Source organism: Lepidochelys kempii, chromosome 9, assembly GCF_965140285.1.
Source record: "Lepidochelys kempii isolate rLepKem1 chromosome 9, rLepKem1.hap1, whole genome shotgun sequence".
Taxonomy (NCBI): domain Eukaryota; kingdom Metazoa; phylum Chordata; order Testudines; family Cheloniidae; genus Lepidochelys; species Lepidochelys kempii.
The window spans coordinates 8070047-8211371 of record NC_136388.1 but is presented as its reverse complement, the minus strand read 5'-3'; the positions used below and the strand labels follow the sequence as shown (position 1 = coordinate 8211371).

Below are 141325 nucleotides of genomic sequence, written 5' to 3'. Positions count from 1 at the left end.
CTGGGCAACATGCGGACATCTCTGTGGCTGTCCCCATGTGTACCAGAGGGCCCTGTCCCTCTGGACACATCTTGGGGATGTGCCCAGCTGGGAGGAGCAAGCTTCCCAGGCAGGGCCAGAGGGTCATCTCACCACCTCACGTGGCCCAGGGATTGGCTGGGATGGAGCTTCTGCTCGCTTGCGGGGAGGCTGCATTTGCTGAGGGCTGTTCCCAGCCTTCTTTCTTCCCATCCAGGAAGATACGCACTCTCTACTCAACAGGGGACCCGTTACACTGACCCTGGGGCTTGTCAGCCCTCAGGGGCCCGGCAGAGGGGTGGGGTGTCCTCCTGGCTTAAATATTCTGGGGCCACGGTGGCTCAGGAACTGGGGAGGACACCTGTGTGCACACAGGAAGGTACTTATCTGAAAACCGCACACACACCCCCCATCCACCCTCCATGTTGTGACAGCTCCATCCCATCCCCCCATGCTCTGACTGACAGACCCCCGGCCCCCGCACAGACCGTCTTCAGTCTGGCAACTCCCCCTCTCGCTAACATTGCCGTCTGTTACTATGGCAATGATAGTTATGGCGACAGACAGAAGACTGCAGCCTATTCAGATGAACAAGCGGGAGCAGGTGAGAATCTTTGCTCAGAAATCATCCCATGGGATCAGGGGCCTGCAAGGGCTGCTTTGCCTGGACCCCGAAGGTCACCTCCACAGCCACAGGGATGGGGAGGACCAGCTGGGGCCCCAGGGAGGGATGCTTTGACACACTAGGTCTTCTTTACTCTCCTCACCAGCCCCCAGGGAGCCCCAAGGGGCCACTTGGGCTGGTTACCTCTCCTAGAGGCAATGTTCAGAACTTAAAGAGGTAAAGCAACCAGCAGGCAGGAGGCTGCAGCGGTAGTTACTAGCTGTATGACAAAAAGAAAAGGAGGACTTGTGGCACCTTAGAGACCAACAAATTTATTTGAGCATAAGCTTTCGTGAGCTACAGCTCACTTCATCAGAGGCATTCAGTGACAGTGGCCATCCAGAGACTCCAGTGAGGATCAGGGCCCCTGTGGTGCCAGCCCTATAGGATCAGGTACCCTGAGGTGCCAAGTGCCGTGCACACAGGAGGAAGAGACAGTCCCTGGTGCACAGAGCTTACAAACCAGTTAGAGACAAGGGGAGGCCCTGGCAGATCCAGCCATTCCGCAATTAGTTGGAGACGCTGAATAAAGGACTCAGCCAAGAAACAGAACTGAGGGATTCCCCCAAAGAACCCCAGGCTCCAAACATCCCCCACTAACCCATCTCTCTCCCCTTGGCTTTCTCCCCTTGCTCCCCATTCTGCTCTGCCCTGGAACCCGACCCAAACCCAACAGGACCCGAGGACACACGTCAGGTTCAGGTCAGAAAACAACCCCGATCTTCTCAGGCTGGGGCCAGGTCGCCCCTGCTGACCTTCGCCTGCCCAGGGGGGCAGTGCAGCCAGAGCTGCATGCCCCGCCTTGGCTACAGCATAAGAGTGCCAAGCTGTCACAGCACCCATCACTCCACAGCACTCACACAACGCAGCAGGGCCCAGGAGCTGGCAGCCACCGGCACGCACAGCCGCCTCCACGCAGGGACTGGTGGCAGTACTGACTCGGGTTCCCAGGGAGAGGGCAGGGTCAAAGTCAGAAAACAACTTGACCCTCTTGGGCTTGGGTCCCATTTGAGCTTAAATATTAGGCCTGAGCAGCCCTCTCGCTGGAGCTGCCTCACCAGGCAGGAAGTGGCCGGATAAGACAAGCCCTCCCCAGAACATGACCAAAGCTCCAGAATTCACCTAACCCACCTGCATTTCAGCCTGGTCCTGCCACCGTGCAATGCTCCATCTCAGTCTGAGTGGCCAGCACTCCTGCAAGTTGGGCCACGTGGTCCCCACCGGCTTCACCTCCACATTAACGAGGAGCACAGCTATGATCTACTCTAGGTAAAGCACCTGTGGCCCTTGGGCTTCTGGTGGATTGCCAAGCAGGCCCTCAGCTAGGCAAAGTTAGCAAGCCCCTGTTCTGGGCGAAGGGAGATTGTCTCCATGTTCTCTGGTTCATATACTCCCCAGCTCCCAAAGTGGGCCTTTGGAGACCAAGTTTTCCTTGAGGGAAACCAAGATACGTACATGCTTAGAGCATGCTGCTTTGGTCCATTTGGTCCATGCTGCTTTGGTCATTGTTTATATCAGCTCCTGGGCATTGTGAAAGGGTGGACTCACCGCTGGAGCGCCTCTCCGGGACTGGGCGTGGTGGAGTGGTTCTCTCCCCATCCGGCACCCCCTGCCAATGGTTGTTCTGGTCCGCTGGTGGTGTGCCGCTCCCCCTGACTCAGCCCTGCAGCCAGCTCATGATTTAAATCCACCCCTTCTGGCGTAATAATGTCCAAACTCAAAGGAACAAAAGCTCTTTTATCCTTGCCAGCGTCAGTTCTCCACAAACTCTTCCTCCCCATCAGAGTTCCTCCTCATTCTGTCCCACAGCTCTGCCTTCCTGGGGGGCAGGGTCCTCCCAAGCCATGGACTCTCACGGCTTCTTTCCTCAAGCCTCTTCTCTTCTAGGCCTGTTTTAGGAGTCTCCTTCCCCCCTCAGGGACAGTCTCAGGATATAACCTCCTTCCTGCAGGCCCCTCTATCGCTCCTTTCCCCTTTAGCCTGGGCCTTCCTCCAAAGCCCCACTTGCCCAGCCTTGCCCCTCTTTCAGGCTTTATTTCCCTTTTCAAAGCCCTCATCCAGTCCTGTCCTTTCCTCAGGACCCTTTGTCCAGGGACGTTCCTTTCCCCTGTAGCCCACTTTCCCTGACTCTTTCCCATAGCTTCCTCTCAGGAGATCCCACCAAGACCTATTTTCCACACAGGCCTCCCCCCATCTATAGCCTGAAGCCCTACCCTTACAGTAGCCACCTAGTCCCCTCCAACTGGGCCTTGTCTCAAATTGGTCCTGGCTCCTCCTCCAGCTGTAATTGGACGCACTTGTTGAGCTCTCCAGCTGCTCTTAACCCCCTTAAGTGCGCAAGTGGGTGGGGGGAAGGTTAAACCCCATCACAGACTGGTTCTAGCCCCTGGCCACCTGTGTCAGAGTCTGAGACAGCAGAGCACGAGCTGATATGGGCCAAGCTCATGTCAGTGATGGCAATTAAATTTCAGGAGGCTGTACTCATTTGCCCGGAAGAAGAGGGGATGTGGAGGTGATTTATTAGAGGGCATCATTGCCTGGCGAAGGACAGATCCAGTGTCGAAAGGGAGGTTTATGCCCCTGAGGATGGATTTAAAGCCCAGGAGAGTCCATCTGGGAATGAACGGTAAAGAGGGAACCTGGGCTCGGCTTGGCTCCCACAGTTCCCAGGCACAAGGGATCCTGGCGTCTCCCTTCTATGGAGCCGGGGGCGAGGCATGTTATACAGCAGGTGTGAACTACCCCCAGGGAGAGAAGGGGCTGGGCCGCGGGGGAACAATCAGCACATGTCCAGAGAACTCAGCCGTCCCTCCACCCCCATGCTAGGATGACCGGGGGTTTCAGTCCATAAGACGTGTCCTTATCCAGAGACACGTCTCAGCGTCCCGGCAGGTGAGAGGCCGCTCAGGCTCCAGGCAGGGAGAGGCCATTTAGGTTCCCCCACATGATTCCACCAGTGGGCCCTTGCCCTGCCCTAATAGTGCCACTTTCTGCAGGGAGGAAAGCCAGTCAGTCTTGGGACTCCTGGTCCCATTCCCCCACCAAATCCCAACCCTGACCTAGCTTAAGCATATCCCCCTCACTCCAGCTTCTCCTCTCCTTGTCTCTGCCTGTTGCTGGAGTGACGAAGGCCCGTGCCCCCTCCTCATCGCTACCAGGAGTAGGACCCAGCAGGCCAGCTGTGGAAGGCAGAGCTGGCTGCTGCCAGCAGAGTTTGCTTAGAGCACTGCAGATGGACGTCTCAGCGTGTGTGTGTCACCAAGAGCACGGGAGGCGCAGAGCAGTGGCACCAGAGGTCGCACACTCACTTTTCCCTAACACTCAGGGCTGGAGGGAGGGGGCACGGTGGGGCGGGGGGGTTACACCATTTTTATATCTGAACCAAGGGAGGAAAAAAAAGTTAAGTCTCCTCCCTACACCCCCACAGAAAATCAGACAACTCATGACACCAGTGTCCCCCGGCCCTAGCTGCTTTCCGATTGTAGCAGGAAGGTCTGATGACCAGCTTGCCCAGTGGTCAGCTCATGGCCTTACGGTTTCTCCTGGTCTAGTCATCCCAGAGGCCCCTGACTGCAGCCTCAATGACTCACTCTTGCTCCAATTACTCCCCCAGAACTTGGTCACTACAAAGGACAGGGGAGGGGGGCAAGGTGGGGGACCCAGGTCACTTCCTTCTAGCAATCTGGAGCTCCTCAGTTTGGGGCATGGTTGCTGGCTTGGCGGACTCTCCTCAGCCTCTTAGTGTGCTGTTCAACCAGTCACTCTCTCTTAAGGCTTTCAACTCCCAAAGAAAATGGAGGACGGAATCCAAGTCCCGAGAGCAGCTGTCACCAAGCAGTTGCCCCTCCTTGCAGAGCTCTCAGCATGACCTTTCCTGCCTGGTGCCACATGCAACTCACCCCCCCCCCTTTCTCCTGGGATCCCAGAGGCCTTTTAAATTGTTCCTTCACTGGGAATATGCCCTGTACCTGTTGAGGGGAGGCCTCACTAGTCCTGTATTTCTCTACTTCATACCCTGGTTCAGTGTGGGGCCTGTAGAATCCTTCCTACAGGTTACAAGCAACACTCCAAACAGTTTAGCAACCTTCCATGCTCCCTTTAAACATCAGCCCTTTGCTCACCTTTCTTCATTCACTTTCCAGCCATTCAACTCCCTTCCCATCCCCAGCCCCAGGAACCTCCTAACCCCTTGAGCAAGAAGTGCCCATGGGCCAGAATTACAAGGGCAAAACGTCTGCGCCGTTAATGAACGATGCAGGATTAGTTCTGACCCCTATGGGAGCAGGGAGCTGAAACGCATGAATGACGGCTGGGATTTCTGGTTTGAGTTTTGGAAAAGGCCTCGGTGCTCCTAGGGACAAAGGTAACTGGAGTCATCAATACAACAACTACAAAATGGAGAGTGACGGGCAAGGCAGCAGTCCTGCTGTAGAGGATCGGGAAGTTATAGTGTATCACAAATGGAGCATGAGTCAACAGTGTGATGCAGTTGTGCAAAAGGTTAATATCATCTGGGGTTTATTAATAGGAGTGTCGTACGTAAGACCCAGGAGTTAATTGTCCCGCTCTACTCTGCACTGATGTGACCTCAGCTGGAGCACTGTGTCCAGGTCTGGGCACCACACATTTGGAAAGATGTGGGCAAATTGGAGAGAGTCCAGAGGAGACCAATAAAAATGATAGGAAAGGTTTAGACAATCTGACCTGTGAGGGAAAGTTAAAAAACAGGGCCTGTTTAGTCTAGAGAAAACAAGGCGGAGCAGGGAACCTGATAGCAATCTTCAAATCTGTTCAGGGCTGCTATAAAGAGGACTGTGATCAATTGTGCTCTGTGTCCACTGGTGGTCGGACAAAAAGCAATGGGCTTAGTCTGCAGCAAGGGAGATTTAGGTTAGATAATAGGAAAAACTTTCTAACTCTACAAGTAGTTATGCTCTGGAATAGGCTTCCAAGGGAGGTTGTGGTATCCTCATAGACACATAGACTTTAAGGCCAGAAGGGACCATTAGGATCATCTAATCTGACCTCCTGCACATTGCCAGCCACAGACGCTCACCCACCCACTCCTCTTATAGACCCCTGACCTCTGGCTGAGTAACTGAAATCCTCAGATCATGATTTAAAGACTTTAAGTTACAGAGAATCCATCACTGGAGGTTTTTAAGAACAGGCTGAAGAAACACCCGTCGAGGATGGTCTTGGTTCTCTTGGTCGTGCCTCAGCACAGGGGGTTGGACTGGATGGCTTCTCACGGTCCCTTCCAGCCTACGTTTCTATGATTCTGTATCACTGCAGGTGTTGCCAGAAAGGGTGCGTGACAAGACCCAAACACCTTCCGAATAGGACCAATTACAGGGGCCTGGAAGGCCCAACAGACTTTGGTCTATAGTGCAGCCCAGGTGAGCAATGATTGATTGGTGTTCCCATCTGATAGCTGTTAGATGACTGCCAAGTGACAGAGCTGGTGGGTTTTGAGTCCAGTTCCTTGTGGGTCAGATACCATCACTGCTTGGGCCCCTGTTTGTTTGGATTTAGAGAAACATTACAAATGCCAGTCCCAGCCTCTGGGGCTTTGGCTGCCAATTACAAATGCAACCCTTACCCAATAAACTCAACACAAGCCAGCAGTGAATCCCATGCCCACACCAGATCACCCCTAATTGGCAAGAACATATCCCAGAACAAATCCACCTAAGGCTCAGGCTCCCACAAGAATCACAAATGCCTGCTCCAATAGACAGGGCTCTGCAGTGAGTCCAGAAGGGCAAGAGTGTCCAACTATTTCAGGCCAAGAGGACTGAATGCCAACGTTTAACACCCCTCTTGAGAGCACTTTGCCAGCAGCCTCTCTTGTTCATGCCAAGTGAAGTCCAGCTGATTACAGCTTTAGCACAGAGAGGGCATCTCCCCAGGCCACTTAGGGCTTTGTAGGTAAGACCCAGCACCTTAAACTCCAAAGGCAATAAGTAGCCAAGTGCAAAGTCCAGAGCACAGATGTCATATACTCACAGTGGGATACTCCATTTAACCAGCCACTGCCCTGTCTGCTAAGTTCAGCATCTGAATGGATTTAAGGTGCAGCCACGGCCCATATAACAAGAGCATTACAGTGGTCCAGGCTAGAGAAGACAGGCAAGAATCATGCCTCAAGGTGCACATCTGAGGAAAAGGTCATAACTCCTCCTGACGGTTGAAACAACAGACTGGACTTCTACATTGAGTGCTTCCGCCAACGTGCATGAGCTGAAATTGTGGAACAGCAGCATCATTTGCCCAATAACCTCAGCCATGCAGAACATAACGCCATCCACAGCCTCAGAAACAACTCTGACATTATAATCAAAAAGGCTGATAAAGGAGGTGCTGTAGTCATCATGAATAAGTCGGAGTATGAACAAGAGGCTGCTAGGCAACTCTCTGACACCACATTCTACAGGCCATTACCCTCTGATCCCACTGAGGGGTACCAAAATAAACTGCACCATCTGCTCAAGAAACTCCCTGAAAAAGCACAGGAACAAATCTACACAGACACACCCCTAGAGCCCCGACCAGGGGAATTCTATCTGCTACCCAAGATCCATAAACCTGGGAATCCTGGATGCCCCATCATCTCAGGCATTGGCACCCTGACAGCAGGATTGTCTGGCTATTTGGACTCTCTCCTCAGGCCCTACGCTACCAGCACTCCCAGCTACCTTTGAGACACCACTGACTTCCTGAGGAAACTACAATCCATCGGTGATCTTACAGAAAACACCATCCTAGCCACTATGGATGTAGAAGCCCTCTACACCAACATTCCACACAAAGATGGACTACAAGCCTTCAGGAACAGTATCTCCAATAATGTCACAGCAAACCTGGTGGCTGAACTTTGTGACTTTGTCCTCACCCACAACTGTTTCAGATTTGGGGACAATTTATATAAGTCATAGAATATCAAGGCTGGAAGAGACCTCAGGAGGTCATCTAGTCGAACCCCCTGCTCAAAGCAGGACCAATCCCCAATTTTTGCCCCAGGTCCCTAAATGGCCCCCTCAAGGATTGAACTCACAACCCTGGGTTTAGCAGGCCACTGCTCAAACCACTGAGCTATACCTTCAAGTCAGCAGCACTGCTATGGGTACCCACATGGCCCCACAGTATGCCAACATTTTTATGGCTAACTTAGAATAACGCTTCCTCAGCTCTCATCCCCTAATGTCCCTACTCTACTTGTGCTACATTGATGACATCTTCATCATCTGGACCTACGGGAAGGAGGCCCTTGAAGAATTCCACCTGGATTTCAACAATTTCCAACCCACCATCAACCTCAGCCTGGACCAATCCACACAAGAGATCCACTTCCTTCACACTACAGTACAAATAAATGATGGTCACATAAACACCACCCTACTGACTGCTATACTTACCTACATGCTTCCAGCTTTCATCCAGACCACTTCACATGATCCATTGTCTACAGCCAAGCCCTCAGATACAACCGCATTTGCCCCAATCCCTCCGACAGAGACAAACACCTACAGAATCTCTATCAGGCATTCTTAAAACTACAATACTTACCTGGGGAAGTGAGGAAACAGATTGACAGAGCCAGAAGGGTACGCAGAAGTCACCTACTACAAGACAGGCCCAACAAAGAAAGTAACAGAACGCCACTGCCCATCACCTACAGCCCCCAACTAAAACCTCTCCAGTACATCATCAAGGATCCACAACCTATCCTGAAGGTCGACCCATCACTCTCACAGACCTTGGGAGACAGACCAGTCCTCGCTTACAGGCAGCCCCCCTACCTGAAGCAAATACTCACCAGCAACTACTCACCACACAACAGAAGCACTAACCCAGGAACCAACCCCTGCAACAAACCCCATTGCCAACTCTGTCCATATATCTGTTCAAGGGACACCATCATAGGACCCAACTACATCAGCCACACCATCAGGGGCTCATTCACCTGCACATCCACCAATGTGATATATGCCATCATGTGCCAGCAATGCCCCTCTGCCATGTACATTGGCTAAACCAGACAGTCTCTATGCAAAAGAATAAATGGACACAGATCAGACATCAATAATTGTAACATTCGAAAACCAGGAGGAGAGCACTTCAATCTCCCTGGACACACAATTACAGACTTAAAAGTGGCCATTCTTCAACAAAAAAACTTCAAAAACAGACTTCAACAAGAAACTGCAGAACTGGAATTCATTTGCAAACTTGACACCATCAAATTAGGCCTGCATAAAGACTGGGAGTGGCTGGGTCACTACAAAAAATAATTTTCCCTCTGTTGATATTCACCCCTCCTTGTCAACGGTTGAGAATGGGCCACATCCACCCTAATTGAATTGGCCTCGTTAGCACTGACCCCCCACACTTGCTAAGGCAACTCCCATCTTTTCATGTGCTGTATATTTATTCCTGTTTAGTGTATTTTCCACTCCATGCATCTGATGAAGTGGGTTATAACCAACGAAAGCTTATGCGCAAATAAATGTGTTAGTCTCTAAGGTGCCACAAGGACTCCTTGTTGTTTTTGCTGACACAGACTAACACGGCTACCCCTCTGAAACCAACTCCCCCAGGCAGACACGAATGGGAAAACAGCATCTCTATCACTCCTGCTATTTGATCATCTAGAACCCAGCCAGAACCCCAAGATGCAAGCTTTGGACAAAGCCTGCCGTCCAAGTGGCTGACATCATCTTAGCCAAATTGCCCAGGTGCCTCCTCTAACCCTCTGTGTTCATATCTGCGTTAAGTCACTACCGGCTCACTCTGATTCATGCCCCAGTTCCTCCCACACACCAGGCTGGGAAAGAGAGCAACAAAGCTGTGTCTGGCATCCTGATAGTGCTCAGCCCTGAATGGCTGCCCATGCCCATTGAATAAACAGGTGACTGCGGAGAACCTTGTGGTACCCACATGAGAGAGCTCTTGGGGTAGAAGAGCAATTGTCCAGCACTACCCTCAGAGATCTCTCAGAGATCCAGGGATGAAACCACCTCTGGGCAGTCCTGTCCTCTCCCACCAGGGACCACAAAAGTATCAGGACCACCTCCTGAGTCATGATATTAAAGGCAGCCAATAGAGTTAGTAATATTAGCATGGACCCCTGATTGTCATCCACTGCCAGATCAGCCACCTGGCTTTGCGCTGGACCCAGGTCAGACAAGATGTGGAGAATGTGTGACATTTCTGTATTATTTCTATGAACAATATCTGTGACCCAGTTTATCCACTGAGTGTGAAGGGGTTGATTCCTACTTTAGGAACAAGGGGGAGTGGGGATAACTGACTGTCCTGCAGGCATTAGATCTGGCAGGGTTGGATTTTATTGCACCGTCAACATCTGAACAGAATCAACACGTATGAAAGGAAGACCCAAGGACTGGACCATTAACTCCTAACAACTGGCAGCCAAGAGCATCCTCCAATTGTCTGCAGGGAAGCAGAGTGGAAAAGACTTGAGCAGGAGAAACACAGAGTGACAGAGACAAGATGGAGTCCAGGAAGGCATGGAGTGATGGGGCAGTTGCTTCTGCTTCTATAGGCACTGTCTTAAGCTTGGCTATTCCATGCTCCCCTGAGGTCTGTCCCAGGTGGATCCCAGGAGACTATGAAATGCTGCCTTGTTTTGAAAAGGTTGCCCTGCGTCACTGAAAACACTCACTGGTTGCTTGCTCCCTGAAGGGGTAGAAGTCTCCAACAAGGATCTGAACTCACCACTGAGAGCACACAGTAACACACAGAGGGTGCTGGAGGCCAGAGGCCCCATCTCACAGTCGGGGAGCTGCGGAGCTTGCCTTTGAAAGGGCTAAGCTTAGGGATTGGCAGGAAATAGGGGTACTCTCAGGAGACTGTATAAAGGCCAAGGCAACAGACCCCCTGTAGGCCCATGACACAAGGGAAGTCACAGGAATCCAGATGCTCCAAAAGTTGTCTTGCCACAACTCCACTTCCACTCTGTGGCTTGGAGGGGAGGACTCTGCCTCCCTGCCAGCCCCTGTGAGACCCCTGCACCATCCCAGGCTACTCAGGCACCGGGAAGGGGAAGACCTCCCCCTCAGAACAGAAGGGAAGGAAGCTGCAGAGGTGACTCTTGGATTTGACCCCAAGGGAGCTCAGGACCTGGCTGGCCATTCCATGCAATGTCTCTGCCACAAACTCTAACCCCGGGCACTTTACAGAGCTTGACAATCATCAATTGTCTTGACAAGCAGACAATAATCAGCCAAGGAGAGGGAAATGGAGAGGCCAAGAGCATTGGCAGACTCTTTTCAGGTGGGATTGGAGAGAAGGTGGAGAGCCCAGGCTTGGAGGATGGCATTTAATAGGCAGAGCTGCTTCTCTCCTGAGATGCTTCCGTCCTTCTCACCAGAGAGTTTTAATAGGCAAGAACATGGGGAGCAGTTGGAAATTCTCAGCTGCATCTTGTGCCTCTTCAGAGCCACCCAGGAAGGGAATGTCTTAGGAGAGCTATTTCCCTTGGCTTAAGTTTATGGCCCACATCAGGGGAGGCCCAGATGAGGGGGCTACATTGGTAGCCTGCTAGGAGGCTGAGGGCTGCCTGTGATTTGGCCAAATGGAGGAAGTGGTAATTGCCCTCCTCTTTTAACACTGGGGGTGTGGTCTGGAGAGACTACGGAGGAGCACTGAATTCTGGGATAGGTGGTCCTTATGGGCCACACTCATATAGTAAAGCTGCGTCTGTCCAAACCCTACCTATTGCCACTTCATGGGTCTCATGTGGTCATGCTCTGGCCATGCCTGGTCCACATGACCAAATGTGTGTGGGACAGGACCCACAGGAGAGGTTAAGCGGACTGAATTTGTGCCGGAGCAGGAGGGGAGAGTTCCAGTCATCATATCTACCCTAATGTTAGGAAGAGGGGAGAGTCCTCAGCAGTGCGAGGATGCATCAAGGGGTGAAGAACTGAAGGATCGTGAACTGGAAAGAACAAAGTATAATGAAAAATGCCATTTGTCAACATAGGAGCGTGGGGGGTGGGATCACCATTAGGCTATTCCAAGCCAGACTAGAAGGGGGACTAGAGGAGGTCAGGTGCTGGGGACCTGGGTGACCTTAATATCAGTGTGAAATCAGAGCTATTTATCTCTTGGGAGTAAGGGGAGGAGATGGATGCTCATGTTACCTTGTTAAATCAGCCCTCGATTGGCTGTCAGTCAGTTTCAGAGGGCAGTTTAAGGCCTTGATCCTAGTCATCAAGGCAATTAGCGGATCAAGCCCCAGCTACACCAAAAACTTGAATTTCGATCTGTGAACTGCTGAGGCAGCTGGGCTCTTCTGGGATAGTGCAGGTCACAAAGCTCAGGACAAAGTGCATGAGCGCTGGGGCCAACGTACTCTGTCACGGGGATCCGGCTATGGAACAATCTTTCAGAGCAGGGCAGGTGAACCCAGATTCTGACCATCTTTAGGAAACATTGCAAAACCTTCCTCTTTGAAAAAGCCTTTCTGCCCTAGCAAGAATGGCAATCACCACAACACCCTCTTCCACAGAGTGCCCCCAGCCTCCAAAAATACCCCCACAAACAACCACAACCTCTCATCCAAGCAGAGTTTTATCCCAAGAAGGGAAAAGACACAGAGCTTCCAGAAAGTCCCCTAAAGACTTCGCTCTTGTTATTGATTTTATCAGATGCTATGGTGATGGGCAGCAGGATAAAGCCCTCAGCCGGAAAGGTTGCCCAGGCAAGGCTGCTGTAGGGAAATGGGTTCTGGCTGACATCCTGCTGTGAGGAATGATGCTAAATTTTCACCGGTGCACACACAAGAGTCCACAGAATTGGGGCCTTCAGGGATGCCATGTCGTCCATCCCTGTGGAGCCATGTTTCCCATGTTGTCCATCCCTGTGGAGCCATCCCTGCTGAAGCCACTGGCCCCAGTTCCTTACCAATGCCATGCTCAGCCCTTGCCTTCCAGCTCAGCCAGTCCAGGTGCAGCATCACGCCCCATCCCTAAGCGGGGACACGGGCGGCTGGAAGTGGGGTGAGTCCAGGCAGGCTTCCAAGGGGAATTCCTGGCACAGGAGCCAGCCCCATGGCAGCAGCAAGGAGCAGCACTAGCTGGCCCACTGCCCATTCAGATTTGGCCCTATGATGGAGGGTTCTCAGTGGGGGGAGGGATAGCTCAGTGGTTTGAGCATTGGCCTGCTAAACCCAGGGTTGTGAGTTCAATCCTTGAGGGGGCCATTTAGGGATCTGAGGCAAAAATTGGGGATTGGTCCTGCTTTGAGCAGGGGGTTGGACTAGATGATCTCCTGAGGTCCCTTCCAACCCTGATATTCTAGGATTCTATGGTTGCGGGGCCAAACCTGAGCAGAGCTGTGCCCTCCCCCCACACTCCCTGTACACAGAGTCACAACCCCACTCCCTCAATTCTGACCCCACATGATGGAGGACCTGTGGGGCCAAACCAGAGTGGGCACAGTGGGGCAGTGGGGTGGCCAGTGCTGCTTCTCCATGCCGCTGCCGATGGCACACACTGCGTAATGGGCGTGTGGCTGCTGGGGCCTCTGCGCTCCCCCAGGTCTCGCAGGAAGATTAAGACAGCAGTAACATCTCTACAAAGCAGTGACACTTCTTTGCCAGGGCCCACCAGCCGAGGCAGCAGCTGTGAACGGTCTGTCCGTGCTGGGATGCCCTGAGGAGGCATTTCCCGGGAGGCTGGCTGGTGGCTGTGGAAACTGGGATCTTCTTAGAGATCGGCACAGTTCAGCCACCAATCCCGAGCTTTCAAAATGCTTTTCTTGTAGCTAAGACACTAAACTGGGTGAGAGCTCTTTGGGGAAGGGACCCTCTCTCCCTATGCGTTTATAAGGGGCTGATCTCAGCTGAGGCCTGTACTGTAATACAAATAATAATAAGATTTAATAGTTATCCTGGGTGCTTCAAAATACCAATGGGTGAACTCTAGGGACCTATTGGGCTCACTATAGGGGCTTACTGGGATGCACTCAGTCCAGGGCAATATTGGGGGGTCTATGTATAATGTATTGCAAACAGCGTGCTCTTTAGCCATTAGAGTATCAGCCTGGTGTTTGGGGAGAGGGGGAGGAGGGGACAGATCTGTCTGGCATCTCTCCCCTATTTCCTGTCCATCCTGGGGCAGGGGAATGTCCCAGGTACAGAGCTGATCATAGAATCATAGAATATCAGGGTTGGAAGGGACCTCAGGCGGTCATCTAGTCCAAGCCACTGCTCAAAGCAGGACCAATCCCCATCTAAATCATCCCAGCCAGGGCTTTGTCAAGCCTGACCTTAAAAACCTCAAAGGAAGGAGGTTCCACCACCTCCCTAGGTAACCCATCCCAGTGCTTCACCACCCTCCTAGGAAACAAGTTTTTCCTAATATCCAACCTAAACTTCCCCCACTGCAACTTGAGACCATTACTCCTTGTGCTGTCATCTGCTACCACTGAGAACAGTCTAGATCCATCCTCTTTGGAACCCCCCTTCAGGTAGCTGAAAGCAGCTATCAAATCCCCCCTCATTCAGGATCTCTGTGCCAATTTATGGATGCACCAGCATGAATGAAAGGCCTGTGGTTTGGGCTGCAGATGGGAATCTCAGCGTCTCCTGGGCTGCACTGATCTGCGTGGGAGCAAAGTGTTGCACAGGAAATGGAATCCCTTCAGGAGCGTCTGATCCCTGTATCCGCTCCCCCTTCCAGCTTGCCATCCTCCTGCCCCAGCAGCAGCTGCCAGCTCAACAGATTTCATGAATAAAACTAGGCTACGTGTCTGCCTTTTACTTTATATTCACATGGACTCAGCCAGAGGCAGGCACACACTCGGGGAGTCACAAGAGACAGGCACTCGGGTCCCAGACACAGGGGATCAGACAGAGAGTGTCTCTCTCTCTCTCTCATGTGTACACACACACACAGGGACCCACACATGGGATCAGACAGTGTCTCTATTTCACATGTGTAAACCCACACCCACACAGGGGATCAGACAGTGTCTCTATTTCTCATGTGTAAACCCACACCCACACAGGGGATCAGACAGTGTCTCTCTCTATCTCTGGTGTGTATACACACACAGGGACCCACACATGGGATCAGACAGTGTCTCTATTTCACATGTGTAAACCCACACCCACACAGGGGATCAGACAGTGTCTCTCTCTATCTCTGGTGTGTACACACGCACAGGGACCCACACAGGGGATCAGACAGTGTCTCTATTTCTCATGTGTAAACCCACACCCACACAGGGGATCAGACAGTGTCTCTCTCTATCTCTGGTGTGTATACACACACAGGGACCCACACATGGGATCAGACAGTGTCTCTATTTCTCATGTGTAAACCCACACCCACACAGGGGATCAGACAGTGTCTCTCTCTATCTCTGGTGTGTACACACGCACAGGGACCCACACATGGGATCAGACAGTGTCTCTATTTCACATGTGTAAACCCACACCCACACAGGGGATCAGACAGTGTCTCTCTCTATCTCTGGTGTGTACACACGCACAGGGACCCACACATGGGATCAGACAGTGTCTCTATTTCTCATGTGTAAACCCACACCCACACAGGGGATCAGACAGTGTCTCTCTCTATCTCTGGTGTGTACACACGCACAGGGACCCACACAGGGGATCAGACAGTGTCTCTCTCTATCTCTGGTGTGTACAAACACACACACACGATGGCAGTTGTCTGTGCACACAAGCTCAGCCCCATTTCCCTCTGGCACGGCTCGGGTTCCCCCGGGCGCTCCTGACCCCGAGGCTTGGCGGTGCAATCCCGCCCCCCATCCCGCCCCCCGCCAGCCCCTCTCCCAGCCCGGCTGCAGCTGCTTTGCCTTCCGGAGCCGCGGCGGGATCTCGCCCTGCAGCCGGGGCGGCGGCGCGGTGCGGAGCTGCCCGTGGTGCTGAATATTAATGCGGCCCGTTTGCGCCAAAGGTGGCTTCTCCGCAAAGCTGCAGCCGCCCCGCGGGGCGCTGGGGGGAGGGGAGGGGAGGGGAGGAGCCTCTCCACCGATCATTGAGAAAACGCTTTAGCCTCGCCCCCTCCCCCTCCGGGGGCAGCTGCCTCCCTGGGCCCGTCAATTGCCCCAGGCACTCGCCATAACAAGACCCCTTCCCCCTCCCCCCAACCAAGGGAACCTTCCTAGTAGCCCCTAGTTCACCGCCGTCCCGGCTGGCTTGGGGGACAGCCCCCAGCAGGATCCCTGAGCGCCCTGACACCCCGCTCACTCGCATCCTTCCCGTAGTGCCCCAGAGGTGGCCGGCGCAGGAAAAGATGAATGAAAGAGGCGTTTGCCCGGGACTGGGCTGGAGGCAAAACTATCCTGTGTTTGCCGGGCCCTCCCCACGCTCCCGCGCCTCCCAGCGGCTGGGGGGGCCGGGAATTAGCCCTGGTGAATGGCAAGGGGTCCTCCTTGCCGGGCCTGTGCTGGGACCTTCCCCTCTTGGGACGGCGAGTGACATTCAAGGCACCGTGACGAAAGGGGGCGACTCTCCCGCTGCGGCACTGGAGCAGAACCGAGACAAAAGGTGGCTGAGTAAGGAGGGGCTGGGCCTGGGTTTGCAAGTTCCACCCTATGCTCTGGCCTTCTTCCGGGGGGACCGGTAAAGGGGTCGGAGTCACCTTCACGAGGGGGCAGGAGTCACGCTGCTGGAATCAGGGCTTCTTTGAGAGGGCTCTGTGCTGCACGGTGGGATCTTGCGAAGGGATTTGTATCTAGGCCCCTATGGCCTCATCGCCGCGGCATCTGGACTCCCAAACATTAACCAACTCAGCCTCCCAACATCTCTGCGAAATGGACGGGGACCAGCCTGGGAAGGCAAGTTTAACTAGTAGATTCAGCTTGAGAGCCTTCTCTTTATTCATCGCATCCCCCAGAAATCCATTGGAACTATCTGTTTGGCCAACAAGGCATCTGTCGATTCCAGAAGATCTGGCTTCTTATACCAAGCCCGTCACCATGGTATCTGGGCACCTAACAAGATTACGTCAATATGACAGGTAGCCGGACCCTAGCCTGTCTCTGGGCTTTTCTTTCCCCTTTCCAGGAACATACGGCGGCGCTGTCTGGTTTTAATACTATTGTTGATACCAGTTTGTACCTTGTTGCTACTGTGGGAAAGCCAAGGCAGAGAAATGGGTGTTCCACTGCACCCTGAAAGGGGGAAGGTCTGTGGTCAACCCTGAGAGGGCATCCTGCCATGAGTCAGTTGCTGGAAAAGCTGTCCTGGAACTGTCCCTCTGCTCAGAGGCCGTCCCATTGGCCAGGTGGAGTGCAGCTATTGTGTTGATGGAGGGAGAGGTGGATTCTGCATAGCCTGGTGCCTGCCCATTGTGGGCTTCGGACACAAAAACCAGGACCTTTAACTGAACCCCAGTGCCCCTAACATCAGGATGATATGTTCACACCAGCCTGTGAAATGTAGTAGGTGGGCTGTTGCAGGCAGTGTCAACTGGGGCTGTATCCAGGCCTGCATTGCAATTGGTGAGCTTGGAGCAGACAAACACCTGTATTTCCATGGTGAGTCTTCATTGCTCCAGCAAGGGTGTGTACACAGAAGAAAGCATGGAGAGACACTGTTGCTGTGGGGTGCCTGGTATCAGGGGGGAGCCCACTTTAATGGTGGAGCCGCACAGCAGATCCCCTTATTGTGGATGATGAAATGGCGTCAGCTAGTTCTTACAGTGGTGTCGTCTTCCCACCAGCCTCGATGCCTCTCTTGCCTGAGAAATGATCCACCAGGAAATGAACCATCACTGTATTATTTATTTTCCACCATTGGTTTATCCCAGTTGTCCAATGTCTCTCTCTGGATGGTCTCTTCCATTCCACGACCTGAGGATACTCTTAGGACAAATCAGTTTCCTGACAATTATCTATCCAGCATCTGACAACTTTTCCTGGGAAGGCCAACATGATAGATCATTAGGATGCTAGGAGCTTAGGTCCCTTGCCAGTCACTTTGTCTTTTGATTTTATCAGTCATTATTAATATTATACCCTTTATTAGGTTTGTCTGTTTCACCTTGTTACATATTTATCTATCTGTGTCCTGGATGGTGTGTGTCTCCTGAGTCACTGGAACTCTGGGATATTCAGCATCAGTCAATTTCTGGTTATGGTTATCTCAGGAGAAAAATGTATTAAAAATGGCTTGAGTGATCGGGTCTCTACCCCTTCCTGGCTGGATCAATCTTGCTGGCAGGAAGCTTGGCCTGAGATTAAACCAGCTGTTCACTTTCCTCATTATGTCTAATTACATCTCATTCCATCCTCTTGTACCACCCAAACAATTCCTCTCCCTTTCTGGTGTTTACACCTGTCTGACATATTCATAAGCTGTCATCTCTTAGCCAAACTATTCATACAGACAAAGAGTACATCCACTGTCATATTAAGGAGAAGGTTTGTTTTTTATAAACCTTCTGCTTCAGGGCATAACCCACATTCTAAAGTTAGGAAGAAACTTCCCTTCTGGGTTGGGACATTCAACACTTGTCCTTTGTGGGGACTCTTATGCCCTTCTCAAAAGCATCGAGTAGTGACCCTCGAGATGGGCCCCTATCAGAGACAGAATATTGAGCTAGATGGGCCACTGCGCTGACCACTCTGGCATTTAATAGAATCATAGAATATCAGGGTTGGAAGGGACCTCAGGAGGTCATCTAGTCCAACCTCCTGCTCAAAAGCAGGACCCATCCCCAATTAAATCAGGACCAATCCCCAACTAATTTCTGAGGCTCTTACAAAGAGCAGGGACATGCTGGTGACAAGGTTAGATGTTAAAAAAACCAACAATTCTAGGGTGACAAGGTGACCAATGGAACCATTCTCCATTGTGATATACAGTCCCAGCAGAGATCCGTCAGCCTGTTCCATTCTGATGAGCCAAGCCACACCCCCAGGAGGTGCAGAACACACAGACCAAAGGGAGGCGAGGTGAAGGTGGATTGAGGCCACAGATTCTGGGCTGCTGCAGGAGCGAAATAGGCCCTGTTGTAAGTTAGAGCAGCTCTTGGATGCTCTGACTTATGGTAGCCTGTCCTGCATTGTTCATGGGCTGCAGCCTGGCCCAGAATCCCTGCAGTGCCATATGCTATGAGCCTGCCCCCTCCTGCCCTGATCCTCCATGCCAGCCCCTTCCTCGGTACGCCCTCTGTGCCAAAGCTTGCCAGGGGAGCAGTGGGAGGCCACATGCCTTTGCTGGGGGAATTCTTCCCTGGTCAGCGGCAGCACATTAATGTTCCTGTGTGTCACTGGAGCTGTGTACAGGAACCAGAGCGGGGGACAGAACCTGCCCCTACTGAAACACATACAATATTCCACTGGTTGCTGAACCCCCCATAGTACAAATGACCTTTTAAAGGCAACCATAGCCATTGTGTGAAATTAAATGTATGACGCTACAGATTCCTTCCCAGCCACATACCCAGTCAGCATGAAGGGTGGGTCATTGGGCAGGTAAGAACAACTGGAGAGGCTGGGAAGCTGCCAAAGCAACAAGATCATGATACAAAAGAATGGTGATCCAGAGGCCCAGAGAGAATCCCAGTCTCCTTCTGCCCCATCCTGCATGAGGCTAGCACCTCCCTAGGGACAAATCACAACACCCATTTAGGGCAGGGAAGTGCCATTTTCCAGCTAGAGAACTTAAGACACCCAGAGACTAAATGACTTGCCCAAGGTCACACAAGAAGCCTGTAACAGGGCAAGGAATTGAACCCAGGTCTCCTACAGCCCAGGCTAATGCCCTAACCACTGTACCATCTTTCCTCTTTTAATAACTGGCCTTGTGATGTGTAAGACTAAGTCTCACCACTAACTTGAAAGTTTTTTTAAACAAAAATCACAGCTGTGAGGCTGGCTTTCTAGCCTATCACACAGCTATTCGCTCAGACTCGCACCCTACACAAACTCAGAGCTGGAGCTCAGGGCCATATGGAGGTGGAAAGGGAATTGTCCCTAGAACCCTCTTCCTTTCTTGCACCCAGGATCCCAATGAGGTGGTATCTCAGCATGTTTCATACACCACTCCTGGGGACAGGACCCTGCACTACACAAGGTGGATTGGACAAGGGGAGATCAACATCTCTCTGTTCACAAAAATAACCTTGACCAAGGATAGAGGGATGTGTTCTGCTGCTCTGGTTAAAAATCACTTCTCTTAGTAAGATCCAGTATGATACATACCAGTCACAGGCCATATAGAAGGTTCTAAGCAACAGCCTGCATGTGGGGCTGGGAGTGGGGGCAGAAGAGGCTGTCCCATCAGCTGAGCCTGCTTGAACGCAGGCCCAAAAGCCTTGAGTGCCCCCTGCGTAGCTGCTTAAACCTCAGCGATTCTCAACCTTTGCGATACCAGGACCCCTCTCCCAGGGGATCTAGCTGAAACCTCCTCCCAGTGAGCAATATGGGGAGGGCCAGGCGGCTGAAGACCCAGGACCCCCCTGTTCTCCTCACTGTAGCAGAGCACAGCATGAGCTTCCTCCCACTGGGAAGCAGAGGGATCCATTTGGGGCTGTAGGACCATTCCAGTCCCAGAGCACAGAGCAGGAATGATTCATCAGCCCATCTGCAAATTCAAAGCCAGCCCAGCAGGCTCTGGAAAGGATACAGGTTCCTCAGATCCTTCCGGCAAAGCTCTCCTTTGCCCCAGCAAACCCATTCTGGAACTGTTGCCACACAAAAAGAAGTTAGCAGGGCAAATATCATGTCCCTAATAACACCTGAATCCCAACTGCATTATCCAGAGCGATACTGTTTATACCAGCCGCAGGGCCTATAATCCGGGTTTAATGATCACAAGACACTCCCTAAAGGGTTAAGCTCAGTCTACTACAAGTTCAGTCCTAAGCAGCATACAAATTCTTTCCAAGGCTTTCGGATTTTCTGTGGGCAACGATCCCTTTTCAGGGCGCTGGGCTCATGCACAACAGTTCTTCTTTGCAAACGGGCGCTGTACTTTGCAAGCGTGGGCTGCAGCGTTCGGCCGAGAGGAACAAACAAACAGCCAGCGCTCCACACAGGCCCGCTTCGTCACTTGCCTCTGACTGATGCATCAGCTAACACACCACAATAGATCAGCGCCACAATGAGACAGTAACAGCAAAACACTATTGTACTGGCATATCCGCAGCAGCGCAGTGTGTCAGAGACTCCAAGCACTTCCTGATCTCCAGAGCTGGGCTGACCTTGGCCCCAAGGCCCAGATTTAAAGAGACAGGTGTAGCAGTACCAAGCGCTGCCCTTTTACCCAGCTTTGGGTTGGACAAACACTTTAACAAGTTGGCTGTGTTTATAGAGGAAGACTATTATGGGGCACGACATCACAATTGGAGTGACACATGCTGGGTCACACGGGGAGGAAGGCAGGAGAGTCAGCTACCTCTCCTGGCAAAGTGCCAACTTCCTTCTCCCCTCCCCACCCCCCACCGACTGCAGTTTCTCTGAATCTCCAGGAGCTCAAGTCAGCTGTAGTGGAAGCTTTTGCACCAGAACCAGCATGGTCAACCCCAAGCATTTGAAAATCAGGATTCAGGGCCCCAGCGTCATGCGATTGGCTTATAAATCATGAGATTTAAAAGTAATAATGAATGTGTGGTCTTTACATTTCCTAGCCAGTTGAGCCTTTCAGGATCATGTCTTCCAGCTTTTCTCTGCAACCAGAAGGATTAGAGACATACACATTTTTGTAACAAAAGCTGAGGTTCCCATGACTCCTGGATCTGGGGCTTTCAGACAATGCAAAATTCACAACAAAATCATGGGAGTTGGTGACACTCTAAAGCTCATGTTGTAACAAAGACTGCAGCACAATGAAGGAATGTAGCCTCACAGCCCTCTCTGGGTTACAGCTCTCCTGCTTCTTGGACCTCCATGTGAACTCTCCTCCATGCCCTCCAAGCTCCATATTTAAGTGGAGCTGTAAAACCATTGGGGCAAATACCTGACTTCGTTTCTGCTGCTGTTCCACAGGCCAGATTTTCAGAGGGCTCAGCAAGTTGGGTGCCGAGCTCTTTGGAGACTCCAGCCATCGGTGGTGCAATGGCAGGTGCTGAGCCCTTGAGGTGCTGTTCCTAAGTGTCTGCATTCTCACAGTCAACAGAGCTCAGCATCCCCTGCCACGAGCCTGGCCTGCACCCTGCATCTGCCACTTGCTTCAGGGAATGCACTTTGCCTGCCAATGCCGCATGGAAAGTCAACTTGACAGCACAGGAAATCCCATTTCCTTTCCCTCGCTGTCTGTTCACTGCTCTGAGACCAACCACTTCCTTACTGTCCTCTGGGTAATCCATGGTCTACAGATCCATCGTCTTTAGCCCAAAAGTACCAGATATTTCCATATTTCCCTCCCTCACCTCTCTCTCTCTCTCTTCCTCACACATATACTGTTCAGCTGATAACTTGCAGCCCCCTGTCTGAGTCTTCTCACCAGCCCCCTTTGATAGCTGATCACTGTTTTTGACAAAGAAGATTTTTATTCCCAGAATTCCATCCAGCTTTCAGTCTGTTCACAGAGCACATTTCTGGGTGGGGGCAGCCAATCCACCAGCTGTAATAAAGAATCCCCGAGACCTCAGGAGCTGGCGATGGTTTCTGCAGCTTTTGGTTCTTGGATTGACCCAGACTGGATTTTGTCTTGATGAACGTGTTTGTCACAGGGAAATACCCCATTGTAGATGGCTTGTGGACCCAGCATGGTAGGGAGAGGATCTTCCATAGCAAGTACTAGGTAGCACCTAAAGGTCAGAGCCAGGTTGGGCCTTATTGTTCTTGGGGCTGTACAAACGCTGTACGTTAATTATATTTATTGTTATTATTATTTGTATGATTGTGACACCTAGGAGCCCCTGTCACAGACTAGGACCCTGTTGTGCTAGGTGCTGTATAAACAGAACATAAGGCCGGTCTCTTCCCCAGAGAGCTTACGATCTAAGAAAAGACACGTTGTGCCAGATGAATAAGACCCAAATGCCAGCTGAGTTAGAAGGAAGACAGGTAACAGCTCTAGGAAGCTGTGCACAATCCCTAGACTCAGATTATAAAACCATTAGGGACCACTGTGATCATCTAGTCTGACTTCCTGTGTAACACAGCCCATAGGCCCTCAATAGTCCACGCCAATCAGTAGCGGTGATCACCTGGATCAGTTCAGAATTGGAATAGAGTGGAAAATGTTGCCAGGTTTTTGACTTGTAAAACATTGGTATGTATCAGAAGTAATGTACTTTGGTGAAAGAAGGTGTTGTGAAAGTGACGTGTCTGGCTGAGTCTGTATCTACACTGATACACGCATCTGCACGCACACGCACACAGATTCATACTGAGCTCAGAGCTGCCCTATAAGGCTCCACACCTGGCAGGTTCTGATGTCATGATAACCATGGAAGCTGAATTCAAGAGTTTTCTTGACATCATCAGAAAGCCCCCGCCCGATGCGTGCTGCCTCATTCACTGGTTTGCAGCAATTGAGGTTCCAGCAGTTGACATAGCACAAAAGATTTCCCAAAGACAACCTGTTATTATCCATTTATGAGAAAAAAAACAGCCCTTGTCCCAAGTCTTTCTGCTGTTCATTTTATTCCCAGGAAGCCATCTCACAAAGCAGGGCCCAGATGCAACTGCAAAAAAGCTTTTAAAGCATCGGTTTTAATTATTTAAATTATGAATAAAATGGGAGAGGGGAATGAAGATGTGGGAGAAAACATGGTAGAAATTCCCCACCCACAGGTGTCTTCCTATAAAGAGAGGAGACCCCAGATAACAGAGTCTGACCTTTTAATAGCCTCAGGGGCAGTCAGAAAAAGCAAGCACAGTGCTAGGGTGCATAGGGGATGGGATAGCAAGTAGTATGGAAAATATTCTGGTCCTATTGTCATCCTCCTCTGAATTACTGTTCTGGTCATACAGATGGGGTCCAGAGACAGGAAACGGGAATGATCAGAGGCCTGGAAAAACTTCCATAAGAGGAGAGATTGAAAAAATTGGAATTGTTTCATTTTGAGAGGGGATGGATAAGAGAGGATGTGACAGAGAGACGGGAGAGGGAAGGTAAGTCAAGCACTCCTGCTCACCTCATCTGCTAATGTAAGGGCAAGAGGATGGTCAGTGAAGCTGAAAGGTAACCAGCTGAAAGCTGACTAAAGGAAATATTTCATTACACATTAACCTGTGGAACGCACTGCCACTGGATATCATTGAAGCCAAGAGCTTAGTAGAAGTTGTTGTCAGACGTCACCGGTGTGGTGCTCTGCTCTGTCCAATGTTGATAACAGTCGGCTGCGTGCGTATGCTCCCTCTGTGTGCGGCCCCGGCTCTGCGCAGATCGCTGACACAGCAGACCCCGAGAGAACCCCCAATGACCACAGACTCTGATAAGGTACGAAGGCACCCGGCCAGGTTTATTGTCGAACGAAGCACAGGAATAGTTTCCTCTAGACTCTACCGGGCATACGACGAATATATGCCCCCTGGCAATGGACACAGCTCAGTCAGGGGCGGGACACTCCACTGCCCCCTAGGCTGGACAGAGACACTGCCCCAGGGATGCATTCTTATACACAGGTACGAACAAGTTACACATCACTCCTGACGTATTGAGGTGCAACCCCTCTACGTAGCAAGGTGCCACCTCTCCCCTTGTACATGTTGGTTTTAACAAAACAACTCTATCCATCATACTGCCCCTTTGCCCCTGTCTTTAGGATGGGTCCGCCTGTTCCTTGTTATCGGTGGGGAATGTGCAAGTATTGGAGTGTTCTGGTACCATCCTAGCATATGTTTATCCTATTAGTACTTGATCCCCTTTAGAGATGTGTATACATCCAATTAGCAGCCTTCTGCTTGCCAACTTTTGTGAGCAGGGCCTGCCTCTGGCTCCCAGCTTAACTTTGCTTTAGGCCTTAGGCCTCGTACCAGGCCTCTGATATAAGGGTTTGTGTTTCAGGGCCTCATCTTACCACAGAAGTCAAAAATGGATCAGACTTTTTTATCGATAATGAGAACATTGATAGGATATTCTTAAAGAAGGGATATCAACCCTCCTGCGTGGGGACATAAACCAACCACTAAGTGATGGGGGATAGGAAGAAACTTCCCCTGTGAGCAGGCTAGAGCATAACTGATCTCTAGGAGTTTCTCAGACCTTCCTCTGAAGCATCTGGGGTTGGGCACTGTCAGCGACCAGATATTGAACTAGATGAACCATTGGTCTGATCTAGTCTCTTTCTATACGGATGGGATTCCTCATTAGCCAACCGGACGGCCCTTAGTTCTATAACTTTCCCTCTCTCCCCCCAGCCCTCTCCCCTCATCCCCACAAACTATCCCCACTCCCGTCCACCGCTCCCGCCCCACACTCCTCCCCACTTGTGTGTATGAATGAGTGTGCCTACGGGGATGTGTGTGTGCCCATGCCGGTGTCTGCAGGGGGCTGCATGTGCCGCCATGTCCCTGCACGTGCGTACGTTCGCTACTGCATTAGCCCTTGTGGGCTTGGAAAGCAGGACACATCTCAGCATGGGCCATGGGCTGCTGCCTACTTTTTCAGGTGCTCCTGCAGCATTATAAATGCTCACATGAGGTTGGATCAGCCAGTTCAGAGCAGCTGTAACAATAATCTGGGCCCACAGGATCTTATCACTGGTGCCCTTGGCCTCCCTCCCGTTGTTTGTCACATTTACTTGATGTGACTGATCCTCCATTTGATTGTTAATTCTTTCTGGCAGGGACATATCTTCCCCTGGGTTTGTGCCACACCCAATAGGGCCCCAATCCTGACCGCAGTCTCTGGGGACAACTGTAATATAAAGGTTTCAGAAAGAAAAGGAGTACTTGTGGCACCTTAGAGACTAACCAATTTATTTGAGCATGAGCTTTCGTGAGCTACAGCTCACACAGACAAACGAAATCATGATTACCAGTACAATGATAATTCACAACGATCCCTTCTGCTAAAGCACTTATCACCCAAAGATCCCAAAGCACTTTCCAAAGGTTGGCGCCGTAGATACCAACCCTGCACATGCAAAACCAGACACACACACAGCATCACACACACAAGCTGTCGCACTTTCACAGCACTTTGACTCTGAAAAGCCGTAATAGAAGCGTCGTGCCAATAGTGACTGGCTTAGACACCTGTGTGGGGGTGAAAAGAGGCCCGAAGAGTGCTCTGGACTGGTAAAGGACACGCCTCTTGCTTATGCCATCCTCTTGACACCTTTCTTTATCAGTGGAGGCATCGTTTTGCCTCCGAGTCAGCATGCTGGCATCACATCTGACAGGCCCGTACTGTTTGTTTAGCTGGGCCTTTGGGAAGCTATGGAAAGAAACTGGAAAACCTTCCAATCAGCATAGTACCTAGAGCCAGTGATGGGAGACCAAGATGTGTGAAGCGCTCTGGAGCAACAGCCAACCCCCTTGAGGCCATTTTAACCTTGTATTCCATGCCCCCTCACCAGTTGGTCTGACTATATATGTTGGCCTGCCCTATATGCATTTTCCCTGCTATACAAAGGTGGATGAAATAAACTTAGGTCTCAGTTCTACCCTCAGATCCAGAAGCGTAACTCTCATTAAATCATGCCTTTAGGGCGAAGGCACGGTCCTGTACACTCAGTTCACATGGTCCTAAGTATCTCAGAGGCCCTTGTGCAGGGTTCCTGAATGCAGATCAGCTTCACCCTTGGTTTTCTATAGTTCTGCTGCTTTACCTCTAAACTGTCTGCAGTTATGCTGCGTGGACAGGCCCTATTGCCTTTTGCATGGCAAAGAAGAATTGTGAGCCCCTGGGAAAGAGAAAGCTCTGTGTATGCTCCACAGTCCAGGAGAAAGCCCAGCACGGACATATGGACAAAGGACCGTCTTGCATGTGAAACCCACAGTTAATGCCAAAGGCAGGAGGAGTTTGCAGAGACAAGGGCCTGCCTTGATGCTGACCTGTGGCAGATGGGCTGTGTGCTATGGTGAGAGGTGCCCTAGAAATAGAAAGATTTGGGGCGAATCCTGCCAGTAGTGGTTCTTCCCTTGGAATCAAACATTAGATGCCCATGGCACACACAGTTTACTCTTCTGCAGGCAGTAACACTTTGGTCTAATTCTGATTGCTCGGCTGGGTGTAGGGGTGCCTGTGGTCTCGTGGCCTGTGGTCATACTTGATGCTCTGGTGGCCTCCTTCTGCCCTTAAACTCTATGTGACTCTCTTCGCACAGGAAACACTTCTGCCTCCACTGTGAAATCTCTTTGATTCCCTTTCTCCTGCTTACGACAGTTTCATCCATCCAGACAGGAAGCAGAAACACCATGGATGTGAGGCTTTCCGATCACACAGCCCAAGTGATCGATTCTGGATCGGTGAATTATTTGCTGCTCTCTTCCCTTCTCTTGTCTGATACCCCATTCCTAGCGTTCTCCCATACCCCCACCCTCCTGCCTGCAGCCCCCTCCCCCAGCTCTGACCTGCCTGTATCAGAGTTCCCGAAGGGTGAAATTCAACCTTAGGCCAGGGCCTTAGAAGCCACTTAAACCTCATGTTAAAGGTTTACACAGGGACATAACTGATGCACCGACCCTTGGCATTCTGCCGGGGGGGTGCGTTTCACCTTGGAGGAAAGCTCTCCCGTGATGGACTCCATCCCATATTTTATAGCTCAATCATCTCAATAGCCTAGGCTCGCTCTGTACTCCCAGAACTACAAATGTGTACGTATCTCAGCCTGGTTTTCCATGCTCTTATACATAGGGTTTTGTAACCCATGCCTGTAGGGTCTGGATGACCCTCATTTCATCACTGTAAAGGTCCAGCCCACCCGGGACGTGGTTCTCTCCTCACTTGCATTGGTTTTGTACTGGGGTTCAAGGGAGCGACTCCTGACTGCTATTGGTGTAACCGAGAGCCCCTGGCTTCTGCCGCAGATAGATTCCCTTCTCTTGAAGGCATGCCATCTTTCCCTCAGTGCCCCTGTAAGCGGCACGTTCAACAGGCTAGTTGTCTTGTCCTCAGAACAGACACGTTTCTGAGCAGCTATTTCTTGTTGCACTAGCCTACAGTTGGTTTCTCAAAGAGTAGGGGAGAGGGGGTGTATCTCCCCCTCCCCTGGCCTGCCCACTCCTTCCCATAATCTAGTGGTTCCCAAACGGTCACAACCCCAAGTGGGCTCACTCCATCAGCAGGTGGGGTTGTGGAGGAGGCCATTTTACAAAATGGCCTCCTCCACACAGTGTGACCTCACATCCCCCACCCCATTTGTGTGAGGTCATGCCAGATGGAGAGTGGTATTTTGCTCAACAAAATGGTGCCCTCCGTGCAGCGTGACCTCATACTCACTGTATGCGTGTGACGTCACACTGTGAGGAGAAGGAGGAGGCCATTTTCTAAAGCAAAATGGCCTCCTCCGTGCAACATGACCTTGCACGTACAGTGCGTGTGAGGTCACGCTGCAGGGAGGCTGCCATTTTTAAGTGGCATCCTCCATGCCATCTGGGGGCATGGGAAGCCATACAGGTGAGAAAAATGGGGTCATGCCAAGAACATGTCTGGGGACTGCTTCCCTAGCCCATCCAATCTCTATCCCACCTCCCCAGTATTGACCCTAGGAGATGGAGAAGGGAGATAGTATTACAGAGAACTAGCCCTTTCTCTCTCTGCATGGTACCTAGTGCAGAGGGTCCTTTCTGTGCATGGCTCTTCGGGAGGCGACTCACACTCACAGGATAAGCTGCACCAGTCCATGCTCCATACTCCACTGGTACAGTACAATCTACACCAGAACCAATAGCCCCAGTATAGGCAAGGCCTTAGCCTTCAGGGCTTGAAGCTCTGAGGAGCTGCAAAACAACTGTAGACACAGCATGCCACTTCCATGAGCTGGAAGCATGCGTGCGTTAAAGAGCAGCATGTGGGCCTTTGCATCACTGCCACAATTGGTTAATCACCATTCACATCCTTGGCACTAGCTAAACTGATGCTAATGCTGTCTGGGTGAAGCAGTCACCACCGATATTAACACAGAGAGAGAGGGAGACACACACACACAACCTCACCTTGCAGCAGAGACCAGGCAGGGAGACTTTCAGGCCAGAAGCAGGTGTTTCACCCCACCCCTCAATCTGAGAGCAGGGGTTGTTAGGGAAGCTAATTTGCAACTTTAAGCAGCACCAGGAGCCACTTAGGAGGATGGGTGGGGGTTGCTTTTGAAGATGTTACTAACAGGCTCCTGGGGAAGGTGAAGGCTGGTGGAGGACCTGTGCCTAGGACATGGGGGTGGGGGCTGGGGCCGGGAAGTTGGTATGGAAAAGGAATAAGAGGGGGCATTTTTTAAAAATACAGGCTTTGTTGTCAGGAGAGAAAGATCGACAATGGGGGAGGGGGAAGAGAGAGACAAAACCTGGGGCAGGGCCGGGGGGAGACACACAAAGAGGGGAGGAAAGGGCCGGGGGAGACAAGAGGGAGTGGGGGAGACACAGAGGGGCAGGGAACTGCTGGGGGAGGCACAGAGGGGGGAGGAAAGGGCCGAGGGGAGGCATGTGGGGTTGGGGAGACACAGAGGGGGCAGGAAAGGGCAGGGGGAGGCACGGGGGGAGATCCAGAGGGGGGAGGAAAGGGCCAGGGGAGGCAAGGGGGGTGGGGGAGACACAGAGGGGGCAGGAAAGAGCCAGGGGAGGCACGCGGGGGGGAACACAGAGAGGGAAGGAAAGCGCCGGGGGAGGCAGGGAAGATACAGAGAGGGAAGAAAGAGCCGAGGGGAGACACTGGGGGGGGGGGACCACAGAGGGGGAGGAACGGGGTGGGATACAGGGGGAGGACGGGCAGGGAAAGACACAGAGGGGCAGAAAAGGGCCAACAGAGGCACGGGGTGGAGGGAAGACACAGGGGGGAGGAACAGGGGGGTTACGGGGGGGGAAGGGAAGGGAAAGACACAGAGGGGCAGGAAAGGGCCAACGGAGGCACGGGGTGGGGGGAAGACACAGGGGGGAGGAACAGGGGGGTTACGGGGGGGAAGGGCAGGGAAAGACACAGAGGGGGAGGAACGGGCCGGGAGAGGCACGGGGGGGGGGAAGATACAGAGGGGGGACAGGCAGGGAGCCCTCAGGTGTCTGGCTGAAGCAGCCTCCCCCACCCCGGCCCTGGGGAGTGTGTGTAGCTGCCCGGGGGGGGGGGCACAGAGAGACCAGCCCCGGGAGCGCCGGGCGTGGGGGAGAGGCAGGGACCCCGGATGCCTCCCCTCCGCTTTTGCTGCAATCTCATTGTCATTCCGCTCTTGCCTCTTGATGTCACCCTCCTCCCTTCCCCCCGCGCAGCCGGGGGCGGGGGGGGGGAGGGCTGGGACGGGGGGGGAGCTGGGGGAGGGCCGGGGGGGGCCAGGGGGAGGACCTTCCAGAGCAGGGGCCTCAGCGCACCAGCCCCGGATGCATGACTTCATTCTTCCGCCTGGGTTTCCTTTATGATGTAGGGCTGCCCCAGCCCCAGCGCACAGACACCTCGGCAGGCTGCAGCGCTCCGCACTCCCTCGCCAGCCCGCCCGCCCGGCTCCGCTGCCGGATCGCGCTCTCCGGCCGCCCCGCAGGACCCCGGCCGCCGCCAGCATGTCTGAGATCCTCCCCTACAGCGAGGAGAAGGTGGCCCGCTTCGGCACCGACTCCGAAGTCAGCGAGATCTCCTTCAGCTGCCGGCTCCAGGACACCAACTCCTTCTTCGGGGGCAACCAGGCCAAGCGGCCCCCCAAGCTGGGGCAGATCGGCAGGGCCAAGAGAGGTAAGCGCCCCCTGCCTTCCCCCGTGGCAGGAGTGGCTCTGGACCCCCCCCCCCGCCCCTCCATCCGGATCCGCAGTGGGGAAGGGTCTCCCCAGGCTCGGGGAAAGGGAACGGAGAACCCCACCACCACCACCCGCGTTCCCCTGGAGGGATCGGGCCGGGCTCTGTCATCGCACATGCCAGAGAGCGGCTCCTGCCAAAGCCCAGGGCTCTCCATTGTCCGCGCCACCCTCCCAGTGTCCCTGCTGGGGCGTCCCCCACCCCCACCCCGCTCCCCCAGCCGCACTCTGTGCCCGCTCCTGCCGGCACCACCTTAGCTCGCCCTGCGCCCCCGCAGCAAGCCGGACAGGCAAGGGGCTCGCTCCGGGAGCCATTTTCCTGGGGCAGATTTCTCCAGCCGATGTTGGCTTGGGGGGGGGGGGAGGTGTATAGGGAGAGGCAAATACTGCGAGCCTAAGCCCCACAAGAGACCATCTCCGCCAGCCCAGCCCAGCCTTGCTTAGGGGCTCCTGCTCCTGGATCCTGACTGTCTGCTTGTCCCCCCTGCAGTGGTGATCGAAGATGATAGAATAGACGAGGTGCTGAAGGGGATGACAGACAAGTCGCCTTCTGGGGTATAAGCCGGCAGAGGAGGCGCCTGCACTGAGCTGCAGACTCTGTTCACTGATTTTAAGCACTTTTGGCCGTGCATGTTTGTTGGACTGTGGTCAACGAGGAAAGCAAAGGAAGGAGATGAGGCTGCTGGCGACACCTTCCACCCCCAACCCAGACCCCAGCCCGAGGCGGTAACGGATGGGGCCATCTCACCCTCCTCAGCATCCAGCCGAGAGCGATGGGACAAAGGGAGCTGGCCGTCCATCCCCGTCCAGATTTTCAGGGCGCCGTGCCCACCCCGGAGATGCCATCTTTTTCAGCACCACGTCCTGCCCTCGCAACCCCCCTCCCTGCAGAATGGAGGAGCCGGCTACTGAGGCGCTATCCAGGGCCAGCGCCACTTCCAGCGCCCTCCCGGGGAGCTGTCCATTCCAGCGCCACTTCCAGCGCCCTCCCGGGGAGCTGTCCATTCCAGCGCCACTTCCAGCGCCCTCCCGGGGAGCTGTCAATTCCAGCGCCACTTCCAGCGCCCTCCCCGGGGAGCTGTCAATTCCAGCGCCACTTCCAGCGCCCTCCCCGCGGAGCTGTCCATTCCAGCGCCCTCCCCGCGGAGCTGTCCATTCCAGCGCCCTCCCCGCGGAGCTGTCCATTCCAGCGCCCTCCCCGCGGAGCTGTCCATTCCAGCGCCCTCCCCGGGGAGCTGTCCATTCCAGCGCCACTTCCAGCGCCCTCCCGGGGAGCTGTCAATTCCAGCGCCACTTCCAGCGCCCTCCCCGGGGAGCTGTCCATTCCAGCGCCACTTCCAGCGTCCTCCCGGGGAGCTGTCAATTCCAGCGCCACTTCCAGCGCCCTCCCCGGGGAGCTGTCAATTCCAGCGCCACTTCCAGCGCCCTCCCCGGGGAGCTGTCCATTCCAGCGCCCTCCCCGCGGAGCTGTCCATTCCAGCGCCCTCCCCGGGGAGCTGTCCATTCCAGCGCCCTCCCCGCGGAGCTGTCCATTCCAGCGCCCTCCCCGCGGAGCTGTCCATTCCAGCGCCCTCCCCGCGGAGCTGTCCATTCCAGCACCCTCCTGAGGAGCTGTCCATTCCAGCGGCACTTCCAGGGAGCTGTCCATTCCAGCCCCCACTCCTCTCCCATGCCCTTCTTCCCAGCCCCACTAAGCCCCCCCCCACACTTTCCCCATGCCACGATGCCGAGGTGCTGTTCCCCTGAGAGCGCGGAGCCCTTGGGATCGCCCAGCGGTCTCATCTCGAAGAGGGCTCCTGTAGCCATGCTCTTTACACCTTTCTCTGTCTCTCTCCGAGTGGCTGTGTATCTCGCCCCTGCACAGACACACACCTCTCTAGCTGTAGCAGGCTCATTGTGCGTGCAGTCACCCCCCTGCTGTATTTCAGACCCACACCCATTCTCTAACTCATCCATCCAGCCCCACACCTCATCCCTGTCCAGTTTGCAAAATACCAGCAGATCGGTCGCAAATCCAAAGCCAGCAGTGCTGAATGGAAGGCAGAGGTTCCGACCCGGATGGACTATAATATAAAAGACAGTGATCGTTTTGCTGTCGAGAGACATTTTTGCTCCATCTTTTTTGCATGAGCTTCCTGGTCCTGGTGCCACATCTTGGTGCCACTGGTCATCCCACTCTGGCACGCTTCTTTTTAACAGAACTCCTCATATTTGTATTTTTATATCCGAATCTTTGTTAAAAATGATCTGCTAGTGTCTAAGGTTGAAATACTGCATCAAAGATTGTTCATATTTTTCCCATAGGAAAGGAAAATAAGTGTAAAGAATGGAATTTAAATGGTTGGTTCTCGTAATTCTATATATCAGTATTGGACAGGACTTCTGGGCTGTGGTTAGGGTTTTGCACACCTCAAAACACCCGTAAACAAATGTATCTAAGAATCTTATACTGTGATTAATGGCTTTATTGACGGACCATGCAGAAACATAATGACTTTAGAAGATCTGATTGCACTGGCTACGAATGTGCTTGGATAACTCGCTGGTTATTTGACTCCTCTTTCATGGGGGATGTTCCGAGTGGGTGTTTTTAATTTTGTACTTTAATTTGATTTAATTTTTTAAAAAGCTTATTCTGGTCTGATGTGCATGAGAAACGATCATCTTTTCAATAATATACTGTGTCATTTTATGAGGACAACAAAGCAAAAAAAGAAAAAAAAAGAAAAGGTCATGCCATTCTAAGAATGACCCATTGTACATTTTAATGCCATTTTTCACTGTATTGGTGAACAAAACTCAATGAATAAATACATACCTGTACCAAATGAAGGCAGCCAGCCCTGCGTGTCTTCCCTAGCAAGATCTTTGTCACTGGGCTTGAGCCAAACCTCAGGGAAGCGAATGGAAAACCTCCCAGTGCAGTCAATGGGCTTTGGATCTGGACTGTTGAGGGAATAGTTGAGAGATTATTCAAGGACTTCTACCATGTTCTCCAGGCAATCACAACCCCCGGAGAACTGCACTGGGTCACAGGTATTTTTGCTGCAGTTGCCACCTCTCTCTGTGGGTTGGCTCTCTGAATTGCTTGGGGTTCAGGAGATAGGGTGAGAACCCCTAGCTCAGGCCTGGTGCTGCATCCCGGAGGGTCACATTCCAAGTCCCTGCAGGTTCGCTGGGAGGGAGGGAGGGCAGCAGGTGACCTAGTTTTTGCTTAAGACAGAAATAGAAACCAGGCTGCTGAGCGGCTTGTGGCTGTTAAATATTTTACTGGGGCCTCTCAGAGGAGCTGCCCTCATCCTGCGGCGGCTGGGTGGAAGGAACTCTGCAGCAGGGAGCTGGAGGAGGAGGCTGGTCCCAGAGGCACCCGGACCAAAGTGGAGCCAGCGTTGCTTTCCATCTCAATTCAACAGTCAGGCAGGCACATCACAAGGGCCAACACAAGGGTTCATTGGCCGTAGAATCCCGTGGAGCTGAGGAGGAAGGGATGCCCCAGGGCAGCAAGGGGGTCAATGGCCAGGCCATCAGGTGCTCTCTCTGTTGCTGCCTTAGGCACAGGCTGATAAGAAGCCCCAGATAGGCTCACAGACTTTAAGGCCAGAAGGGCTCATCATGATCATCTAGTCTGACCTTCCGCACACTGCAGCCCACAGAACCCCGTCCACCAAGCCTGGAATAGCCCCATAACCTCTGACTCAGTTACTGACACCCACAAATCTTGATTGAAATATGTCAAGTTACAGAGAATCCACCACTGACTCTAGTTCAAACCTGCAAGTGACCCATGCCCCACACTGCAGCAGAAGGCGACAGCCCCCCAGGGTGTCTACCAATCTGACCTGGGAAATACAGAAGGGGCAAAGCTCTCCACCCTTTCCTGAGCCCTACAGACCATCAAAAGCCCCTGGAGAGGAGAGGCTGGAGCCTCCCACAGGCCTTGGGAATTTACTTTAAACCACTGGGAAATGCACTTGGCAATTCAAGGGCTATTTTGGAGGAGGAAGGGGTGCTTATTTACCTTTCTGGGCCACTCTAACACACATACACATTGGGGCCAATCCTTCCTTCTCTGTTCTTTTACATTTATTAAACTAGCTTTTGCATTGGTTGAAACCTTGCTTTTTCTGAGTAAGGGAAGGATGGAGGCTAGGTCCATCAATGGCTATTAGCCAGGATGGGCAGGGATGATGTCCCTAGCCTCTATGTGCCAGAAGTTAGGAATGGGAGATGGGTCACTTGATGATTCCCAGTTCTGTTCATTCTCTCTGGGGCAGCTGGCATTGGCCACCGTCGGAAGACAGGACACTGGGCTAGATGGACCTTTGGTCTGACCCAGTGTGGCCGCTCTTATGGAAAGAGTCAAATTCAGACACCACAACTACAGGCAGTGAGCCATGCTACAAACACACTGAAGCACAGACACACCCATATACACTCAACCCACACACAGAGAACCACAGACGCACAGCCAGTCACATAGGCTGGCCGACAGACTCATATAGGCACATGCAAAGTGCACACGCTCCCAGATGCCTACATACACGCTCAACATATGTACTCGGAGACCCACATTCTGTATGGGAATCTGTGTGTATGACTTTGAGCCACATGCATACAGGAACTCCACAAACACCATCAGTACACCCACACCAAGACACACACACACCCCCTATGTCTGCCCGAGCTGTATTTACATGGCTTAACGCTGACATGAATAAATGCCCATCCCCAAAATGCTCAGTATCTGGGGGAGGGGGGTACCTCAGGGTCTGAGCCCCCTGCAGTTAAGTGTCTCTACAGCTGGGCCAGCTCCTGTCTCCTTCTGCTGGAAAGAGAAGCCTGTGGGTATGGGGCCAATGGTGGAACATGGGTGTCTACAGATCTCGCCCTTGCTGATCCATGTCCCGAGCTCTCTGAACACTCCTGTCTGTGCCCCCTGAGCTGCAGGAGAGATGAAGCTGCCCCCGAACCTCTGGATTCTCAGCACCAGCTAGAGTCTCTCAGGTGCACATTTTACATTCATATTTTTTAACATCCTGATCCCCGTCTAGATCTCCCTATTGAATCAGATTGGCAGATGCCAGCCTCTCCCTGGGACTCCCATCTGGCACCTGCCTTCAGGGTGTCACAGTAACACAGAGCAGGGAGCACCAAGACAGGCCTTCCCCGCTGTGACCGCCACTGAAGTATTCACACCATCCACAAAAAGCGGACACAACCCCGGCCCCAAGGAGCCCATGTAAGGCCCCTATTGTGAAGTTGGATCCACATGGGTGGGCAGGAGTCCCATTCGATTGCATCCTCCCAAACTAACGGGCTGTTTGCACAAGGAGACCACCTCTAGTGGAGACCACAGCCCAGGGCAAAGTCCCTGCCTGCACCAGGGGACTTTCTCCAGCTGCCTAACACTTGCAATGGACTCTCTCTGCAGCACCGGCCCCTTGGTCTCCCACTGACCCTGTGTGTGGGGGGAAAGCCCCTTCAATTCCTCATATGGAGCCCAGGATCGGAGCTGGAGCCCTTTATCCAGAGACAGGCTTGTGAGGTCCCTAGAGGGGAGAGGCCTCCCCAGGCTGGAAGCTGCAGGCTGAGTGACCAGCATTAATGGGGTGTTGTGAGCACCCAGAGAGAGCACTGGGTGCTCCTCGCACTGTCACGGGTGTAGATCTGGAGTAACTCCACTGCCATCCATAGAATTACCTGGGTGTAAATGCCTCAGGCCCACAATGTGTTGGGTCCTGTCCAGCCACACAGGGAGACACAGCCCCTCCCGCAAAGGGCTCACAGCTGAAAGGAACGAAGGCTTGTTATGCTAACTACAGTTCGGAGGGGTGGAGGGAGCCATTCCCCAGCAGTGGGAGTATGGGAAGGTCGTGACCAGGAAGCAGACGGCTCAGGTTCCCCCCAGTACAAACACACACACACACCCCAGTATAATCACAAAGAGTTGCTGCTTCTCATAGCCCTGGGTTGTGGCCGTTTCCAAATCTGAGCCTGTGGGACAAGGGAATAGATCTGCCCCTGCCACCCAGGGTCAGGCCAGGAGGTTCCAAGGCATTTCTGATTCAGCCCAGCTGGTCTGGCAAAGCAGCAAAGCCCAGCCACAAGAGGGTAAAAGGGAGGGAAGGCAGCAGTACGGGGTCTCTCTGGTAGAGGTCACCCAACCTATGCCAGTGTAAACGAAGCACAGCCCGGGGCCAGCCTCACAGAGAAGCACCAGTGAGAAAAGGCCAGAGCCTCACCAGGCAGCCCCGGGAGCTGCTGAGGCTGATCCGTCAAGGGCTGCCATAGCCCAGAGGGGTGTTGATTAATGCTATTGACCCGGTGCAGGCCGCCAGCAGTTTCCATGGACTATCCTGCCAGGGTTTCCACAGAGCTGACGGTGTGAGGCCTGGGTCGGCTCAAACGCTGGGCTAGCAGGATGAAGAGATTCCCCTCCAGAGGCGGCACAGCACTGAGATGGGAGCTGACTGCACTAAAGGGGACGCTAACCTGCCTTCCTGAGAGCAGCCTCCCCTCTGCCCATCCTCCCCCACAAGGGCAAGGGGAGGAGGCCCACTCCCCCAGCCTCTTCCAAAGCCCATCCTGCCCCAGCCTTCAGCCTTTACCGACAGTCCCCTTTCCGGCCCGTTCTCTGTCCCCACAGTGACTTTTTAGCTGGAGGGGCTTAAAGCACGGTTCATGCCCACTTTAGAGCAATGGTTAGTGACTCCTTGCTGGCTGCAAGCTCCAGCACACAGTCTGGCTCCTGGAAGTGATCAAGCGCAGGGTTAATTTACTGTGGGAATGGGTATGTCTGATCAGGCCACCTGTAAACCCAGTCCTCCCCCAAAGTGGGTATTCACCCACGAAAGCTCATGCTCCACTATGTCTGTTAGTCTATAAGGTGCCACAGGACTCTTTGCCGCTTTTACAGATCCAGACTAACACGGCCACCCCTCTGATGCTTCCCAGAGCCTGTGGGTCCCGCTCTGCACACACAAGACTCTCTCCCCCAGGCAAGGGCAGTGAGTTATATGGGCCCGTGGTGCCCATGCTCCAGGAATATTCAGGGCCCGGGGGCCCGGCTCCACCAATGTTTAGGGCTGGGTCTCTCCCCCGGCCCTGTCTGCCGCCCCCGCATGCCTGCCCCAGAGCATCTCCCAGCCCCACCTGCCACCCCCACGCAATTTAAAAGCGCTCAGCGGGCCCCAGTCACCACCATCAGCAGTGCAGCAGGGCTAAGGCGGCTTCCTGCCCAGCCTCGCTCCATGCCACTCCTGGAAGTGGCTGGAACAGCCCTATGGCCTTGGGTGTGTGGGGGGGGAGTCACCATGCACTGCACCCGCCCTGAGCACTGACTCCGCAGCTCCCATTGGCTGGGAACTGCAGCCAATGGGAGCTGCGGGGGAGGTGCCTGTGGCCAGTGGCGCACAGAGACCCTCTGGCCCCCCAGCCTAGGAGCCGTTGCTAGAGGGGTGTGCAGGTTGCTTTTGGGAGCCACCCAAGGTAAGCATTGCACCCCTCACCCTCTCCCACATCCCAACCCCCTGCCCCAGCCCAGAGCCCGCACACAAACTCCCTCCCAGAGCCCACCCCCCATACCCACTCCTACACCCTAACCCCCTGTCCCAGCCCAGAGCACACACCCCACACACAAACTCCCTCCCAGAGCCTGCACCCCAAACCCGCTCCTGAACCCAAACTCCTGCCCAGTGCCTGCACCGCTCCCCTACCCAAACTCCCTCCCAGAGTGTTAGGCAGGTGTTGGACGGGGGGCAGGACTTGGACCCATTCTGGGCACCACCAAAAATTATACATACCTGCTGCCCCTGCCCCCAGGAGTAAAATGTCTGGAGAAACCTGCCTTCTCCTCAGTATTAAGGAGGAGGAAACAACAGGGCCTCACCGCCCAGAGAGGCTGCCAGCAGCTACCAGGTGCGAGATGGCTACTTTAGGGCTGCAGTTGAATGTCGCTGCTAAATTTAAAAGGCCAGCCTCCAAAAGGTACACTGGGGAAAAAGTTACTGTGCCCAGAGATTTAACTGCACAGGAAGATGCTGGTACTGTGCAGATCCCTGTTTTACCACATTGCAGGGCTGCTTATCTAGCTAGACCTGTCCCTATGCAGAGCATATCCTGGCAAGAACCAAGTATGTCCCCCTGTGAGGCCAGAAACTGTCTCCCCTTTACTTCCAGCCCAGGGTGCCATCACCTGCCCTGGGTAGTATTGCTCAATGGCCAGTTAGTGGTGCTGGTATCACTCCCCCTGGACCCCCACATCCCAAGGCCTGCTGAGCTACTGAAAGGCAACAGTGAACAGTCACCTGCCCTCACATGCAGGATGCTGGGGCCAGCATCACATCAAGAGATTTGAAACTGCCAGGTGCCAGGGCATACCTCCCACCAGCGGGCTCCAGACAAAGAACATTCACGATAGGCCAGCAACACAGTCAGTTCACGCGTTTATTTGCACAGGGCCCGCTCTGAGGCGAGGCTTTGCCAAATGTTCTCTTTATAATGGCTTCAGAGATGGATGGGCTTGAAGCCAAGCGGTGCTGGGTACCCCCTGTGCTAATGGGGAGGGCCTCAGCGGCTCAGGGTGCCAGTGAGCGACCCAGATCCCACAGCTTTCTAGCTGCCAGCGTTGCAGCCAGTTGCTGCTGGAGAACCCTTCCCTTTGCCTCTGGATGTTCTAGGTGACACAGGAATCTAGCCCCAGCCTATCCCAATTCTCACTAACACACCAGGGTCTTGAGCGGTTCGCTTTTCCCCTCCGATCCACCCCACACTACCCAACCTCTTCACTCGCATCAGAGCTTATCCATTTTCCTACCTCTGGCCAGTCCCCGAGCAAAGAGGTCCAGTTTCCCAGCAGGCTGGTGGCAGATCAGTTCATGGGCCACCGGCAGAATGGAATTTGATGGAGTCACACTGGGTAACTAGCAGGCATCTGCACTGGGACCCTGTCAGCAACGAAAGAGTCCGGCCCGGTCCAACCTGTGCCACTGAATTCTGTGCGTCAGGGCCTCAGCTGCTGTAAATCAGCATTGGGCTGCTGACCTCAATGGAGTAATGCTGATTTACACCTGCTAAGGAGTTGGCCCTCTGGGGCTTGTCGCTTATGAGATGCCAAATAATTATTTAAAAAAATATAAATTCCATTGGCTGAAAGCCTGGCTTAATCTAAAGGCAGCTGGTGAGCTTTCAGCCCTCTTCAGTCACTCCCAGGCAGGGAGATGGAAGAATTAGGACAGTCAGCTTGAAGTGTTGTGTCTCTCTAGATGCTGAGATCGTGATTCTGGCCAGGGATACAATGACCCACAGGGAAGGAGCATCTCACAGGTGGCATAAGCCAGAGGAAGCCACAAGTGACAGTCCCAGGAAGGGCTCGGTGACCCCAAATGGCTACTGTAGGCCTAGACAGAGGGGTTATGGGTTTTGCGTAAGGAATCCCATCATCCTAGGTGGCAAGGGGAGGGGCTCTAGAACAAACCTACCCCTTGTCTTTGGAGCAGAGGGTGTTTCTGGGGCCCCACGGGCTAGCTGCTCAGAGCACCCTCGGAGAGCACAGTGAGGCAGCCTACTGGCTGCGGAAACCCAGCTGTGATGGCATCAAGGCCGTTGCTTGGGCTCCAACTGATGGGTGCAATTTGTAACCAGTTAACCCGACTGTGCCCCTCATTGGTTCCTGCCATAGTGGCCATGGCCTGGCCTTCGAGTGCCCCTGCTCTCCCACCCAACAGCTGGCCCATCTCACCCCACCCATCACCACAGCCAATGCCCAGCTCTCCGAGGACTCGCCCCTCACAGGGCTTTCTGTGCCCCAGGGCAGCGAGCGACGGTGGTTCTGACTCCCTGTATGTTTGCCTCCTCGTGGGGCTATCAGCCTCTGGTGACACAAGTGCCAGCTGCCAAAGAGCAAAGCCGTCCCTGGGCCCTGCCCAGCCCTGAAGGACGCAGCTAGAACAGGCTTCTGCATTTGCACAGCCAGGCGCCCCAGCTCAGCTGCTGCCGGCTCCCGTCACGTTCCCAGCTGCAGAGACGTTCTCTAGCGGACAGGCGAGCTGGAGAGAGGCAGGCACCCCAGCCAGCAGGAGTCCCCGCTTTTGGGGGACCGGGAGCCATTTGCGATTTCACAAGTTCAGTTATTCTGGCGCGTTCTCTGCAGGTGATGCTCTCTCCTGACCCATGCAGTCTTACTCTAGTTCCTTCCCACCCACAGAGCACTCCCAAAGAGCGAGAACACAAATCAGAGGCAGCCAAACCAGACAGCGGGAGGCCCAGGTGGTGGCAGGAACAGGGATGTTTGAGCCCAAAGAGGTTTGATGCCAGCTCCTCCTCTGCTTTCGTTCCCCTGGGAATGGAAAGAGGGACCCATTCTCTCCGATCAGTTAAAACCTCTTGAATTGCTTTGCTGAACGCTCTTTTTGCTTTTTAAATGCACTTTTTGCTGGGACATAATCCCACTTTGATCACCTTAGACACGCTCTGGATTTGCCCACACAATAGCTCCTTGGGGCAGGGACTCCCATCATCACGTACACACAGCGCCAAGCACAAGGGGACCCCAAGCCCTGATCATGCTCCACAGATGGTACCAAAATACAAACAACAACAGAGGCTGCATCAGTGCAAACTTACCCCAATTGCCTCAAGACAGTGCTTGGACCCGGAGCTCCCTATGCTAGAGGGGAGTTGGCTCTGCAGGGTTCATAGAGTCTAAGGCTGGAAAGGTCCAGTAAATTAAGTCTGACCTTCTGCATAACACAGGCCAGAGAATGTCAGCGTTACCCCTGTAACGATAAAGGGTTGCACCCAACATGAGGCACAAACCCATGACCCTGAGATTACTCATACTCTTCTGAGTGATCTAGCCAGCCGCATTGAGCCCTTGGATTTGTTAACGATACCACCGATGATGCTATAAATTAGACTCATGGAGTCTTCGATAGAGCCAGCTCTTCACTTGGAACTGCACTGAGATCCCCCAAATTGCCCCGGTAAACTTTCAAGAGTGAATTGGTGGACTTCAGGAAAAACGGTTCCCCCCCAACCTCCCATGGCTTTCACGGTGACCCTGCCCATTCCGTATGGATTCTACACCAGCCTTGCAGACCACATGGGAAAGAACCAACCCAATTACCTTCAACTGCTCCCAAAGTGACAGCTGAAAAGTGAAGTGAATTTTCCACCCGTTCGATCCACACAGATAAATCTAGGTCAGGAGCAACATTAAAGATTTCATGCACACAAATTTTATGCAGAGCTAATATAAACACTGGGAAACATAATAGTTTTTCTCAGACACGTGTGGGTGGAGAGGCTCTAGTAGCCAATCCAGTGCCGCGGCTCCAACTCAACGGCTGCAGCATCTCCGAGGAGCTGAAAAGGTGTGCACGCACGAGGGAGCCAGCCAGATGACTAACAAGGAGAGTGCTGACATTTACAAGCTCCCACATATATGTGGCAAATGAGTCGGCTTCACAGATACAGCCCAAAGGCAGCGGGACTAATCAGTTGGCCTCCACCAGCCGAGGGAGAGCAACAAAAGGGTGAAAAAAGTCAACACCACAGCAGGATAGGGTGGCATGAGGGCTCCCTGGGGAGAACCTGGGACTGACCAAAGGCGGGGGTCAGATCCACTTTAATATCAGGGTGTTGTTTGTGGGAAGGTTCCCATCAATGCAGAAGGGGGTGATGCACTTAAGGTCTGAACGACCCTGGCAACCGGAATGGCTGTATGTACCACACAATGACACTGAATGATGTTCTACGGGCGAAGGGGCAATGTGGGGGCCAGGGAATACACACAGGAGGATAGGAGTGGTTCTTAGCCTTGCCAACCCAGCCATGCTTGGGATGCTGTTGTGTGGGAGGTGCAGGCCCCAACAGGGGAGTCCTACTGTAAACCAAATGCTGAGGTTTTTTACCACCATGTCACCGCGACCTGCTCCGACTCCTGCAGCCCCAGGGCATGCTAGGCACCGCACCTGTACGACTGCAGCAGTGGGAAAGAACCACACCAGCCTCAGGGCAGAGGCAGCCTTGGGAAGAGATGAGGAAGCCAGCAACTGACATGGTGGAAGTGGAATCTTCTTCCCAACGCAGGAGACAGGGGCCCATGCAAAGCGCTGCAAGGCCCAGGCTGACCAGACAAGAAGGGTGAATTCCCGTCCAGCCATGGAGCAAGCAGTTATGCCAGGGAACAAGGTGGGTTCGCCATGCTGGGACACAGGGCAGAACTGAAGCAACACTGGGCAGAATTCACCCCTCCCCCAAAGAGGCAGCCAGCTGGACCAAGCAACTCTTGAGTCCTGAATCCCAGGGCCTGAGCTCGTGCTGACCTCTGCGGCCTGGCTTCTTCCAGCCCAGGAGCCAGCTTCACTCCAGCGACCAGTGCGTGACACTGAGGCAGTTGGTTGTCATGTCCCATCTGTCCCTGATTGTGTAGCCTCTCCCCCTCCCCCACTATTTCTGGCCACATGTGTAGTAAAATAACACATAAAACATTAAAATTCAACAACTTAAGGGATAGCCCTCTCCTCCCCCAATCCCAGCAAGGCCACAGGTTCCTTTGCTCGGGGAGCTGCACAAGGAGCCTTTGAGCAGGGGAGGACCCAGCTGGGGTCACGCTGTGGGTGAGAGCTCCCCAGGGCACGGCTGACTGAGCAGGGACCTGGGAATCCTGTCCCTTTCTCGCTGGCATAATGCTTCCTAATCATGCAAGGACAAAAGCTGGATTAGAGCGATTTGCTTGTGGCGAATGCTAAAATCCCTCCCTTTGCCTCTGCACTGCTGCGAAATCTACTTGAGAGCGTGCGAGGCCGGCTCCTCTCCCCGCATCCCCCCCAAAGATGGATGGAGGGAATTAATATGATTCAGGGATTCTCTGGCAGCTTCATTACCAGCCACAAAGACCAGCGACCTGGGGGTGGGGAGGGGGAAGAGAGCCAAAGCTCCGCGCTTGTCCAGGAGCTGAGTCAACCTGAGCCTCCCCACACAAGTGCCCTTTGCCAGCTCTTCCCCGGTTCCGCCTGGCCTGCCCCTGGCTCCCTGCAGAACTGCAGCAGGTTTCGGGCGTTGCTCACATCCAGCCCCACGGAGCGTACACACCGCAATGGACTGGCAGGGCTGCAGCAAGCTTCCCCAGCCCCCATGCCACCCCTCTCCCACTATGCTCTGCAGCCAGATGTGGGTCGCTCCCTGTGTCACCCCCAAGGCTGCTGCTGGAGGAACAGGCTGCGGCCACCCTGCTACGGAGGGGTGGGGGGAGCAGAGTTGTAGACACAACAGCCCCCCAGGGCAGCCTGACCCCAGTGGCTGCTGGGAACTGTAGTCTACACAGGCCAGACCTTCAGGGGTGGGGGAGTCTGGGGTCCTGGGACAAGGGGGCCTTTGGGAACATAGCCATGTTCTAAAGCCTTGAGATCGACAGCACCAGGATGAGGAGCTGGTCTGGGCGACTAGAGAGAAACCAACTTTATTGAGCTGGCTGCAAACCAACATTCCCTTTGGTCTCACAGCACCCAGGTGGCTGGAAGGATGGGCTGGGCTCCAGCCATAGGCAAGGCACTGGATTAGAGGAGTCCGCTGTCACCCAGCCCCATGAATCTGGCACTGGCAGCTGCAGCTGGCGCTGGTTGGTTTAGGCCCCCAAGTTGGCTGGAGAACTCCTTGCTGCTACAACTGTGGCAGGCCCTTCCCACTCACAGCTCAATAGCACTGAGATAATCCTCGCTGTCCGAGGCCTGGAGGAAGCTGGGTGGGCAGGCGGGGCCGGGCGGCTCGTGGAGTCTCCGCCCCAGCGCCAGGTCGGCAGGGGACAGCTCCTGGCCCTTGCACATGACGTAGAGGAAGTAGTGGAAGTCAGTGCCGTAGGTGGAGTGGCGCAGGGACCAGCCGTAGGCGGGCTGGGCATAGTGGCGCTTGCGGAAGTGCGGCTGGGCAAAGGTGATGGAGATGAAACGGCCTCCCGGCCGCAAGACTCTGCTGACCTGTGAGGAAAAGGTTAAAGCGGACAGGGTCAAGGACCCCCCTGCACTGTGCCAGGCTCCCCTCCTGGGCACGAACCTCTCCAAATCCAGGGAACACTCCCCCCCATCCCTGCCAGGGCATCCCTCCAACCTGTCGGCTGCTCCAGGAGTGTGCAGAAAACGGGTCACCTCCCATCTTGCTAGAGATCTCAGGCTATGCAGGGAGGGCGCAGCTGATCCCCAGTTTCAGGGCATCTGCTGCTCTCCACAGGGGTTTGGAGAGAATTTTCTCCACCCCTCCGGCAGCACAGTGCAGCTGGGCAGGAAAGGGTGAAGCAGCGGCCGGCCCCCACTGAAAGGAGGGGAAGGGATGTTACGGGATCTAGCAGCTTCCAGCCTGCGCAGTCCTTGGCCCTCTTCCGCTGCCTACTCCCTGCTGCTGGAGCTGGCATTTGTCGCCAACAGCCCTGGCTCCTCCTGTTGCCAAGAGACCATGCTTGGCCTCCTCCACCTGCTCTGCACCCCTCCAGGGGTCCGACCCCCACCCTGCTCACACGGGGAAGGCTCACTGCAGGGATGAGAATTTTACCCAACAGCACAAAGGCTGCAGCAGGTGCATTGGCCAGGCCTGGGGCTGCAGCTCCCAGAGCCCCCAGACGAGAAAGCCCACTAGGGTCCCCAGGTGCAACTGCTACGAGAGGGCGGGGGAGCGGAGCGGTTTTCCTTTGTCTTTTCTCCAGACTCTTGTGCATGCCCAGCACAGATGAGGGTAAACCTACCCCACCCCCACAGGTGGCAAGACCTCACGGTGCCACCCCTCCCCCCCACAAGGTAACAGCTCCAGGATCCATGCTCCCCACCCAAGTGGTTGTTTGTGCAGAGCTCCCCCGTCCCAGCCCCCCACTGTGCTTGCCACGCCAAAACGTCCCTGAGCAGCGCTCGAAAACACAGTGTCCAAGGTACGGGGTGTTTGAAGCAGAGAGGACTTGACCCTTTTAATCATCATTTTCTCCTCAGTGGAACTAAGCTCCTGCTAATAGGATGGAAAAGAACATCAATTTTCTTGCTTGGCTTTATCCAATGTCAAAGGCATTTACGGCCAGCGCCGGCGTGCTCAGCATGCTAACGGCGCTGCTTGGTATGAGCAGCCAGCGTTGGCGGCCTCCCTGCACTCTGCTGCACAGCTACTCCCAGCGCAGCCTGATGGGGAGGGCACGGCGCAGAGCCGGGAACTCCCCCGCACTCGGCTGCCTGGGTCCCTGACAGGTGGGGACCGACCGCCCTTCATCTCTCATGACTCACCCTTAGCCAAAGGGCTACAGCGCCAGGGAGCTGCTGCTGCAGTCCTGGCCGAATGCTGGCGGTGGGGAGGGGGCTCTGCAGCAGGCGGGCAGGGGAGGGGAGGGACCACCCACGCAGGACGGATCTCTGTGGCAGGGTAAAAGATTCTCCTTTAATCCTCCGGCAATACAGGGGCCGGTATTTCCCACGGACACCATCCATTTGTCCATCGTTTGATGCAGAGAGAAATCCACAGCTGGCAACGCAGGGGCTATTAGTCCTGAAAATGTAGCCGCTGGACATCCTCTGATCAGAGAGGGAGGAGGCCGAAGTTGGGCCTTGGGAGATAGCGCTAACCAGGGCCCATCCAGGACGGCCACAGAATCGTAGGACAGGAGAAGGGCCAGCCCTGGGCTTCCCAGGTTGGTGCTGACACAGATTGTGCAACCACATACAATAGCTTTGGGGACCATGCGATATTAAGCTGATGTGCCACTGTGGGCCAGGAACTGTATGCAACTCCAGAGGCAGGGTTCCCACAGCTCCTCCAGGAACGAAAAGCAGATGGGGATGATTAAGGTGAATCACTCAGGTTATAAACACTTGCAGCGAGGTCCGTTCCCCACCCTCCCCCTCCCCCGGATGGAGGCTGACATGTCCTGGTTCAAACTGGGTCTCCACAGAGCAACGGACAAGGAAAGAGCTTAGAAGATAAATAGGCTGCATTTAAACTGACTCAGGGGCTTCGTTTTGATTCAGCAAACGGACAGGGACCGTCTGTCCTTAGGGAGCCCCAACCTCTGAGGAAGGGTTGGGGAGATTTTGACTTACCAGGGCTCCATAAGACTGAGGGGTGACCTCACCCAAGCGTCAGCCCATGGCAAAGCCCTTTCATTGGTTTTAGGAGGTTTTCTCTGTACTGCTTTTACTGTAAGAATAAAGGTGCTTGCTCATAAGAGCTCGGGGTAACTTGTAACTGCTGGCAGTACGCTGCTCATAGCCCTGGGAGAGGAAGCAAGCCCAGTGTGATGCAGCAGGGAGGGGGGAGTGTTGACCTGGAAATGTGGCAGGGGAGTTTCACTGGGGATGGGAGACCTGAGAGCCTGTCACCTGAGCCAGGAGGGGGAGGGGGAGGTAACACCTCTGCCCAGGAATGTGGACAGAGGCTGCAGGAGGGAGCCTGCTGGAGGGCGGGCGGGGTTAGTTTCAGTTCTGTGCTGGGTGGTGGAACGCAGGGAACCCCAGGGCTGGGGTCTAAGCTCCCTGCTCCCGCAGAAGGACTTGACTGAGGGGTCCTTGTTGTACCCACAAGCTCTGTTTTAGACTTCCTATTGTCTAATAAACCTTTGTTTTACTGGCTGGCTGAGAGTCACAGTGAATCCCAGGAAGAGGGGTGCAGGCCCCGGACTCCCCCACACACTGTGACACCCAGGGATTGGCCTTTAGGCAGAGCAGCTTGCTGGGGACAGTGTACAGCACGGAGCTGTGCAGCCTTAAACCCCTGCCCCGCTCCCCCCCGAAGGGAGTGGAACACAGGTCCCTGCCTGTCACTGTCAGGAAACAAAGGTCCAGAGACAGCTGACGACTGGAGACCTGAGACGTGGCTGGGAATTCCTGGAGAAGACCAAGGAGGGTGGGGGCAGAGGGGAATACTGGTGCAGTTACCCTGAAACCCATGACAGGTGTTCCTGGCCAGCACAGTCATTGGCTCCAGCAACACAAGTGAGCACCCTGGTCCCGCTCGCTCAGCCACAGTGGCCTTCCCTAGCACTCTGGCCCAGGCACCTGCCCCCAGGAAAGCCTGGAGCCCCCAGCTCTACACTTGGCCAGTGCTCTGAACCTCAAAGGCTTAAACAGACATCAGCCCCCCCTCCCCGAGGGTCCCCTCCGCTGCATGAGAGAGGAGGCCAGGCTGCATGACTTGGGGTTGATGGGGCATGCAAGCCCCGCTCTTTGCTATCCACATGGGGCAGAGGGAGGTTTTGCAGGGAGGTTATTTCTGCATCCTCCCCTTCAGTGTAAGCAGCTGCTCCTGGCTGATGTCCAGAGACCCAGACCCAGACCCAGCAGGGACCCAGCCCCTCACTCCTGAAGAAGGTTCTCTCTATGAATGGGATACCCCTCTCTGGGGCTAGCAGCCTCAGAACGAGGGCAAGTGGCGAGAGCCCCGATCATCTCTCAGAGGAGAGAGAGTCCATAAACCAACACCCAGGACACAGACAGGATACTACAGGGAGATACTGCTCCCCTGGCCAGCCTGCACCCAGTAGCCTGTTCCTCCTTCCCTGGGTGGGATGGGCCAGGAAAAGCCCCAGTGCAGACAGTTGGACAGCGAGGAGCTGATGCTGGAGGCCTGCCCCACACATATAAGGCAGCAGATCACATGCCCAGAGTGATCAGGCAAGAGCCCTCCCCCCTGCCCCTCCTTCCAGCAGCTGGGGAGGGGGAGGGGCAATAGGATATTTAAATTACCTGCCCTAGATTGGCCCCAGAAGCAGAAAGGCACGAACGCCCACCCCAAGGGGCAGGGTCTGGGGCATTCGGTGCGGGAAAGGAGTCCGTGCACATAGTTAGGGCTCTGGAAGACCACATATACCTGAGCCGCAGCGATGAACTCCCACCCCCTCCACACCAATCCCCCTTAGATGGGGGGCAGAAAGCCCCTGCCCCACACTGGGAAGATTCCAGCTGTGGTAACAGGAGGCAAGGGGTGGTGCATGCATTGAAGTCAGGCCCTTTAGGACAGCTACGTGTGCTCAGAACTATGCTGGAGAAGGTTCAGGGGCCTGAGCTCAATTCTCTGCCCTGGAGACCAGAAGGCTCTGCCCTTTGACTCACACTCAGTGCCGCATGGGGCAGCTCCAGGGACTCAGCAGGACCCCAAGTAGCCTTCACTGCCTCCTCCAAGAGAGCTGGAGTCAGGATTCTCGTTCCGCAGGAGCCTGGGGTGGCTGCATAGACCACGTCCCTCCACAGGGAATGTCCCTACTCCAGGCACTGGGAGCCCTGAGCAGGAAGCCTGCCCTAGCAAGGCGTTCGCCATCCAGAATGTGGCCAGAATGAGGGGCCCAACTGGGGCAAAACCAGGACACGGCTCAGGAGCCACCTGGGCCTGAATGCACAGAGCTGGGGAGAATAACCAGACACCGGAAGAACTAATCACAGCCCTTTGTGCCTCCATTTCACCGCCCGAGGGAGCTGGGCCTGCCGGTCCCAAGGGTTCCTGTTTTGCAGAACGGCTGGAGCGCCAGGAGCCAGCCGCTTCTAACTTCACCCAGCCAGCACACAGTCACGCTCGGCCAGCAGCCACTGGACTGCCTGACAGCCAGTGTGACCATGCCCCCAGACCCAGCTCAGACTCAGCTCTAGGGCTAGGAGAATCTGCCCCTTAAACCACACCTGGGACCCCTGCTCCCAGACATGCCCCACCTAATTCTGCTCAGCGGAGGGTGGAAATGGAGCTGTGAAAGCCCCAATCTGCAGGGGGCAGAGTTTCTGAGGCAGATCTGGGTGCAGGTCTGGGTGCTGCTGGTCTGGGTGCAGGTCTGGGTGCTGCTGGGTGGAGCTGGTTCCACCTCCACCCCCCATTTCCTGCTCTGTGGCAATGCCAGGGGGTTAGCAGCCCCGAGAAGGAAGAATCGGTGTCAAAGGGACTTCTCCCAGCTGACAGGGGTATGCAGGGCACTGCAAGGTACATTACAGAGCTTAGCAGAGGAGACAGGAAGCAGGAGCAAGGACAGGAGCAGACCTGCAGGAGAACAGCCCCCACCTGGGTCAGGACTCTCACCCCATATCGCTGCCATGGGCCAGCCCCCCAACCCAGGGGGAATTAGCCTGAAACACACTGAGGATGCACTAGCCCCCCACCCCAAGGCAGTAGCCTGTCCTTAGCAGCTCCCCCCGCACAGCCGGCTGGGGCCAGCACCCCTGCCAGTCACTCAATCGCAGGAGGTGGTAAGTTGGCCCGGAGGGTTTACAGCCACCAGGGCTCAGTGCAGAGAGTCGGGGTCTCCACTAAGCCAGTCGCCAGCCGCAGCGCAAAGGGAAGCAGCACCTCCAAAGGGTGGGAAAAGCAGCCCCCTGCCCAGGCTGGTGAAGTGCCAAACAGGGAGGAGGCCCGCCTGGACCTTCGCAGAGGAAATCAGCACAAGGCCGAGCACACGGACCTGCGTGATCAGAGGGGCTGGGCTGGGATAGGGGATTGGGTGAAAGGATGTCACAGCTGGGAATCTACAGTGGGGAAATGGGGTATAACTGGGCGAGTGCTGGGATGAACTGGGGGGGAAGCAGCTGGAGAGGAGAAGAGCAAAGGAAGAGGAAATCTGCAGAACACCCACATCCGCCAAGGGCTGGAGGGATGTCAGCCCGCTGCTGGGACAGCCAAGCGCTCAGCATGGGGCAGGGCAACAGAGCTCTGGGGGCTCCCAGCGGGGGACCAGGCACCACTGACAGAGCAGTGACGACCAAGGAAAGGCGAGAGGATCTTAGAGGCAAAACTGCAGCCTGGCTCATGACACCAGAGGAACCACTCAGGGCTGCAGTGGGAGCTACCATGGATTCAAAACTAAAAACCCCACCTCTCCATCTCCTAGGCTGCTGTTAGAGCGACACCCGCCAGCCTGGACCACTTGCCCAGGCTTGAACCGGGGGCCTCTGGACCGGAGAGCATGAGCTGCTGCAGCATGAGCCAAAGCTCCCTCGCTGGGGCTGTAACAGGCTCAGCTCCTCTGTGGAGCAGGCAGAAAGGGACGCAACACACACTCACCAGTGGGCCCTCCTCGCTTCAGAAGGCCCTTCCCGCGCCTCTGAGTCCCACAGCGGGTCAGCGTCCAGCACTTTACACTGCAACCGCCAGACTCGATCAGCCCAGGGGCCTGGCCAGTCTGTTGTTCTGCCTCCAAGAGGGGCATGAAACATCTGGCCCAGATCCCCCAATGCATTTAGGCACCGAACTTGCACTGAAATCTGTGGGAGTTTGGTGCCTAAATACCTTTGGGGACCTGGGCCTCTGTGCTTTCCCTGTTAAAATCCAGCAGTACCATGAACACTGACAGAGTTTCGGTCTGGTGAAAAATTCATTATCGTGGGCTCCCAGCGCCAGGCCAAAATCTTCCCCGCTCAGGCTGCTAAGGCGGTCTCCTCAGTACCCAGAGCTGCCTGGGGGGCAGGAGGGAGGGGTGGGGGGTCCCTGCTGAGAGCAGGCTGGTTGGGGAAGGAAGGGTCTGAGCCCATCACACACGAGGTGGGATCCATCTCCTGCTGTAAAATCTCCAGTTAAGAGAGGACTAATGGCTGTTGCTAAGAGACAGCTTCCCAGAACTTTATCCACCAGTAGCTGCTGCGGAGGGGCTCTGGGGAGATGGGCACGGGAAGAAGCATCTGCTTCCAAGTGGCCCCCCGGCTCTCTCGCCATCCCCTACTAGCACAGCAGGATCTGATCACTCCCTAGCACAACTCACAGGGGCCGCTGGGCACTCCAGCTACATGAGCTGTCCTCCCCCCAGCACCACCTCTGCCCCCCCAATCCCAACCCAGAGCGCCCTCCCACCTCTTCCAGCCCTGGGTCCCAGTGCCCCTTAATCTCTACCCACAGCCCCCCAGCTACTCCAGCCCTAGGCTCCCCACACACCCAGCTCTGCCAATTCTTCTCTCTCGTTTGATGTCTGTCCCCTCCTCCCATTCACCCCCCCAGCGGGGAGCTGGTGCCCCAGGGATCCGAATGCAGGACCCAGGGTCCACAGATCTGCCACTAGCCAGGTGGCACTGCCATGGAAAGGTGTATGGGGTGAAGGGCACAAGGAGGCATGAAACTCCACATGCACTGGTGAGCACCGGGGTCTGTACATGTTCACGTGTGCGTGCTCTGCTGTGTTTTATACACAGCCTTCCAAGTCACACCCGTGCAGGTCTGGGGGCCCCCCCTGCCGCTGTGGCCATGCGTGTTCACGCAGCACCAGGGTGCCGTTTGGATGTGCACATGCACACCCCCCCCATGGTTGCTGGGAAGGGCTGGGGCGGCCGCCCGTAATCTCGTTACAGCGAGAGCCCAGCGCTGCTCCCTAAGAGGATTGGAGCTGCCAGTTGGACAGTCATGAGAGAGATGCTGCTCAGACACAAGTGGAGGTTGGCATAATACAGGTTTCCAGGTCATCAGTCCAGGCAGAGCAGCACCAGCCGGCCCAACCGCATGGGGTCTGCCTAGAGGGAGGGCAGAGCCCCCTGGCCAGTACTTCAGTGTCCACAAATCCAACAGGCTGGGGAGAGGAGCAGAGGGATTTGGCTCTTCCTCTCATAACAGGGGGGGAGGAGGAGGAAAGCAAACATGTAATGACAGTGCCAGGCCAGATCTGCCTGCTGCCCTCCAGCCCTAAGCCCTTTCCCTAGGGCAAGAGAGGCTGGGGGAGGGGACATAAACTGGGGAGGAGTTTGCAATGGGACACGGCTGTAAAAGGGCCAGTGGGATTGGGGGCAGAGCATGTCCAGGCCTCCCATGCAGGAGCAGAGAGGGGTCTGGCTCTCCCTACACAGCTGCAGGGAGAAGCCCCCGGTGCTGCTAAGCCCAGCTCTGCCCCCCACCCCAGAGATGTGTGCCCTGCTCTGGGACAGGACAAAGCCCCCGTCTCCAGCCACCCCACCTTGAACGTTGCTTCACCCAGTTCTAAGCCCGAGAGGCTGCAGGGACTGAGGTCGGAGTGAAGGTTACAAGAGCTTAACTTGATCGACTGACAGCTGCAGGCAGCACCACCAGCCCCAACCTCCACCCAGGCCTCTCTGGGAAGCCAGCATCGCCGCCAGCCGCGGTAAGAGCGGGAGCAGAGACGGGCACAGATCAGAGCACAGCTCAGCTGGCAGAGACCCATCGCCCGCGTGACTCCCATTGCCCCTAGCACCAGGGGGCAGGCCCAGCCCCAGCCCCACGGCAAGTGGCCCAGGGCTGGTGGGGAAAGAGTCTGCAGGCAAGTGAAGGGTAAACAACAGAGGGCAAGAGGTTATTCGGCGCCAAAGGAGAAGCTAAAGCATCCAGCTGGACAGGAAGCCCCCTGGTTTGAGATAATCAGACCAGACTGGACTGGAGCAAGAGAGCCTGCCCTGGGGAGAGGGACTAGGTGAGACCGCTGCTCCTGCCAACTGCCTGCCCACACACACTTCCCATGATTCCCAGTGGGGTGGGCAGAGTTTGCAGGATCCTCTTGTCACAATCACAGAACTGGCTTGGAGCAGGCGAGGGGGCCACATGGTGTCCCTGGAAAACCCCTTTGCTGAGCAACAGGGATGCCCTAGGTCTTCTCTCCACCCACCCTGCACCTAGCCAGCATGCGGGTGACTGTTGCTGCCTCTAGGCCAGGTGGGGCAGGGAGCATCATGCTCATAGAGCTCCATGGGGAGACAGGGGTCGCCCCATCTCTTCAACCCCCTTAGCTGCCCTCCTCCTGAAGGGGCCCCTCATAGAACCGCCCCCTCATAGAGCTCATGCCTAGGCCCCCCAGTTCTTGGCACGCTTCCCTTTTCTCCCGCTGCTCTCCACAGAACTAAACCCCCACCACCATCTCTCCTACCCCACACACTCTAGCCCTGCTGAGCTGACACTGGTGGGAGAGGGCAGCCACCAGGGAGCCTCAGAGCTGCTCGTACCAGCCGCTTTACAGCCCAGCACCAAAACAGCAGCATCTGGGCAGGGAAGAGAATTAGCACCCACAGCTGCAGGGCCCTATGCTCTGAGCCACAGAGGGCAGCTGGGTCACAGCCAAGCTCTCAGTGGACAGGACCATGGGCAAACACGCAGGATCTTTGTCCTTATCCCCAGCCTTCAGGAGTCAGGATCCGGGGGTCAGGATCCAGGGGCATTGGCAGAGCTGTGTTCACCTAGGGATCCCAGGTCTAGAGCAGCAAGGGGGCTGGGGGCAGTGGAAGGAAGCTCACAGGGCTCAAAGGGGTGATTGATTCTTTGTCTATTTGTGGCTGAGGAACATGGGAGTCAGCAGGGGCAGGGGAAGGCCTCCCCCCATGTCACGCACTGCGTGGTTAGCCACAGCCAGGCAGTGATTATACGGGGGAGAGCATGGGGCTGTTTCAAGCTTAGCAGAAGGCCAGGCTCTTTCCCAACCCCTCTGGCCCAGGGCGAGCCACCCAGGGGAGCCCAGGGCCTTGAGCAAGTTCCCCACGGAGGTAGCCTCACCGAGCAGGCCTAGACTCGGTGCAGAACGGGCAGAGGTGGGGAGATACTGGCTCAGGAGGAACCCAGCTGAGGTTAGAGAGAGAGAGAGAAACCAGTGAAAGCAAAAGGCCAAGCAGAGGAGGAGAGCGGGTGCAAGATAGGAGGGGAAGGGACTTCCCATTCCAGTGGGCAGCACTGCCTGGGCCAGCGATCCCCAGTGCCCTGCCCTGGTGAGTTTAATCAGGTTCCTGCTGTTGCAGCCACATCACCCCATCGTGCCAATTAATAGAGGGCTGGAGGCATCACCCGTCCCCATAGTAACGCCACGGCCCAGTCAATACTGACAAGGGTTTCCACGGGCAACCGGGAGAACAAGCCAGGCAGATCTCCCTCTGCAAGGGGGTCCCCAGCTAACAAGATCGAAGTGCAGGAATCAAAGGGGGGATGGGATGGGCTCTGGTTTCTAATACTTCCCGTTTCTGTGCCTAGTGCCCAGGTTCACTTGACTCGGGAGGCACCAGAAGAAAAAACCCAGTGAGCCTGCCTGGGGCAGGGATGCTCAGGGCCCAACCCTCTTGCTGTCCCCTCAGCCTAGAGGGTCGTGATCACCCCCCCCCCCCAGAGCAATGTGGCACAGTCAAAACAGGAGGAACCCCACTCAGTCCCACGCCCAGGCCCAGGGCAAGGGAGAGGCCTTCCAAGCATTTTAGCCAGTCTGGTTCCAGAGGTCTCCATCAAAGGTCCCAACCCTTCCCTAGAGGATGATTCCTGGCTGGATCCACGCCCCTGTTGGGGAACACTGGGGCTCCCAGCCCTTCACTGAATCGTCTACATTACAACAGCATGTGGGAAATGGTTTAAGAAAAAAAATGGAAGACTAAGACTTGGTCTACACTCAAAGCTTTAAGCATGGCCTAGTCACGTTGGTCAGGGGAGTGAAAAAGCCACAGCCCTGACCGCCGTAGCCATGCCAACCCAACCCCAGTGAAGATGCAGCCATGTCGATAGAAGAATTAGCTAATGTCATTCAGGAAAGTAGTAGAATGTACACACACACACAGGCAGAAAAACTCCTGCCAGCGTATACTTGGTCTACACTAGGGGCCTCGCTTTACCCACTCACCCCCTATGGAGACCTGGTAGGGCTGAAAGAGTTAATCGTGGTAGGCAAGCGGCATGGCTGGGTTGTTGGTTCCAATGAACGATCAGAGACAGGTGACGCTGCAGCATGGTAAAGTTTACATGCATGTCTTTTCCGTCCTAACCTCAGGATCTTATGATATGTTGTATTCCAGATTTTGGCGTGTTGTGAAAAAGCCATTCTGTCTCTCTGCAAAACATCTGTGCATTGCATGGCTGCCAAAGGGGAAACATCTTGCTGCACAATGAGACACCGGGGTGATTTAGCCAGAGCGCCAGTATTTGGGTAGCGAGGCCGTGGGGCTGACTTTCATAAGAAGTGCTGGCCGAGGGCCTATCGCTACACGGGCTACCCTCCCAGAAAGGTCAGAGGCACGCTAGCCCCGTGGATCGGTGAGACGTGCAGACGTCTCAACTCAGAGCAGGCAGCCGCGCTGCTGGGCGCTGCACAGACAGCGAGAGACCATTCCTGAGCCAGAGAACTTACAGCCTCACTGGACAACGGGTGGGAGGGGAAGTGATTTGCCCAGGGTCCGACAGCAGGGCAGAGGTGGGAACAGAATCCAGGTCTCCGGAGCCCCAGTGTGATGCCCCCTATGCCAGACCTTCCCTGGGAGGAGATTCCACAGCCAGCTCCATCTTCCTAGCAGGCAGTTCCCCTGACACAACCGGAGCTGCCCTCTGGCTCTTGCTGCCCCGACAGGGCAGAGTGAAGCCAAGCACTCATCACCTGCTCCAACAGAGGCAGGGACCTGCTGCTCCCATGGCCACTGCCAGCTTCCCAGGCAGCACTGGCCCGAACACAACATCAAAGGATGAGCCACTGAAACTATTTGCAGGCAACAGGCTCTGCAGCCTCTTCACCATGGCAACCCTGATGAGTCATTGTACTGGGGAGGAACAGGGAAGAGGAATTTCACACCCTTAGCAGTCCTGAAAGAGCAGGCAGCCTTAACTCTTTCCAAGGAGCCAGTCCCAGTCCTAACCTGCAGCCCCCTCTGCCGTCCCAGCCCTGGGCTCCCCCCTCCCCAGCTCTGCCAGTGCCCCTCTGTGCCAATCTGCAGCCCCCTCTGCCATCCCTGCCCTGGGCTCCCAGCTCTGCTGAAGCCTCTCAATCTTGACCCACAGTTCCCCCACACCGACCCGCTTTTGCCTTCCTGATGTTGTCTTCAGAGCAGAGATGCCCATCCAGCAGTCTTGTGGACTAACATCCCTGCCCTGACAAAATCAGCCAGCTCTGAACGACCAGGCAAGGAACACAAGAGCATCTCCCTTCCACAACCTCAGGATACAGCCCCAGGGCAGAGCAAGACCATCAGTGGCCAGAGGTCTCTGGACCAAACCAAGGACACTGCATTCACTCCAGTGTCTCACTGCTCAGCAGTTTCCAGGAGGGGGTGAATGGCTGGGATGTGCCCCAGTAGCTGGCGGAGATGCTGGTGGAGAAGAGCTCCGTATGGAGAGCGTGGGTGGGGAGGAGTAACTAGCACCCCCTTTGGGGGAGAGGCAGCTCCCCTCAGACCCATAGATCAGAGCCAAGACCTGACCCCAGTGCTGCCTGGCTCCCACCTGGACAGGGGCCCAGGGATGGGCCAGGCCGACTCTACCCCTGGCTTTGGAGCAGTCAGGCAGCTGGGGCTGTTCTCCTGGGGGTGGCAGGGATGCTCAGTCCCAGCTCCATCACACATCCACATGGCATGTCCACTATGCCTGGCGGATACGAGTCTACATCCTGGCTGGGACCAAGTCTGGTCCCACCCTGCACCGACTATCACAAGGGGATCAGAGCCACTAATGACCTTTGAGTCCTGCCCACTCACCTCCTTTAGCACCTGGTCCAGCAGCGCCGTGGTCTCGGGTGACACATTCCAGGGGTCCATCTCCGCCACCATCATGGAATCCAGCGTGCCCTTCTCCAGAACCACGTCAAAGGTGCCGTCTGCGAAGGCCAAGTCCCGAGCATCCATCACCACCCACTGCAGGCCCTGGCACTGGGCGTAGCGGGCTTGCATGCCCGCGATGCACACCAGAGAGTAGTCAACGCTGGTGACATCCGTGTAGCCGAGCTGGAACAGGTCAGAGCTCAGGGCGCTGTTTCCACAGCCTGCAAAAACGAGGATGGCCAGGTGAGAGCCATCCGAGGCAGATGGGTCCATGAACTACAGGGGCGGCTCCGTGACGCCCAGCAGAGCCGTAAGTGTTTTGCAGCTGGGGAGTAGGAGCCAGCTGCCCCAGCCAGCTCAGTAGGCTGTTAAGTCTGGAACCTACAGAAGACTATTCAAATGTCAGTGTTAACTGTTTCAGTGCCAGTCATTTTAGCAGCAAGATCCAGCTAATGCACTTTTCCACTGTCTGTGGATGCTGGGGCAGATCCGGAGGCAAAGGGGCTGCCATTTGCTGGGGTGCTGACCTAGGAGCTCAAGCCTTGGTCACACACAGTATCAAGTCCAGTGGGGGATGGGAGGTTGAGACTTTCCCACTGCCCCCTCCCAGCGGCTCCCCAACCCCCAGATTGGTGAGATAACACACATTCCCTGCCCCCCCACCCCGTAAGCTGGGGAGCATGAAGGAGACTGGCCTGTCTGTCATCACAGCTAATCCAGCAAACCCCAGCGATTTCCCTTCACTGCAGCCGGCACACAAAGCCCTCTCTGCAGCAAGCTCTGGACCAGCCTCCTCTCCCCACAGTGCACTGCGGAAGAGACAGAGCACTCAGACTGACGGGGCCCCAGCCCGGGGTCTGGGCCCAAACACTCAACAACCTGCTTCCAACCTGACTGGGGAAGCTGGATATCAAAAGTAGTAACCTCAATTTTTGTGGGGCTCACCAAAAAGGCCTGGTCTCCTCCAGTTCTGCTTTGCGATTCCAAGAGCAGTCAGTTCTGGGAGGGGGAGCGGTGGGGTGCAGCAGGGTCAAATTAACTTAGAGACAAAACTCCACGTAATGAGCAGTTTGCAAATTCCATTTTAATGTCATGGGCGGGCAGACGTGCCCAGGCAGAGCAGCCAGAAGGACCCAAGACTCTGCTCCATCCTACAGGGCAACTGGGGACACAGATCCCAGCCCTGCTGAACTCGGTTCTCCACGGGCAGCCTGGCCAGTTTCACCATGGACAGTGACGGGTTTACAATGGCTCCAGTGGCTCCATGGAGCCAGGCCCATGCTCAGAAGGGGCCCCGGCCTGCTCCACTTGCACTGCACCCCAAGACCCCGCCGGCCTCCCCCGCCAACCACTTGCTCCCCTCGGCCTGCCCGCCGGCTGGCTGAGGGCTCATCTCTGCCCCCTGGCCAGAACCCAGTGCGCCTCTGGCTCCAGGCAGTCTCTGTTTCCCACCACCTGTGGGGCCCCACCTGTCTCCCCAGAGCTGAGCCACCTGGGACTGGTGCAGAAGCCTTGCTAGTCTCGGCCAGGTGTGGGGGGAAAAGAGCTTGAGGGGCTTGGCTGGGGTCCCTCAAGACACACTTGCCTGGAGGGGCCCAGCCGAGGTAGGTCCTGGCCTGCCTGATTGCGCCACTCCCGTGGGGACAAGGGGACAGAGCGACTCCCAGCCCTGGCTACGCTGCCAACTCAACCCGGCAGACACAGTCGCCTCCCAGCAAGGCTGGTGAGTGCAGCCAGGAGGCAGGGCTTGCAGGAGTGGGTCTGTGGGGAGTAGCGGGAAGTGCTGGGCTGGGAAGGGGCAGGGAGGATCTGTGTGTGTTTGGGCTCTAGGGAGTGGGGGGTGCAGGCCAGTTGTGGTGGGGTTGTGATCGGGGGCCTCTGGGCAGGGGTGGTGTTGTGCAGGGCGCTGTGCATTTGTGGGTGGGTCTGGGGGGGGGGCTGTGTGGTGTGATGTGGGCCTGCCCCCAAGGGGAAGGGGCATGATGGCAGCACAGGGCTGGGCAGGCCACTGTGCATCTCGCAACTGCCGGTTTGTAAATAGTGCCCTCGCATTGGGTGGAGCAGGGCCACCCCTGCCATGCCATGTCCCATTGACTCTGGCTGGCCCCTCCTTCCGAGACTGACCTCCCTGGGCCATGCTCCATTGCCTCCCACAAAAATGGGGGGGCCCACAAAAGGTTAATCCGGCCCTGACCACGGACTAGAGGGGTTTGGCCAGGAACCCAGCACCAGGGAAGAGGGAGCAAGATTCTGCCCTGCCCCACTCCGGGTCGGGCACGTGAGAGACTCCAGTCTGGGATTTACCGGGGCCAGCCCATGTCAGAGTGGTCTGGGGCAGCGCACTCAGGGCAGCACAAACATCAGAACTGGATCCTCTGGTGACATGGAAGGGACTCGGCTGTCCCTGCCATGCCCTGGGTTTCCGACACCAGCACAGGTTCAGAGAGTGTACTACTCCCAGGGAGGTGGGGCAGGGGCAGGGGCATGGGCATGAAGGGCAACTCGCCCCACAGCACAGTACTGCCCCCTCCCAATACCAGGCTGGGATGCAGACACCGGGCAGCTCCCCCAGCAACATAGACCCCCACCCCCCATGCCAGGCAGGGGTGCAGAGATGGGCAGATCCCTCAGATGCACAGCATTACCCAATGCCAGGCTGGGGTGCAGAGACAGTGCATCCCCCGCAGCGACGCAGCCACTCCCCCCCCGCCATGCCAGGCTGGGGTGCAGACACCGGGCAGCTCCCCCCAATGCCAGGTGGGGCTGCAGAGATAGGGCATCCCCCCAGCAGCCAAGGTCTTTACTTGGTTTCTCTGACAGCCGAGTCACAGTGCTGGGTGCAGCCAGTCTGTGGGTCCCTACACCCCTCCCAGGCTCCCCATTCCTGCCCCCTTCCCGCCCCTTGAGCTGCATGGGAAGCCGACCCACCAGGTAGGGATGTAGCTGGGATGCAGAGGGCCACTGGCCAGTGGGCAGATTACTGCAGCCTGGCACCATCTGGCAGGCTTTAACCGATTTGGAGAGAGTGGGGGGTGGAAGGAGCATCTGCGACTCTCTAGTGCATGTGAGGCAGAGCAGGGAAGGGAACGGGCTGTCCACGCTCTCAAGGGAGCTCCCCGGCCAGCCCCACAGGGGTACATGGGAGACCAAGGCAGGGGGGAGCCTGGCACTGCCCTGCAGCAAAGGTATCTGGGACAGCCAAGCCTTGGCCAAGTGCCCTCAGACCAGGGGCTGGGGAAGCTCCCAAGCCAAGCCTCATGCAGGGGTTGCAGCTAGGCCATGGAAGGTGTATCCCTGGGGGTCTCCCCAATGCAGAACTCCCCTCCCCAAGGCTCTCTGCCTGCTCCAGACTGGGTGAGACACTCCCTTCCCTGCTCCAGATGGGGCCTGGCCTAGCACACTCAGCCCTACCATCAGGCTTGGCTCCAGCCTGCACCCCACACCTCAGGGCTCCCCTCCTACCTTTCCTGAGCAGCCCTCAGCCTCAGGGGGATTTGGCTGCTATTAATCACAGATCGTATAGATTGATCCTGTTAGGGGATCAGGCGATTAGACCCTGTTAATCTGAACCTGCTCGGAAACTCGGGGAAAACTCCAGATTAAGGAGGCACCAGGTTAAAAGCTGCAGCAGCAGCCAGATCAGAGATGGATAAAGCACCAGGTGGAATTAAATGAAGCTTTGACTCCTCTCCTCCTGGTTAAATCCCCTGGACAGACAGGACTTCCCCGTGGCCTGCTGGGGGATCTGGTTAATTCACAGGAGAAGCACTGTGCTCAGGACAGCAAAGGGATCAGGCTAGAGAGGCAGGATGTGGTGGGCATTGTCCACCCCCACCCCGCAATCACGCCCAAAGGCTTTACAAACCAAGACAAAACCATGCGCCACGTAACTCACGGGGAGCGTGTTTATAAGAACAGGAGTTGCCACACTGGGTCAGACCATGGTCCATCTTGCCCTGCTTCCTATCTCCGTCCATGGCCAGTATCAGAGCTGCAGGGGACTGTACAGAACAGGGCAATTATGGAGGGATCCATGTCTTCCCCTCCTGGCAGTCAGAGGTTATGGGATGCCCCGAGCATTGGGGGGTGCCCCTGAACCTTGGCTTGTAGTCATTCGTGGCCCTATCCTCCATGAACTTATCTAGGTTTTTTTTAACCTAGTTCTACTGTTGGTCTTCACAACATTCCCTGGCAAGGAGTTCCACAGGTGAATAGTGCATTGATTCTCCAGAGGCACGGATTGGCCAAAATGACCAGGTTCCCCACCCTAGGCAAGGCTGTGCTCCCCTGCACTCTGACAGTGAGGCCAGAAGGCAATCACCTCCTGCAGAGAGACTGGCAGTAGAGTACACCCAGCAGTCCCTGCACCCAGCCCACCCACTCATCTCTTCTAGACAGAGACACCCGGTCTTGGGGCGAAGGCTTCAAGTGATGGAGAATCCCCCCCACATTCCTCATTGGCTACGCCCCCCAACTTAGCTAATGTTAGCACTTACCACTAGGAAGTGCCGACCAAAGCCAGGCTGCTGCTAACATTGTGATAGACAGCAGCTAAGTGTGTCTCAGTGTTTCCTTGTGCTCCCATCTGTCCATGTCCATCTGTCATTTCTTGTCTTATACTTAGATTGGAAGCTCTTTGGGGGCAGGGACCATCGTTTGTACAGCTCCTAGGGCCACAGAGTCTTGGTACATGACCAGGGCTCCGAGGCGCTGGGGTCAGAAAAATAAGAACGCGTTGGCAATTCATGCCCAGATGCCAGGACTGGGCTTTAAAAGCAGAACCTAGAATTCAACCATCCCGCCCTGTGCATTGTCATGCCATGCAGGTCGGCCCCTCTGCCACACAACTGGGTGTTTCAGCTTTCTCCTCCAGGCTCTGGTCTTTGTACTCTGGATTGGCAGACGTTGCGTTGGTGAAGACCCCCTGGCTTCTCAGCCCTTTGGCCCGGCCCTTTGTCCTGGCATCCTCGCGGGGGAACAGCTCTTCATTGTTAACTGGGTCAAGCCAAGGTTTCCACCCAGATCAGTTATCAGCCAGCAAATCCCTCCAGAGCCCTCGCCTATTGTCTGTGAGGGGCCTTGCTGGTGGAGACGTGTTCTGATCAGAGCCCTTGTGCCCATCTCAACAGCTGGCCCAAGCGTAGAGGCGCCCTGCCTGCGCGCCACCAGGTGCGGGGCATCAGTCGTCCCTCCTCCACCCGGCCCACGGCAGTCATGGGAGAGTTCGACATTCACAGCAGGAGTCAGCTGTTTCCAGCATCAGGTTCAGTCGTGCGCCAGACATCCGAGTCACAAGCCTGCAACGGCTGCCCCCACTTAGGTCTCACCTCCTGCACTGCCCAGCCAAGCAGCAAAGACCCCCCTTGCTAGGCATCCCCAGCACCTGGGCCACGATGCTCTGTGGTTTGCTGCTCAGCTACTGTGGCAGCAGGTCACCCCCACTGCTGGGTCATTTCTGAAGTGTCCAACCATCCTGCATTAACAGCAACACCGATCTTCTGTCCCACTTTTCCTCCATTTAGCCACCTGCAGCCTGTGGGGGATGAGGGAGGCTAGCTCAGTGGTCAGAGTGCCAGCCCGGAACCTGGGAGACCTGGATTCTAGACCCTGCTGTTCCAGACATCTCATGGGCCCTTGGCCAAGTCTCAGTCTTTGTGCCTCAATTCCCAGACTGCAATGAGGGGATAAAAGCCCTGCCCGGCCTCACAGGGGTGACAGCAGCGTAAATACACAAGTGTGTGGCCCGGTTACTACGCTACCTCCGAAGATGCTAACAAAACATACAGCGAACCAATGCACTGGCTCCTCCATGCTATGGGGACAGCAGCCACGGCACCATGTTTGAGCAAGTCCCGGATACCTAGGTGCTGCCTTTTCCATTTGGAAGTAGTCGCAGCCCATGCCGCCGAGGGCTCTCACCCATCTGCCCCCCCCCCCCGCCACACTGTGGAACAGCCAGACTTCACGTTCCAACTTAAGGGCTGCCAGCACTCGGAAACTCATGAATGAAGAGGCCCCTTTAATTGGAAGAAGCAGCTGCAGCTCTACCAACCCCCAGCCAAAGCCAAGGGCTGCTGGAAGCTGGCTCCCGCCACCACAGAGCGCTTCCGGCGCTGTGCTGATGCCAGGGCTCTGCCCGAGCCAGCACAGAGAAACGGATGTCCTGATGGCGCATCCTCGCCGTAGGAAGTGCAGGTCACCAACGTTCTCCTCCCTTTAGGGATGGGGCATTCTTGCCTCTCAGATCTCCAAAGGCCAACGGCGCTTTCGTAGCTTCCCCTGAAACATAGCGTTCAGTCTAGATGTGAGATACGGGCCAGGCTAGTTCCCTCTGGATCTGTCTACACTGCAATAAAACAGCTGCAGCCGGCCCGTGTCAGCTGACTCAGGCTGGGGCTATAAAACTGCAGTGTAGACACTGGGGCTTGGGCTGTAGCCCAGCCTCTGGGACCCTGCGAGGATCCCGGTCTACACTGCAATTTTATAACCCTGTGAGCTCAAGTCAGCTGGCACAGGCTGGGCATGGCTGTTTCATTGCAGCATAGATGGATCTTCAAAGATTTTATTGCTCAGAATAAAGGGCACCGGCAACAGCTCTGGATACCCTCCCTCAATGCAGTCGGCACACACGGATTGTCAGCAAATTCACCAGCCAAGGTGAGGGACGTGTAGCATAAACTGATGTGCAACTCCGTGATACGCAGACAGCGCATGCCAGCCGGCTCCTCCATGGCTGTTCTCAGGTCCCAAGCCCACGGTTCGCAGCGTATTGTTGCGAGCAAGGACTGTACTCTCATTTGAAGCCTTTTTGGGTCTGTCTATACTGCAGTGCAAGCCCAGGGTTAGCAGAACTCGACCTAGCAGACCCTGGGCTTGAGCATCTAAACACGTTTGTAAGACCAGGAACAATTGAACCTGGGGCTCCAGCATCTACCCTGCATTTTGCAGGCCTGAGTCCAACCACCCACAACTGAGACTTCCCAGCACCCTCGCAGAACGCACTCCCCACAGCCCTTTGTTCGTGATGCAGAGCAGGAAAACTTTACTGTCCAAACCTGAATCTCCAGAGGACACAGAAGGCCAGCCCGTGGTATTTTTTTGGCAGACCCCCAGAGCAGGAGTCCAGTGCGGCTGTATTTACACTGTAAAGCAATAGGGCTTGAACCCTAGGCCCCAGTTTGGCTCAGGCACAAACCCTCCACCCCATGGGGTCCTGGGATGCTGGATCCAAGCCCTGGATTGGTGCAATTTGCACGTAAATGGAAGGGGAGGGTTAGGCTTGAGTCTGAGTTCAAACCCTGGTTTCACGCTGCCATGTAGACGTACTCCGAGGGGCCACAGGAGGAATTCTTCCCGCTTGGAGGTGAGACGGTTCCTCAGTCAACACCAGAAAATGCCTTGATTGTTACTGCACAGAAGCCTCTGGACGGGAATCTAAAGCTCACCCTTACCAGCACTTTGCTCTTCCATTGCCCTTGTCACCCGTAGAGCTCCAAGCCCTTCACAAAGGAGGTCAGTATCATTTCCGGGGAGCAGGGGCGGGGGGGGAGAACCGGTGCAGAGTCCCTGATGTGTCGCAAGCCCTCAGTCCCATCTTCCACTCTGGCCACCCAGGAAGGTGGGGAGGCTTCTGACGCTTTGCCTGGTCCATCCCACTAGAGCGGCGGGGGAGGGACGGCCACATATAAAGCCAGACCAATGGCTGTCTCTAGGGACTTCCTCTGGTCTGCTCCAAACGCCAGGGCTCTAGGAAGTGCAGGGAGGAGCCCCCAAGGGAGCGCCTGGCCCTGCCCTTCGTCCTGTCACTGCAGAGAAAGGGGAGGATGATTGAAGTGGGATTAGCAGTGAGCCAACATTTCCTATGGCCTGAGGAGAGACCCTGCAGGAGGTCTGAGCCCCCTGCTGCTGGACACCTCTCCCGGAGGGGGAAGAGGAAGATGGTGGGAACGGCAGCAGATCCTGAGCACATTTGGGGAGAGGGGACACAGGACAGACTGGGGATCAGCCCTGGGTAAGTGATCATAGGCTGGGGCGGGGAGACCCATCTCTGATGCAGGGATTCAGGGCCTCTGCAAAACCCCCATTCCTCCCTTAAGCACAGAGCCCACAAGGGAGAGGCGCTGCTCAGTCCCAGCCCCGCCTGGAGTAACCTCAGACCTAGCCAGCAGCAGGACACAGCTCCCACCACACAGCCCAGGTGGAGCCCAGCCCTCGCAGAGCAATCCCAGCTTGGCTTGGGCGAAGTGAGCCCCCAGATCCTCGCTGCCAGGCACAGGTGCCGCAGCTCTAGCCCAGTGACAATACCCGGGGGCCACAGGGGCAGTGAACTCCCTCCCACGGACGTTCCCCTTCCAAAGGCTGCCCCATGGTAGCCTCCGCGTGTCGTAGGCTGGGGACTACTGGGGGTGGGGGTTCAGGACTCCTGGGTTCTCTCCCATTTCCTCTCCGCCTCAGTTCTCCCCATGGGCCCTGGGCTCGCTGCAGGCGGAGGAGGGCAGCATGAGCTCTTCTGATAAAGCGAGGCCTCAGAGGACAGCAGAGGGGTGAGCGCGAAGCCCTACTGGGTACAGCACCCACCGGGACCCGGCTGGGGCTCTCGGGCAGAAACTCCCAGGCATCCCCACGGCTCTCGGGTGCAACAGACAGGAGTGCAAGAGTCTCATTAGCAAAGCATGCTGGGAAAGAGCAGCAGGCTTTCCCCACAGATGCTTGAGGGGAGGCAGGGAAGAGGGGCCAGAGAGCAAGGAGACGCAAAGGAGACCAGCCCTAAGCCAGCTCACAGAGGCAGCCCCAACGGCCCAGGGCCTCCCTCACCCCGGGCTCTGCACTCCTGCACATCGGGGCCAGAGTCCAGCATCCTCAGCCTCACTCGAAAGGGCCATGCTGCCCCCTGGTGGCGCTCGGGAGGAATTGGCAGGTACTTGTTTTCTAGAGGTTACCTCTGCAGCAGAAATTCAGGGGTCTCCAATGCACCCCCTGCTGCCAAGGCTGCCCTGGAATAAGGGGGCCCTTGATGGCTTCACAGACGGATATGGTGGAAACACACACAGGCTGCAGCTCTGATCTATGGAATGGGGCGCTCAGGCTGTAGGCCAGAGGCCTGCTTCCCCCATAGAGTCTTGGGAGGACAGGGGAATAAGGGGTGGGCTGGCACATATGGACGTCACCTTAGAGGGATAAGCTACACAAGCCAAGCTGGCATCTTACAGCCCCTTTGCTCCACAAACAGCTTCCTCCTTGGAACGAGGATCCGCACAAGCCCCAAACCACTCACTCGCCCTGCTGGGCCAGTGGCCTGGCTCAAGACCTGCCTGGCACCGACAATGAACATCAGCAAGGGATGTGGCTGAACCAGAGCTGGGCATGGCATGTCCTTGGCTACACTTGCAGCCACATCATGCTCTGTGCCCACCCACCTGCATGTTTCAGAGTAGCAGCCGTGTTAGTCTGTATCTGCAAAAAGAAACGGAGGACTTGTGGCACCTTAGAGACTAACCAATTTATTTGAGCATAAGCTTCCGTGAGCTACAGCTCACTTCATCCGATGCATGCCGTGCATTTCCACTGAATGCATCCGATGAAGTGAGCTGTAGCTCACAAAAGCTTATGCTCAAATAAATTGGTTAGTCTCTAAGGTGCCACAAGTCCTCCTTTTCCACCTGCATGTGTTACTGACACCCACTGTCAGCAAAGGGCATTTCCTGTAGCATAGACCAGCCTTATTAAGAGAGCAGTGAATGACTAGCCAGATAGAGCAGGGGCTGTGGAATACCCAAGGATGGAAGGGGGGGGGGGGAGAAAAGAGGAGAACAGTTAGAACACGCCCACACCTAACACCATCTCAGGACATGTAGGAATATAGGCCACATAAGCCCTAGGTGAGCTACGGTTTTAAATTGAGTTTGGATCTTAGCATGAGTGACTGGCCCAAAGCACGTGACCAAAAAAAGAAATCATGAGAAAGGAGGACTGTTTGTGTTAAACACGTAGTGACCCTTTGGAATAGCAGCATTCCCCGATTTAAGGTTTGGGCTAAGCAACAGAACTAAAGAAAACATGGTTAATTGGGCACCAGGTGCAGTGAATAATTGGTTAGAAACGCTTAGTGCAGTAGTCAGGGACAAAATATGGCAAAGTGAGAGACGGGGAAAAACCTTGACGAGCAGAGTGCAGCCCTAAACTGCTTCCACTGACTTTAGCTAAGGTCCAACCACCAGCAGAGACATTGCTTGCTTGTTAGCAAGCTTTTTGAGTGCTCAGAGCTTTCCCTTGCCCCTCTGGGGGAAGACAGCTCCTGGGCCTGACCTGGCTGGAGTATTCAGGGGATGCTGATCACTGTAGAGAGTGAGAGTGTGCATGGTGATATGCTGCTGCTGGACTGAAATATACCATGTGGTCTGTTTGCGGACCATGTGTGACTGTTGGATGCTGAGCCTAGCAGCCTGCTAGGCAAGGCTGAGAGCTTCTTAACAAGGCTTTTTGAACAGGAGCAGCTAACAGGGGAATGTTCTGAGGTAGTTTAGAGGGGGTGTGGGGGCTACATACACTAACATTCCTTAAACTTAAGCCAAAAAACACCCCCCTCCCCCATAAAAACAAAACAAAGGAACGAGCTGCAGGAGTAAAAAAGAGAATGCAGGCAGAAGTCCAGCAACAGAGTAAGGTCTACACAGTTTATTGCACCCAATGCAGCATGTATGATTACCTGCCCTTTGGACAGGTGGTGTATGTATGCATTCAGTGCAAGGAGCTCCTGGCCCTCAGAGACTGTGTACAGCCTTTGGAGACCAGGGTGGCTGAGCTGGAGGAGCTAAGGGAGACAGAGAGGTACATAGATGAGACTTTCTGGGACACAGTAGAACGGTCCCACCCCTGGTCTGAGAGCCTCTGTGCTGTTGAGGAAGATGAAAGCCTCAGAGAAGGAGAACACCCAATGGAGCAGAGGGAAACGATGCCATAGTTGGGACCCTCCTTCCAGATGATGATGTGGTATCCTCTTGCACTGAGGATACCTCTCCAGGGGAGGGAACTCCAGCTATTAGGAAGAGACAGGTATTAGTAATGGGTGGTTTGATCATTAGAAACATAGATAGCTGGGTTTGTAATGACCATGAGAACTGCATGGTGACTTGCCTGCCTGGTGCAAAGGTTGTGGATCTCTCGAAACATCTAGATGACTTATGTGTAGTGCTGGGGAGGAGCCAGTGGTCGTGGTACATGTAGGTACCAGTGACATAGGGAGAGATACGAGAGAGATCCCGGAGGCCAAATTTAAGCTGCTAGGTAAGAGATTGAAGTCCAGGACCTCCACAGTAGCATTATCCGAAATGCTTCCACGCACAGGGCCAGTTAGACAGGCAGAACTGCAGGGTCTCAATGCGTGGATGAGATGATGGTGTACAGAGGAGGGGTTTACATTTATTAGGAACTGGGGAAACTTTGGGGAAAGGGGGAGCCTATACAGGAAGGATGGGCTCCACCTAAACCAAAATGGAACCAAATTGCTTGCACGTAACATTAAAAAGGTCTTGAGCAGTTTTTAAACTAAGGGCTGGGGGAAAGCCAACATGTGCAGAGGAGCACGTGATTTGGACAGAGACATCCCTTAGAGAATCTCCATTAATAGATCCTCCCCATGTCCGAGTAATGAGGAGAGGATGGATGGATGATAAAATGTAGGGAGGATCTGATGACAGAGTCAAATGAAAAAAAAAAAAGAGACCCATTCATTTACATCATGTAATGGCAGACAGCTAAAAAGTGACAAGTTTATAAAGTGCTTATATACCAGTGCTAGAAGTCTAAATAGTAAGATGGGTGAGTAGAGTGCCTCGTATTAAATGAGGATATTGATATAATAGGCCTCACAGAGACTTGGTGGAATGAGGATAATCAATGGGACCCAGTAATACCAGGGTACAAAATATATCGGAAGGACAGAACTGGTCGTGCTGGTGGGAGAGTGGCGCTACACATGAAAGAAAGCATAGAATCAAATGAATTAAAAAATCTTAAATGAACTAAATTGTACCATAGAATCTCTATGGATAGTAATTCCAAGCTCTAATAAGAATATAGCAGTAGGGATATACTACAGACCACCCGACCAGATGATGATAGTGACTGTGAAATGCTCAGGGAGATCAGAGAGACTATTAAACAAAACACAATAATAATGGGGGATTTCAACTATCCCCATATTGACTGGGTACATGTCACCTCAGGACGGGATGCAGAGGTGAAGTTTGACACCTTAAATGACGGCTTCTTGGAGCAGCTGGTCCCGGAACCCACGAGAGACAATTCTTGATTTAGTTCTAAGTGGAGCAAGAGGTGAGTATAGCCGGACCCCTTGGTAATAGTGACAATAATATAATTAGATTTAGCATCCCTGTCGTGGGGAAAACCACCACAGCAGCCCAACACTGTAGCATTTATTTTCAGAAAGGGGAACTACACAAAACTGAGGAGGTTAGTGAAACACAAATTAAAAAGGTACAGCGCCAAAAGTGAAATCCCTGCAAGCGGCATGGGAACATTTTAAAGGCACCATAATAGAGGCTCAACTTAAATGTACACCCCAAATTAAAAAAAACACACTAAGAGAACCAAAGAAGTGCCAGTGTGGCTAAACAAAGTAAAAGACGCAGTGAGAGGCAAAATGCCTTCCTTTAAAAAAGTGGAAGTTAAATCCTAGTGAGGAAAATAGAAAGGAGCATAAACTCTGGCAAATGAAGTGTAAAAATACAATTAGGAAGGCCAAAAAAGAATTTGAAGTACAGCTAGCCAAAGACTCAAAAAGTAATACCAATTTTTTTTTAAAGTACATCAGAAGCAGGAAGCCTGCTTAACAATCAGTGAGGCCACTGGACGATTGAGATGCTAAAGGAGCACTCAAGGACAATAAGGCCATTGTGGAGAAACCAAATTAATTCTTTGCATCGGACTTCACAGCTGAGAAAGTGAGGGAGATTCCCAAACCTCAGCCATCCTTTTTAGGTGACAAATCTGAGGAACTATCCCAGATTGAGGTGTCATTAGAGGAGGTTTTGGAACAAATTGATAAACTAAACAGTAATAAGTCACCAGGACCAGATGGGATTCACTCAAGAGTTCTGAAGAAACTCAAATGTGAAATTGCAGAACTACTAACTGTAGTCTGCAACCTATCATTTAAATCAGCTTCTGTACCAAATGACTGGAGGATAGCTAATGTGACACCAATTTTTAAAAAGGACTCCAGAGGTTATCCCGGCAATTACAGGCCAGTAAGCCTGACTTCAGCATCAGGCAAACTCGTTGAAACTATAGTAAAGAACAAAATTGTCAGACACATGGATAAACATAATTTGTTGGGAAGAGTAAACATGGTTTTTGTAAATGGAAAGCATACATCAACAATCTACTAGAATTCTCTGAGGGGGTCAACAAGCATGTGGACTAGGGGGATTCAGTGGATATAGTGTACCTAGATTTTCAGAAAGTCTTTGTCAAGGTCCCTCACCAAAGCCTCTTAAGCAAAGTAAGCTGTCATGGGATAAGAGGGAAGGTCCTCTCATGGATTGGTAACGGAGTAAAAGATAGGAAACAAAGGGTAGGAATAAATGGTCAGTTTTCAGAATGGAGAGAGGTAAATAGTGGTGTCCCTCAGGGGTCTGTACTGGGCCCAGTCCTATTCAACGTATTCATAAATGATCTCGAAAAAGGGTAAACAGTGAGGTAGCAAAATTTGCAGATGACACAAAACTACTCAAGATTGTTAAGTCCCAGGCAGACTGTGAAGAGCTACAAAAGGATCTCTCAAAACTGGGTGACTGGGCAACAAAATGGCAGATGAAATTCAGTGTTGATAAATGCAAAGTAATGCACATTGGAAAACAATCCCAACTATACCTATAAAATGATGGGGTCTAAAGTAGCTGTTACCACTCAAGAGAGATCTTGGAGTCATTGTGGATAGTTCTCTGAAAACATCCCCTCAGTGTGCAGCGGCAGTCAAAAAAGCGAACAGAATGTTGGGAATCATTAAGAAAGGGATAGATAAGACAGAAAACATCGTATTGCCCCTATATAAATCCATGGTACACTCACATCTTGAATACCGTGGGCAGATGTGGTCGCCCCATCTCAAAAAAGATACTGGAACAAATTCAGAAAACGGCAACAAAAATTATTAGGGGTATGGAACGGCTGCCGTAAGAGGAGAGATTAATAAGACTGGGACTTTTCAGCTTGGAAAAGAGACAACTAAGGGAATATGATAGAGGTCTATAAAACCATGACTGGTGTGGAGAAAGTAAATAAGGAAGTATTATTTACTCCTTCTCCTAACACAAGAACTAGGGGTCACCCAACAAAATTAATAGGCAGCGGGTTTAAAACAAAAGGAAGTATTTTTCCACACAATGCACAGTCAACCTGTGGAACTCTTTGCCAGAGGATGTTGTGAAGGCCAAGACTATAACAGGGCTCAAAAAATAACTAGATAAGTTCATGGAGGATAGGTCCCTCAGTGGCCATCAGGCAGGAATGGTGTCCTTAGCCTCTGTTTGCCAAAAGCTGGGAATGGGCAACAGGGGACGGATCACTTGATGATCACCTGCTCTGTTCATTCCCTCTGTGGCACCTGGCATTGACCACTGTCGGAAGACAGAACACTGGGCTAGATGGACCTTTGGTCTGACTCAGTACGGCTGTTCTTATGTTCCTGGTGGTAGAATCTGATTATGTTGATATTTTGGATGTAACCAATGCCAAGTGGCCTTTGGACTAATAAAGGAATGCTTGTGTGGAAACTGAGTCATTGTAAAACCTTAATAAACTTACCAGGGTGTCAGGGTTCCTTCCCCACTCTGAACTCTGGGGTACAGATGTGGGGAACCGCATGAAAGGCCCCCTAAGCTTATTTTTACCAGCTTAGGTTAAAAACTTCCCCAAGGCACAAATCCTTCCTTGTCCTTGGATGGGTACTGCTGCCACCACCAAGTGAGTTAAACAAAGATTCAGGAAAAGGACCACTTGGAGTCCTATTCCCCCAAAATACTCCCCTAAGCCTATTCACCCCCTTTCCTGGGGAGGCTTGAGAATAATATCCTAACCAATTGGTTACAAAATTATCCAAGACCCAAAACCCTGGGTCTTGGAACAATGGAAAAATCAGTCAGGTTCTTAAAAAGAACGATTTTATTTAAAGAGAAAACGGTAAAAGAATCACCTCCGCAAACTTAGGCTGGTAGTTAACCTTACACAGAGTAGCAGAAAATACAAAGAGCACAGAGGAACCCCCTCTAGCCTTAAAAAGAAAAGGAGTACTTGTGGCACCTTAGAGTCTAAAATTTATTTGAGCATAAGCTTTTGTGAACTACAGCTCACTTCATCGGATGCATTCAGTGGAAAATACGGGGGGAGATTTTATATATACACACAGGGAACATGAAACAATGGGTGTTACCATACACACTGAAATGAGAGTGATCAGGTAAGGTGAGCTATTACCAGCAGGAGAGAAAAAAAACTTTTTGTAGTGATAATCAAGGTGGATTATAATTTTGCAGATACAGACTAACACGGCTGCTACTCTGAAACCCCTCTAGCCTTAGTTTCAAAGTTACAACAAAACAGGGATAAACCTCCCTCTAGCAAAGGGAAAATTCACAGGTTGAGAAAACAAAGGTAAACTAATACGCCACCCCCGACTGTTACTTACAAATTTGAAATATGAGGGACTTGCTCAGGAAGATTTGGAGAACATGGATTGGCGTCGGGTCCTTCTTAGTCCCAAGAGCAAACACCCACAGAAAATAAAGACCCCAAAACAAAACCTCTTTCCCCCCCCACCAGATTTGAAAGTATCTTTTGTCCCCATTGGTTCCTTTGGTCAGGTGCCAACCAGGTTACTTGAGCTTCTTAACCCCTTACAGGTAAGGAGGAATTTAGGCTACCCCCTATGGTTATGACCCAGGGAAATTTCCAACAGGTTGCAGTGTGGTCAGCTGTCAGCAGCTAACCAGACTGGGAGGCACATTTGAGTCAGTAGGGGGCACTCTCCTCTCCAGGAGAGTGCAGACCCCACTATGCCTCCTCACCAAGTTCACTACAACCCCCCTCAGAAGCAGCCAGTTACTCCCCCAGACAGAGGGAAAGACAGATCCATGTTCTCCCCTGTCTGTCCTGCAGCACTCAGCCCCAGAAAGGCCACGTTCAAGGACCACCGATTCAAAGAGACCTTCTCACACAGCCCAGGCCGAGGTCACCTGACACAGCCCAGGCCTTCCCCACAGCCGCTGGGACGTAATCCAGATGAAACCAGCCATTGATCTTGTTCCCCCAGGCCAGGTGTGCAACTGCCTCCCATTGCTAACACCAGCAGCTGCTCACTCGCCAGTACCTTCCCCTTCCGCACCTGGAAGTGCCCAGCCCAGGGTGGAGATGTGCGTGGGATAAAGGGACGATTCTCTGCTCAGGCTCCCCCCACAATCCCAGCACCACTGGATTTCTCTCCTACAATGATCAGCAATGAAACAGTTAACAACATGAACACTTGATGCGTCATTAGGCTCCAGAGATAACAATCCTGGACATGAGAGGAGGCAGGTCAGGGGTCTCAGAGCTTTCCTTCCTAACTGCCAGCAGGCTCAGGTAGACGAGGCTATGCCAGTACCAGGTTCTCAAGGCTACTTCCCAGGAAGATAGGTCTAACTTCACGTGGCTGAGCTCACTGGGGCCTCTAGGCACTACCTCAGTGTAGAGGGGTCACTACCGCAACCGGCTCCATCCCAGCCCTGTCACTCGGCATCAGGTGCAGGATCACACCGGCTAGCATGTCACCACTGTCCTCTTCTGGCCGCACTGCGTCTGCCCCAACTACACCAGTCCAGCTCCTCAGCCAGGGGGCCCCGGGACAGGCCAGAGCCCAGCATGGTTAAAACATGCTTCAGTCTCATGGCACAGGCATGTCTGAGCCATGTGTTATCCACATCTCCGAGTCACTGGGCCCTGCACAGTCCAAGGGGTGCAGCACTACCCAGGGACATGGCTCAGTCCCATTCGCCTTACGGAGCTAGTCCCAGGTCCCCCACTGAGGGAGCGTCTCCTAGGGCAGACCAGTCCCCCCAGGCTCCCGGGAGGCTGCAGCTCTCTCAGGGCGCAAGCCCTGACGTTACCGCAACTCCGGGGGGCACCCTTCGCAGAGAAGAAAGGCACCATCAGTGTTTTGTTTATGGAGGACCTACAATACACCGAAAGCGCGGGGGGGGTGGGGGGGAAGGTATCTTAGTGCCGGGCAGTGGAAATACGTGTCATCCCGCGCGGGGACCCCCAGCACAAACCCACCCCCAAGATCCAGCCCCGCAGAGGAAAACGGGGACAGAGGCCGGGGTGCCCCTAACCCAGCCCCAGGCGCCGGTCCGCGGGAGGGAGGTGTAAGCCCCGATGAGGCTGAGGGGTAGCCCCGGGGGGGGTTTCACTCACCCAGCACCAGGATCCGGTCCCCCGGGCGCAGCTCCGCCTCCAGCTGCTGGCGGAAGCAGGATAAGCCCCCAAACCACTCAGCCGCAGTAGCCCCCGCCTGGCGGTACCGCGAATCCCAGAAGCGCCGGTCCCGGTACCGGAGGTTAGAGTCCGGCAGCCAGGGAAGATCCAGGCTCCCGGAGCCAGGGGCGCGGCGGCGGCTGCTATCTGAGGGCGGGGCCATCGATCAGGGGGCGTGGCCGATCTGCAGCTGGTCGCTGAAACCGAACCTGCCGCCTCCCACGTGTATCCCCCCAAAAACGTGGCACTTCCGGGCCGGGTTTGGTGCAACGCTGAAAACACTCCGTCCGGAAACCAACCCCTTCCTATCCGTCCCCGCCGGCAGGCCGAGCCCGTGGGAGGGGACCCTGTGGCCAGCTCCCAGGGGACGGAAAGAGGAGGGGATGTTGCCTCCTGGGGACCCCCTTCCTCCTGGGGACCCCCACCACTCCGTGCTGCCCCCACCACGCCCTGCGTCCTCACCCCTGTGTTACCACCCCCCGGCCCTTCTGTCACCCCCATGCACGACATAGCCCACCCCCTGGACGCCGGGGTCAGGGGCACCGCTTAATCATGGTACGTTTAGGCCCACAGGTACCAGGACCGTAGCCCAGAATGCAGCCCCTCGGGGGCAGGGGTGGGGCAGGACACTTGTTGATCCAGCGACCCCCCCCACACACACACAGCAGTGAAATGCAGCCGCCTCTGGGCCGAGGTGCGTCAGCTGCTTCCCCAGACCCTGCCCACCAGGGCTGCAAGGGAAGATGATTCCTGTGTTCCCAACACCAGCCACTGGGGACTCAGGGAGCCTTGCTTGGTCGGGACATTTAAAGACGCGGCAAACAGCTGCGCCAGCCCCAGCGCTCTCACCAGCAGGCCACGCTGCCCTCCCACAGCCCGGAGTCCCCCGATCTCTGTGTCCCCCGCCCCGCCAACTTTGCCTCTCTCCGGCCAGCCCCAGGCAACACGTGGCTGGGTCCAGGGCAAGCTCCTGACATGGCCCCATCGCAGCCCGGCAGGCAGATCCCGTCCCCCGTTTTCCTCGGGCCTGGGGGACCGGCCGCCCTGGGAGGGCTGCGTGTTTCCTCCCGAAGTGGGGGAGCCCTTAGCCGGTGACACCGGGGCCAGGAGTCGGCCGCCTGGCCCGCGCAGTGCGGGCGATGGCTCCCGCTCCCGGCTCGGGGCCGCGGCGGAAAGGGGCGGCGGGGCCGGGCTCGCTGCGCCAGAGCCTGCGGCGAGCCTGGCAGGAGAAGCACCGGGTGCTCCTGGCGCCCCAGTACACGGGGCTGGTGGCCGCCTGGCTCTGCCTGGCGGAGGTGGGGGTTACGCACTGGGTCATTCGCAGGGTGGCATGTGAGTGGCCTGGCGCATTTCCTACGGGGCGGCGAGGCGGGCTGGGCCGGCCCGGGACAGGCCCCGAACCTGGGACCCAGGGCTGGGCTAGCAGGGGGCTGCGGGTCGGGAGTGAGGGGCGCTGGCAGAGCTGGGTGTGGGGAGCCCAGGGCTGGGCTAGCAGGGGCTGCGGGTTGGGAGTGAGGGGCTCCGGCAGAGCTGGGAGTGGGGAGCCCAGGGCTGGGCTAGCAGGGGGCTGCGGGTCGGGAGTGAGGGGCGCTGGCAGAGCTGGGTGTGGGGAGCCCAGGGCTGGGCTAGCAGGGGGCTGCGGGTCGGGAGTGAGGGGCTCCGGCAGAGCTGGGAGTGGGGAGCCCAGGGCTGGGCTAGCAGGGGGCTGCGGGTTGGGAGTGAGGGGCTCCGGCAGAGTTGGGTGTGGGGAGCCCAGGGCTGGGCTAGCAGGGGCTGCAGGTCGGGAGTGAGGGGCTCCGGCAGAGCTGGGAGTGGGGAGCCCAGGGCTGGGGGAGCAGGGGGCTGCGGGTCGGGAGTGAGGGGCATTGGCAGAGCTGGGTGTGGGGAGCCCAGGGCTGGGCTAACAGGGGGCTGCGGGTCGGGAGTGAGGGGCTCCGGCAGAGCTGGGAGTGGGGAGCCCAGGGCTGGGGGAGCAGGGGGCTGCGGGTCGGGAGTGAGGGGCATTGGCAGAGTTGGGAGTGGGGAGCCCAGGGCTGGGCTAACAGGGGGCTGCGGGTCGGGAGTGAGGGGCTCCGGCAGAGTTGGGTGTGGGGAGCCCAGGGCTGGGCTAGCAGGGGCTGCAGGTCGGGAGTGAGGGGCTCCGGCAGAGCTGGGAGTGGGGAGCCCAGGGCTGGGCTAGCAGGGGGCTGCGGGTTGGGAGTGAGGGGCTCCGGCAGAGCTGGGTGTGGGGAGCCCAGGGCTGGCACCAGGGGGCTGCGGGTCGGGAGTGAGGGGCTCCGGCAGAGCTGGGTGTGGGGAGTCCAGGGCTGGGGGAGCAGGGGGCTGCGGGTCGGGAGTGAGGGGCATTGGCAGAGCTGGGTGTGGGGAGCCCAGGGCTGGGCTAACAGGGGGCTGCGGGTCGGGAGTGAGGGGCACCGGCAGAGCTGGGTGTGGGGAGCCCAGGGCTGGGCTAACAGGGGGCTGCGGGTTGGGAGTGAGGGGCTCCGGCAGAGTTGGGTGTGGGGAGCCCAGGGCTGGGCTAGCAGGGGCTGCGGGTTGGGAGTGAGGGGCTCCGGCAGAGCTGGGTGTGGGGAGCCCAGGGCTGGGCTAGCAGGGGGCTGTGGGTTGGGAGGGAGGGGCTCCGGCAGAGCTGGGAGTGGGGAGCCCAGGGCTGGGCTAGCAGGGGGCTGCGGGTTGGGAGTGAGGGGCTCCGGCAGAGCTGGGTGTCGGGAGCCCAGGGCTGGGCTAGCAGGGGGCTGCGGGTTGGGAGTGAGGGGCTCCGGCAGAGCTGGGAGTGGGGAGCCCAGGGCTGGGCTAGCAGGGGGCTGCGGGTTGGGAGTGAGGGGCTCCGGCAGAGCTGGGTGTGGGGAGCCCAGGGCTGGGCTAGCAGGGGGCTGCGGGTTGGGAGTGAGGGGCTCCGGCAGAGCTGGGAGTGGGGAGCCCAGGGCTGGGCTAGCAGGGGGCTGCGGGTTGGGAGTGAGGGGCTCCGGCAGAGTTGGGAGTGGGGAGCCCAGGGCTGGCACCAGGGGGCTGCGGGTCGGGAGTGAGGGGCTCCGGCAGAGTTGGGTGTGGGGAGCCCAGGGCTGGGCTAACAGGGGGCTGCGGGTCGGGAGTGAGGGGCTCCGGCAGAGCTGGGTGTGGGGAGTCCAGGGCTGGGGGAGCAGGGGGCTGCGGGTCGGGAATGAGGGGCATTGGCAGAGCTGGGTGTGGGGAGCCCAGGGCTGGGCTAACAGGGGGCTGCGGGTCGGGAGTGAGGGGCATTGGCAGAGCTGGGTGTGGGGAGCCCAGGGCTGGGATAACAGGGACTGCGGGTCAGGACTGAGGGGCATTGGCAGAGCTGGGGTGGGGGAACCTCGAGGCTGCTGTGGGCTAGTTTTTCACTGTTAATTCAAATTCAAGCTTCTGACCCTCCATGTCCCGCCCCGCCCCCCAGCTCCTCTCACTCGCTCCCCGCCTTCTTTCTCAGCTTTGTCTCCTCCCATTTGCCCCTTCACAGTTAATTCACTGGAACAGCCCCCTGCCCAGCTCCCCGCCTGGCCCTCCCTGTGATCTCTCCTTACTTTACCCTGTAGTGCCGGTCTCCAGCTCTGTGCCTGGCTGCTCCTCTGGTGTTACCGAGTTGGGAAGTCCCATGGGGCAAGGACCTGGCTTGGTGCCCATCTCCCACCCCGTAGGGTTGGGGAATGACCATGTTTTCTTAGCCCCCTCCTAGCAGCTGTCTGTGTGGAGACGCTGCTGAGTGTGAGCCGCGTGCTCTCCCCACAGACACAGAGATCGACTGGAAAGCCTACATGGATGAGGTGGAGGGAGTCGTTAACGGGACCTTCGATTACACCCAGCTGAAGGGAGATACCGGGCCCCTGGTGTGAGTATAGGAAGGGCTGGGAGGGAGCTGGGGACTTGGGAGACCAATCCTGGGGGCCGGGGCTTCCTGCTGGCTAAGGAAGTGTGTGTCTAAGGTGGATAGGGCCTGTCTCTTTTGGGAGGGGGCTGTCCATTGGCCAGGTCCCCTTCCCTCCTGCAGTGGCCCAGACTGCCCCGGCCCCTCACTCCCGTCTCTCTCTGTAGTTACCCCGCCGGGTTTGTTTACATCTTCCTGGGTCTCTACTACATCACCAGCCGCGGCACCAACATCCGTCTGGCGCAGTATCTCTTCGCCGCGCTCTATCTCGTGACGCTGCTGCTTGTCTTCCGCATCTACAGCCGGACCAGAAAGGTGAGACGCTACTTGTAGCCACCCGGCCAGGGCCAAAGCCCCCTGGGGCTCAAGGGAGCAATCACAACTCCAGCTTCCGAGCACATCCGCCCTGTGCGGGGCTGCGGGTCGGGAGTGAGGGGCATTGGCAGAGATGGGGGAGCCCAGGGCTGGGATAACAGGGGTTGCAGGCTGGGACTGAGGGGCACTGGCAGAGATGTGGGGGATCCTAGGACTGGAATAGCAGGGGGCTGTGGGTTGGGACTGAGGGGCATTGGCAGTGCTGGGATACCAGGGGGTGGTGGCTCAGGACTGACGAGTATCGGGGGCCTGGGACTGCAGTGATGGCAGCCCCTGTCTCTGCTCGTAGGTCCCCCCCTATGTTTTCTTCTTCATGTGCTGCGCCTCCTACCGCATCCACTCCATCTACATCCTGCGACTCTTTAACGACCCCGTCGCCATGGCCATCCTCTTCCTTGCAGTCAACCTCTTCCTGGAAGAGCGCTGGTCCTGGGGCTGCTGCTTCTTCAGGTGCGTCCCCCCTAAACCACAAGGCCTGAGCCTCTGGACCCCTTCCTTTGGCTGGGGAGTGTCGGATTCTCTTGGGTTGTTCTGGGTCAGGACTGACCCCTCCCTGCTCCAGAACACGAGGCCTCTGGGGCTGAGGAGCGCAGCGAGTCCACGCTAGGGGTGGTCGCTGCTCCCAGGAGCTCTCGGTCACAGATAGAGCTCTGGGAAGGGGAACGAGCCCAGGTGACTTCTGCGCAGATCAGCAGGATTGACTCCAGCAGCATGACAGAGGTTGGGCTCTAAGCGTCCATCTACCCTGCAGCTAGATACCCATGTCTGGCCCAAGTCAGGTGGCAGCGTGGATGTGCCCTCAGGGGGACTGAGACATGGGTAGGGCAGGGTCCCTCAAGTCCGCTGTGCACAGGAATTAGCATTGGGAGCCTTAGCAGAGCAGAGGGGATGAGGAGGGGCAACGCCAAGCAGATGAGGGAGGAGCAGGAGCAGAGCTTGGGTGGCTGTGATGTTGGAGGAGGAGCCAGTGGAGGGATCCCCTACTGGGAGTGACCTGATCAAACCCCTGGGCCAGGACAAGGCCTCTCGGGGCAGGACTTTGTGCAGGCTGGAGGGAGGGGGGGGGGCATTTGGGAGGCCAGAGAGGAGGAGGCAGCAGTGGCCCATTCAGGACATTTGGCTGTGGGGATGGAGAGGAAAGAACGGATTTTGGAGATGCTGAGCATGGAGAAGCAGCAGGATTTGGAAACAGCCCAGATGCATAAGCCATGGGCGAGGGCAGAATCGGACACAACCCCACATGCCCCCGACAGCACCTGTCTGAGCCAGTCGAGCTGCGATTGGCCGGATCCCCATGCCCCTGACAGCACCCAACTGAGCCGCTCGGCCTGCGTTTTCGGGGACGCCACATCTAACCCCTCAGCCCGCATCCTCTGACAGGGACAGTTCGTTCCCCTGGCTCCGCTCCCCTCAGGATGGGCAGCTGCCGGTCTCCTCTCACCGTCTGTCTTGTCATTTCATCCAGGGCCCTCCCCCACCAGCCTCAGCACCATTACAGCGCTGGAACAGGGTCCGCTAGGGCTGTGGGGGCCTGCAGTCAGGATCGGGGCCGTTCTGCGCAGGGTCAGGGCCAGGGAGGGGTGGCACCCCGCAGGCAGGGCCCTGGTGAGCCGGAGTGACTCTCTCTCTCCCCTCAGCCTGGCCGTGTCGGTGAAGATGAACGTCCTGCTCTTTGCTCCAGGGCTCCTCTTCCTGCTTCTCTGGCGCTTCGGCCCCCTGGGCACCATCCCCAAGCTCTCCATCTGTGCGCTGCTGCAGGTAACCCACCCCGTGGGCCTGGCCCAGCCCAGGCGAACGCTGGGGCCCTGCATAGCCGAGGCGAGCTGCGTGGCCAGCCTGGTCTGTGGGTCTCTGATGCCTCCTGCATGGATGCACCTGACTCTGCCAGGCTGATCCCAAGAGGCCCAGCACCCAGAGACGCACGGGGCAAATCAGGACAGTGGATGGGTGGGTAGAGAGGGAGCCTGGGGCAAAGACCATCCCCACCCAGAGCCCCCTCACAAACTCGCACTTAGTATCCCCAGCTGTTCAGTGTCCCCCCAGCCAAGGAGCCTGGGGGCCCAAATTCACACAGGACATGACCGGAGCAGCAAGCAGGAGAACACAGTGTTTGCTTCTTCCTGCAGCTCTGCCAATGTCCCTGCTCCCCCCACACCTCTGCCAATGCCCCTCAACCCCGACCCACAGACCCTTGCTATCCCAGCCCTGGGCTTTCCCCATTCAGCTCTGCTGATGCCCATCAGTCCCGACCCCCAGCACTTAGGGGTGTCTGGCGAGGTACCTGGGACAGTCCTGGCTGGGGAGCTGCTCTCATGGTTTGGGGATCTCACTTGCAGGTGGTCCTGGGGCTGCCCTTCCTGCTGGAGAACCCTGTTGGGTACGTGACCCGCTCTTTCGACCTGGGCCGCCAGTTCCTTTTCAAGTGGACGGTGAACTGGCGGTTCCTGCCAGAGGAGGTTTTCCAGCATCGGGCCTTCCACCTGGCACTTCTCGCAGCCCACCTGGGCGCCCTGGGACTCTTTGCACTGCATCGGTGGCACAGGTGAGACCCCAGCATGGAACGGGGCGCTGGGTACAGAGCAGCTGATCCCTGAGGTTTCCCTGCAGCCCCTACACTGCCAGGTGGTTTGGAGAGGAGGCTGAGGCAGCCCACCCCCACAGATCCCTGCCTGGCTGGGCTACCGGGAGCATAGCGTTAAATAGCTTCCATTGCACTGGGGCTATGGAGTTTGGGGGGAAGCGGGGGAAGGGAGAACTTTAGTCCATTTTTGGGGCCTTCCCTATTCAGACCTGGGCCCCCGGCTCTATGAAGCCATTGCTGGCTGTATAGTCTCAGAGGGGCCAGTTCATGGCCCGGGGGGTCTGCAGCCTCTCTGCCGGGATTGGGCTTGAAGGGTCCTGTGCTCGTCCTTCTTCCCTGCAGGTCTGAGGGGAGTCTCTTGTCACTGCTGAAGGATCCAGCAGAGAGGAAGAGTCCGCCCCAGCCCCTGACAGCCAACCATATCCTTACACTGGAGCTGGCGATGGAGGCTAGGGCAGGGCAGCCCTGGCCGGCCAGGGAGTGCTTGAAGGCCATGGGCTTGAGGAGGCCTCGGTGCAAGCATCTCCAGGCTCCCAGCCATGCGGCGCTGGGGAGACCCAGGCGTCCTGGGGCCTCCCAGTCCCACAGCCCGGAGCGGCGTGGCTGTTTGGGAGCTTCCCCCACACTGGGTTAGGAGGGGGGACGCAGCCACTCCCTGTGCAGCCTTGTGGCTCTGGGATTCTGTCACGTGCTGGGAGCCCCACCCTGGGCTGGGAAGACAGTAGCCCTGGAGCCAGCAGCTCCGTTCCTCCTTAACGGCAGCGCACAGGTCGTCTTCGTTCTCTTCACCTCCAACTTCATCGGCGTTTGCTGCAGCCGGTCCCTGCACTATCAGTTCTACGTGTGGTATTTCCACACCCTGCCCTACCTGCTGTGGTGCACCCCTGCCGGGAAGCTCAGCCACCTGCTGAGGTACGTGCCTGGGAGGGGAGTGGGGTCGACCTACCTTTGTGCCTCAGTGTGCTGTCCCCAGCTCCTGGGAATCCCTCCCGCTGCTGGTACTGCACAGGGCAGGCCCTGGCCTTCAGTGGTGCCATAAACTTGAGCAAATGAGGGGCTGTGTGGGTTCCTCCCGGGTAATTATGCACATCGCAACTCTGCTTGATTCGTCATCTCTGCTGAGGAAAGGGCCAGGGCCAGGATCGCAGGGGCTGTGGGTCAGGAGTGAGGAGTATCGGCAGATCTGTGTGATGGGGAACCCAGGGCTGGGATAGCAGGGGGCTGTGGGTCAGGAGTGAGGAGTATCGGCAGATCTGTGTGATGGGGAACCCAGGGCTGGGATAGCAGGGGGCTGTGGGTCAGAAGTGAGGGGTAGCGGCAGATCCGTGTGATGGGGAACCCAGGGCTGGGATAGCAGGGGGCTGTGGGTCAGAAGTGAGGGGTATTGGCCGATCTGTGTGATGGGGAGCCCAGGGCTGGGATAGCAGGGGGCTGTGGGTCAGGAGTGAGGGGTAGCGGCAGATCCGTATGACAGGGGGAGCCCAGGGCCAGGATCGCAGGGGCTGTGGGTCAGGAGTGAGGAGTATCGGCAGATCTGTGTGATGGGGAACCCAGGGCTGGGATAGCAGGGGGCTGTGGGTCAGGAGTGAGGGGTAGCGGCAGATCCGTATGACAGGGGGAGCCCAGGGCTGGGATAGTGGGGGCTGTGGGTCGGGAGTGAGGGGTATTGGCCGATCTGTGTGATGGGGAGCCCAGGGCTGGGATAGCAGGGGGCTGTGGGTCAGGAGTGAGGGGTAGCGGCAGATCCGTATGACAGGGGGAGCCCAGGGCTGGGATAGTGGGGGCTGTGGGTCGGGAGTGAGGGGTATTGGCCGATCTGTGTGATGGGGAGCCCAGGGCTGGGATAGTGGGGGCTGTGGGTCGGGAGTGAGGGGTATTGGCCGATCTGTGTGATGGGGAGCCCAGGGCTGGGATAGTGGGGGCTGCGGGTTGGGAGTGAGGGGTATTGGCCAATCTTTGTGACAGGGGGAGCCCAGAGCTGGGGTTGCGGGGGGCTGTGGGTTGGGAGTGAGGGATATCAGCAGATCTGTGTGACGGGGAGCCCAGGGCTGGGATAGTGAGGGGTAGCAGCAGATCTGTATGACAGGGGGAGCCCAGGGCTGGGATAACTGAGCGCTGTGGGTCAGGAGTGAGGGGTATTGGCCGATCTGTGTGACGGGGAGCCCAGGGCTGGGATAGCGGGGGGCTGTGGGTTGGGAGTGAGGGGTATTGGCCGATCTGCGTGACGGGGAGCCCCCCAGGGCTGGGATAGCAGGGTGAGGAGCTGAAGGCTGTTATCCCTCCTGTGGGGGAGGGACCTGACTCCCCAGCACTGACTCAGTTCTCTCCCATTGCAGGGTGCTAATCCTGGGCCTCATCGAGCTCTCCTGGAACACGTACCCCTCCACACTTTGCAGCTCAGCTTTCCTGCACGTGTGTCACGGGATGATCCTGCTGCAGCTCTGGTACGGCACCACTGCCCCCCTGGAGCCACAGAAAACGACCCCCTCCCTGAAAAAGACACAGTGAGACCGTGGGCAGCTGGATGATGGGACCTGCAGCCCCTCCCCCTGGGAGCTGGAACTGGATATTCTGCCTGGGCGGGACGATGCCCTGGGCTGGTAGCCCTGGCTGCTGAATTTCCAGGCTGTTCTGCAGGTGCCGCTCAGCTGGTGGCACTGCCTGTCCTACCCGGTGGCTGAGTGGAGCAGGCCCCCCCTGGGGACACCTCTTACGTGGGATTTCCTCAATAAACGTGGCAATGTCCCGTGGGCTCTCCTGACCCCGGCCTGCAGTCTGGCCCTGGCCTGCAGTGATCAGTCTGGCCCCTGCTGCTGTTGGGGCAGAGGCACCATTTCACAGGACGGAGCAGCTGCCCTGCTGTTTGGGGGGAGTGGGGTATAATGGCTAGAGCAGTGGCTTGGGATCCAGGACTCCTGGGTTCCATTCTCAGCCCTGGGTGGGAGTATGGGTAGAGCAGGGGGCTGGGTGGCAGAGGGCAGCTCTGGGAGGTAGGACTCTTGGCTTCTATGTGCTCCCAGGGGCAAGTCCCTGAGGGGTACCTGCAAAGACACCCGTTTCAGGGAACAATGTGGCTGGCCTTCGAGGTGCTTAAAACTCGGTCAGTCTTAGAGGAGATGGGACCACACGTGGGGATAAGCATCACCCCCCACCCGGTGCTCCAGCCCTGCTCAGGCCATGGTTCAAACAGGGCTCAGTCCCATTGACCCTACACCACGGAATCATTCTGGAACCTGGTCCCCTAGCACTCTCGAGTTGCTTTTACAGAGCAAAAGAGCCTTTCACCTCCTCTGTTTGTTTCCCCACCTTCAGAATGGGGGTAATGGGACTGCCCCACCCACTGGGGGTGCAGTGAGGCTCAGTGCAGCGTACGAGGGCCCTGGGCCTATGTGAGCAGAGCGAGGGGGGGTTTCATATGCCTCCTCTTCACCCAACACTGCCTGCCCCTCACTTGCTTCCAACCCCTTCTGCTGCTCGTTGGGCTACCCCAGGCCCCCAGCCGGAGGCCGAGTGACGGGCACCTGGGCTCAGGAGCGGGACTGATGGTGGGAGGGAGCTGGCTGCCGGAGCGGGTGGGGCCCGCCCATCTCAGAGGGAAGCGCCCCCCGGTGGCAGTGCAGGAGGGGAAGGAGCTGTGGACACAGCAAGTCTGAACCAAACCTCTTTATTGGTGCCACGGCCCGGCCCCGCCCCTCACACGTTGCTGGGGTTGTAACACAGCATGTTCAGCCTGATGTTCTCGTCCCAGTGGCGCAGCAGCAGGAAGAGGTGGTGTGCCGCCCCTTTCAGAGAGCCCACATCCACTCCCTCCGGCAACTGCTGCGCCCGGAGCCAGGCGTCTGCCTTGGCGGCCAGCAGCTCCCATTCCACAAATAAGCCGGCGCAGCGGTGCTCGAGCCAGGCCAGTGCCACAGCCGTGGCCCAGCTGGCACTCTCCAGGTCCCCCTCCTCGGCCTCGAGCCCCACCTCCTGCAGGCTGACGGCTTCGGAGGTGGCGGGCGAGTGGTCGCAGGCGTCGGTCTCGGAGCCGCGCCCACTGTCTGCCTGCGGCCAGATGGCAGCGCTTAGGACCTCAGAGCAGGTGCTGTGTGAATGGGGCAAGCCTGGTTCTGGTGCCCCCTCCTGGCTGCCTCTGGCAGGCTCCACTCCCTCTGGAGAGGGCTGGCTCGCCACTTGCTTTGGGCCGCCATCAGGGCTGCCCTTGGCAATGAGTGCCCAGGGGGCGGTGCAGGAGCCAGGGCTGAGGCTGGCATGGTGCGAGGCATATGGCGAGGCACGGCGCAGACGGTCCAGTGGGATCTGCACCACTTCGGAGAAGCTTTCTGTTAGCTGGAAGGTGCCCAGGGCCTGCTGCAGCCGCACCTGGTGGGGAGGAGAGGGCGGGGGGGAGCATCTCACATTCACTGCACAGGGCCAGCGTCTGTCACTCCCACTGCATAGAGCCTAGGGTGTGGAGGAGGGGTCCTGCACTCACTCCAGAGGCCATGGGGGGCCTCCTGGCCAGGTGAGGCCCTGGCTGCAGCAGGGCTGTCTCTGAGAGGCAGAGCTTGTGCACCAGGCAGCCCTTTTGCTGATGCTGGCACTGCACAGCAGGGGTGGGGAAGCCCAGCGCTGGGGCCTGGGCTCATTATGTACAAACATAAGAAGGGCCAGGCTGGGTCAGGCCAACAGTCCATCTAGCCCAGAGGCCTGTGACAGGTGCTTCAGAGGGAATGAACAGAACAGGCCATCATTGAGTTGTTCACTCCCAGCTTCAGGCAAACAGAGGCTAGGGACACCGAGAGCAGGGGGTTGCATCCCTGCCAATCCTGGCTAATGGCCATTGATGGAACTTATCCAATTCCTTTTTGAACCCCATTATTTCATAGAATACCAGGATTGGAAGGGACCTCAGGAGGTCATCTGGTCCAACCCCCTGCTCAAAGCAGGACCAATCCCCAATTTTTGCCCCAGATCCCTAAATGGCCCCCTCAAGGATTGAACTCAACCCTGGGTTTAGCAGGCATTATAGTTTTGGCCCTCACAACATCCCCTGGCAACAAGTTCCACAGGCTGACCTGACTGTGTTGTGGGAAGAAATACTTCCTTTTCGTCGTTTTAAACCTGCTGCCTGTTAATTTCATTGGGTGTCCCCGGGTTCTTGTGTTATGTGAAGAAGTAAATAACACTTCATTATTCACTGTCTCCACACTAGACATGATTTTATAGACCTCAATCATGTCCCCTTTTAGGCCTCTCTTTTCCAAGCTGAGAAGTCCCACTCTTTTTAATCTCTCCTCATATGGAAGCTGTTCCAAACCCTTAGTAATTTTTGTTGCCCTTCTCTGTACCTTTTCCAATGCTAATATCACTTTGCTGAGATGGGGCGCCCAGAGCTGCAGGCAGGATTTGAGGTATGGGCGTACCATGGATTTATATAGTGGCATTGTAATATTTTCAGTTTTATTATCTATCCTTTGCCTAATGGTTCCTACCATTGTTCGCTTTTTGGACTGCCGCTGCACACTGAGCAGATGTTTTCAGAGAACTGACAATGCTCTGAGTTCTCGTTCGCGAGTGGTAACGGCTAACATAGATCTGTCCCCATCACACGGACACACGGGGTCTGAGCTGGGGTGGAGCAGGTAGGGAAGGCTGGGGCAGCAGTAGTTTCCCCTGTACAGTGCTGAGGCCTGTCGTGGGGCGCACACACAGTATTGACTCTGCGCTTTGGAGCCTAACCTCTGGCAATACCATGCAGTGGTGGGGGCAGCTCTGCAGGAGCCCTGGCTCCCGTGAGGTTGGGGCGGATCCTGGCCTTGTCATTACAAGTCTGCTCCATCATGTAGGAGACCCAGGTTTGATTGCAGGTCCTAGGGTGGGATCCATCCCTGGCACTGCTGGGCTGGGAGTGGAGTACCCCAGGAGAGTAGCTGGGCTCAGCAGGGTGGGATGACAGTGCAGGGTCCTTACCAGTGGGAGGTAGTCATGGATGGCACTGTCCTTGGAGAGCTCACTTTCTGGGGTCAGGCACTGTGGCCGCAGTACTAGGCCGTGCCCCCTGATCCTGCTGAGACTGAACCTGCCAGGAGAAGAGACCAGTGAGCAGCATGGCCTGGATCCTGCCAGCGTTGGGAGAGTGGTGGTCATCGCAAGAGAGAGGCGGTCCATTGGGAGGGCTGTGGGCCTCCAGCACTGAATGAACACACCCCAACTCCCCTCCGTGACACAGCAGCCGTGGCCAAGAGAGATTCCTCTCCAGCTCCTTCCTGCCGAAGAAGGTGACCAAGCTGCAGGGGGATGCTGGCCACTCTCCAGGAGGCTGCTGGGCCCCAGGCCAATGCACGCTGCAGTGCAGGGTGGGCTGGCAGCAGCATGGGGAGAGATTAACCCCTGCTGTGCTGCAGGGTCAGGGCTCAAGCACTGGAGGTTTTGCGGGAGGTCCCCTCAGTGAAGAAGCGGTGGGGTGTCCCCCTGACAGGCTAGGGCCTTTCCTGTTGAATGCAAAGTCCCCTCTGCATGGAAGGTGCCCCCAGCCCCAGAGAGTCAGTCTAGAAGGCCTACCTGGAGCCAGCAAAGTTCTCCATGGATTTCTGGGATCCCACAGAGGTGGCAGAGGGACTGGCCACAGGACCTGGCATGGGGAGGGAAGGTCACTCCATAGGGCTGGGCTCCCCTGCTTTCTCTATCCCCACCACAATTGCCTGCTGCCACAGCACAGCTCCACAGAGGCCCCCAAAGCACCCCTACCTGTGGGGGAAGGGCTCAGCCACGCTAGGAGGTAACAGGGCAGGTGGAGGGTCCCCATCCACGAGGCCTCAGCAGGTCCTCTCCCCAGACTGTGCCCCACCTGAACATTACTCCAGCCTCTGCCAAGTGCAATATGGTACAGGATGGGAAGTTTACGACCCCAGCAGGGGCTGCCTTCCCAAACCCAGCACTCCCGCAGGGTACTGCAGACAGGTCAGGAGCGTGGGGAGGTTACGGCTCCCACACAGGGTCTCCTACGTTCCTGGAAATGGGAGCCACCCTCTCATCAGACCCTTTATTTCCACAAGAGAGCCAGCATCTCTGCGGTGGCTGGAGCAGCGATGTTGGAGAGCAGCCCATTCTGGCCAGTCCCAGGAGCACAGACATGGGCAGCAGGCTGTCCGATAATGTAACCACACAGGTTAGGGGAGGGGGCTCAGCCCCCTCATGAGACATCGCACCCCAACATGGGATTGAGAGGTGGACAGTAAAGCTGATGGGTACCTGAGCCCGCCGTGCATTACACATCCAAATGGGCTGTGAGATGATTCACGCTAAAGCTCCAGGCTTCCTGCCACTTCCCGGGGGCTTGGCAGCAGCCACAGGCAGGCATCTGTCCAGGAGCTGCGTTGGGAGGACAGTTGGCCCCATCTCTCTCTCAGGTTTTCCTATAGGGCTGAGCTGCGCAATGTCTAATCCTCAAAGAGCCTACTTTCTCAGATTCCCCCGCCTCCAGCTCTGGGCTGTGTGTGGGACTTACCATCGGGGCAGCTTTGCTTTTCCCAGGCACCGGCAGCAAAGGAGATGCTGACAGGAGATGCGGGTGTCTCGTCTTGCTCTGGAACGGAATCAAGAATTCAGAGCCTACGCTGGGTGCTGGGACCCTCCAACTCCCAGCTGCAGCCGGCTGAGGACATGGAGCCACAACTTCCATGGGCTCTAGGGCTCCGATTTGGTCCCCATTGCAAGAGCAGTGACCTGTGGTGCTGTCCTCTGTCGCCATCTCCATTTGATGCAGAGGCTGCACCCACCCCCAGGATCCCAGGACCTGCACAGGGTTGCACTTGGGAGTGCCAGCTGTGGGCTTCCAGGGAGCACCTCACCCCAGGGCCCTGTAAGCTTCCCTGGCTCCCAATTCAAGGTGCTGAGTATGGCCCAGAGAACCCCTGATGCTTTGATCCAGGCTACTCAAACTCTCCTAATTTCCCATCCTGGGTGGCTGAGATCAGTGGCCCCTTGAGCTGACAGCCCTCTGACGTAACCCTTCGGGGGCTGTGCAATGTCAGCAAGCCTGCCATTGCCCTAAGAGCCTGCGCAAGTCTCAGTGGTTTGCTGCAGTTCCTCCCCGAGAGGGCTGGTTCTAGGGAGGCTGTGTTGGGGTTTCATGGGCATGGGACAGCGTGCCGGGGCAGGTTAGCAATGCAGGGCTGGGCTGGTACCTGCAGAGATGACAGCATCATCCAGCTCCTCTGAGTCACGCCGTCGTCCCAGGCCCACTGAGTAATTGCCCTGGCGCCGGCTCCCAGCCTGGGACCCTCGGCGATGGCTGGAAGGGCCCCCTTGGAAGGAATCACAGCCACCATCAGCTGTCAGCTGCACCACAGAGCCAGGCTCAGAGCCTGCAGAGGGTCCCCAAGCCCCCCCTGGCCACTGCTGCTTTGAGCCCAAGAACCTCAAGCCCACATCCTCTAAGGCATAAAGTGCCTAACTCCCATTGATCTCAATGGGAGTTAGGCTCCTCAATACTTCTGAGGATCTGGGCCTCAGTTCCTTTAATGCTTCCTCTCACACTCGGCTTTCCCACTCTCTGGGCGGTTCTTTGGAGTCTAATCTATCTCTGTCCTCGTCATAGCCAGCTGCCCTCCTGAAACATCTCTGAGCCTGGACCCCAGACACACCTGACCACACAGGTGTACGCATGAGCATGTCCCAACAGGGAGACAAATACAGACCCCGCTACATGTACAGGCCCATGGATGGAGCCAGCTAGACCCAGACACATGCAGATCCACATATGCATACAGAGTCCCATGGGTCCCTAGAGGTGAGCTGGGGGACTGGGAGGGAGCTCAGTGTAGCAATGCCTCCTGGGAGCCGTACCTGCATTGCGAACCTCAAGGGCCCTGGGCAGGGCCTCCTGGGTGGAGGAGTCCACAGGCACCAGGCAGGTGTAGATGGAGGGCGTGTTGCAAGCCTTGCTAGACTGCATGGCCTTGAGGCGGAACCTCCGGGAGAAACCTGAGAGAGAGTCACAGGGTGAGGCTGGGAGGGGAGGGGGAGAGCCGACGGGACATGGTGGGGCACGCAGGTAAGTGCATACTCACTGTGCTCCAGCTCAGCTTCCCTCTGTGCCACATTCTCGTGGTCCCGGATGACAGAGCTGGCAGTCAGGTGGTGCAGCAGTTTGTCCCAGGCCTTACACGGCTCCTCCTTGCCCTTGACGTCCCTGGCTTGGAGCAGAGGCTCCAGGGTGACTGTCACTTCCCAGGAGATGGGCTTCCCAGCACTGAGTGCATGGATCACCACCTGGCATCGCAGGGGCAGACAGGCACCCCCCTCACACTCACCACGCTCAGCCGCTGGCGACGCGCTGAAAAGATACGGGGGCTCCACCAGCATGTCCCAGTCCAGATGGGATGGCGAGAGCAAGTTACCTAGGAGACAGCAAGAGTGAGGTCAGGGGGCAGAGTGGGAGACAGCCCCCCACGGCTTCTATACAGCAGTCCCTTGCTCCACCCTGGGGACGGGACTGCCCTGAGTCCCCTGCACCTTCCTGAGGGGGCTGTCCGGAGACCTGAGCTAATTCGGGCTCCGGCCCCCAGCGCCTCCCTTCTGCTGTAACAACACTCACTGGAATCTGCCAGGCTCCTTCGCAGCCGCTGCAGCTCTGGCCCAATCTCATCCAGCTTCCCTTCCAGGGACTGGTTCCGCTTCTGGGACACCTTCTCCAGGGCTCTCTGCAGCCGATGGGCATCCAGCTCACCATGCGGGGACGAAAAGCTGCGTCCAGATAAGGCAGTTCGTGCCAGCACCTTCTTCCGCCGCGCCAGCTCCTCGGAGCTCAGCACCACGCATGCCTGAGCAGGAGAGATTCAGGGGTCAGTCTGGGGAGCTGGGGCTCTGCTTTGGGCAGGCTTGCAGATGAGTCCCCCTGGGGTCACTGCAGGGGCTCAGCTGGCTCATCTCTGTACACAAGCCTAGCGCTGAGCCCACCTATCTCTGCATGGACTCAAGGCCTGATAGGTGGAGTGCTGGCTGGTGGGCAAGCTGCCCCCAAGACTGGGGCAGTTGCAGTCCCAGACAAACCAATGGAGCTCAGAGAGGGCTTTGAGGCAGCCCAGTAGCTGGCATAAGCTGAAGTGGTACCTCCCTCCCTCGGGTTCCCTGGACGTGCTCTGGCTGCTGGCAACGGTGGTGTCACAGCAGTGTCCAGGTTGGAGCTAGACCCTGTGTGCAAACTGAGCCTCAACTCACAATTGTAACACAAGATTTTCAGGGCAGGTGCCCTTAACTAGCTTTAGAGCTGCAGTCCAAATATTCATTTCAACCTGGCTGTGATCTGCTCCTCTCTCTATCAGCCATTTGACTAGAATATAAATACATCTATCAATGAGAAAGACTGATCATTCCCTGTTATTTTGGGTGTGGTAGCTAAGCAAAGATTGCTGCATTCCCAAATTATTAGATAAAGCTGATGAGGAATTGTTGGTTTATCTGATATTAATCTGATGAGATTAATTTGATTATTTGATACTAACCCCTTTTATTGTAGGGTGATTTGGGTAACATTAAACCACGAGTATATTTCCAGTGAGGCTTTTTTTTTTGTTAGTTTAGTTACTAAATAATATAAAACTCTGAAAACCAGACACTTTTCTCCCAGATGTCAGAGCCCAAAACTGTAGGAGCCTGGGACAGAAGCCAGAGATAACTCAGGTTTCAGAGTAGCAGCCGTGTTAGTCTGTATCCGCAAAAAGAAAAGGAGGACTTGTGGCACCTTAGAGACGAACAAATTTATTTGAGCATAAGCTTTCGTGAGCTACAGCTCACTTCATCGGGATGCATTCCGTGGAAAATACAGTGGGGAGACTTATATACACAGAGAACATGATAATAAGCCGCCTAGTGGTGATCCATATGACCTGCCTCCTGTAGTCCTCACACTGGGGCTTCCCCGGATGGGCCCTTTTAGAAAGAAATATTAAATCTGTTGTATGGATTGAGATGTTGATTCCCTTTAAAATCTTGGGGTTGTAAAGTTCTGTCTTTGCTCCAGAGAGCTGGCAGCCAGAAAAGCAGAAACAAAGTTTTTGGGAAAAAACAGAAGTGACAGCCAAGGACTGTTGCGAAACTCTGCTTGGTCAGCAAAGCGGAACTACCCCTGTGCAGTTAGCAGGGAGCGTTTTTGCAAGCTGGAGGCAGTGTTTAATATTCACGTTGGCTGGGCTGTAGGGGGGATGGTTCTGAAAGATGGATTATATTTTCTTTCCTATTCTGCTTTCTGAATGATCTAGAGGATTTAGTGGACAAGTCCCTAGTGTAACTGGCAGATCAATATTGTAAGGGCCAGTACATTTGGTTGCTTTCAGAGTCACCTCCTCAAATTAAAATAGATTTTAATAATGTTGTAATTTAAAACTGTCATGTACATATTTCTCGTTTCATCTCAAAAAAGCAATCACGGAGAGTCACCAAGAGTCTGTCTCAAGGAGAAGACGTTGCTATCTTGCCTGTTATCAGGAAGAGGTCATCATCCCATGGATTCAACGAAAAATTGCGTCAAGTCCACTTTAAGATGCTGGAGACTGTAGCCCAGCGTTTTGACCCTTTCTCCAAAATAAACCGAAGTACAACACACACATTCAACACATGAAACAAAAGGGATGCCTTAAATTTGACCCTAATGGTTTGTTTATTTTTATTAGTTATCTTTAATCATGAATGAGCCAGTATGCCATGGAAGGTGTGAGGATGTAGTTGTATGTTTCACAGAAGAAATTGTCTAGATGAATTTAATTTGATGAAGCAGGAGATCTGGGGATCTGCTTAGACTCTGAAAGCCAGAGCTCAGGCTTGGATTGAGAGGTTGACAGTGATGACAGTTAAAGGCAACAAATTATAAACTATGGGTGATGCACATGTAGGCTTTCCCATGGCTTGTGTATTTAAGATAATGTTTTGCAAGACCAGCCCTAGAGCCCCGTATGAGATAACAGGGAACTTTTGCACTGCTCTGGATAGACCCAGCTCTCAAGAAGTATCATCTTGAGATGATGCCTGCCATAGTAAAGCATGGAACGTGACACAGAGGTCAGCAGCCATCAGCCAAACTGAGGCAGTGACACCCATCAACATTCACTGCTATGTCCCACAGCTGGCAGGAGACAGTCGATTTCGGAAGGGAGCCATTTGTGTTGACGACAGGAGAGATTCACTTGGGGAAGCTCCAGGAAGGAGCTATCAAGAGTCTGGGGACATGGAGTTAGTGGCCCCAGTTGCATGACCTTCTTTAAATTAATTGTTGGACTGTAATTTGCTATCATTCCTCTGCCTAGAGACTGCCACAAAAGTACCTTGTGAGTATAGGTTTCGAGGCCTAGGTTGATTCCAGGAGAAGGTAGTCCAAGTACTGAAGTCTCCAGTCCCAGCTATTACTCAGGGCATCCCAGGAAAAGCTAGGATGATAACTCTGGGAACGGCAGACAGCTAACGTGATGGCAGAGGGCTGGGGGCCTGTGTGCCTAAATCTTGAGAAATCACATTATCTTCACTTACATTTTTCATTTGACTGTCAAATGTAACCAGCCGTGGTATCCGGGACTGGAACATTTTATGTAACCCTAAATTGAGGAGGGGAAGTTGGGGGAGGAAAGATGGATCATTACCTAGCAGATGAGTGACCTTAATTGGTACCAGAGCTGCAGTCTAAACACTAACTTCAACAAGGGAGTGAATTGACCCTCCCTATATCTGCCCTTAACAGGAATTTAAAGAAGCATGTCAACTGGCAGGGAGATAGATAATGAGCTGTAATTCTGGGGCTAAAAGCTAAACAAAGACTACTAGCTTCCTCAATGATTAGATCAAGCTGATGAGAAACTGGTGGTGTATTTGGTATTCCTTAATTTGATAATGAGATTAAATAGATGGTTTGAGATTAGCCCACTTTATTTTAATTTTGTTTGTTTCATGTTAAATTAAGACTAATTTTAAGTGATTTTAATTGTATTGGGGTTTTTAATTAATTAATTACATTTTAAATTCCATGTGACTGGGTAATTGTGCCCATCAGATGTCCTTTCTCCAGATGTCAGGGCCTAGAACTGCAAGAACCCAGGGGGCAGATAACAGACATAGCTCCAGGGCCGTCCCTAGCTATTCTGCGGCCTTGTCATAAACATACAGCTAAGGGTAGCATACAATCCCTCCTTTACCTGTAAAGGGTTAAGAAGCTCAGATAACCTGGTTGGCACCTGACCAAAAGGACCAATAAGGGGAGAAGACACTTTCAAATCTGTGGTAGGGAAGGGTTTTGCTTTGGCTCTTTGTGTGTGTTCTCTTGGGAGACAAAGAGAGAGACCAAGCAAGTAATCTAGCTCCTACTGAATGACACATCTAAATTTACAGAAATAGTAAGTAATAGTAAGGAAATGCATTAGAGTATCTTTTGTTTCAGCTTGTGATAATTTTCCCTGTGCTAAGAGGGAGGTTTATCCCTGTTTTCTTTAACTTTAAAGTTTTGCCTAGAGGGGAATCCTCTGTTATGAATCTGATTACCCTGTAAAATTACCTTCCATCCTGATTTTACAGAGGTGCTTCTTTTATTTTGTATTTATAATAAAATTCTGTTGTTAAGAACCTGATTGGTTTTTAGGGTCCTAAAAACCCAAGAGTCTGGTCTGTGCTCACCTTGTTTATCTATCTGGTTGGTAGATTATTCTCAGGAAAGGGGGTGAAGGGCTTGGGGGGGATACTTTAGGGAAACAGGAACTCCAAGTGGTCCTTTTCCTGAATCTTTGTTTAACTCACTTGGTGGTGGCAGCAGTACCCATCCAAGGACAAGGAAGGATTTGTGCCTTGGGGAAGTTTTTAACCTAAGCTGGTAAAAATAAGCTTAGGGGGTCTTTCATGCGGGTCCCCACATCTGTACCCTAGAGTTCAGAGTGGGGAGAGAACCCTGACAGGCCCTATGCAGCCCCCAGGTCGGGGGGCGGACTGGCTTGGGGGGCAGGGGGGAACCGCCCCCCCCCAGCACTCACCAGCGGGGGCAGGTACATGAGGCAAGAGGAGATGGACAACCCAGCCTTCTCTACTCACGGCAGTCCCAGTTGTGGTCAGCCAGGGGCTCGGCCACACCTCACCTTGGTGCCAGCAGTCAGCCCGGCCTGCGGGAGTGGAGCAGATTTGGTGGAGGAGTCGCACAGAGAAACGCTCTTCTGTCCCTGCTGAGAGTTGGCTTCAAAGGTGCAGGCCAGCGAGCCACTCTCAGGTGCTATGTCCCTGGAGCCAGTGGACTCGCTGCTGGTGGAGCCATGGGAGAGCAGGCCCTGGCTCCGGTCTGTGCTGATGGAGCAGTGAGTGAGCACATACTGCTCCTGGATGTAGGAGGCCTGGTAAATCCTCTTCCAGATGTCAGAAACAGGATCCACACCTGCCAAGGAGAGACACAAGCAGCAACCCTATTCTACTGGAGAAAGAGACGCTCCCCCTCACCCCAGACCCCGCCTTTATAGCCCTCTGACCCTGCCTGGCAGGGACTCATCTTTTGGCCAGCTCTCTCCAAACAAGAGGGGTGGGTGCTGCAAAGTCTGGAGGGCTACGTACACAGCACCAACACAGCGAGAGCAGGCAGTAAGTGACCAAACGGGTAAGGGGTCAGTATTCTGCCTCTGCAGCTCCTCTGTGAATGAACGTCCATCTCATGGCCAAGCTCCCCAGGCACAGCCAGCCCCACTCCCACACTAAGTTGTCACTCACTGCTCCACTCACTCTTCTCAGACTCCTCGACGGCCCCAGCAGAAAACTCCAGGGAAATCTCACGGGAAATCTCCTGCAGGGCTTGACTGATGTCCTGGCTCTCGCCAGCTGGATACGGGTGAGCCACGTCCGGGCTAAATGCCTCATCCTGGGACTGGAAGGCTGACCCCACAGAGCCCCGCGAAAGGCTTCTGCACACCCGTTCTCTACCCTGGCAAAACAAGAGGACAAGGTAGTTGTCACAGCCACAGAAAGAGGCTCTCCTGTTGGCATCAGATCACGGGCAGGGAAGAAATACACCAGCATGTGAGTTTCCTTGCCACAGGGCCCAGCCATCCGGGGCTCCAGCAGCAACCTTCCTCACCACAGCGCCTGATGCTTTGCAGCTACTGTCCAATCCCCACTGGTGAGCATGGCCCAGTGGAAAACCCTCACCCCCGCTACACAGAGGGTTCTTACTGTCTTCTTGTCCCGGAAGCTGGCGATGTTGTAGAGGGTACAATAGCTGATGAGCCGGTCTCCTGGGTACAAGGCTGCAATTTCATTGGGTGACAGCAAAGCCTCCATGGTGTCAGGCACATACCAATCTATGGTGATGTCACTCACGGCGGGCTCAATTGCCTTCTTCAGAGACTTTATCAGCTGAAGAGGGGGCAGAAACCAGACCCATCAGCCCTCAGAGGCTCACAGCCTCCCCACCTATATGTTCCACTGCCATACGCACTCCAGGGGGCTCCAGCCCTTTGAATTACCAACCAGTTGTTGGTCCCGAGAAGCAGATGACAGACACTGAACGCTGAGCCACCCAGAGCTCAGAGCACAGACTGGGCCTCCCAGACACTGCAAGTGGCTCTGGGTCACAAGATGGCACAGAAACACTGATAGCAGGAACCAAGCTGGAGTAGGGGATGAGGGTAGATCTGGGGCTACAGGGGCGCTGTTAAATGCTGGTGGCCAATGCCTTGCTGAACACTGGCAGAGGGCTGGCTCGATGGATCCTAGGGGAGTGAGCAAAGCCTGTTCTTGGCACTAAAATATCTTTCAAAGTCATTCAGGGTGGGAAGGACCTTAATTCTTCTCCCTCTACATTTACTCTCTCAGAGCTCCCATTGCACTGAGTTCCCTCCCACCGACGGGAGATGGATGCAGCTCACTCCAGAGCCCAGGGTTACCACTCTGAGCACCAGCCTAGGTACTGGGGCCCCAAGAGCAGAAACGAGGCCCTACACCCCTAGGGACTGAGTGACAAAGGGTGGGGGAATGGTGGAAGGATGGCCATGTGGTTAAGACACAGGTGGGACTCGGGACAGCTGGGTTTAATTTTTGGCTCTGCCACTCATTCTGCATGATCTTGGGCAAGTCACCCAGGCCCAGATCCTCAAATCCTCGGAGCCTTGATTTCAATGGAAGCTAGGAGCCTATACCACCACTTCCTTTGTCTGTTCAGGTTGTAAGCTGTTTGGGGCAGGGACCATCTCTCAGTGTGTTCGCAGTTTATTAACCTAGCGTCTTAGCCACTGGCCATGGCACGTCACTATGTGTCTGAGCAGTGCCCAGCACAACGGAACCCATCGCAGCCAGAGCCATGTAGATGGGCATTCCCAGCAGGTGTACAGTGTAGCCATGCTGCCTAGATCAAAGTGGTGCGCTCTGTGTTGGAGACCCCTGGTCCCTGCCATGAGCCACACGCCACAAGCTGTGTGACATGCCAAGTCCCCTGGTCTGTCTGCAGGCTGGGCCCTGCAGGCTGCACCTGTGGGTGCTCTATGTAGGCCACCCCTCTGTAACAGAAAGAGGGCAGCTGAAACCAGTGTCGTTCTATGCCCATTAGGTATGGTGGGTGAGCTTTAGGCATCCTTGGTTAATAGAGACCTCAGTGCTTTCACCCCCACAACTGAGTCCAAAATATTGGTGCAGAGGGAGGACGCTTACCTTTGGCTGCAGCCTCTCCTCAGGGCTCAGAAACTCAGCCCGACCTTTGCTCACTTTGGCCAGGCCTCTCAGGAGCCTCCGGCAGGCTCCAGAGCCCAGGCCAAAGCTGAAACACCTGCAGGAATAAGCAGAACTGCTTAAAAGCAACCTTGAGGCCTATTCTGAGACCCACCTGGCCTAGATGGGGATGGCTCTAGCCTGAAAGGAGGAGGCACTGAGCCACCCCACTTGGGCTGGGATATTTGTAGGTTTTCTAGGACTAGGTCTGCACTGGGGTCTTTGGCACAGAATGCTCAGAGACCTCTCTCCTGGAGTTTGAGGTTAGAGCTGGTCGGAAATGTTCCATTGAAAAGTTTTTGATGCAAAATGACATTGTTGTCAAAATCAAAACAATTAGACATACGGTGTTTGTAGTACTGGCCCCGGGATGAGAGGATAAGGCAGGTGAGGTAATACCTTTGTAGAACCATGTCAATTTAAAACAAAAACTCAAAACAAAGAACATTTTGAATTTTAATTTTGAAATTTTGGGGCTTTTTTTAAAAAAATTTCATTTGTATATTTGTATTATTCTTTATAACACTTTGTGGCATGCCCATAGCAATAATGCATAATATGCACCTCTGCTATAGACCTGCCATACTATGACATAATACAATATAGTTACAATATTTTATTATTTTATTTTATTTTTAAAATCATTAGAGGGCAGCTGCTACTTAGTACAGATTGAAACATCGCATCTTGTTTTCTAGATCTGAGTCTCCTGTTTGTGTTTTCATTAAACAGTCTGACAGGCTGACATTTGAAGTAACGTACAAATAATAAAAACGACATGAAGATTACAATTAAAAATCAAGGTAACATTTCAAAATCCCCAAACAAAAATTTGAAATTCTGGAACAAACATTTTCCAGGTCCAAAAGTTTTTCCGAAATTCTGTTTCGTGAGAAATTCATGAGAACAAAAACAAATTTCAGAATGTCAAAATTTCCTGTGAAATGGGAATTCTGAGTTTGGAGCGCTCTGTGTGTGTGTGTGTGTGTGTGTGTGTGAGTTATTCTCTCAGGAGTGAACTTTGGTATAACCAGGGCCAGGGCCGTCCCTAGGGAGGTGCGGGGTCAGCAACAACCCCCTCCTTTCTGCCCCAGGCCCTGCCCCCACTCCACCCCTTTCCCCAAACCCTGCCCCGCCTCTTCCCGCCCCTGCCCTGCCTCTTTCCGCCTTCTGCCCCCTCCCCCAAGTGACGCTGGGAGCCAGTGGGGCGGGCTGGGGTTGCTCCTGCCGCTTCTCACCCGTGAGTGCAAGCCTGACCCCCGCTGCCGTCACCAGGCCTCCCACTATCCCCGCAGGCCAGCCTGGCCCCTGCACCCTAACCCCACCCACCCTGGGCCGGCCTACTGCCCCCCCGCACAACACGCACACAGAGCCATCCCTAGGGTACAGCGGTTCGGGCCGGCCGCCACAGGTCCCCCAAAGAGCGGGCCCCAGGGTGGCCACCCCGATTCGCCATACACTAGGGACGGCTCTGACTAGGGCTTAAATTCAGCTGGAGCTGTCCAGAGCAGAGCTCCGGTAAATATTTTCAAACCCATGGGACTGAAGCGCCAAGCCATGGCGCACCCTGCAGGGCTTCAGCCCTGAGCCCCCCTTGCCCCACAGCTGAAGCACAGAGCCCTGGGAGGTTTCATAGGGAGCCCCGAGGGTGGGGGGAAGATTGGGAGGGGCTCAGGGAAATACCCTAAGAGAATTTAAGCCCTGGGTATAACAGTACCAATGCAGGGCCCTCTGCTCATCCCCTCTGGCACCAGGGGCTGCAGGCTAGTTCCCCATCCCCTCAGCCATCCTTCCCACAGCAGAAAGATTCTTGTCCTGTCCCTCCCCTGGGTTTGTTTCCCTCCCCCCACAACCATACACAAACACACACACACTCCATACCTGACGGTGCTGGCCTGCCTCCGAATCAGCTCAATGATCTTGCCTGCATTGCTGACACTGGCATCTGTGAAGATGAAGAGCTGGCGCGGGTAACCACGGTGAAGAGGCTGCCCCAGGATCCAGGTCAGAGCAGCCAGAAGGTTGGTCCCACGCATATCGGCCTGGAGCTTCTGTATGTACTCACAGGCCAGTCTGAGGTTCTCCTGCTGACACAAACAGTGTGGATTACAGGGGCACCCGAAGCCCACAGAATCACCTCCAAATTCTCACTCTTCTCCCCTCCTGTCTATAATCCCACCGCACTACGGTCATGTTGAAGCAAGGAGTCTGATACCGAGCGCCGATCTGCTGGCAAGCGCCGCTCACACCATGGGAGCAGCTAACTTTCAATCACAGGAGCCAGATAAAAAGACTTAAGTCAGGGGTAGGCAACCTATGGCACGTGTGCCAAAGGTGGCACACGAGCTGATTTTCAGTGGCACTCACATTGCCTGGGTCCTGGCCACCGGTCCAGGGGGGGTCTGCATTTTAATTTAATTTTAAATGAAACTTCTTAAACATTTTAAAAACCTTATTTACTTTACATGCAACAATCGTTTAGTTATATATTATAGACTTATCGAAAGAGACCTTCTAAAAACAGTAAAATATATTACTGGCATGCAAAACCTTAAATTAGAGTGAATAAATGAAGACTCAGCACACCACTTCTGAAAGGTTGCCAGCCCCTGACTTAGGCGTTAAAGAAGCTCATGATGAGAGTGCACCAAGCAGCCATGGCCCATGAAGAGTCAGGGACGTGGATCAGGGGGCGTTGACTATTGGAGGGGTTGGTCATGGGGGGCCAACATGAGGTGGGGAAGTGTGGTGAAGGCTTCAGACTGGGATGAGTGAGGGAGACTGGTGCCTGGGGACCCTTGAGCCAGGTTGTGATGGCATCTGGGTTATGAGAGACAGGAATCCTCACATGCACCACACTCACATTGCTGCAGGGCTTGCTTGCTGGGAAGAGGGGTTTGATGTGGGAGCCAAATCCAGCAATGTTCAGCAAGGTGCCAGAAGGGAGGCTCTTCACTGCCACCAACAAGGCCTCCTGGGAAGAAACGAAATATAACACATATGGCAGGTGAGGCCAGTGATGATGGGGAGAGCGGAGAGTGAGGCTGATCAGCTGTAAGCGGGACACACCCTGTCCATGAAAATGCACCTCTCCTTACCAAGGAGATCCACCAGGCTGCAGAACCATCTTCCAGGGGAAGGGCTGAGAGCCCCACTGCTGGGAACGTTCATGACTGGACTGGACAAAGCCTTGGTGCATGGGCTAGAGAGAACACTCCTGCATTGCCTCTGTGGGTCCATTCGATTTCTGACATCTCTCAACAAACATGGCCTCTGGGACCCCTCCCTCTGTGGCACAAGGCTGGAGCACCTCTCTGCGGAGTCACTTCCTGGTACTGGCACTCACTGGGTAACTGAGCCAAGTCACTTCCCTCCTCCTCAGTCTCAGATGCCCCCCTTGCCTTTCTGGGTCAGTTGAATAAGGATGCTCCATGCATAAGGGCCAGTGTGGAAGGAGGTGTTGGGTTGGGGAAGAAGCACACAGATGTGTGGCTGAGGCTGGACTCACTGGGGGGAAGGAGGCCGGAGGCAATGTGACAGGGGGGAGCAGCAGCAAGAAGCTGAGGTGTGAAGGGCCTTGAAAGGGAGGACAAGAAGCTTGGATTTGATGCAGTGGAGAAGGGGAGCCACTGGAAGGCTGTGGGGGGGTGCTGGGATCAGAGGGTCAGGCAATGACAATGATCCTAGGATGTGGGTGTATTTCTGGTTAAAGCCTACAGGGCATATCTTCAGCTGCTTAAGTGCCCTGCTTCTTCACAGGCTACTTCAGCCATTGAATTACTGTGGAGCTATGGACTGATGGAGCTGATCTGCCCCTATATATTTACACACACGTTCGATACAGGCCAAGGAGTCCAGGATGTCCCGGACAAGGCGATCACATCCTGTTCCTGTTTCAGCCCCTCTCCCCGGATGGGATAGCTGCGTTTTCCCATGACGAATCTCAGTGTATTTACAGCCCATTTTTCTAATCTCTTTAGGTTTCTTTGTATCGTCTTCCTGCCCTCACTGGTGCTTGTATCACCTCTTCAGTTAGTCTCACCTGTGAACTTCCTTAACATGCTTTCGGATCATTACATGAAAACGATGAAGAGGATTAATTAGCTCAGGTTTACACTGTACCTTAAATACGTGAAACGCTATGCAAATGCTAAGTACCACTATTAGAGAGACAAGGTGGGGGAGGTAATATCTTTTATTGGACCCACTTCTGTTGGTGAGAGCTGTGTGTAAGCTGAAAAGCGTCTCTCTCTAACCAACAGAAATTAGATAAAAGATATTACCTCACCCACCTTGTCTCTCAAATATCCTGGGACCGACAAAGCTACAACACCACTGCCTACAAGTAACACTATTAACAAGTTAACTCAGACAGGTCCTGGCAACAATCCCTACAGTCCCCACTAGAAACCTCCTCACAGCTCTACCCATTGCCATTGGCAGTCTCTCAGTTTTCAACCCAGGTACCAGTGCGCCTATCCAAGCCAATCAGAATGAATGTTTCAAGCACCATTTCATGGGGCACAATCAAATGTTTTCTTTCCTAAAGTCTCTCTCAGTAAAAACTGCCATGTTCCTTTCATTCACTGATTCTACTGTTCTGTTAGAAAGAGCAATCAAATTTGCTTGACGTGATTTATTCTGTACAGCCCCTTATTGCTCATGGTCCTCTTACTCTATAAACAGCATTCTCAGAGTATCCATCCCATTATTCTAGAAGGGACATACAGGACAGTAATTGTCAGGATCATTCTCTGTCAGTTTTTAACGACTGGTACCACATTTATTTTTCTCCAGTCCTCTCATATCTTTCCAGTTCTCCAAGACTTTATAGAAACAGTTCAGCAATCAAATGGATTTGTCAGTTTATTCCCCTAATGCCCTGGGGTCTGGGCCATCCAGACTAGCTAATCTTTATATGGTCACATTTTCCAAGTATTCCCTCACCTGGTTTTATCAATAGGTCTTCACTATTCCCTAGGCAGCAAATCCAGCCTGAACAGCTGGGCTGTGGAGATGTGTAGGGAAAGTGTGAAGGAGTATTTCCTTCGGCTGCAGAGAAGCTGGGGAGCCATTCTGCAAAGACCTTTCAGCTCAGTTGCTGCAGTAGCCTATGCAGGGCATTCACACAGCCTCACCCCCACAGGAGGAAGGAGATGAGAGGATCCACACAGTGGCAGATCCACTGGTCCCACCTCCAGCTCATCCACATCTCCCTCCCCACCCCTCTGCTGTGCAGAGGACTTCACTCACCTACTGCAGGTCCTCTGCCCCTAAACCTGTTCATACTGTACAAAGTCATATTGGTTCCATGGCCCAGGGGCTCTCAGAGGAGGGAGATGGATTTGGCCTGCGTGTCCCAAACCTCTTTGCTTTATTAATTTAAGTCAATTTTTTTTTGAGCAGCTCAGAACCTCAAACATCTGAGTCAGCACTGATGTCATCCCCTCCTCATTTTCTAATGTCTCTATCCTTCCCTTCCCCCAACCGTTTCTTTAAAAGCCCTTCTTATTAACAGCCTCAATCTGCTTTGTCTTTTCCCTGCAGCATGGACTGACCCTGCACATTGTTCAGCTACCTCCTCCCCTCTCTGTTTCTAATACAGATCAGTCTGTGATGTCTGTCTGTCTTCCTTCCATTCTAATCTCTAAAGTCTCTCCGCATTGGCCAAAGTATTTTCAGAAGTAACTAAGGAGTCTTGCCCCTCCAGGATATCATGTCCCTCCCCGCAACCCCAAGCAAAAGCATGAGAAGAGAGATGAGACTTACACCCTGCCCAGATGGTCAGCAGACTCAGGCTCTGGTGGACTCAGTGAGAAAGCAAATTGCAGTCTGTCTCCTCCAAAGCAAATGGCATGACCTGGCCCCTCCCCACAACATTCAAATCCAGGGATTGTTAGCAAGTCCCTCAGTTGACCTCAAATGCAGCAGCACAGGGAACAGAGGTAGCCAGCCTGCCTGTTAAGTAGCTGATCAACCAAGGGGATTAACACAGTCTCTGTGCCATCAGGCCCCACTGAGAAGGAGGAAAGGAATCTTGAGGGCTCAGGGCGACCTAATGTTTCCTCCCTCTCACCTCACCCCCTAATGGGAAGATTCGAGACACATCAGTGATTCACCCTGAGGACTTGGAGCCATCCTGGCCACTGCTTGTTCCTGGCTTTCTTCCCCTAGGTGCATCTTATGCCGCCTGTCCCCAAGCTGGGCCCTTTTCCCCCTGACCTTGATCCTGATGATGTTGGGGCCACTCATGCTGCCGCTCTGGTCGATGAGGAAGAGGATTTCCCGGGTGACCGTCTGGAGGTCAGTAGGCACACTGCCCACCTCAGGGCAGAAGTTCAGCATCAGGACCGGGTTGTGGAAGATGTCTTTGTGGAATCGCTTCTGAACGAAGGCCACCTGTGAGCACGAGAGAGAGATGGGAGTGGGGTGGGATCCTCAAGCCTCACATCCCCCTTCCACAGGCACTTCCCCTTGAGCCTCACACATCCTCGCCCAGGACAGCTGTTTCCTCCGAGTCTCAGACTTCTCCCAGACCTTCTCCCATCCCAGTCCTCTAACTGGCTGGGACACCTCCCCCTCCAGGACCACCCTGCTGAAGACCCTCCAAGGCTGGTCACCTGTCTCTCCCGATCACTGTCCTTCTTGGCTATTCGCACGTAATCCCGACGACTCCTGATGTGTGCCTCATACTCCTGGTAAGTCATGGCACCTTCCTCAATGACCAGGTGAGGGCAATGGGGCTCTGGACAAAAGGACAAACATCAGAGAAGTCAGTAGCTCCCATCCTATGGCCCTGGGACACTTCCTGGTGCTCCTCAGAACTTAGAGTCATGAGGACCCAGCAATTGGGAAGTGAGGTGCTGGGAGGGGAGCTGGGCCCTCTCCCTTTTGAAGTGGGCTGCAGAACAGAATGGGCCCCTGACACAGTCTTCTAGGACTGGTGAATGGAAAAAGCCTCTGAAATACTAAATATGACTCCATGTAAGAGAATTGGGGTTTACTCCACTGGCAGCACCCCCGGCTAGGAGAGGCAGAGAATTAAACAGTGGAGAGCTTCCCCATGCTTAGCATGCCTGCTCCCTTCTCCACAGCACCACCAGCTGGAAGAGTCTTGAACTGTAGTAACCAGGAGCTTCCCACAGCTAGCGCTCCTGCTAGGAGAGGCCTTGAGCTCCCAGAGTCAGTGCCTCCTGAATTTTCCCTGCAGTGCTTCCTTTACCCTAACTGTGGACTCCAAGTTAAAAACATGCTCCCAGTGTAATGTTGGTTCACTTGTTCCTCTTACCACAGGGGTACAAGATAATCTCCAAACTCCTGTCACATTGGTGACCCTCTGCCAAGGTAACACAAATGGTGGAGGCAGAGTTGGCATAGGGATTTGCATCAGCCCGTAGGGCATGTGATGGGCTCTCCAAGCCTGCAGGGCAGAGGAAGAATAAGAAGCAGAAGTTACAGTTACTAAGGGGCTTAGGGAGATAGGGGTAAGGCCCATGATTTGTTGTTTTTAAAGGTACTCAGGCATTGCTGCACTCAGTGTTGTAACACCTAACCAATTTAGGAGCCTAAATTTCATTTTCAAAAGGCATTCAGGAGACAAAATCACATTGACTGTTGATGGGATTTAGGCACCTATATCAGGTAGATGTCGCAACATTGATGCACAGAAACGCCTAAATACCTTTAAAAATCTGGGCCTAAATCATCTAGTCTCAGCTCTGGATCATCATTGTGGCTTTTATATCCAGACATCATCCCAAGGCACTTAGGGTATGTCAACCCTGTGATGGCGAGTCTCAGCACCTGGGTATACAGACTCGGGCTTGAGCTACGGTGCTAAAAATAGCAGCATAGCATAGATGTTGCCACTTGGGCTGGAGCTCAGGCTCTAAGACCCATCCCCCTTGCTAGGTTTCGGAGACCAAGCTCCAGCCCAGTGGGAACGTCTACACTGCTGTTTTTAGTACCATAGCAGTGAGCCTGAGTCTGCAGACCGCAGCTGAGAATTGTTGCTGCAGATTTTTTTTTTTGCAGGGCAAACATAATCTAGGTCCCTGTTGCATCAGCTGGGTGCCTTTTTTATTTTTTTGAATATTTGTGGCCTGTTATGCCAATTCTTTCTCTCCCCTAGACCCTGCTGTTCCTCCTCCGCAGAAGACTTACAGAGATATCTGGAGTAACTGCAAATAGATAATAATTACATCCAAAATCTATGCTAAAAGAACACTAAGGTTGCGAAGTCAAGCACTGAAAAGTTAGGAAGTGTCAGAACTCAGGTTGCCTTTGCAATCTGAATTCAGCCCCCTTGTGCACATGCATTATGATACAATCTTTAATTGCATGATCACATATGATTTTTTCCACAGGACCTCTGCCTCATTGAGTAAATGAGAAATTATTCAATATTTTTTATCCCACCATTCAGTGATTTGCCCCATACCTTATTTACTCCATACCATTCAAACCCTGCCCTGAATTCAAAACTGCTCATTCTCTCCTGAGAGTTTTTATGATGCTCTCACCTTTGTATCTGAGGGCTGCACAATCTTTCTTTAATTTATCTTCACAACACACCTGTGGGAATAGGTGCTATTATCATGCTCATTCTACAGATGGGGAATTGAGGCACAGAACAATTAAGGCTAAAATTGTCAAGTGTCCACTACTTTGGGGGGCCCAATGTGAGACACCTGTGGCCTGATTTTCCAGAGTACCAGGAATTTATATGTTCAAAGCACAGCACAGCTCCAACAGTCTGCAGCTGCCATTCTGAGCACTCTACACATCTGGCCATAGATGTCTCACGCTGGGCATCCAGAAAAGGAGCAACACACAATTAGTGGCCAACCATGAACATTTTGGTTTAAGTGACTTTCCCAGAATCACCTAGGAACTCAGGGGCAGAGGCAGGGATAGAATCCAGTTCTCCAGGGAGACATTCAGTTGCCTTAACCATGAGACCATCCTTTCTCGTCCTGCAGTCCCCTGCCTCATCCACTACTCAACTTCCTACTTCTGCAACAAACGAGGCAGGGGTCCGACAGACTACAGCCAACCCTGATTCATTCCCAAAGCACTGTCCATTCTGTGGCAGTGAATGACGCTGTAGTATGTGATCATGTGATTAAAGACTGTACCACAATGCATATGCAAAAGAGGCCAAATTAAGGCTGCATTTTTGGTCTGGACAAACAATGTATTTTCCCCTAATCTCACTCTTGGAAACAGGCAAACCATTTCAGCAGAAATGTTTCAGAACAACTCAGGCTGAGGCAGACATCTGGTATGGAAAATTTCAGCCCAAATACTTAAAGTCTGGCAAAGTTATAAGCAACTGAAAACAGGGTCTTATAATGGAAAGTTTATGCAACCTTAACTCCAGGGCACACTACCAGCTCTGCTAAAATAAAACAGATCCACACCATGAGAGGGAGGCGGGGTCTGTCAAACTGAAATGGACAGAATTTTCTCATTTACTAGCCTCCAACACACACACACACACACTCAGGCACATTCATACTTGGGGGTTATCATAGAATATCAGGGTTGGAAGGGACCTCAGGAGGTATCTAGTCCAACCCCCTGCCCAGAGCAGGACCAATCCCCAACTAAATCATCCCAGCCAGGGCTTTGTCAAGCCTGACCTTAAAAACCTCTAAGGAAGGAGATTCCACCACCTCCCTAGGTAACGCATCCCAGTGCTTCACCACCCTCCTAGTGAAAAAGTTTTTCCTAATATCCAACCTAAATCTCCCCCACTGCAACTTGAGACCATTACTCCTTGTCCTGTCCTCTTCCACCACTGAGAACAGTCTAGATCCATCCTCTTTGGATCCACCTTTCAGGTAGTTAAAAGCAGCTATCAAATGCTCCCTCATTCTTCTCTTCCATAGACTAAACAATCCCAGTTCCCTCAGCCTCTCCTCATAACTCATGTGTTCCAGTCCCCTAATCATTTTTGTTGCCCTTCGCTGGACTCTCTCCAATTTCTCCACATCCTTCTTGTAGTGTGGGGCCCAAAACTGGACACAGTACTCCAGATGAGGCCTCACCAGTGTCGAATAGAGGGGAAGGATCACGTCCCTCGATCTGCTGGCAATGCCCCTTCTTATACTCCCCCAAATGCCATTGGCCTTCTTGGCAACAAGGGCACACTGTTGACTCATATCCAGCTTCTCGTCCACTGTCACCCCTAGGTCCTTCTCTGCAGAAATGTTTTGTTTGGATAACATCATTATGCAAGGCCCTGAAAATCTGGTATTGCTTGGCAGAGGGGCAAAATTATCCTTCCCCCTCAGGACTTCCCATCAGCCTCCTTTCACTGTCACACATAGACTCATAGACTTTAAGGCCAAAAGGGACCATTGTGATCACTTAGTCTGACCTCCTGCACATTGCTGGCCACAGAACCTCACCCTCCCAATCCTGTACTCAGAGGTATGCGCAGGAATAAAAATTTGACCACTTTTGGAGGGGCACGTTCTATCTCTCCCTGCCCCCAATGTCCCTGGAACTGGAGAAGCTGGCTCTCTCCTCGAGGAGCTGGCTCTCCCCACCTTAACCCTAGAGTAGTTCTGTGCCCCTGCTGATTATTCGGGGCACATGTGCCCCTGCTTGCCCCCTCTTGTGCACGCCCCTGTCTATACTAGACCCATAACCTCTGTCTGAATTACTGAAGTCTCAAATCATGATTTAAAGACTTCAAGTTACAGAGAATCCACCATTTACTCTAGTTCAAATCAGCAAGTGACCCATGCCCTACACTACAAAGGAAGGCAAAAAAAAACCCCAAGGTCTCTGCCAATCTGACCTGGGGGAAAATTCCTTTGCAGCCATAAATCTGCCAATCAGTTTGAACTTGAGCATGTGGGCAAGATCCACCAGCCAGACACCTGGGAAAGAATTCTCTGTAGTAACTCAGAGCCCTCCCATTTAGGGTCCATCTCCGGCCAGTGGGATTATTTGCTACTAGCAGTTGCGGATGGGCCATATGCCATGGTAGGCAAACCCCTCCATAAACCCATCAAGCTCAGTCTTGAAACCAGTTAGGTTTGTTGCCTCCACTGCTCCCCATGGAAGACTGTTCCAGAACTTCATTCATATGCAAGTACTCACACACAAATGTGCACACACCCATGCTTCCATACACAGGAGTATTTATACCAACACACACACACAGGCACATTCAAACACAGGTGCAACGCACACATAGAGCCATGCATGCACATGTGCTCACACACAGAGACAAGCATTCATGCATGCACACAGATGTGCACACAAACACACACGCTCACACACACACAGCCATGAGCACAAGCACTTACACTCACACAGGGGCACGGGGTTAAACACATTTGCTAAGAGGGAAGGTTAAGGTTTGGAGGCCTCGCAGAAGGAGGAAGCGAGTTTTGAGGAGAGACTGAAGGAGGAGAGGGTGGAAGCAGAAGAAAAGGGGCTCTGCGCATAAGGGACAGTATAGAAGAAAGCCACAGGCTATCTGCTGAGAGCCCTCTGTCCATCCCACTTGGCCAGAGTCTTCCCTGAGCATCCCTTCCTGCTCACCCTTATGCCACCCCACAAACAGACACTCACCAGAGCATGGCCTCCACTGAAACTGCCACTGGCTAGTTACCACCCAGTGTAATATTTGCACCAGTGCTCAGTGCCAACATCCCCACCCCCAGAGGCAGTAGTTCAGGGGAGGCAGAGAAGAGCCTCTTCAAGGTCTAAAAAGGATGGTGGGGATGCTCACAGTGCAGCTGGGACCCCTTGACATTTCTCTTTCTGGCATACCTCCCCCTCCTACCAGAGAGGGGCCTATAAACCACTCAGCACCAACAGACATTTTCTCCAGATCGATGCACAGTGAGGCCGGAGTGCGGCACCTCAGAGACAGATGGGCCTTGAGCCAACACTAATGGGATCAATTCCCCTAACCTCTCAGGCACACACTCCAGTCTCTGTGCAATTCATCCCCATCACATCCCTTCTCCCCACAGCCATTCCTCACTTTCATTTCTCTGAGTGGAGGAGGATATTGGCTAAGCAATAAAGAGCTAGGCTTTTACTGCTGGGTCTAAGTGGTAGCAGCTAAGACTCAACCCCAGGTGAAGTGAGTTGACTGGTCTCAGCCAGCTATCCCATAAATCCATGATGTGCAATGGCATTTGGGGGCAGGAGTAAGTGGACTGGCTCATCTATTGGCCTGCCTCAGATACCCTTTGATCCTTCCTGCATTCCCTGACTCACCCAAGAGCTCTCATTCTATTATTAATGGTGTACTTATTTAACAGGGTGGTTGGGTTCTTCAGCTGACCCTCCTGGTTATAAGGTACCGGGACACCATAGGACATGTTAATTGATTCCTGCTAGATATAATGGAAGTGGCAGTAGCCCTTTGGCCAGAGGTATCTATGGGTGCTTTTGTCTTAAGTGAGTGCCCTGGGGAGGCAGCTTGGGATGGGTTTTCCCTCTCTCAAGTTTGTGTTGAGTGTATTGGAGCACGGCGAGAATGCCACTGGTTCACAGCTTGGCATTTATAGTCATAATCTACTCTCTGCCTTGAGAAGCTTAATCAGAGATGACATGTCCCAGGGAGAGATAAAATCAGACAAGGACATTGGGGCGGGTTGGACGGACCAGGTTAACATGAGAGAAGGTCAGGAGGTTCCTTGGCTATGGTGGGATCACATCATGTGAGTTCAGCTCCCCAACCCTTTTGTTTTATTGTTCAGCAGCTGGAGCAAAATGAGGCTCAATGATGGAGGGAGGCAGAAGGAGCAGGTCTGGAGAAGGGATTGGACGGAGGGACAGAAAGTAGCTTTTCCCTTAAATACCAAAAGGAAATGTCTTCAGGAATGAGGTGCATCATCAGATAGCCTTTGTTTCATGGGACATCTCTCATTTTAGTCCCAGAGTTACCTACATGTCCCCCCCAGCTTTTATTGTTGGAAACTTTCCATCAAAAACAGACTCATGAATCTGAGTTAACAGAGAGAGCCATTTACACTAAGGGAATGAATCCCATAACCGCAATGGAATAGTAATTTTTTGGTGCTCTTAATTTTGGGCCTTTGTCACACTCTGCAACCCCGTTTGAGCCTTGGTAGGTGACGGGTAGGATCAGTAAGCGATAGATCTAAGGAGCTGAGGGCTGGAATAGCAGGCTGTGGTGGGTCAGGATAGAGGGACATGAAATGAGCTGTGTGTGTCTGTTATCCCAGGGCTGGAATAGCAGGGGGGGGACTGTGGGTGGGGATTGAGGGACACTAGATGGGCTGTCAGGGGGAGGCTTGGCCAGCTGTTGCCCACACTCTGTCCAGCTCTATTGACACTTCACTTCCATGAGCATTGATGACGCACCAAAACAGAGAGAAAAATAAGCCGACAGAGAAACATCACCCTCATACCTGCCAGCAAGCAGGGCCCCTTGACCAGCAGCTCAAAGGAGAATTCATAGGGGAAAGGATTGTAGGCCTGGCCCCTGAAGATGTCTGTGCTCTCGGGAGGCACAATGAATGACTGTTCACTTCGCAGGCCAGTAGCTCCAAAGCAGCTAGTGGGACTGAAACAAAAGACAAGTCAGTCATGAGCTGACTGCAAAGCACCCGCTAGGGGTGGGCTTGGCCTGCTGGGGAATGTTAGCCTCTGCAGTGCTGAGCAGCCTGCAGACACCCTGTATCCACAGCAGCCTCTCTCCCTATCAGCGCAGAGAGCTCTTGCCATGCACTCCTGGGCATTCCAGCAGCTGGGAGATTAACAGGTTCCTCTGATGATAGCCTGGGATGTGCACCAGACTTCAGTGCACAACTGGGTATCTCAGGCAGGCCATGGGGACTTTACTGCCACCTCAGGCCAGTGGAGATCCACAGTTCATCAGGGAGGGAAAATGAAGCGCCTTCCTAAACCCCAACATCCTCCCGCATTTACCTGTCAGGTAATTCCTGGTCTGCCCCCCTGTGAGCAAGCAACAGGAGATTGTGGGAATCCACAACTGGGAAGACCTGGGCAAACCCTCTAGCGTGAGACTCTGTGTTCAGGTTTGGTGAAGTTAAGGTGCATTCTGGGAATCTCCTCAGGAATGAGGTGACCACAGAACCATCCAATGCTCCTTATCCCCTCCTTATAGCCCCTCTGCTTTCCCTTCCCTTCCATAACCCCCTCAGCCCCCACTATGGCACAGACTCCGAGAAAGCCATGAAAATCACCATAGGGCCAACCTGTCGTCACACAAGCCTCCCGGCTCACTCGCATTTTCCGGGACAGCCACCACGAGGGGTGTGAGGATGGAGGGGAACGCAATGTGGAGCGCACCGTCTGGCAGGGTCGACAGCTCCTGGCTGCTGGTGAAGACTACAGTCAGGATTTCTGAGGGCCCAATGGGGCCCGTGCTGAGAATGAAGGTAGATCGTTCTAAATCTTCATCAAGGATTAGGTGACCTGGGCAGGAAAGGAACAGTCAGCAGGCAGTTTCCACAGAACAGGCATTTAGAGCATCAAGCTGGTATTTGCAGTTACAGACCAGCACCAGGACAGGGGATTAGGCCCTCAGCCATGGACAGTCCCAAACTGAAATAGTGAGGCCAGGGGGATTATTATTCATTATACATTAAGTATTATCAGTGTGCTTAGCAATGTACAAACATATAAAAAGACACAGTCCTTGCCCCTAGAAATTTAGTCTAAGGTCTGGTCTCACTATAAAGTGAAGCTGATGTAAGCCACCATGCGTTGACCTATTTGTGTATGTGTCTACACTTGAGCTTGTCTCCCACCAATGTAAGTGCCCCGTTACAGTGATGCAGTAACACCTCCTCCCTGAGCAGCATTGAGCCATGGTCGATGTACTGATGTCAATTCAGTGTGAGTGTAGACGCTGCATTACTTATGTTGACCCTAACAGTCCTCCAGCAGCTGTCCCACAATGCCCGACACTGAGAGTTCTGGTCACAATTGTGAATTCCACTGCCCAGGGATCACGGAGACTGGAAGGCCTCCCTCCCCTTTAAAGCTCCATGAATTTTTGAAATGTCTTTCCCTGATTGTCCAGCTTGGCAAGCACACCTAGCAGCTCTCTTTTGTTGCGTACAACTCCCCAGCTGATCATGCTGGCTACATGCTCCAGATGCACTCCAGCTTAGAACAGAAAGGAGGTACTGGATCTCCTGGGCCTGTGGGGAAAAGACGCTCTGGACCAGCCATAGAAACATGGATATCTATAAGCAGATTGCCTGGGGGATGCAGAAGGGACCAGCAGCAGTGTTGTGTGAAAGCAAAGAATTTGCGGCAGGCATATCAAAGGCCAGGGAGGCCAACAGTTGATCCGGTGCCGAGCCACAGACGGGCCACTTTTACAAAGAGCTGCATATCATACTTAGCAGAGATCCCAACACTGTCCTGCACACCACCATGGATACCTCCGTGGAGCCCAAGCCATAGGCTTGTGTCATGAAAAGCGAGTTAGGCAAGACTGTCCATCAGCGTGTGGACAGTGGGGGTATGTACACAGGGATGTCCCTTGAATCCTCCTGAGAGAGCTTGATAAAACTTTCATGGAGGTACTCTGCAATCCTCTCTTGAAGGTTTCTAGGGATAGCAGCCTTATGTCTTCCTCCATGGAAGGACCCTTTCCCACACCAGTCAGCGTTAATTTCAGCAGGCACCATTGCAGTATACAGGCTAGCAGCATACAGTCTTGGGCAGTTTCAGGACACTAGCAGCAGCTGTGCTCTCTCTGCCTTTGTTACCCTCAGTAACAAGATATCAGTTAAACCACCACCATCTATGGAAAATGGTGCCAGTATTCAGTGCCATTGGCCTATACCAGTGGTTTTCAACCTGTGGTCTACGTGTAAGGGTACATGAAAGGTTGTTGTTACTATAGAATAGTGGTTTTCAACTTGTCTAAGATTTCCAAAGGGGTTCACCTCTGTTTGAAATTTTTTATGGATTTGCAAATGAAAAAGGTTGAAAACCACTGGCCTATACTCATAGTTTCATGCAACTGAGCAATTCCTCCTCCTTTTCCTCGCCCCTGGCGAGCCATACTCACCATGGCTGGTACTGTGAGTGGCGCCATGCACAAGCTCTCCAAAGCAGAATTGTCAATAAGTATGCCTTGTTTAAAACTTTATTGGAGAAAGAGAAGGGAGCTATGAATCTTAACTTTCACTTTCTGTTGTGACTATAGTGACAGTGGTACCTTCGTGTGTTTTACCTGCAGGTTCTCCCGCTACACCTTTGGAATGGCTGAGCCAGATGCGGAGGAGAAAGAAAATTACTCGGGATGACATGTTCAATGAGATCCTCCAAGCCAGTGGTGCATCAGACTGTGAGCAAAGGGCCTGGAGGGTGAACATTGCAGACAGCCTGAAGAAGGAAAGGGAAGACAGGAGAAAGGCCCAGGAGTCCCAGCAGGGAAAGGAGAGAGATGCATCAAGCTATAATAAGGCTTCTCTGGCAGCAAATACAGATGCTGCAGACTCTTGTGGACCTACAGGGTCAACAATCACAGGCATACCTCCCTTTGCCATCCCTGGAGAACTCCATTACACCTCTCTACACACACCCCTAACTTTCCACCTGGCATCAGGGGGCACATCTCTACCTCACCAGTCCACCCCAGGGGACATAAAGGACAACCATTGCTTCACATACACTGACCTGTGAAAGCCACAGTTGCTGTATGAGTAGGTAAATGTGCGTAGGTAGGACACGAATGGTCTTTCCCTTGCTAAGTTATGTTCCATTAATTTATTAAGTTGTTAATGTATTTGCTTTTAAATTGCACAGATTTTTCTTTGTACTGGTTTTGCTACTGAATAAAATTATATTATTTGGAAAATAGTTCATCTTTATTAGCTTCCAACATATGCTGCAGAGTGCCTAGCTGTTCTGAAAGCACCTACTTACTAACTACTTTACAGTGTGACCAGGGGTGAAAGTGAGTCAGGACACTTACCAGTACAGTGCTGGGGCAACTCTGGCCCCCAGAAGGGGCGAGGCCTCTGGCAGAAAGGGCAGGGCTGGGGGGTCAGCATCCCCCAGCCAGCCCTTCTAGGCTGCCTGGCCCGCGCCACCCAGGGCTCCTGTGTTGATTTAAAGGGCCCGGGGCTCCTGCCACTGCTGCTGCAGTAGCAGCAGCGGCGTCCGGAGCCCCGGGCCCTTTTAAATCGCTGGCCACAGGGCAGCTGCTCCTTTTGCCCCCCCGAACCCATCAGCGTCCGGGGGGGGGGGGCAAAAGGGGCAGGGACATTAAAGCACTGCAGCGTCCTTTGCTGTGGTAGCGATTTAACGTTGCTGCGCCCCCCCCACCTACCCCGTTGGCAGCCCAGGGCTGCCAACATGGGGGGGGTGGGGGGCGCAGCAATGTTAAACCCCGGCAAAAGGGGCAGGGTCAGCAGCGCTTTAATGTGGGCTGGGTATGGTCTGGTGCGGGTTCTTACCGGTATGCCATATCGGCCCGTACCGGCTCACTTTCACCCCCGAGTGTGAAATAACTCGTAGGATCATACACACACAGTGTAATAACCATAAATGTACACCAAAAGCACTGCAAAATTATTAGGTGCATTGACAGTGTTATAGTCATAGATGTACACCAAGCACCACACCATTTCTAACAGGCCCACAAATAGCAGAGTGAGGTACAGCACAATACACCACAATGCATTACTGTGATCCCACTGTTAAAGTGCTCCTTCAAAGCCTCTATGAATCGTATAGCTCTGAACTGAGCTCTTCTAATAGCCTGTGAATGTGGCTGTTAAAACTCAGACAGACTCCACCCCAGCTGCAACTTTTCCCCCTTTGCTTCACAGATATTATGCAGGACACAGCAGGCAGCTATAATCATTGGGATTTTTGTCACTGAGATCTCATCTTGTGAGTAAACAGCACCAGCATCCCTTCAATCTACCAGGAGCACATTCAACTGTCATTCTGCATGTGCTGAGCCAGTAATTAAATCTTTCCTTGGTGCTGTTGAGATGCCTGGGGTATGGCTTCATAAGCCAGAGGACAACTGGTAGGTGGATCCCCCAGGATCACTATTGGCAATACGCTGGTCGGGAAAGAAAGTACCTGCTTGTAGCTTTCTGAACAGTCCTGTTCTTAAAGATGCCAGCATCATGCACCTTCCCTAACAAGCCAACACTGATGTCAGTGAAGCATCCCTGGTGATCCATCAATGCTTGTATAATCATAGACAAGTAGCCATTTGTGTTGATGTACTCTGGGGCAAGGTGCTCTGGTGCCTAAATAGGGAGATGCATGCCGTCTATCGCTCCACGCCAGTTTGGGAACCCCATTTCTCCAAATCCATCCACTGTGTCCTACAAACTGCCAAGAGTCACAGTCCTGTGTAGCAGGAAACAATTAATGGCCCTGCATACTTGCCTGACAACAGCCCCCACAGTGCATTTCCCAATTCCAAAATGATTTCCCACTGACCGGTAGCAATCTGGAGTTGTAAGTCTCCAGAGTGCAATTATCATTCGCCTCTCCACTCTCAGTGAAGCTCTCATTTTGGCATCCCTGCGCAAAGGGCTGGGGCGAGGTTGGCACACAGATCCAGGAATGTGGCCTTGTGCATCCGAAAATTCTGCAGCCACTGATCCTCATCCCAACCTGCATTACGATGTGTTCCCACCTGTCAGTGCTCATTCCTCATGCCCAAAAGTGGCTCTCCATCATCTGCAACTGCTCCGTGAATACCACCTACAAGCTTTAATTGGTTCTCATTACGTCCCACAGCAATCTTTGTCCTCCAAGAAATCATCACATTCCCCACAGATTCCATTCTTCTTACGGCTCTGCAAATACCGGAAGGCCATGCATCCTGTGTTTGCAACACTCATGACAATAGTGCAGAGCTATGCAGGTTTCATGCTTATGTCAGAGATGGCAGACTGTGAGAAGGGTTCATGGGATTTTTTAAAAAGGTGCAAAAAATATGGGATACAGATGACATTATGGGATGAAGACAGCTGCACACTGGGTAGTTGACCCCTTAGTCCCGGTGACCCCTGTGCCGCTCCTTTCTGTCCCACCATGCATTGCTAACATTTCCCAAAGGACAATGCGCTGGATGGCAGCAAGTTGCACACTGGGATATCTACCAATATTGCAACCACACTGTGCATCGACGAAAGCATTGCTTTTCAGGGGAGGTTGGAATCCCCCACCCCTGCTAACACCCAGAAGCACAAAGACAACCTTGAAAGCTACATGACATAGACGCCGACTCCATGGATGCTCCAGCCCTGGAGCACACACGAAAAAAAATTAGTGGGTGCTTAGCACCCACCAGCAACAGTGGTGCTGCAGCCCCAGCCAGGGATCAGCAGTTCCTAAGTAGCCCCGCCTACACCAATCAGCTGGTAGGCTACTGCACTAATCAGCTGTTTGGTGGGCTCCCCAAATGCAGCCCCCCCTGCTTATCAGCTGTTCTGCAGCCTCTGGACTGGCTGCAGCAGAGGCTGACCCAGTCCTACTTTTCAGCCCTCAGTGTGGGGTGGGACCCCTCCTCCAGCAGCCTCAGGGAGCTGCTCCAGACAGGGTTGGGGATGGGGGGAGCACAGGGTTCCCTCTGCTCTGCAGAAGCCCAGCCTCATGAGCAGCAGTGAGATCTTGCTTACCTGGGTTGGGTGGCCCCGCCTCCTATGTAGATCTCCTGGGCAGGCTCCAGCTCCCAGCCAGCTCCAAATGCAGGCAGCACTAGGTGAGTCCAGGCAGAGGGAGCCTGGCTGGGGGTGTGTAGGGCCCACTGCAGTGGCAGGAGAGGGGAGGCCACCATGGGCACAATTTGGAGGTGATGGGGCATGCAGAATCACTGCCACTGCCTTCCTACATTTCTGCCAGTGCTGAGCTGCTCTGCTCTGGTGGGGAAGGGTCTGTCCACAGGAGTGCCATTGGGCAAGGGGGGGACTGTCCTGCCCCCCCAGGATAGTAAAAATCTGGGGGCAAATTTGTCTCTCTCTTCCCTCTCTTGCACCCATGAATCCTTTATCCAAAATACTCATTTGGCATGGAAGTTAAATAGGTGTTAACAAAATCAGACAAAACAGTTTTTCAAAGTGTGATTTAAAATCCCTTCCCCTCTCCATTGCTCCATTTTCTGTCTCTTGACTCTCGTGACGTTATAATTTCACTAGTTCTCCTATTATCATAGGCTTTGTCTGGACTAGCATTTGTTCTCCTGATGTAAATGATTGCCAAAGCTGTAGCTCATGAAAACTCATGCTCAAATAAATTGGTTAGTCTCTAAGGTGCCACAAGTACTCCTTTTCTTTTTGCGAATACAGACTAACACGGCTGTTACTCTGAAACCTGTAAAGTGACTGTAAATGCTAATCTAGATGCAAACATTTGCAGAGTATCAGGACATGGGGGCTCAGCCTGAGCAAACCACAAAACTTTGTGCTCCAGAACAAACATTTGTGGAGAGCCTCAGTTATTAACACAATTAGCATTCACAGTCAATTAGTTCAAATTATAACAGGACCACCAACTCTAGTCTAGACAAAGCCAAAGCATGAGTCCCCCAGGCTAGACAGGACCTGCATTTTTAATATAAAAGGTGGCAACATAAATGTATCTTCACTCCACAAAACAAACAAACACATTAACAAAACAAAAAACACCTAGGACCCCCAAATCTTCATGCGTTCTTTACACATCAGAAGAAAATCAAACAAAGGCACAGTCTCAGTTATTGCCCCTTTACAGATCACCTTTAAAAATGAAATGATCCTTTACATTCCTAATTCCCCTTTGTGGGGCTGAAAGACTGGATCTGGGTGTGAAAATTTGTTCCTTTCCACCATTGCATGTACATATAGAACAGTGTGCTGGGAGCACAACAGAATAGGTAAGGGTAAGAAAAAGCTGATAAGTGGGAAAAAGAAAAGGAGGACTTGTGGCACCTTAGAGACTAACCAATTTATTTGAGCATAAGCTTTCGTGAGCTACAGCTCACTTCATCGGATGCATACTGTGGAAAACTCAGTATGCATCTCCAGTATGCATCCGATGAAGTGAGCTGTAGCTCACGAAAGCTTATGCTCAAATAAATTGGTTAGTCTCTAAGGTGCCACAAGTCCTCCTTTTCTTTTTGCGAATACAGACTAACACGGCTGTTACTCTGAAACCAGTCATTATGCTAGGGGGAAAGAGGCCCTCAAAAAAACCCTGTCTTGAAAACAGCGACAGGGTTGGTTTAGTAGTCAAGTTTCAGAGTAGCAGCCATGTTGGTCTGTATCCGCAAAAAGAACAGGAGTACTTGTGACACCTTAGAGACCAACAAATTTATTAGAGCATAAGCTTTCGTGGGCTACAGCCCACTTCATCGAATATATAGAATGGAATATATAGTAAGAAGATATATATAGATAGATAGGAAGGTGGAAAGAAAAGGAGGACTTGTGGCACCTTAGAGACTAACCAATTTATTTGAGCATGAGCTTTCGTGAGCTACAGCTCACTTCATCGGATGCATACCGTGGAAACTGCAGCAGACTTTATATACACACAGAGAATATGAAACAATACCTCCTCCCACCCCACTGTCCTGCTGGTAATAGCTTATCTAAAGTGATCATCAGGTTGGGCCATTTCCAGCACAAATCCAGGTTTTCTCACCCTCCATCCCCCCACACAAATTCACTCTGGGGGGTGGAGGGTGTGTGAGAAAACCTGGATTTGTGCTGGAAATGGACCACCTTGATTATCATGCACATTGTAGGGAGAGTGGTCACTTTGGATGAGCTATTACCAGCAGGATAGTGAGTTTGTGTGTGTGGTTTTTGGGAGGGGGGTGAGGGGGTGAGAGAACCTGGATTTGTGCAGGAAATGGCCCAACTTGATTATCATGCACATTGTGTAGAGAGTTGTCACTTTGGATGGGCTATCGCCAGCAGGAGAGTGAATTTGTGTGGGGGGATGGAGGGTGAGAAAACCTGGATTTGTGCTGGAAATGGCCCAACCTGATGATCACTTTAGATAAGCTATTACCAGCAGGACAGTGGGGTGGGAGGAGGTATTGTTTCATATTCTCTGTGTGTATATAAAGTCTGCTGCAGTTTCCACGGTATGCATCCGATGAAGTGAGCTGTAGCTCACGAAAGCTCATGCTCAAATAAATTGGTTAGTCTCTAAGGTGCCACAAGTACTCCTTTTCTTTTTGCGAATACAGACTAACACGGCTGTTACTCAGAGAAGGTGGAAGTTGCCATACAAACTATAAGAGGCTAATTAATTAAGATGAGCTATCATCAGCAGGAGAAAAAAACTTTTGTAGTGATAATCAAGATGGCCCATTTAGACAGTTGACAAGAAGGTGTGAGGATACTTAACATGGGGAAGTAGATTCAATATGTGTAATGACCCAGCCACTCCCAGTCTCTATTCAAACCCAAGTTAATGGGATCTAGTTTGCATATTAATTCAAGCTCAGCAGTTTCTCGTTGGAGTCTGTTTTAAAGCTTTTCTGTTGCAAAATTGCCACCCTTAAGTTTTTTACTGAGTGACCAGGGAGGTTGAAGTGTTCTCTACCAGTTTTTGAATGTTATGATTCCTGATGTCAGATTTGTGTCCATTTATTCTTTTGCGTAGAGACTGTCCGGTTTGGCCAATGTACATGGCAGAGGGGCACTAGTAGTCAAGATTTCTGAGGTCGGGGGCAGGAAGAGGTGGAGGGAGGGCGGGGCCTTGAGTGGGGCAGAGCACCCACCTGGAAAAATAAAAGTCAGCACCTATGCTACAGGTAACTTCTCAGCCCTCAGGAAGCTCTTGGTTTCCATCTATGCTTATTTTATTTGAGCAACCCTTGGCTTCAACATCATTTTAGCCACACCCTTGTCCTAATTAGGCTAGGTGACGTCACACCACCCAGCATACTTACCGTTGGCGCAGAGCAATGGCTGGCCCAAACTGGGGCTGCAGTTAATGCAGCAGTCCTCTGCTCGGTGTCGATTCTGGATCTGGAAGGTGATGCTTCTGCTTCCTGTCACAGCTTCAAAACCCACTACCACCTCAGACTCCTCCAGGGGATAGATGAACACACCTTTAGGGGGCAGCAGAGAAAGAATTCTGAGGCTGAGATTGCAAGAGCTACCAGACAGAAACCAGCCTGACTCAGAATAGATTCCAACCTTAGGCTCAACATTCCCAGCCTGCACTACGTGATGTATTAGCTCTTCACCACATATTCTGCTTTAGTGCTGGTGAAAGGTCCTGAAGAGCATCCACCTCCATTTATCCACAGCGCTGCTACAGCACCGGCAATTGCAACATCAGCTTCTCCCATGTTCCACACTCCCTAACATGTCTTATCTCTGCTCTGAAGGCAACCCTTCTATTGTGGAGAGAAGAGTTCAGACTCAGTTTGTTTATTCGGTCCATAGCTCCCAGCGAGGGGGTCAAATCTGATGGTGGCTTTTGTGATGTGGACATCTGCCCTCTGGAAATTGGACCGAGACTCACTAACTCACTTCACCTCCTAAACCACTGAACAGCCAACACATGGAAACGACTTTTGGTCACTACTCCCAACGTGGACAGAATGGAGCAGTTGACCTAGTGATGCAAGGTTTTGTATCCCAGTTCCAGTCCCCTCTGAGCTAACCAGTCCTCCAACAAGGGATTTTTAACCTTCAGGGTGCAGTAAGGAAACTAGGAAACTGCTCTAGATCCATTTTAGTATCTACTTAATGCATAAGAGGGTGCCTAGCCATTTAAATGCACAACAGCCTGGCTATTTGTCACCTTGTTGAAAGGTGACTGGATCAGTGCCTCCTGGATACAAACCAGCCCAGATTCACCTATGATATGGTCAGGAAGAAGGAAAGCCCAGTGCTTCCACCTCTTCTTAGGGCACATCTTCGCTGGCAATGTTAAAGCGCTGCTGCGGCTTGTGTAGCTGCGCTCTAGAAAAACCACCTCCACAAGGGGAATAGCTACCAGCATTGGGAGCGCGGCTCTGTCTACACTGGCACTTTACAGCGCTGAAACCTGCAGCACTCGGAGGGGGGGTGTTTTTTCACACCCCTGAGCAAGAAAGTTGCAACGCTGAAAAGTGCCAATGCAGACAAGCCCTTACTCATGGGCTGTGCTAGGTTTGGGAAGGATCCTTCTGCCAATCTAGCATTCATGTCCTGGTTCAAACATGTGCATTCCACTGCCTCCTATGGGAACATGCTGGGTTTGGTTCTGCGTATATTAGTTCTGTATACAGACTGTCCTAGTGGGTCTCCTCCTTTAGCTCACTAAGTAAAGGCAAGAGTTCAAGAGACTAAAGATGAACAGGTAGAGGAGGGTGAGTGCAGCACTGCTCCACACCAAGACAGGTCAGATCTGCTCCTGTATACCAGCAATCTGCTAGTTAAGTAGGTACAACTTATTCTTTAGCTCTAGATAGACGCATCTTACCTTCTACAGGATCCTCCTCTGAGTTGATGTAAGTGAGGTGAGCAGTGACTCCCAGGGAGTACCCGTTGGCACAGGCCTTTACGCATGAGCTCTTCAGAGGGAGAGCTGTCCAGGTAGCTAGAGAATACAATCCTGGCATGGTCTCTAGGCACAGCTACCAGGTCCTGCCAGCTGGAGCTATCAAGAGAAGGTGAAACAACACAAGCAAGCATTGAAGTTTGGAGGCAAGGAGAGGTCAGACTGAATACTGTCTTTAACTATCAGGAGAGCTTCAGAAGTCTGGAATAAGTCAACCGCAAGATTAGAATATTGCCCAATGAAGCTGGTGACTTTACAGTATTCTTCCTTCCTCAATTCCTTCTCACCCCCTCTCTCTGCTTCTTGGGCTTCCATGATGCTTTGCTATCCTGGATCTTCTCAGCTTTCCTCTCAAACTCTCTCCTCTGCCCCCTTTCTCTGTCACCCTTGACAATTCCACTATCTTCCCAATCACCGAAGTGTACAGCCCCGGGGTACCATTCAACTCCCTTCTCCCCTCACGTCGCAGTTCTAATCAGTTCTTGTTACTTTGTACTCTGCAAATTCTCTACTGTCCTTTCATCTCCATCCCAACCTTCATCTAAAACTCTCACCTGAGCTTTGGTCCTCTCTCACCTCAGCTATTCAATCTTTTCCTCTAGAGATTCCCTGAATCTCATCTTGCTCCCCTCCAATCTATTTAAAGTGCAATACCAAATTCTCCTCTCACACTTCTCTGACCATTCCACTCCACCTCTGAGCCCCCTCCTTGACTTCCCCTAGCCTGCTGTATTACATACTTCTCATCCATCATCCTCACCTCCAGGATCATGTACATGTTTCTGCCTTCATTTCTCCTGCTCTCTCCTTTGCTCCTGCTAAGGCACTACCCTAATTTCCCTCTCTGTATCCTTTCTCCATGCCCACCTTCATGTCTTCTCCATGCCATTTTGCTCTTACACTTGGAAGAAGCTCGCTCTGCTGATGCACCAAACCACCTCCTTCTCTGCTTTCAAATCCCTCTTCACAATATTTTTTCTGGCAAGCCTTCCAATAATGAGCATTGCACGATTCCTCCAGCACCTCAAGCTCACACCAGCACTCACTAGAGTGGGTCTCTGAACTCTGCATTGTCTGTATCTAGACTTTATTGCAAGACTGGGCCGTCTTATGTTTTGTACAGGGTTGAGCATACTGTTGGTTCTCAAAAAACAATCCTTGGGTAGGGATCTGAGGAACGTAGCATCATGCTGCCAGGCTGAGCAGCCACTCAGGGAGTGCTCACTGGCCACAACAGCAGCAGAATTAAATGAGCCCACACACTAAGCAGAGTGAGGACTTCCTCAGCCCCTGTATTTAATTGAAATTAAGAGAAAAATCCCAGTTTCTGCGGCCCTTCAGAATGGATTTTGCCTGGAAGGAAAAGAGCAACACAAGGACTGATTCTAAGCATGAATGGGATCAAATAGTCATGCACTTGCTCTCTGTTTATTTTTCCATGTCAGCAGCAGCTGAGCACTCAGCCTAAACTTTCCAATGAAACCATTCCTAGCGGCTAAGATCTCCAGAGGGGGCCTATACGGACACTGAAGGCAAAAGAAGATTAATCCCAGACTATGCTCCATGCTCTCTTCTCCTGTCTTTAGGGACCGGACATCAGGAGACACCAAACCATACTTCAGCCTCAGAGCACACGCAGTATCTGCTGTTCCCATCCCCGTCAGCCACCCACAAAGGTTACCTGGGTAATTGATAAACAAGTGAAGGGAAAAAACACACAGAGTAGCTAGGACAAAACAGAGACTGGAGTCTCTGTTTGTTGGGGGATTAATAATTAACAACAGGGACAACACTAAAACTGAGACAACAGAGCAGGGAAGGAATTGTGGGAGGATGCATCCCTTGGAAACCTGGGATCTCCACAATGCCCTCAGGCAGATCACGCAAAGTCCACTTCTGGCCACAGCAGCTCCCAGGCTATGCCCACCTTCCACCTGTGGTCACTTACCCTGAGAAAAGTCCATGAATAATACCAAAAGGTCAGGACACCAGCCCATCCCTGAGGCTATCAAACTTTCCCACCCCATTCCTACTTCCAATTTCCCATATCGACTGAGAGACTTCTCCAAAATTATTGCTCTGGCCAAAGGATTTTCCTGAACAAGATGTGAAATGTAATGTTATTTCCACAACGTGCCTCAAGACTCACATGGAGGGACTGCCTGAACCAACAGGCCTCACTGCTTACGTGAAGGGACTGTTTGGCCCCTCTTCCACCAGTATCCCTCACCCCTTCATGGGAAGAGATTGCATAGTCCTGGAATAAGAAAAGGATTCTGGCTCAGTGTTCAGCCAGAGCTGAGCTTCTTCGCAGTTGTAAGTGAATGGATCCCCAAACTGGTCAAATCAACATTCCATAAAACATTCGGATAAGCCGTAATGCATCTTCCCTGCAAAGAGATTCCTTGCGTCCTTCTTCTCCAGACACATGCAAGTATTTAGTCTGTGCCCATCCAGCTGGCTACATACCTCACCTCAACTCCCACTCTTGATTCACCCAGAAGCATAATGGATAGAGACATCCCAGCATCACTAGCGTGTGCTATAGATTTAGCTGCTCTGAGTGCAACAGGCTAAGAGAAAAGGGCAAGGCCAGATGGAAACAAAGCATCTGGTTTCATCTCACTCCAGTGGCCTTCATCTCAGGAACTGCAGGCTTATGAGACAGACTGTAATTTAAGATTCCATGTACCCACAATTTATGGGTCAAGGATGCATCTGTTTAGAGCACCTTACACCACTTGGAAAATGGAGACGCTGAAGTGGAGGAGTGATAAACCCAAAACAAGTCTGAGGAGACAGAGTTGTGATCAAGTCAATCACAGTGAAGAGAGCAGTGGCTACAAAGGATGCGGACGATGTCCCGGAGCTTTACAGGTGACCCTTAGAAAGTACGTACAACCCAGGAAAACATAGATTATATGAGATTGCCATTACCATGCCATCCACCTACACATCCCATAAAATGTAATTACCAGACAATTTAGATTAGTGCACAGATCCTAGGATGCTGGGGAGTGTGAATCTTGGTAGTAATCCAGCCCTGGGTGTGGACCCTGCTGCATTTAGGAGCTGGGAGTGTGATTCCTAACACTAGAGTCCTGGAGTGAAATCCTGGTTCTGTTCAAGTCAATATCAAAAGTCCCATTGACTTGAACAGAGCCTGGATTTTACCCTGATGTACAGGTCCTGGGAATTTGAGTCCTGGCACTATTCCAGGTGTCATTAAAATTGCTCTGAGGATGATCACACCAGGTTAGCATTAGAGCTCTGGTGGGGTTCTAGAGCACAGTCATCCTAATAGGGAACTGCCAGAGGGACACTCCCGCTACTCAAAGTGCCAGCTGGCATTGGGAAGCCAAGCTGATGTACATCTGTTCTGATCATGCTCTCACTAGGACCCCTTGAGCATTAGCAAGGGAAAAGAAGGCACCAAGCAAACCATAGGTACCTGAGGGGGGCTCAGACACATTTTCACCTCAGAGCCACTCCACTTGTTCCCCAAGACAGAGCGCTTAACACACAACCAGTGAGCCCGCTATTTGCCAGGCCTCTGATTGGCCAGAGCTCCATTTAGCTGTTTACCAGGGACTTACCAGAGAGGCTGTACTGGCTGCTTTTTATCAACAGTCTTTACATTTATTCTACCAAAGTAAACAAGTCCCATCTGGTCCTCTCATGTTTTATGTAGGTTGCAGCGAACCAGCTGGTAATGAATAAAAACAGATCCACAGGTCCTCACCCTGTACCCGCCCCCCCCTCTATTGCCCCACTGGGAAGCAAATGGTCTGTGGCAGTGACGGCAAAGACTGTGGGTTCTTGCTGCTCTCTCCACAGCATCTCCTGCAAGACAGGTCAGGTCCCCTCACATGAGCAGGGTGCCAGCCCCTTTCTCTTATTCTCGATTGCCTAACAAATGGCACAGACGGAAGTACAACTTGCTAGCTCTTTCTGCCTCCTACCCCACTCCTGCTTGTCACTTCTACCTAAGGGAGCTGTTGTTAATATCTGTTTCAGCTGGCACGGGAAAGAGAATCGTAATTTAAAGAGCCAGCATCCCTGCTATGGATCAACTGATTCAGAATCCAGGGGACTAAGCTGTGTGTTGGTAAACAGCCAGGGAAGGTGAGTGGTCAACAGCATCTGTAGTAGATATTGAGAGAAGGGCCAAATCCAGGCCTACTGTAAGGAGATGGAAATCCACTGAAGACAACAGAGTTAAATCTACTTAAACCAGATCTGAATTTAGCCCAGAGCATCTGTGAGATCAGGCAATGATAATGAAGTATAAGATAGTCTAGCTTCTTTCATCCATGGATCTCAGAACTTTCATTTAAACATTCATTAAGACTCACAATATTCCTGAGAGTTTATTCCTACTGTATTTTTAAAAAATAAATAATGAATCCCAAAGCACTTGCCTGACTGTATTCTAGCTGGAGTGATGGGAATAGTTAAGGATGCTCAAGTGCTTAGAGCCTGAAGGGTCATTTTCAGAAGCTTGTAACTTTGTCAAACTTTTGCATGTTCTGCTGAAATTCAGCATGTATATTTCTGTCTAATTTTCCCAAGCTATAATGATTTTGCATATGCAATTTTTTTTTTAATATGTAACAATCTGCCAATGCTTCATTTGCACTACACACAGGTACATAGGCAAACCCAGTGGAAACTTCCACTGAAAAGGTGATCTCATAACATTACAGTCGACTTTCACATGCACGTGTAAGAAAGTAAAGCAGGAAATCAATTTTAAGGCCATGGTGGGGGGGGGGGGGGATATTGTCTGTGATGGTGCATGTAGAATGAAGCCAGGGCTTCTACCTCATTGACTGCACATATTATACAGGACAGAGCTTTCTAACACTGAACACAATAAAGAGGTTTTGTTCTTTGTAAAAAAGTAGGAAATTTCACACAAAAGGGGTTGATCTTAAGCTGGTGAAAATCAGGGCAGCATGCCAATTTACATCACCTGAGGAGTTCTTCCATACTCTTTCATTGCATGATCACATACTATTACTTCCCCACAGACCTAGCCTCATTTAGTGACCAGGCTGTACATAGAATGAGGCAGGAGTACAGAGGACCCAAACTTCATTAGCTGCTGAAGTTTTGTAGCATGTAACAAATTAATTCAAGGTCCATAGGACCACTGCCTAACTCATTGTAGGAGTTGGAGGATGAGCAGTGTATGGGCCCAGAGGATGAAGAGGATAAGAATAAATATTGAACAGCTGCCTCGTTCACTGAGCAACAGCCATCTAGCACACTGTGTGAGGCAGGGATCCTGCAGAAAAACTGTATGTCTAATTACAGATTATCATAAGGCACACACACAAAGAACCAGAGCTAAAGTTGTGCAGGCAGCCTGACTTTGAATGCTTCACTTTGCAACCTTAACACTTTTTTTTTTAAAAAGTAGGATACATCGGGGTGCTGGAACAATTTGTATAGTAGGGGTGCTGACAGCCACTGAACCAAACTGTAAACCCTGTATGTGATGGAAACCACTTGAAGATGGAGGTGCGGCAGCACCCCTAGTTCCTGCACCTATGGAATATATGGGAATTCCTAAACTCACCTGTGATATCACTCCCAATCCTGGGGTGGAAAGTTTAACAGTGTCCAGTGGCAATGCAGAGTAGTTTAGGGCAAGACATGGACAGAATGTTGCGTCCAACTGCCTCTGCAGGAGCAATTTGGGGAGACAGAATGTAATTATCCATGCTGGAAGTTAGCCAGTCAAACCCCAACTCATGCAAAACCAGCCTCGGGATCCTTATTGAACACAAGTGGTTAGGACTTTGGTTCTACTCCTCAGCCAAAAGACAGAACCTCCAGCAGCACCGCATCCACCGCCATTAACTTTGCCTGAAGAAACAACTCCAGATTGTTCCCTCCTATCAACTTTCTGCTACTAGTTTACTGTCTCCTTTTTATTGGTGTTGTCTCTTACTTGAGATCCAGAAGGTTAAAAGCTATGCTGACCCACCAGAGGGGATCCTACAGTTCTGAGCATGTGTGCCAATATTGGGGTGCAGGTGGAGAGTGAATTCCCTTCACAGCTCACGATAGGGGGGCCCCCAGGTCTAGCATGGGCGCAATAGATCCTCTTGTACCTAATGAACTCAGTTTCCACCCAGCCCAAGTTCAGATGTTTGTACAACGGCCCAGATCCTCAAAGGTATTTAGGTGCCTAATTTCCATTGGTATCACTGGGAGACAGGCACCTAAATACCTTTAAGGATTTGGATCAAAGTGCTCACGTTTGTCTTTTTGTCTCTAGTTGTCTCTCTATCTAACACACTCTGCACTGTAGGTCTCACAGACCTACCTGAAAATAAAGGAGGACTTGCCTTCCCTAGCAGTGCTGGAAATCAGTCCTCCCTCCTGCTTCCCACTAGGCAATAGCCCAGGAAATCCCCAAATCACCACACTAGGGTTGAGCATAAGGTCATTGACGACAGGGTCAAACCAACCCTCACAGGTGCAACACAACACTTTGAGGAAAAACAAGGACAAGGGTGAATGTGCAGATAGCTGTGGGTGAACACACAAAATTGCCATGTGCCCACACTTACAAGGCACCCACAAGTAGTGAGCATAGGCATTCTAGCTCAGCTTGCTGACAGCTGAACGAGGGGGAGGAGTCAGGCACAGTGGGGTAGCAGGGGGAAAGAGAATTTTCCTAGAGACTCCGTGATAAGGACATTAGGCTAAGCAGGGATTATCCCGACTCTTTATGGGCTGCACTGAGACAACAGTCACCAGATTTCAAAGAAGCAGTCCCCACTGGTGACTGGCAATGCTCTCTACCCCACCCCAATGCTTACCTACTTGTGTTTCCTGCCGCTTTCCGACTGGCAAAGAGGGAAATTGTCACAAGAGGTGAAATAAGGAATGCAGCCCTGAGTCCATTTAGACAGAGCCACCCACAAGTTAATACACACATCGGACATTAAAAAATGGGGCCTCCTGCTGGGGGCCCCCATCTGTTCCCAACCACATTGCTCAGGTGGCCAGTTAAAAGTGTCAGGTTAAAGTGTCAGACACAAACCAAGAAAATGCCTCAAAGTCTCTTTGGCTCATGATGCCCCTTCATGTCCAAGTCACTGAATCTTAGGGGAGAAACTCACTTGAGCACTTTTTTCATGCAGACTGATCTCAAACAAGCTAAAAGTCTCCATCTCTGCATGGGCGGTGGCTTAATAATAGGCCAGGGGAATCTCTGCTTTCCCTGAAGCCACTTATAAAATACAGATCTTTACAACAATAATCAAATGCCAGGAAACAGAGAGAACTTTCTTTTCAGCGTACCATCAAAGCTGCTAATTCTCATGCCATTGATCCCCAAGCCCAGTAACTCTTAGCAAAAAAAACCCCACAAAGACACCCAAGCACACTCTCCCCACTTCTCAGCAAAACCTGATGAGCCAAAGCAGTGCTGGGGAAGGTGGGGAGAGGGGAAGGGCAGGCTCCTCACTCCTCAGATATCAGGGACTTGTACAGTATAGACTTGGGAACATTTGCTAATATACTATGACATATTATCATAAATAATTAAAACTACACTTGTCAAATACTTAAGGGCAGATCAGTCTGCGATGCTACGGCCTTGACTGGAGGGTTATTTCATTGTGTTCATTTGCTTTCTTGCTAATTTAGAAAATTTATTACCAGTCTGCAATGAGTCTCCCAGACAGCCATGAAAAACATAAGCAAGCAGAAGTCACACACACATTCTGTTTAGGGAGTCGCTGACCACAATGTACCCCCAAGGGTTGCGGAGGGGGGGCAGGGAGCCTGAAAAAGCAAAGGTCTCATATCTATCCCCCCCACACCAGACCTTGTTCAAACCTCCCATTTTCTGACCTGCAAAGTTGCCAGACAGGACTGAGTGTTAAGCACTTACCTGGAGGATGATGACAGAGTCTGCAGTCCCAACTCGCCCAGCTTCAGATGAATTAAAAACACATAAGAAGGAGGAATGAAATCAGCCCTGTTCTGGATGTCCTGATCCTGCCTGGGACACTCACCAGAAGCCTGCTCTTTCCCGCCTCTCAGGCTCTTCTTTCTCCTCTCAAGAGGAAAATGATGTGTTTCCTCCTCAGCCTGCTGTCTCTGTCTCTCTCTCTCTCCCCCTCTCTCACTGCTGCAGAGTCCCTCTCTCTCTGGCATTGGCTTCCTCAGTACTGTACTACATCTCTTCCTCCTCAGTGCCAGAGGTAAGGGAGCTGAGCAGCTCCAAGCCCAGCCTAATTAAAGGGCCATACGCACTGGTCTGGCAGCAACTGGGAGGGGATGGAGCTGCTCTGCATGTGCTGTCTTGCTTCTCAGGGGGATGGTGAACCTTGCCAGGAGTACTTGAGGGACAGGCAGAAAAGCAGTAGGGAGCTACAGATTTACACACACAACAAGCAGATTACAGCAGAGACAAGCCTGATGATCCTTTTGACCCTATCTGCAGGCCCAGCTCAGAGGTGTCAGGACAAATGCCTGTTAGGCAGAGGGACGTGATCGTTCCCCTCTATTCGACATTGGTGAGGCCTCATCTGGAGTACTGTGTCCAGTTTTGGGCCCCACACTACAAGAAGGCACTATATTTGCTCTTTCCCAGTCTTCTGGAATTCTCCCGTCTTCCATGACTTTTCAAAGATAATTGCTAATGGCTCAGCTATCTCCTCAGTTAGTTCCTAGAATATTCTAGGATGCATTTCATCAGGTCCTGATGAGTTGAAGACATCTAACTTGTCTAAGTAATTTTTAACTTGTTCTTTTCCTATTTAACCTCTGATCCTACCTCATTTTCACTGACATTCACTATGTTAGATGTCCACTCACCACCAACCTTCTTGGTGAAAACCGAAACAAGGTTGTCATTAAGCAAGTCTGCCATTTCCACATTTTCTGTTATTATCCCCTCCGCCCCCATTGAGTAGTGGGCCTACCCTGTCCTTTGTCTTCCTCTTGCTTCTAATGTATTTGTAGAATGTTTTCTTGTTACCCTTTATGTCTCTAGCTAGTTTGATCTCATTTGTTCCTTGGCCTTTCTAATTTTGTCCCTACATGCTTGTGTTATTTGTTTATATTCATCCTTTATAATTTGACCTAGTTTCCACTTTTTGTTTGATTTTTAGATCATTGGAGATCTCCTGGAAGATCTCCTGGGTTTTTAGATCATTGACGATCTCCTATATATTCTGCAGTATGGTTCTTCCTCACTCCTATAGAACATGTATGCTTAGACCTATAGCATATATACTGCAATATGCTGCTACTTCCCTTGCTCATTCACCTGCACATCTACTAATGTGATATATGCCATCCTGTGCCAGCAATGTCCCTCTGCCATGTACATTGGCCAAACCAGACAGTCTCAACGTAAAAGAATAAATGGACACAAATCAGACATTAGGAATGGCAACATACAAAAGCCAGTAGGAGAACACTTAAATCTCCCCGGACATCCAGTAACAGATTTAAAAGTAGCCATCCTGCAACAAAAAAATTTCAAAAACAAACTTCAAAGAGAAACTGCAGAGCTACAATTAATTGGCAAACTTAACACCATTAACTTGGGCTTGAATAGGGACTGGGAGTGGCTGCCTCACTACAAAAGCAATTTTCCCTCTCTTGATATTGACACCTCCTCATCAAATATTTGGTGTGGACCACATCCACCCTGACTGAATTGGCCTTGTCATCACTGGTTCTCCACGTGTAAGGTAACTCCCTTCTCTTCATGTGCCAGTATATTTATGCTTGTATCTGTAGTTTTCACTCCATGCATATGAAGAAGTGGTTTTTTACCCACAAAAGCTTATGCCCAAATAAAGCTGGTAGTCTTCAAGGTGCCACCGGACTCCTCGTTGTTTTTGTGGATACAGACCAACACGGCTACCCCTCTGATACTTCAAGTAGACTAATGTAGATATTGAAGAGGAATGGGGACAGGACGAATCCCTGTGGGACTCTGCATGTGAGGGCTCCACAAGACGGAGCAATTGCCCATCACCATTCTCTGGGTCGTGCTGGAGAAGAAAGATTGGAGGTATTACATCGCTGCACCATTTACTCTATGTCACGTAGGTGAGTCAGCAGCACCTTGTGTTCAACTATGTTGAAAGCTGCAGAGATTGAGCAGCATCCACACTGAGACATGGCCTACATTCGCTGCAATGAGGAGGCTGACGTTTGAGACAATTTGCACTGTCTTTGTGTTGTGCCCTGTCTGAAGCCAGTTGCAAAGCATCCAGGATATTAACAGAGGTCACATGATGTTAGTGCATGTTTGTCAGTATTTTCTTGATGATTTTGCCTAGGAAATAGCAGCTGAAGATGGGGCACTAGTTGGAGAGAGAATCTGCACTGAGTGCTGTCTTTTTTAAGGACTGTGTTAACCATTTGCATTTTTTAGAGACTGCCATGTTTGCCTCTCTAAACAATGCATTGATTATTTTAAGACACAGTTGTTCTTTGCTGGCTTTCACCAGCCAGTAGGTGCAGGGATCAGTTTTGTTGGTGGTAGGTTGAATGTTTCTAAGGGATTCCAGTGCTTCATTGTGTGTCATGGGACAAACCTCAGTCAAAGGGGTGGGGTGGTTACTGCCATCTGGTTCACTACCAGGTATTCTGCCTCATGTATTCACAGTTGATCTTTTCTGGAAAGTAGAAGACCTTGCAGTTGAGGCATGTGTGTCTGATGTCTCACTGATCCAATCCAAGTTGATTAGCTAGTTCACTCTGTGGAACAACTTTGCCATCAGTGATTTTGAAATTCTGGTTCTGCTTGTTACTGCAGTGACATGGCCCTGCAGGAAGTCTTTGTGCTGTCTGTGGATGGATCTGTAACAAGTGTTCTAATCTTTTGCCCATGTTCTTCATCTGATGCAGTTTGTTGGTGAACCATGGTGATCTTGGTCAGCTTGAGGGCAGAGGGCAGGATGGGGCAACAGTGCTAACCGCAGTAATCAGTAGGTGATACTATCTTACTTGCTCATCATCACCCCCTTTGCTTTGCAGTTAGTTGGTCTAGGGTGATCTGAAAACTTAACATATTCCAAAGTTTTTCGTAAGTAAACTGGGTTTTTCTTTCACTTCCCTACTGCGATAAAGGGAAGACTATGATCTTTGCTTAGATGAGGCAACTGTCTCACCAGGACAGTGTGAAGATTGTGACATCAATAATATCTATTAGGATGAAGATCAGATCTAGTGCATGCCCAGCTGAAGGTTTGGATCCAGACACTGTATGGATTCCATGCAACTGAGGAATTCAGATATTATGATGTATTTGGTGTTGTCTAGGTGTAGGATACAGTCACCCAGAATGATGAACCTGAGTGATTCAGGCACAGTGCTAGGCAACAGGTCCATTAGTTCCTCCAGGAAGTCTTCATCTGGAGATCTGGAGATCCGGAGGTTCCTTTTGTCCCTAGCCTTGCCAAACCATATGGATGCAGGTGAAACTTTTGGTTTCTAGGATGGGGTATCTTCTCTATCTGAGGCTGGAGGGGAACAAGACTGCTATTCTGCCTTCTCTTTCCTTTTTACCCTTTCCTGGGAACCTTCTCAGTTTGTACTGAGTATTTTGGAGGAATTAGGGGAACTACAATGGGACAACATATAGTTTTAAACAGATGTTACTGGTGTGTGCAAGGTCTGGTGTCCCATCCAAAACCAGATCACAGATGGTGCTGGTTTTGTTGGTGACCAATCTAGCATTCATCAGCATGAGTTGCTCTCCTGTGTGCTAATTCTCTACACATCATATACTGCAGTATATAGGTAGGAATAGCGGTCAGTAGGTTTCCGGTATAGGGTGGTGTTTATGTGACCATTGCTTATTAGCACCATAGTGTCCAGGAAGTGGATCTCTTGTGTGGACTGGTCCAGGCTGAGATTGATGGTGGGATGGAAATTGTTGAAATCATGGTGGAATTCCTCAAGGGCTTCTTTTCCATGGGTCCAGATGATGAAGATGTCATCAATATAGCGCAAGCAGAGTAGGGGCGTTAGGGGACGAGAGCTGAGGAAGCGTTGTTCTAAATCAGCCATAAAAATGTTGGCATACTGTGGGGCCATGCGGGTACCCATAGCAGTGCCGCTGATCTGAAGGTATACATTGTCCCCAAATGTGAAATAGTTATGGGTGAGGACAAAGTCACAAAGTTCAGCCACCAGGTTTGCCGAGACATTATCGGGGATACTGTTCCTGACAACTTGTAGCCCATCTTTGTGTGGAATGTTGGTGTAGAGGGCTTCTACATCCATAGTGACCAGGATGGTGTTTTCAGGAAGATCACCGATGGATTGTAGTTTCCTCAGAAAGTCAGTGGTGTCTCAAAGACAGTTGGGAGTGTTGGTAGCGTAGGGCCAGAGGAGGGAGTCTACATAGCCAGACAATCCTGCTGTCAGGGTGCCAATGCCTTAGATGATGGGGCATCCAGGATTTCCAGGTTTATGGATCTTGGGTAGCAGATAGAATGCCCCAGGTCGGGGTTCCAGGGGTGTGTCTGTGCGGATTTGTTCTTGTGCTTTTTCAGGGAGTTTCTTGAGCAAATGCTGTAGTTGCTTTTGGTAACCCGCAGTGGGATCAGAGGGTAATGGCTTGTAGAAAGTGGTGTTGGAGAGCTGCCTAGCAGCCTCTTGTTCATATTCCGACCTATTCATGATGACAACAGCATCTCCTTTGTCAGCCTTTTTGATTATGATGTCAGAGTTGTTTCTGAGGCTGTGGATGGCATTGTGTTCTGCATGGCTGAGGTTATGGGGCAAGTGATGCTGCTTTTCCACAATTTCAGCCTGTGCACGTCGGCAGAAGCACTCTATGTAGAAGTCCAGTCTGTTGTTTCGACCTTCAGGAGGAGTCCACCTAGGATCCTTCTTTTTGTAGCATTGATAGGAAGGTCTCTGTGGATTAGTATGTTGTTCAGAGGTGTGTTGGAAATATTCCTTGAGTCGGAGCCATCAAAAATAGGATTCTAGGTCACCACAGAACTGTATCATGTTCGTGTGGGGGAGGGGCAGAAGGAGAGGGCCCGAGATAGGACAGATTCTTCTGCTGGGCTAAGAGTATAGTTGGATAGATTGACAATATTGCTGGGTGGATTAAGGGAACCATTGCTGTGGCCTCTTATGGCATGTAGTAGTTTAGATAGTTTAGTGTCTTTTTTCTTTTGTAGAGAAGCAAAGTGTGCGTTGTAAATGGCTTGTCTAGTTGTTGTAAAGTCCAGCCACGAGGAAGTTTGTGTGGAAGGTTGGTTTTTTGTGAGAGTATTCAGTTTTGAGAGCTCATTCTTAATCTTTCCCTGTTTGCTGTAGAGGATGTTGATCAGGTGGTTCCGCAGTTTCTTTGAGAGCGTGTGGCACAAGCTGTCAGCATAGTCTGTGTGGTATGTAGATTGTAATGGGTTTTTTACCTTCAGCCCTTTTGGTACGATGTCCATCTGTTTGCATTTGGAAAGGAAGATGATGTCTGTCTGTATCTATATGAGTTTTTTCATGAAGTTGATAGATTTCCACTCCATACGGCTAAATGCAGTGCCTTGCATAATGACAGGTTTCAGAGTAGCAGCCGTGTTAGTCTGTATGGTCACATAAACACCACCCTATACCGGAAACCTACTGACCGCTATTCCTACCTACATGCCTCCAGCTTTCACTCAGACCATACCACACGTTCCATCGTCTACAGCCAAGCTCTACAATACAACCGCATTTGCTCCAACCCCTCAGACAGAGACAAACACCTACAAGATCTCTATCAGGCATTCTTACAACTACAGTGCCTACCTGCTGAAGTGAAGAAACAAACTGACAGAGCCAGAAGAGTACCCAGAAGTCACCTACTACAGGACAGGCCCAACAAAGATAATAACAGAACGCCACTAGCCATCACCTTCAGCCCCCAACTAAAACCTCTCCAACGCATCATCAAGGATCTACAACCTATCCTGAAGGACGACCCATCACACTCACAAATCTTGGGAGACAGGCCAGTCCTTGCCTACAGACAGCCCCACAACCTGAAGCAAATACTCATCAGCAACCACACACCACACAACAGAACCACTAACCCAGGAACTTATCCTTGCAACAAAGCCCGTTGCCAACTGTGTCCACATATCTATTCAGGGGACACCATCATAGGGCCTAATCATATCAGCCACACTATCAGAGGCTCGTTCACCTGCACATCTACCAATGTGATATATGCCATCATGTGCCAGCAATGCCCCTCTGCCATGTACATTGGTCAAACTGGACAGTCTCTATGTAAAAGAATAAATGGACACAAATCAGATGTCAAGAATTATAACATTCATAAACCAGTTGGAGAACACTTCAATCTCTCTGGTCACTCGATTACAGACCTAAAGGTCGCAATATTACAACAAAAAGACTTAAAAAACAGACTCCAACGAGAGACTGCTGAATTGGAATTCATTTGCAAACTGGATACAATTAACTTAGGCTTGAATAGAGACTGGGAGTGGATGTGTCATTACACAAAGTAAAACTATTTCCCCATGTTTATTTCCCCTCCCCCACCACCTCCCACTGCCCCTCAGATGTTCCTGTTAAATGCTGGCAATGGCCCACCTTGATTATCATTACAAAAGGTTTTCTCCCCCCACACCAACCCGCCCTCCTGCTGGTAATAGCTCATCTTAAGTGATCACTCTCCTTACAATATGTATGATAACACCCATTTTTTCATGTTCTGTGTGTATATAAATCTCCCCACTGTATTTTCCACTGAATGCATCCGATGAAGTGAGCTGTAGCTCTCGAAAGCTTATGCTCAAATAAACTGGTTAATCTCTAAGGTGCCACAAGTCCTCCTTTTCTTTTTGCGAATACAGACTAACACGGCTGCTACTCTGAAATACTGCTGTATGCTACCCTCCATAGAGTATGTACTGCAGCATACCACCTCCTATAACGTATATACTGCAGTATTCAATCTCCTGCACTGTTTGCATATATATATTGCAGCAAGTTAACACTCATAGTTATGTTTGCTAACTCTAAAGTATCTACATTGCAGTATGCCACCAAATGACTCCCAGCAAAGGCAGAGGTGTACCAAACACACCTGGAGGGCATAGACAAACAGTATCTACAGCACTGTCTGGGTATGTGTGGTATATAATTTATCATAGGCAGGGCTGGTAGCACTACCTGTTATTAAGGTTGCCCGACACTTCCCATTATAAAACCCTGTTTATAGTTATCATTTTGCCAAACTTTAACATTTAGGGTGAAATTTTCCATGCCATGTGTCTGCCTCAAAATGCTTGAGCTGTTTCTGAGAATGAGGTTGGGAGAAAATACATTGTTTGCCCATATCAAAAAATGCTGGCAACCTTTTCTTTCAACAGCACCCCCACGTTTTGGAACAGGGACTTGAACCACACTGTGCATACTCCAACTTAGGGCTGAGCAGGATTTTCCCTGCAATTGCAGCTCTGGGTGGCTCTGAACGGCGCCGGGTTTGGGCACCTGAACTGAGAGCAGGAAGATTGTCTCTTCTGTGCTCTCAGTGCCTCCCCTCCTTGCCCAGGCAGCATAGAAGAGGAAGCTGCCTGAGACAAACGCAGAGACGACAAGAGCCATACCTGCAGGTGGATGTTGGGAGTAGATTGGGGCAAGGAGCCTGGGGAGGGTGAGACAGGAACTGGAAGCTGGTGTGGGAGATAGGGAAACTGGAACTGGTAGTTCAGGGTAGGAGGAGAAGGACTGGCTGGTAAAGGAGACTGAAACTGGGACCCATGGGAGAAACTGGACCAAACTGGTCAAAGAATCAGGGTCTCGCTGGGGAAGGGAAGACTAGCACTGGTTGGGTAAGAACCTGGGGCTGGGAGCCAGGAGGTGGCAGAGAAACTGAGATCAAATGAGAAGTCAGGGAGAGACTGGGACTGGCTGGGCAAGGAGACTGGTACTAAGAACCAGTGGAGCAGCATAAGGAAGTGAGGGGAAGATTGCTTATGGAAAAAACAGCATGTGATCATGTAATTAAAGACTATCATAATGCATACACACAAGAGGGCTGAATTAAGGTTGCACAGGCAACTTTAATTCTGGCACCTCCTAATTTTTAAGTGCTTGACTTTGCCACCTTAATAATGTTCTTTTAATGTAGTTTTGTGTGTGTAATTATTTACATATTGCCAAAAAATGTGCTAGATGCTTGAACAGTTAGATTAGGCCATCTGAGATACAATTTGCAGAACCAAACCCAGTATTAGGCCAAAAGGTGTATCTATCCATGAAAGTGGCTCTGATTCTGATTTCAACTGACAGGTGTGTTTATCTGGTGGCTCAAAAAAGAAGAGGGGAAAGACCAGAAAAGAGGGCTGAGGGACAAGACGACAATGGGAAGAGAGGGAAAATTCAGCAGGAAAGAGATATGAAGGTGCTGGGAGGAGAAGAGAGGGAACGGAAGGAAGGAGAACATGAGGAGAGACCCAAGGAACAGAGTCAGATGATCATATCTCGCCATCTGTATCATGGTACTGTGAAACTGCCACTCCATTTCTGTATGCAGTCTAGTTGTAGCCATGTTGGTCCCAGGATCGTAGCGACACATGGTGGGTGAGATAATATCTTTTATCAGATCAACTTCTGGTGGTGAGAGAGACAAGCTTTCGAGCCACACAGAACTCTTCTTCAGGTTTGGGAAAAGTACTCCCAGAGTCACAGCAAATGCAAGGTGGATTGTTTAGCACAAGTAGACAGCACATATTCTAAGGGACCAAGGTAGAATGGCCCATTAATGCCTCTGCAGTCATAGGACAAAAAGAGGGGGTTAATGGGTTATAAATTGTTGTAATAAGCCTTCTGATCATGTTGGAATGGGATGGCTCCTCCCTCCCACTCTCCATTGTGCTAAATTATTGCACCTTCCCCTCTCCTATCTGGATTGTGCTGAAGTGGGATGTCCCCTTACTTTCCCATCTGAATTGTGCTAAAGACAGAATAAAGGAGGTGGCATGTGCTCAACAGCCAGAAGAGGAACATGCCCTCTAGGGTGGCAGGACATCCCTCTGCTCCACAGACTTTTAATCAAGGAAGCAAATCCCATACAGCTGCTGCTATGCTCCCATGGCAACTGTTATTTTGCCTTTTGATATGAACCAGCAGAAAGTGCAATTGACAAGGATCTGTTAATCTGCAGCTTGCCTGAAAGGAATAAGGTGTTCCACAGAGCTCACATGGCTGCTGTAGCCAGGAATCCAGAGGAGTGGAGCACAGCAAAGTGATCCTGCAACAGCTGGTGTCTATAAAACAGGCTTTCCCTAGCCCTACTCTGAGATACAGAGCATCCTTCATCTTACTGGTCAACTTTCTAACAACACCCCTGCAGGGATACAAACAGCCTCCAAAAAAAAAAAAAAAAAAAGGAGGGGGAGTGGGGGGTTTGGAATGTTTTGAAATGATGGATTTTCTACTGTTGACTTTGAGAGCAGAGCTATGCAAATACATTTGATCCAGAGTGAAATTTCACATTTTCAAGCCTAGTTTTATGCAACAAAATTTGACACACTCTAACCCCCAACCCCCCAAGGAAACAAAGAATATTCCTAGAATTTCCCCCAGGTAAAAGGTCCTCACACTCATAAAATTCACTTTGTCCACAAAAAAGTTGAAGCATAAACATTTTCAGTTTTGGTGAGCAAGGAGACAAGTCTGATTTCTCATTGGTGGCAAGACTTCCACAAACAGACAGGATTTCACTCTTCCTTCTGCTTGCCAGTGACTACGAGCAGCAGGCTCATTTAAGAGATGAGCCTCTTTGTGCTGCAGCTGTACATTCAACATGGCCCAGTCACCGGTCTCTGTAAAACACATGTCAGGGCTAGCCTTTAAAGGGCCTTATATCTGCCTATTTTGCCAAGCGCTGTGCTGTTCTCTGTATATTTGAATGAATGACTCCCTCTAGTGGGAAAATCCAGCTATGCCCATTAAAAAGGATCTAGCACCCTGTAAATGTTTTCAGTTTCATCCCTTGCTGTTCAACTTCAGAAATGAAGTTGCTGTTGTTTCATCCCTTGCTGTTCAACTGCAGCTGGTAATGACTTAGCATTAACCATAGGTAGGGATGAGCTCCAGCAGAGACAAGGAACTCCTCTTCACAAGCACCCTTCCCTTCAAGCACTACTGTATTACCAGGAATTGCTGACCTTATGGTGCTGTGAGTGATCTGCAGCACAGGGCTGGGCCTCAAGAAAGTGAAGCATTTGTCTCCTGCCACTCCACCAGTCTCTCTCCCCATCAGCTCCCCCATCACATTGTCCAGCTCCCTTTGCTCCAGTCTCAGCACCCATCACTCTACTCCCCCTGGATATTTATGCAATGGGGGCCCATCTGCTTTGGAGAGATTTCATCCCAGACTTGATATCCTGGGTATCCCCCCACCTCCCATCCCCGTGCGGTACCAGATCCCTTCCCTCTCCCAGCTGCCCCTCCCCGGGCCATCAGGGTTCCCCCCTGTGCCACAGTCTTCTCAACTGCCCTTCCCTGTGACATGCTCCTCCCTCTCTCCTTCTCCCAACCCCCCACCCTGTTCCTGTGCCATGGCCCCTCCCTCTCCCAACTCCCCCACCCCTTTTGTGCCACAGCTCCTCCCACTGCCAACTGCCCCCCCATCCTCCTGCCACTGCCCTTCCCTCTCCCAACTGCCCCTTCCCTGTGACATGCTCCCTCCCGCCTTCTTCCAACCCCCTCCATCCCTGTCTCACGGCCCCTCCCTCTCCCAACTCCCCCACCCCCTTGTGCCACAGCCCTTCCCACTGCCAACTGCCCCCCCATCCTCCTGC

At 53.1% G+C, this 141325-nt stretch overlaps 4 protein-coding genes across 5 annotated transcripts; 2 read left to right on the top strand and 2 right to left on the bottom strand.

The window, feature by feature from the left end:
* The first annotated feature begins 30093 nt into the window (after positions 1-30093).
* CAMK2N2 (calcium/calmodulin dependent protein kinase II inhibitor 2) lies at positions 30094-33348 on the top strand. Its single transcript, XM_073359202.2, has 2 exons — positions 30094-30461; positions 31011-33348. The coding sequence occupies exons 1-2, from the start codon at positions 30293-30295 to the stop codon at positions 31079-31081; spliced, it is 240 nt and encodes a 79-aa protein (XP_073215303.1). The 5' UTR covers positions 30094-30292; the 3' UTR covers positions 31082-33348.
* A 10514-nt stretch (positions 33349-43862) lies between these two features.
* Positions 43863-74700, bottom strand: EEF1AKMT4 (EEF1A lysine methyltransferase 4). Its single transcript, XM_073359201.2, has 3 exons — positions 74404-74700; positions 56872-57155; positions 43863-44496 (listed from the first exon to the last, which is right to left on the bottom strand). The coding sequence occupies exons 1-3, from the start codon at positions 74624-74626 to the stop codon at positions 44209-44211; spliced, it is 795 nt and encodes a 264-aa protein (XP_073215302.2). The 5' UTR covers positions 74627-74700; the 3' UTR covers positions 43863-44208.
* Positions 74701-75541: 841 nt separating this feature from the next.
* Positions 75542-84072, top strand: ALG3 (ALG3 alpha-1,3- mannosyltransferase). Its single transcript, XM_073359200.2, has 9 exons — positions 75542-75795; positions 78208-78307; positions 78511-78658; positions 79008-79168; positions 80356-80476; positions 81055-81260; positions 81642-81719; positions 82068-82211; positions 83636-84072. The coding sequence occupies exons 1-9, from the start codon at positions 75603-75605 to the stop codon at positions 83805-83807; spliced, it is 1323 nt and encodes a 440-aa protein (XP_073215301.1). The 5' UTR covers positions 75542-75602; the 3' UTR covers positions 83808-84072.
* An 891-nt stretch (positions 84073-84963) lies between these two features.
* Positions 84964-130700, bottom strand: VWA5B2 (von Willebrand factor A domain containing 5B2). Of its 2 annotated transcripts, none has more exons than XM_078854343.1 (22): positions 130414-130700; positions 122421-122597; positions 120895-121056; positions 112214-112433; positions 111404-111558; positions 105283-105414; positions 104615-104739; positions 104217-104393; positions 100858-100968; positions 99876-100078; positions 97938-98052; positions 96465-96647; positions 96018-96216; positions 95390-95679; positions 90880-91105; positions 90353-90682; positions 90129-90266; positions 89468-89587; positions 88789-88866; positions 87843-87912; positions 87252-87360; positions 84964-85661 (listed from the first exon to the last, which is right to left on the bottom strand). In XM_078854343.1, exons 2-22 carry the CDS (start codon positions 122557-122559, stop codon positions 84993-84995), a joined length of 3951 nt encoding a protein of 1316 aa, XP_078710469.1. In that variant the 5' UTR covers positions 122560-122597; positions 130414-130700; the 3' UTR covers positions 84964-84992. The 2 variants fall into 2 exon arrangements, with proteins under 2 accessions (XP_078710469.1, XP_078710470.1); XM_078854344.1 differs by having other exon boundaries at positions 84964-85343.
* Positions 130701-141325: the final 10625 nt, after the last annotated feature.

Bases quoted from the DNA above. Each gene is read 5' to 3' on its own strand.
- ALG3 (XM_073359200.2), top strand. From the start codon at position 75,603: ATGGCTCCCGCTCCCGGCTCGGGGCCGCGGCGGAAAGGGGCGGCGGGG. The intron at 79,169-80,355 runs GTGCGTCCCCCC...CTCTCCCCTCAG, and splicing joins TGGGGCTGCTGCTTCTTCAG to CCTGGCCGTGTCGGTGAAGA. The intron at 82,212-83,635 runs GTACGTGCCTGG...CTCCCATTGCAG, and splicing joins AAGCTCAGCCACCTGCTGAG to GGTGCTAATCCTGGGCCTCA.
- CAMK2N2 (XM_073359202.2), top strand. From the start codon at position 30,293: ATGTCTGAGATCCTCCCCTACAGCGAGGAGAAGGTGGCCCGCTTCGGC. The intron at 30,462-31,010 runs GTAAGCGCCCCC...TCCCCCCTGCAG, and splicing joins GATCGGCAGGGCCAAGAGAG to TGGTGATCGAAGATGATAGA.
- EEF1AKMT4 (XM_073359201.2), bottom strand. From the start codon at position 74,626: ATGGCCCCGCCCTCAGATAGCAGCCGCCGCCGCGCCCCTGGCTCCGGG. The intron at 57,156-74,403 runs GTGAGTGAAACC...TCGTTTTTGCAG, and splicing joins GGACCGGATCCTGGTGCTGG to GCTGTGGAAACAGCGCCCTG. The intron at 44,497-56,871 runs GTGAGTGGGCAG...TTTTCCTCACAG, and splicing joins TGGACCAGGTGCTAAAGGAG to GTCAGCAGAGTCTTGCGGCC.
- VWA5B2 (XM_078854343.1), bottom strand. From the start codon at position 122,559: ATGCCAGGATTGTATTCTCTAGCTACCTGGACAGCTCTCCCTCTGAAG. The intron at 100,969-104,216 runs GTCAGGGGGAAA...GTTTCTTCCCAG, and splicing joins CCAACATCATCAGGATCAAG to GAGGCCTTGTTGGTGGCAGT. The intron at 96,648-97,937 runs GTAAGCGTCCTC...CCCCCTCTTCAG, and splicing joins AGGAGAGGCTGCAGCCAAAG to CTGATAAAGTCTCTGAAGAA.